This window comes from Calliphora vicina, chromosome 2 (assembly GCF_958450345.1).
Source record: "Calliphora vicina chromosome 2, idCalVici1.1, whole genome shotgun sequence".
NCBI lineage: Eukaryota > Metazoa > Arthropoda > Insecta > Diptera > Calliphoridae > Calliphora > Calliphora vicina.
In genome coordinates this window covers 110,665,833-110,810,011 of record NC_088781.1, presented here as the reverse complement: position 1 = coordinate 110,810,011, position 144,179 = coordinate 110,665,833, and the positions used below count along the sequence as shown (strand labels likewise).

The window sequence follows — 144,179 nt, the reverse complement described above, 5'->3', positions numbered from 1 at the left end:
TTATTAGAACTCCGGACTTTTCTCTCATTGCTGGTTGGTACCATGATCGGATAATTCTCATTAGCTGCATCTGATCTTATTGTGATTTGATCCATATAAATTCTAAGAAGTTTTTAACCTAACCTAACTCTAAGGATCAACCAGTACGGAAAACAATTCAGAGTCCAAAGCTTAATTTTGAAGGATCGTTGTCATATTAATCCATGAAACATTGATGCTTCTCCTAGAGAAGAAGAACCAGAAAAAAGGAAAAATTATCTTCTATGATCATTATCAAAAGTCAGCATCAATAACAAAAGTCAAGGATAAAAGGCATGAGATTTCTAGATTTAATTTAACATTCTCAGACATTATCAATCTACCACAAATGTGGAAAAAAATCAGAAGGACCATTATCAAACCAGGAAACATTGATGATCACAAAAATTATTATCAGATATTATCGGACTTTTCTCTCATTGCTGGTTGGTACCACGATCGCATAATTCTTATTAGCAATATTTGATCTTATTGTGATTTGATCCATACAAATTCTAAAAAGTTATTATCCTACTAAGGACAACTAGTATGGAAAACAATTCAGAGCCCAAGGCTTCATTTAGAATGATCGTTGTGATATTAATCAATGAATCATTGATGATTCTCCTAGAGAAGAAGAACCAGTAAAAAGGAAAAGTTCTCTTCTATGATCAGTAGTAACAGATCAGTATCAATAAGAAAACTCAAGGATGAAAGATCTGAGATTTCTAGATTTATTGTTAGTGGGACAAGCTGCCTAACATTTTGATATGAGAGTTCTTGGAAAAAAGAAGATGGGGCCCTCATTGTTTTCTGGTAACAAGACCGTATGATTTTCATTGGCAATACATGAACTAAATGAAGTTTGATCCATCTAATTCCATAGAAATTATCCACATATTTGGGATCCTTAAAAATAGCAACAAATTGTGATCTCAAGTGTTAGTTTAGAATGATCATTGTCATCCTGAATCAGGACAAATTTATGCTTATCTAAGAGAAAAGGAGAAAAAATCTTCTAGATAAGATCATATTGTACACAATAGTAACTAAGTTTGGACTGATATATTTCGGCATTCCAGTGACTATATGTCATGCGAATTGGTTTGGTCAAGAGACCTTTTTAAAGACTATTGGATTAATAAGAGAACGTCTTTAGAATTGTGAAGAGAACACCTTAAGATCAGCTAACATCACATATCAAGGCGTATCTAATAAGGTGACGTCGAAAAGCCAGCTGACTATTTTTTGCTCGATATGTTTTTATACCCTCCACCACCATAAGTGGTGAATGAGGGTATATATAAGTTTGTCATTCCGTGTGTAACATTGAGAAATATTCATCTGAGACCCAACAAAGTATATATATTATTGATCCTTATGAAATTCTAAGTCGATTGAGCCATGTCCGTCTGTCTGTCCGTCTGTCCGTCTGTCCGTCTGTCCGTCTGTGTAAAACACGCTCACGTCCAAAATACGCAAACAAACTTAGTAGAGTTGCAAGAAAAATGTTTATTATTGTCCTAAGCAGTTTGGTATTGAAAATCAGCGAAATCGGTACAGTGGAACCAAAGTTATGAATGAAAATGTGGGACAACCTCAAAAAAAAATTGATAATTTTCACATATTTTTGGACATTTTTTGTAAATATATTGCAGCTAATATCATAAAATTTTGCACTCGTTACTTTTATGATAAAAGGAGTAACTGTGGTGAAAATTATAAGAATCGGTCCATGATTTCTCCTATCCCCCATACAAATTTCTTCCCGAAATATGGTTCTATGGTCTATAAATGCCTACAGAATAGGAATATCCACATCAAATTCAGCAAAAATAAGTTTCGTGGCAAAAGCAATTATACTACAAAATTTTTCGTGGATCGGCCCATATTTGACTATAGCCCCCATATAAAGTACACTTCCGAAAATCTCTTAAATAAGCATAAATGTCTTATAAATATCGCTATCAAGTTGAAATTCGACATGAGTAATCCCCATATATACCAAAATCGCTGTACCTAATTCTATGAAGATCGGCCGATAATTGGTTATAGCTACCATATAAGGACCACTTCCGAAAAACACAATAACCTACATAAATATCTCAAAAATATAAATATCACAACAAAACTTCACACACATCCGTAGTTTATATTTGGAAATCATACTACTGGATGTTGTGAATATCGGTCCATATTTGACCATAGCTCCCATATAAGGTCCACTTCCAAAAATCAGTTAAGTACTCATAAAACTCTTATAAATACATTTATCATGCTAAAATTCGACAAAAATTATACTCATAGATATAGATATCACTGTACCAAATTTTATACAGATTGTCCTATAATTGGTCATAGCTCCCCTATAAGGCCTATTTCCGAAAAAAGATATTAGCCTTAAAAAGTATTAAAAACATATCGATATCAAAATGAAATTACGCACAGATCCAGTAATTTGAATCCAGTAATCATACTTCTGGATTTTGTGAATATCGGTCCATATTTAACCATAGCTCCCATATAAGGTCCACTCCCGAAAATCACTAATATCCTCATACATTTCTTACAAATATAGTTATCAGGTTGAAATTCAAAACAAATTTATTCAATATATACAAAAATCGATGTACCAAATTTTATGATGATAGGCCCATAATTGGTCATAACCTCCATATAAGAACTTCTTCAGGAAAACACATTACCCTGCACAAATATCCATAAAAATCTACACTACTACAAGATTTTTTAAATATTGGTGCATAATTCTGCATAGCTCCCACGTGAGGTCCACTCTTGTTAATAGCGTTGTTTATATGAAATTCTACAAAAATAAGCCTTAAATACTTAGGACCATAATAGGTCATAGCATCACCAAAATAGTACACAGATCAGTAATTTGTATTCAAAAATCATAATACTGAATTTTGTGAATATTGGTCCATAATTGGCCACAGCTCTCATATAAATACATAATAATCACGTAAAAATATTTTATGACAATCGAATCATAATAGGCCATACCTCCCGCATAAGTCCCACAACCAAATATTTTGAAATTTGACCACATATATTTGTATACCCTTTTTTATACTCTGTTTCTTCGCTTGTGGTTAAAAGGGAAAAATGTTGATCCAAACATATTAACTAATTATTAAGCATATAAATTGTTAAATTTCATTTCATGAGGTCCAGACTTAAACTCGACAACACTTTCCCTTTGCGCATGTGAAATTTCATTAAAATCGGACTAAGGGTTTAGAAGTTACAGATTTATTTCCCTCTTTTTTTTCTCATACCACTGTGCGCCACTTTGACACTCAGATATTGTAGATCATTTAACCCAGTTCCAACAAACTGTTTACGGTTACCTATGTAAGAAAATAATAATTTACACGAAGATTTAGAAAAATTAAATTGAGACGACAATTTCTCAATTAAAAGACAATAATTAACTGTGTCAAACGTTGTAATAGGAATTTCAGTTATAAATTGCTGAATTAGATACAATTTTTTGTACATTTGAAATAAAATATCTTCTGCGTAAACTAGTCTTTCTAACAATTGTTATATTATTTCAGCTTTTATACCATCATATTTAGGTGGAGGGTATTTAAGATTCGGCACGGCCGAATATAGTACTCTTACTTGTTTCACTTCTATCTGTCAAAGTTTGTTTACATTTCGTTATTAATTTAAATTTTTGATTTTTGTAGACTGCTGTTGTTTAGCTGTTTGACAGTTAGCAAATAATTTTACAAAAACAAATTACATGTTGTTTTTGGTAAAGTTGTATTAGTTAAAGAATTGGATATACCTGTAAGTAAATTTGCCTTGATCACATATCTCATCATCACCACAAAATAATTGATTTTTTAATTTATAAACATTAATTAGCTGAAACAGAAAAGGAACAAATAGAAAACTTCAACTCCAAGCATAGCTTCAAATAAACTAACTGAACACGTAGGGTACCCAAAAGAAATTCTCAAATTTTCTTAGTGGCATAAGTTTTTCTGGTTTTCCTTTTCACTTTTGTAGACCCATTTTCTTGATAATATTTTATGTCTTTAGTTTTTTGTGTTGTCGTCATTATATAGTAGCATGATGATGTTTTATTGTTGACAAAAGCATAAGGTTACAATATTTTTATTATAATAAAAAAATAGAAATAAAAAAGACCCAACAAATAGAAAACTAACAGGCAGCAGAGAAAAACTCTTTTTGAATAATTCAACATTTTCGTTTTTTACATTTTAATTTAAGTTTTATACTTGAGTGCACTTGTGCTCTCAAGGAAGAATAATTTTTGTCACCCTCCAACAGCACACATAAAGCAACAATAAAATGAAAAGATTGGTCGAGGAAAAAGTCATATTTTGTTACTTCTAAAGAATTTTTATGAATAGAAATGAAAATCGCCATAGCCATACAAATAACCAGCATCATTTCCTCCTCCCTTTTACATTTAGTTTGAATTTTATACATTTTATTTACCCTTTTTTGTGGGTTAGATTGTGGAGAGACATTGAAAATATGTTTTTTTCTTAGTTAAAATTATCATTTAATATTTGTTTATTTAACAACTAAATAAAAAAGAAAAATGGACTGAAAAAAAATCAAAAATCTTGAAAAGAACCCTAAATCAACATTTGCTAGATTTTTATCATTTGTGGTTTTGTAATAGATACCTTAACAATAGTTATTACTTTTATTTATTTTCTAAGACCCCATTTCTCTTGAACCTCTTCAAATTCGCATTGAAATTCAAAACAAACAACAGCAACTGTCAAGATAAGTTTAACTAAAATTTGTTCTCGTATCTTGCAAACACTTTTTATTTAACAAATTGTTTCATAATAAAAGATTTTCGTTTTTATAATTTTCAATTGTAACCAAATCAGTGCTTTTCGCTTGAAATGATTATTCATTCATTCATTTTTCATAGCACGTTGTCGGCTTCATTATAATAATTTTCCAAGGAAAGTGAAAAAGCATATTGTGTGTATAAATGGCAACACTTGCTGTAGATTTATTGATAACGTTGGAAAGTGTCGCAAGTAAATGCTCAAGGAAATGTAACTAAATAAGGAATGCAAGAAAGGGATGCTAATTTAAATGGTAATTTTTACACTTTATTATGACACAAAAACATATTTTGTTGATTGTAAATTTTAGATAAACACTTATTAAATCAGATAAAATATTTCAAGGAATATAAGTAAAAATGTATAATTATTATATTTAAAGTATTTTTTTATATTTTAGCTATAAATTTCAGATAGAAGTTATTGTGTAATATCAACGGGACAAAACTAGCAGGATATATTTGATAAATATATTATAATATACCCTACAGGATATTAGTGTCCATATTTTTCATAGTTCTTCTAAAGAATATTCTTCTCTTGTACATCTTTCAGCTAATTCAATTCCCTAATTGGCCACATATTAACCCGATAAGGTGGAAGCAAAACTGAGTTAGTACCATTGATTATTGCACTCCAAAAACTTTGTTCCAGAGAAGTTTTCTCTCCTAAATCATAGATGGTGTACTATTTGTGATTTAACATGGAGCCTCTGTATAGATGGCTCTAAGAGGGGAAAAATGTCGGCATTAGTGTCCTGAGAAATTTAAAAATCCTAGATCTTTCAAGCTTCCGAATGAATAAGGTTATTTTCATGTCGAATTTCCAGTTATTTGCCGCAACTTGATAAATTGGGATTGGAAAACATATGGTTCCAACACTGCACGTGCCACAACCGATATTCTGAAGGATGCATTTCCCGGGCGCCTAATCTCCCGATTTGGCGATTTGCACTGGCCAGCAAGATCGCCTGATTTGACCGCTCCAGGCTTCTTTTTGTGGGGCTTTTTGAAGTCGCGGGTTTATGTCAACAAGCCTCAGACTCTTGCAGCTCTTAAAGACAATATCCGTCAATAATGTGAGGACCTATCGCCGGAAGTTTTGGCCAAAGTGATGGAAAATGCCATAAAAAGGGTTCAAATGACAATCAACTGTGGCGGCGGCCATTTACATGACATCATATTCTCGACTTGATGTAAACAAAATTAAAAGACCAAATAAAAATAATCCACAAGAAGAATCAAAGTTTTTAATTTTTTTTTTTAATTACAGCCAAAACACATCGAAAGTTTACTTTTGCGTTGGGCCTCGCTATCTTCAGATCAGGATGTACTTTGCTACAATGGAATACTTTACTACAATCGGATACAATTCATAAACTTGTGACTGAGATAAACGGTCACAGGTTCATCAATAGATTCATTAATGAAACCTGATATTGCGTTATCCCCTAAGACAGAAGTTGTAAGGGGCCTCCTGCTCTATGAAGAATGATACCAAGACCAACACCGTTGTACTTTATTATACCTGAATCATTGAGTGTTAAGGTTAAGATATATGTCTGATGATTTGATAAAAGGGAGAGGACATGCTTGTATTATAGGCACCTTACATAGTGTGATCAAATAATATACTCCAAAAACCTCATTATATAGAAAATATTACTTCTCAATGTTGGGTGATACAGGATATGTGCAAGAATATCCACTTCACAACAGATTCGTAATAGCAACCGAATTTGTGGCCAATCGAATGATTCTATCTTTGTTACCGAATTTTATAGTTGTGACTACAATATTTTGTAAGGGGAAACTAAAGTTTGGTTGCCTCAACTGAAATTCTTCTTTATCAACTGACTTTCTGTTGTTAGAAATGAAAAATTCTATATATGCAACCGAATCATTCAATTGGCAACAAATTCGGTTGCTATCACGAATCTGTTTTCTCTGTGTATATAAATGAATGAATGTAAATAGTAAGCGTTGGTGTCCACATTAAAAAATTCAAGATCAGAATGCCTTTCAAGCTTCGAAATAAGTACTGTATTCTTAAAGCCGATTAGTGGGATATTTCCAGACTGAATACATTACACAAAGGTCCAGGAATCCAAAGGACATTGCATAGGTTGCCAAGGTGTGTAAACATAGGACGCTTATTGCCAATTGAATTTGAAATAATTTGGAAAAGAGTTATATTTTCCTCTGTCGCTGTTCTGCGCAGGTAAATATAAAGCTATACATTTTAAGGAAGACTATTTTAAGAAAGTTTATTCGAAATCGAAGTATTTGAACATTTTAAGTATCATTATTATAGGTGAATGACGGCATTATATACACACAGAAAACAAATTGGTTGGAAAACGGTTGCTAATACGAAAATTTTATAAAAGTAACCAAAATATTATTATCATTACTAAAAATTCATAAATTCAACCGATTTTCTTTATTTATAGCTGTAAAAACATAGCTATAACGGAATTGTGGTTACTACAATAGCAACATTAGTTATTGTAATCAATTTGTATTTGGTTAAAATAAATTCAACGAAGTCGGCAGATACAACCTAACTAAATTCAAATAAGTAGAACTTTAACTATATTTTCAGTTGTAGTAATTAATAAATTCAAGAATTCTATATTCCCAACCGACAAAAGAATACGTAAACCCAAAAATTTAAATTTTGTTTGACTTTTTTCAAAAATAAATAAATATTAATTAAAATAAAAGTTATTTAAATCGGAAATAGTTTACATAAAAAATTTAAATTAATCCAAAAATAAATTAATGTGAATTAACTCTAGAAAGCGGTAGGACTTCTTTGGAATTATCATAGGTAAGTGTTCGTATGTTCATTGTTTCATTATGTATTTCAAGAGTTATTTATCCTTTAAACAGAATGGAAAATGGTCAACAAATATACTGCTTATTCCAAGAAACTTGGGCCAGTCTTAATTTTTATTAAATACCTTCTTTAAATTCTTCACAACATCTTGCTTGCATTTCTGATATTATTCGGTGTATTAGTCGTTCTTGTCGTTGCAATGGAGTGGAAAGGTTACAGAATTATATGGTCGTGACAAACGATGATGGAAATCTTAATGAAGCAGTCAATGAAGTGACTTACTCCCTGATGCCGAATGTACGGAATAAAAGTAAATTGTAGGATATTCCTTGAAAATCATTGATTAAAATGTTTTATAAATTCTCCTCAGAAAATCTACAAAATTTGAACCACGTGAGAAACGTATAAGCAAACAAAGCTGCCTTCAGAAACATCGCGCTTCATTTTCATCTGTGTTATAAAAGGGTAACGGTTATATTGTTAAGAGAAATGAGCATTTATGTACTTATTGTATTTCGTTGTTTCATTTGCTTAGATCAAGAAACTACAGTCATTCTGTAATTCTAATACCTTCTTGAAATATAACCATAACCTTTTTTCTGTTGTTTTCCGAGACCTGTTGACGACATTGTAGAAGGTCGTTTTGCTGACTATCGATTCTGGAAAGCTGCAGTAAAATCCATGTTTGGCTGACAAATTTTTAAATTCTGCTAAAAGCGGCTTTTTTGATTATATAAATGATCTTTACGTGTTCCTATGTTTAGAAATGTAAATTTATTAACAATTGTTTCAGCTACTATACGTTAATAAAACATGCATAAATAAAAAAATTATATTTTTTTTACTTGGACTAGCCTAATAAATATATATTAAATTTGTATATATTCCAACCGAATTAGTTTTTTTTTTGCAGTTGTGACTATCAATATATTCAGCAACTACAACCGAACTATGCGATAGTACATGCAACCGACAGAATTCGATTGGCGACAAATTCGGTTGTGACAACGAATCTGTTTTCTCTGTGTAGTATTTATTTTCCTCTACATGACACATGTAATGACTCTAGTTCCTCTCGTTCCAACATCTCCCTAATCATTTATATTTCCCCCCTATACCTATGTATATATATATATTACTAAAGATTAGCTTGAAGAGTAGAATCATCGCAGCAGTAATTGCAAAAAGGATCTGTACCTATAGACAAATGCGTCGTATGTTAGAATAGGATTCATGACTGTTGTGTAGATGATATTAAGTTTCCACCAGATCCTAGAATAACATCACTTAACAGGGAATATTACAGATGGATGAAAAAAGGAAACCCCATAAAACGGAAAAGTTTTATTATAAAAAATTAAAAAGAAAAATGAGAAATACACAATTATAAAATTGGCTCTCTCCGACTAACAGATGCGCTAGTGTCAGGGCCTCCCTGTCGTCGGGATCGCTGTTGATGGCACAAATTGGGCTAGCAATGTCGCTAGTTCTTCGGCTGTCAAGAGTGGGCTGCCAACTATTTTCATCATCAGGTTCTTGGCTGACTTGACCGCTGCTTCCCACAGCCCTCCGAAATGAGGAGCCCTGGGAGGTATAAAGATGAACTCCATCCTTCTGTTGGCTGCGAACAATTCTGCCTGCTGCAGCATTTCTCCTCTGGCCTCTCGTAGCTCCTGGCTGGCTCCGATGAAGTTGGTTTCGTTGTCGCTGAAAAATTTCGGCCGGTATCCCTCTCCTGCCGATGAACCATTTGCGACATAAAATAAACGAATCGGAAGATATGTCACTAACTAGATCTAAATGAACTACCCTTGATTTTAAAAATATAAATACAGCGATATACATTTTTACGGGTGGACGGCCACGAATATTCAAATTCGAATGCATTTTCGAAATATAAGTGTCGCAAGTAAATCGATACAATTTTAGACATGAGTAAGGGAAATTTATCTACCCGCCTACCATTATAAGCGAACATTTTAGATTCCGTTCTTCAAATTCATGAATAAATGGATTTAATCTCTACAAGTTTGATTGCAGGACTTGTGGATTTTGGATATTTTTAATTTCATTAGAATACCTGTATTTCGGAATAATTTCAATTATTTTCAAAAATGAAAAATCCATTTCAATTGCTATTGGGTTATTATTTGCATATTTAATTTTCCATTCCGACAGGATTGGATAAATCGCATCACTCGAAAATACTCGAATCAATTTTAAAGAGAATGAACAAAAACTCTATTATAGAGTTGGTTACTATAATAGAGTTTTGTTTTTCAACAGCAAGATATATGTACACAGATAAAAAGAGTCGTATTAGCAACCGAATTTGTTGCCAATCGAATGATTCGGTTGCACACACAGAATTTTTCGGTTCTATCAACAGAAAGTCAGTTGGTAAAGCCTTTGTTAACACTTCCAAAATTTAGTGGCCACAACTGCAAAATTCGATCACTAGGGTAGAATCGTTCGATTGGCAACAAATTCGGATGCTACTACGATTCTGTTTTCTGTGTGTATAGTTTTCTTTTCTCTAATGACATTTGTCCACCATTCAACAAAAAACGTTGATTTTCTGTTCAATAGTTAACTTCATTAAGTAAAAGCGCCGGACCCTTGAACCAAATGGAGTCATTGAGATGGTCAACATTACAACTCCTAGAATCAATATCAGCAAGATTGTCTCGTGAAGGAACATGTCGTCATATAATTTGGTCTGATAATTCCTGAACCTCTGCAACACTATTCGATACGAAAGTTTCTAGGGTTGCTGGCTGTGTCATAATCCAATTAAGTGTTATTTTGGAATCTGTTCAGGACGTTGCAGTTTCAGTTCTACACGACATTATGATTTTTACTTTTGCCCATACTATGGCTAATTAATATGCTGCAAATAATTCAAGTCGTGGTGGCGACTAAGTTTTCATGGAATATTATCAGCCACTCTACTTCCAACGTAAATGCTCAGATGCTCTTGTTATCGCATCTGAAAATCCCTGAATTTCGCAATTAGAATACAAAGCAGTCAACACATAAAGGGGAACTTCAATAATATTAATTCTGAAATTATTTTATTTCCGAAAGTTTTCATCATAGTGCCCCGATAGACCAGTCGATAGTGTGCTGGACTATTAATCTGGGGGTTACTTGTTCGATACCCGTCAGAGACTCTGGGTGTATCTGCAGACAAGCAAACGCTTAGCAGTTTGTGTTTGTTTTTTTCTTTTTTTTTTAAAGATATGACCTGAAGATAGTATGCAGTTACAAATTAACTTGTCCGGCTCATAGCAAATCTGCAACGTATGTACCTACTTTTGAAACTAATTTCCATTCCACACTGTTGAATCTCTAAGTTACTTAAGACTCCGAGTATTGAAGACATATTCACATTGATAATTCACCCTGCATATTCAAAGAATACTAATATGGTTAATTTACGATTCACATGATTGTATCAACCATATATATGATTATAGTAAACAAGTATATGTTTGTGACAACCATATTTATGATGAATAATTTTATCATAATATGTTGTTCTCAGATTCTGATATCCATAAGCCGAGAGAAACATAATATGGAAAGTTCTTCATCATATGAATGGTTGTCACAAACATATACTTGTTTACTGTAACCATATATATGGTTGACTCAATCATGTGAATCATAAATTAACTATATTATGGGTACCACAATCATGTAAATAGATAATGTGAAAATAATATTGTTAAAAAACTTGTAACACTATTTAAATGGTTACAGTTACCATGCCCAACTATGTTTTTTCTCTGCGTGTAGTTTCCATGATTTTTGATTGGTTATTCCAACCTAAACATCCAGTGGAATGACCCGATTATTCTAGTTAGCTGAATGTGATTCCTTTCAAATGTTATATTCTAGCACGCGGAGATAATACTTCATTTTATGTTTACCTTTTAAAGGTTCTGTTGAGTTGAAGGCCAATGAATAAATTACTTCTTGAAAGTGTAGTAAATCTAATATATGAAATAAATAATTGTGAATCCTGAAATCTTAGCCACATACGTGTCTGAAAAAGTAAATTTATATCTATAAAAGTGAATGTGTGTTTACATGTATATTTGTGGGTTTGGCTGCTATAGACGACTAAACGGCTGACCCGAATTGCTTTAAATTTTTACAGTATATTTCTGTATGTCTGGAAGGAAAGCATTGTACCTTCCATACAAAGTTAATTTTAAATATTAAAGGCCTTATTCATAATGAATTTTTAAATTTATTACAGGCTTATAAATAAAATTTTGTATGAAAATTTTGTTTTATAAACCTTTTATAAAATTTAAAATTGATTATGAATAACGGGCAAATATTTAGGGAACAACTATAGCTATAGTCCTCAATGTTTGCATAGATAGAGTCCATCAATTTTGTACGGTTATTCTGCCATCAATATTAATATTTAGGACAAGAATGGGCGGACTATCATTAGTCAATCATTACGGTAATGATCGTTCGATTAATCGAATAATTTCTTACGAATAATTATTCGAACAATTTAAAAACGGCCATTTTCGAATAACGAATAAATCGAACAATTTTATGTAGAATAATCGAATAAAACGAATAAATGTTCGTATATATTTAAATTCATAAAATTGATTAAAATTTTTCATAATTCCAAATTTAACTAAGTAATAATGACTCACAAAACTTCTATTGTTTCTGAAAATCGACAAATAACTAAAGACAAAGGGACTTTCGATCACTGTAGATGAGTGTTCCGATAGCTCCTTCTATAAATATATAAATATTACTGCAAGAAGTTACAATTCTAAAAACAAATATTTAAAAATTTTTAACTTAACAATGATATCAAACTTTGGACAGATTCCCTTTATTGTGTAATTATTAAGCAAAGATTCGGCAACGTTGATAGAGCTTGATGTATAATACAATTTGTTATAAATAATTTAGAAATAGTGAATAATTAATTTACTAAAGAATTAGTTACTCAATTTAAAACCCGAATTAATGAACGACATAAAAAAGTTCTTAATACGTTTATATTGTATTTGAATTCAGTATCATGTCCAACTAGCTCAAATTTTTTAAAGCATAGCTACAAAACGGAAACTAAAATGTTTGCTAGTCAATTGTTTTCTAGATTTTTCGGGAGGGAATCTCATCAAAATATTTCTGATGAAAATTTAATAATGAACATTGTTTTTGAATGTTTTTTAGCATTATCAGTACTTGAATTTTTAACTTTAACGTTATGTTTTGTTTTGCTTTAACAATAAAATATTTAAAAACTTATATCAAAACTTCAGTCTTTACTTTTTTAAAAGAAAATTAAATTATTCGAATAATTCGATTAATTTTAAACGTGTGATCGAATTATTCGAACAAGTTAAAATCTCTTATTCGAATTATTCGTTTTATTCGAACAAGAGAAAAATCGAATAATTCGAATAACCTAGTAGCGAAGCACACCGGGTTTTAGCTAGTAGTTCATGAAAAGTGAACTTTCTCAGTGAAAGAAACTGAATTTGGATGGACTTAATTTAATTTATTGACTGAACAAAAGGTCAGCAATATACAAGTTAAAATTGGGAATTATATTGAAATTTTAAAAATTTAATAAATCACAGCAATACATAGAAAAAAGGATATTGACCTATACCAGCGAAATGCAAACTCACACCACTACAGTTTTTAGATCTTGTAGTTGTATGAGTTGAGAGTTATTCTCTGGCAAAAACAAAAACAAATAGCTGAAATAATGAAATAAACAAACATAAAAGCGTAACACAACCTGCTTCTATCAATGCTCATGCGAGACTGACTGTTTTTATATAATGTGTGTGCTTGCGTACATGTGAAAATAAAAACAAGAGAGCTCATTTGAGAGCTCACTGCAGCTCGCTGACCTATACTTAACATTAAATATTACGTATACGTATAGTTGCATATATTTTTCTCAAAAAATATATATTGGAAATATTGAGTATAGATGAAATTTGTTTTATAAATAATGCATACTCCTTACTCAATATCAAAAGTATTTTGCAACTAAACACATCTGACCTAAAATAATTCGTTTAACAAGTTTCCAACATAATATGCATATATGTCAGCTACTGTGACATTAACAAATTTGTTTATATATGCGAGTACATTATAGTTTATACTTTAATACTTTAACAAATTGGTTAAGTTTCATACTTATTAACAATTCCTAAGACGTTTATACACGATTTACTTATTTGTGAACTTTGAAATGAAAACGAAAACTTCTCCGTCAACTAAAGTAAAATTTAACTTGAATAAGATTATATCACTTACTAAGCAAATGCGTGACAAAAATACTTAAAGTTGGAAGCGCAAAAATGTAAGAAAAAAAAAAAATAAACTAAAAACAGCAAGAAAGAAATGAACTAAAAACACAATTTCCCTTAGAAATACGCACATATTTAAGATTTCTTATTCTAGTAAGTATAAAGGTGAAAAAGAAAAGCAAATGTACACACTCATACTTATTTATTTTTACCTAGTTGACTTTGAACAGGTGAAAAAGTAACTAATGTATTAGAAAAATATTAAACTAAAGTATAAATGCGTATAGTTGTCGTCGTATGTTGAAATACAACATTTTGTTACATGTACAATACATATCACAGTTTCCGTTTTTATACCGTTTTTGTGGTTCTTTTCAAAATCTCAAAGGATTTGTTCAGCTTCATTTTTTATTTTGTATGTCGTTATTGTGTGTTGTAGTTGTCGATGTCGTTGCCATTTGCCGTTGTTCTTGTATTTTTGCTCCTTGTTAAAATTTAACAAAAAAGAGCGCCATTAAACTGGATAAGCATAAGCAACAGCGATTTAAACCAGTAAGAGGAGAACATTTACTTAAGTGTGTGTTTTTGAAACTGGGTCAGACAACAGGAGTTGTTATTTAATGTCAATTCATTATAAAGTTAACGTTAATTATAAAGTCTTTATAACAAAACGATTTCATCAGGATATCATTTAACTCATTTTCTTTATTTAAACAAATTTGTCTATGAAAGAAGACTTGCATAAACATTATGTTGTTTTTAAAAAATTTCATTAAACTCTGGCCTCCCTCCCATAACTTTATTTTCCAGATCCAACACAATGCAATACGTGTGTGGGGCTTATACCTTGAGTGCTATCCAAGAATAAAATAAAAACATTTGTTGAAGCATAACAGATATGTCCTTGAAATGAATAGATATTTACCGGATATGAGTTATCGATAATAATTGTTGAGACATAAGTAGATTAGAGAAGTAGAATAGAAGTAGCGATAGGACATATCCATGAGGATCAGTTTGCAAAAGTTTACAGGAATTGAAGCCAATATCCTTAAGATTACTTCGACGTATCATACAATTTACGATCCCCTTCTCTGGTTTAATGTATTTTAGCGGACTACGGGAGACTGGATGCAAGTTGTTTTTGTAGTGGCATAAACAATACAACTTCTATTCTGAAGATGACCAAAGAAACATTAAATAAATGCTAGACACACGCTGGGGATTATGCTCTTGAATGAGTCTTGTTTACTGCGCAGAATCTTCTCGACATCAGCTGTATACGGTGAACATTAAAAACCGCCATGTTAGAACCGTGATCGAATGCTGTATGCTTTCCTTTCGTACTTATGTAAAATGTTATGATCAGTTATGATAGCAGAAAATATTGTATCAAAATGTGATTGTGTTTATTGACAGATAGAACCTTTGTTTCATATTGTAGATAATAACACTGTCTAACAGCATTTTTGGAACAGAATAGCTACCCTATAATTCCGAAAGGGCATGTTGAGTAGAGCATTTTTGTAGAATAAACTTATAGTCCAGCCCAGTGTAAAAAAATTTTTAAAAAATGTGAGACCCAAGGTGGTGTGCAATTTTTCTAATTATGCGTAAAGTGCTTTATCTACATCTTTGGTATCTTTGGTGACCCCCACTGAAATTTTCCGGCAAAAATTTTCGTCGAATATTTTAATCCTAAATGTCCCTTTTAAAAGGACTTTTTTTTAATTTTCTAGAAAAAAGGGTCAAATTGACCCCTAAGGAGAGGAACTAGAGGGTTAAGATCTTCCACAAAAATGATCCCCATAAAATTCCACAATATAACTCTGACAATAAGAATTCTCTTGGACATTAACTTACAACATTTTTTTCAGTTAGTATATTGATCCCTTCGATCAAAAAATGAAAACTTTGACCCCTAAGGAGAGGAGCTAGAGGGTTAAGATCTTCCACAAAAATGATCCCCATAAAATTCCACAATATAACTCTGACAATAAGAATTCTCTTGGACATTAACTTACAACATTTTTTTCAGTTAGTATATTGATCCCTTCGATCAAAAAATGAAAACTTTGACCCACTGTAAAAAAAAAATCCGACCAGGTGGACTATAAGTTTATTCTACAAAAATGATCTACTCAACATGCCCTATCAGAATTATAGGGTCGCTATTCTGTTCCAATCAAAAAGTCTCAATTTATTGGACAGTGCAATCGGAAGAGTTTGACAGAATTGAATATTTTTACACTAGGACACTTGCATTGTTTACAGTGGTATGATGTCGATATTTGAATGACTCTACCAATCATAGCTCAGAAAGAAATATTGTTTCCGAATGACGTTGTGTTTCAAGATCCTTTGGTTCCTATTTAAAATGGTGTATGTCATTTTGAAGGGTACATATCTCCCATTTATTCTCCCTTAATGAAAGAACATTATATTGGCATCAACAACGTTTTTTTTTTTTTGTTTCGAAAATATAGATTTTTGAGGCAACAATGCGTCATATGCGAGAAGTTTTGCTTTACATTTTTAATTTGAAACAAGTAAGAGTGCTATATTCGGCCGTGCCGAATCTTATATACCCTTCACCAAATTATACTTCAAAACAAAAATTTTAAATATTTTTAGGTAAACAAAATTTATTTTTCTTTTCAAAGTTGTTTTTCTCATTTTTTGGAAAAAAAAATTTCTAAATGTTATTTTAATTTTTTTTTTTTTAAATTTAAAATTTTTTTTTTTAAATTTTAAAATTTTTTTTTTAAATTTAAAATTTTTTTTTTAAATTTTAAACAGACAGACAGACGGGCGTACATGGCTTAATCGACTCCGCTATCTATAAGGATCCAGAATATATATACTTTATAGGGTAGGAAATGAAAAATATAGAAATTACAAACGGAATGACAAACTTATATATACCCTTCTCACGAAGGTGAAGGGTAATCATTAGCCGAAGAACCCTCAGAATATGCGGCCACACATAAAACCATCCAACCAATAAGAATTGCTAAACTGCCTGCTCTCCAAGTTATTTTAACACCAGCATGAACATTTTTTTGAGGCTCACGACCTTGAAATGTTTTAAGAAGTGATGTTCAGTGTAGTGTACACGAGACTGAAGAATTATATAGTATGCGAACAATACTATCTTTTGCCTTGTATCTCTCATATTTATTCCCAAACTGACAGCAGTCCTATTTACCCGCTTCTCGGGGTATAGATAGAGATCTAACTGTAGTCCACAAATTGGAAACTCTTTAACTTAATTTGCAGTTACATATGAGGAGCCGCAGAACAAAAGGTACTTTTTCGCACATTTAAAATTTTTGGGAAAATGAGTTTTATTTATTTCGCCCCCTTAAAAAATTGCATGAACCTGGAAATGGTAACAAGTTTCTTACTTATCAATACATACATCTAACTGCCATAAGTCACCACATTAAATGTTAAGGATGTTTGATATAAAACCATTTTAATATCGGAAAAAGAACCTTTTGTTAAAAAGTAAAGAAAAAAAAGTACGTTTTGTTAAAAACAAAATTAAAAAGTATGTTTTTTATGAGATTTTTTTAACGATAATATTTTAAATGAATGTTTTTAATCCTCATCTAATATATAAACAAATTACACGTTGAAATTAAATTATTTTTTTTTTCGTTTTATACTAGTGTTGTACGTTTTGTTAAGCATACATTTTTTTAGAATCCATTTACTTAGGAAAAAAATTTAAAAATTTTTTCTGACTTGATTGTTTCTAGAAGATTTTAACCCAAATATTATAAAAATACCACAAAACCAATTTTTGATAAGATGCGAAGAAGTACCTTTTATTCTGCGGCTCCTCATATTTAAGTTAAGTAGCAATTTCTATGATATTGATACTGAACCAGAACTGAAACTTTATGCAGTGAAAGTCTAAAGAAAGCCTTACTGCCTGTTCCACGATGTCGAAAGAAAAGTGATTCAAACCAATTTGTATGAAAACTATTCGAAAGAATTTTAAAAACTAAGTGTTTTTCATAAAATTTGTTCGACTTATTATTCATTCGACATCATAGAACAGGCATTTATTGTGATTGAGTGTTAGTTTAAACAGACTGTCTATTAGTTAGAGACATTTTTGCGTCCATCATATTCGATATCGTTGTGATAACAGGTATGAAATGGTTGAGGTTAGAAATACAAAGTCAGTACCCCCTTCAACCGTACGATGGAATTCATTCTTCTTATGTTCATCCCTGACAGTTTCGGCAGGCGAGATGCTCCTATGATGTTCGGTAGCAGTTACTACATATTGAGTCATCATGATGACTCATTCTTTAAAAGTCTTCTTAACGAGTAACAGTATAGAGTTATATCTTATCAATTATTCATGCTTCGCGTTTGCCTTGGATTTCATCAACGAAATTATCAGTTTCATTTTGGCTATTGGAATGCCGGGCATCAGCACTCAGTATACTAAGTCGGTGGAGTACGGACAGTGGACTGAGTGTAAACTCAGGCAAAACTGAACTTGTACTGTTCACAAGGAGATACAAGATTCCTCATTTCTCGCTTCCCCGATTAAATGGTGTTGAACTAACATTATCGGACAATGCAAAATACTTAGGAGTTATTCTGGATAGTAAACTATCCTGGAAACCCAATACCCTTTGAAGGACGTCAAAAGCCCTGACGGCTATGTATGTCTGTAAGAAGGCGATAGGTACGCAGTGGGGTATTAGACCCCAGTTCGTTAACTGGCTATGTGATACGGCCATTAAGCCGACAATATTTTATGGAGTTTCTGCCTGGTGGAAGGCATTAGACAGTAGCTCGACGTGTTTGCTATTCGAGAGAGTTTTAAGGAGAATGGCAATCCTGATAATAGGAGCTTTAAGAAAGACCGCAACAAAGTCGCTCTTTACTATATTGAACTGTATCCCTGTGGATCTAATGGCAAAAAAAATGGCATTTACTTCTGCCTTTAGGCTAAACGCGATTGGGGCGTGGAAACATAGTCCAGGAATGCCGGGCATCCGTAAACAGGATGGCGAGACATTCAACAGTCGTACTCAAGTGGGTACGGGGACACGGGGATTCTATGGGCAACTGTGTTGCAGATGATCTGGCGAAAAAAGGCGCCATGTTACCTGACGGAGACATAGATTTCCTATGTGGGATTACGTTATCCAAATGCAAGCTACAAATTAGTAACTTCTACTATGAGCACGCTCAGGCAAGATGGGAATGTGAACCCACATGCACTATAACCAGGACGATATGGCCCCGATTAAATCGGGGACGAACAGTACATCTTCTTGGCTTCACACGCTCACAATTGAGTGGTGTAGTGGCGGTCATAACTGGACACTGCACCTTTGGTAACCACGCTAGGAGACTTGGTTTGCCATACCACGACTTCTGCAGAAGTTGTCAAAACGAGGAGGAGGATGAAACTATTTTTCATCTTCTTTGTTATTGTCCGGCATTAGGAGATCAACGCCTAAGATTTCTGGAACATCGTTCCCTAAATAGTCTTTCTGAGCTCTCGAACATGAGGCTTGAGGGCATTAATGCCTTTATAGGCAGTAGCAATTGGTTAAATAGACCAGACACGGGGATCACTTTAGAGTGACCCAATAACCGCCAACTCATTGGCACGTAACTTTTCTTTTTTTTAGGATCTCCTCCCTCTCTCTTTCCTCAGACATCTCCTTCTTAACATCTTCAATCTTCCCCTTCTCTCTTTTTCACTTATATCTGTCCCACTTCTACTTTCAGGTAATACAAAGGGACCAATGCCTGGACCCATGTGAGCTGCTCTTCTTTCTTCTTCATTTCGTGGCTGCCTGGAAACCTAAACCTAATGCCGGGCATCTGTTAATGAGTTGGCGAGACAAGATACACATAGACTCTATGGGATACATGTGCATCAATGTGTACCAGATAATCTTATCCCGAATACTCTGGCATATAGTGGAACTTTATGATCCAAATGTACGATTCTAAATAGACTCTACGATAATGCACAGACAAGGTGGTCCGCAAGTATAGCCTGAATATATGCAGTTGTCGTCGATCGATTGTTATGACGAACATTTCGCGGGTTCAGCTGCGGAATCTAGTACCAGTTATCACTGGTCTCTTTTTGTTCGGATTGCATGCCATGATATTGAATCACCAATTTCACAACATTTGCAGAAATTGCCATAATGAGGAAGAGGAGGAGAGATTTAAGCATTTCACAACTTCTGCCGAAGTTGTCAAAACGAGGAATATGAGGAGACTGTTGAGAATATGCTCTGCCACTGTTACCAGGGATGGACATTAGAAGGATAAGTGCCTTCGTGTATGCGTCATAATTGTTTGGTTAAGGACTCAATACTGTTGAAGATGATACTGATCCTTTTCTTCCAGGTTTCATAATGGGATCGATCAAGTGTATTACTAGCTAAAGGACAATATGTTTTACATAACCATTGCGATCTTATTACATTCAAGTACACTTAGTTCAATCCAAATAACACTTTACAATGCTTTTCTCTACAGGATGAATATAAATATTATGTGTTTATGTACCCGCGTATGTGTATGTTTTGGTGCACACTTGTATGAGTAGATGTTAAGGAAATGTTTAAATGTAATGTTAGCATTGAACTCAATCAAGTGTAATGTTTCTGAATAACGTACACACATTCATATATATTCTTATGTAGTTGTAACACTCTATATGTGTGTATTAATATATGCGTATATGAATTTGAATATAGTTGTATGTGTATTTATATTAAGGAGTTATGTTTATACATGCATCTTCTAAAGTTTACAGTTTGAGTCCTTGGCTTGACTTAGCGCTTGTTGGCTGTGATAACATAAGCCATATAACCCCGGGAGGTATGTTAGTGTTAACGCTAACATTTATTCATACTCATACACAAGCACATGTATATTTAGTCATATTTGATTATGAACAAACATTATTCTAACACAAATTCATACGTATACACTTTGACATGCTTGTTTAAATTCGTTTAGGGAATTAATAACACATACATTTCTACATTGTACCTTTATGGGGAAATAAATATTATATTATAAAGATCTGTTTAAAAAACTAAATCAAAATAATAAAGAAAACAAAGAACAAACAAATTTGTATGCCAACTTAAGTTTTTTAAATCACATTTCTCTATTTAGGAGAAGTTCTAACACCAAATGACAAACTCTTAGCAAATATGCTCATCTCTATTTCCAGCGAATTAAACTACTTACTATTTATATTAAAATACGATTTAAATCGAAAAACTTTTTTACATGTTAACAAGCATTTCCAGGGACCGAAAATAATAATTATTCTTGAAATTTCTAAGGAAAAAAGCCATCACAGGATAATATCGGAGAGTCAAGTCAAGCATACCATTTTGATTGTTTTCAACTATAATTTCATAAAATAACATGCTTTTTAAATTCTTGATTTTTATTTTTTTTGTCAGAAATAATTGTTATTTTCTGATTTTTATTTTTTTTGTCAGAAATAATTGTTATTTTTGATTTTTATTTTTTTTTGTCAGGAATATTTGTCGGACTTTGAGTTTTATTTTTTTTGTCAGGAATATTTGTCAAACTTTGAGTTTTATTTTTTTTGTCAGGAATATTTGTCAGACTTTGATTTTTATTTTTTTTGTCAGAAATAATTTTTATTTTTTTATTTTTATTTTTTTTGTCAGATATATTTGTCAGACTTTGATTTTTATTTTTATACCCTTCACTGTGAGTGGCATGGGTATAAGTTTGTCATTCCGTTTGTAATTTCTACATTTTTCATTTGCGACCCCACAAAGTATATATATTCTGGATCGTTATAGATAGCGAAGTCGATATCGCCATATCCGTCTGTCCGTCTATTCGGCTGTATGTTGAAATCAACTTTCCGTAGCCCCCAAATAACTTACAAACATGATTGATACATCAATATATCGGGAATTCTTCCGGCTCGGTTGTCATTTAAAATCGGCCCACAAATGGCTGAGATAACGGGACAACCTCGATTTTTGGCCTATTTTTGATCTATATCTGGATAACTAAGTCATTAATATAGGCATTATGGATATCTAATGATAGATATTTCAAAGTCCATTGCAACGATGTATGTATATAAGGCTTTGACCTACAATGGGTCAAAATCGGGAAAAATATTTTTTAACCCGAATTTTTTTTTTAACAAAAAATTTTTTTGTTCATAAATTTTTTTTTTTACCAACAAATTTTTTTTTTTAACAAATTTTTTTTGTCATAAATTTTTTTTTACCAAAAAAATTTTTTTGTTTCCAAAAAAATTTTTTTGTCATAAATTTTTTTTACCAAAAAAATTTTTTGGTAAAAAAAAATGCCTATATTAATGACTTAGTTATCCAGATATAGATCAAAAATAGGCAAAAAATCGAGGTTGTCCCGTTATCTCAGCCATTTGTGGGCCGATTTTCTCGATTTTAAATGGCAACCGAGCCGGAAGAATTACCGATATATTGACGTATCAATCATGTTTGTAAGTTATTTGGGGGCTACGGAAAGTTGATTTCAACATACAGTTGATTTCAATAGACGGACATGGCGATATCGACTTCGCTATCTATAACGATCCAGAATATATATACTTTGTGGGGTCGCAAATGAAAAATGTAGAAATTATAAACGGAATGACAAACTTATATATACCCTTGCCACTCGTGGTGAAGGGTATAAAAATAAAAATCAAAGTCTGACAAATATATCTGACAAAAAAAATAAAAATCAAAAAATAACAATTATTTCTGACAAAAAAAATAAAAATCAAAGTCTGACAAATATTCCTGACAAAAAAAATAAAACTCAAAGTCTGACAAATATTCCTGACAAAAAAAAATAAAACTCAAAGTCTGACAAATATCCCTGACAAAAAAAAATAAAAATCAAAAATAACAATTATTTCTGACAAAAAAAATAAAAATCAGAAAATAACAATTATTTCTGACAAAAAAAATAAAATTCAGAAAATAACAATTATGTTGTGATTTTTATTATAAATGTCATAATTGTTACGGTCCCTGAGCATTTCGCCTACTCAACGACATTTAAAACGGGAAATTATTTAACAAGAATGTATACGATTTCTTCATTATCCCTTTTTAACTTTAATAATTTCTCAGAACTTATTCCACATTTTAATTGGATGTTAAGTAAAAATAAAATAAAAATTTGTTCGAAAATAGTTTAACAACTTCTTAATACATAAACTAAGTTCATATTCTCTGCTGTTTTCTCAATTTAAACCGTATAAATGAAAAAGTACATGAACTATAAACACAGTTTTACACACACAGATAGCATGTTTTTTCAGAAATTATATGAGAATTAAGACACTTTTCCTGTTTGCCTTTCAAATCGGAAACAATTCAAAAAACTTTGCAAATTATCTTGAAAATCTTAAATGTTTGAATAAACCCTTAAGACTTTTGTCTGCTATGAATGAACAATATGTAGACACTAATGCATACTCTTGAGTGCATATATGCATGAGATCACACACATGCCAAACAAATACATATGTAATTACACACACAAACACACACACATATGCACCACATAAGTGTGTTTAGCCTTGCTTTATGGTGTTTTAACAATCTTATTTACTCACTATCTCTCTCTTACATATGACACGGAAGTTATGTAAAAATTTGTAGAAAAAAAAACTTTTATTTATTTTGTTTGCTTTTACAGAAATGTTGTTGAGAAATTTTAAAAACTTCTTTAATATGCAGTTGAAAGTATGGAAATATACTTATGAAAATTTAAGCAGTATTTTTTAAACATGAATATATTTCAAGGTCATAATATTCCCCAAAAAATCTTTATATTCATAAGTGATTTTCGAAAAGGGCCTTATATGGGAGCTATGACCAATTATGCACCGATCACCATGAAATTAGGTCGTGTGATTTATGTCTATATGAAAGTTATTTATGTTGAATTTTATATATATTCCAAACTTTTTTAGAGATTTATACACGTGGGAGCTATGACTAATTATAGACCGATCACAATAAAATTTGATGACATGAACTCCGTATATATAAAACTTATTTGGAGCAACATTTGTGGAGATACATATATAAATTAAACATTTATGACCGATAAAGTCCAATTTTGGGAGGACATTTGTATAGGGCTAGGTGAAATAATGGATCGATTTCCGCCAGTTTCAATAGGCTCCGTCCGTGGGTCCAAAAACATATATGTACCAAATTTTATCGAAATATCTTCAAAATTGCGACCTGTACTCCTGTTTACATGGATAGCTAGCCTTCCGACCAGCCAGCCAGACTGAGGGACATCGTTTAATCGATTCAGAAAGTGATTATAAGTCGATCGGTATGCTTTAAGGTGGGTGCTAGACTAATATTTTTAAACGTTACAAACATCTGCACAAACGCATAATACCCTCCTCACTATGGTGGTGTAGGGTATAAAAAACTTGAAAAACAACATAGCGTGTGTTATAGGTCCTGCAATACATTATAAATTGTGTCAAAAAATTTCAGAAACACCCTCAAATTCAGAAAGTATTTAAAGAAAACCGTGATGTTTGTCAACTTATCGACGTGTAACTCAGTCAGTTTTTGTCCGACTTTTTAACGGGATTGGAAAGAAAACTGATTACGCTTTGAGGTGCATCTTTTGATACAGTTGTAAGTATTGCTTTTGTTAAGAATATCTTAAAAAAAAATTTACCAAGTTTTTTTAATTTTAGTTGCTATTCATTGCTTATCTTGATATGAAAGCTTATTGTTACCGTCAGCACTTTCCTTTAGGTTGAGGAGTTCCTTTTATCTGTCCACTGGTTCCTAGTTTGGCACAAAAGGTAAAAGAACCTATCTCTTCTGGCCGGTGTTGTACGCTGTCACACAGTTTTACTTGCCAATATATATAGGCACCAAAAAAACTTTATTTATTGTTTATGTTGATTTAAAAACCGTTTATTTTCTTTTATTTTACTTTTAATTTACAAATTCTTTATTTTTAACGTTTTAAATATTTTCCACCCTTATATTTGATCACTTGTGGCTCTTTTCACTATTTAAGCTCAATATCAATAAAATAAAAAAAACACAGTCGCTCTTTTATTGATGTATTAGCCGTTTTTACACCACATACAGAGTTACCGCATAGTACCATTATGTGTGGTGAAATTTATTTGCACAACGTCTACACATGACAAACTTTGTTCATGTTTAAAGCTAACATTACCGCCAGCCTTGCAATATTAGTGCAACATATAAAGAATGGAAAATATCGAATAAATTAAATTATATTTAAATTCACAGTAGTTTATCAAAAGAAATTTTATATATGATGTTAAAAAGAGTAACAAATAAATATCTTATCATTTTTATTCACAGCAATGACATAAAGGAAAAAAATAAAGTCTTATGATAATGGCAAAATAAATAAAGTGTAATTAAATTCATTCAATGATTAATTAAGAATTAATAAATATGAGATCAATTCATTTGATTAAAAAAAAAAGTTAAAAATTAAACATATTCAGATATAAATATTCATATAAAATAAATACAAGTATTTAAAAGGGCTACAAAAGTATAAAGATTATTAGGTGTTTTTACAAAGAAACAATATGTAAAAAAAAGGGCCACAAAAGAGTAATTCAAACCCGTTTAACTCCTTCCCCAAAATAAGCAAATCCGAATATTGTGTCCTGGACATAAATGTAACCAGGGCGCCCTTTTGCTGGGCCAATTAGTATGCGGCTTTGTGCATCTGATCCCAGGATAAGGTGATAGTTAAGACTTTTATTTCAATTTCTATTGGCATTAGCGTAGTCACAACAGTCTTCTGATTCTATCTCTGATGAAGGACTACGGCCATAACTTTTGTCCTCTACGACGCACTCAATTTTGATACGGCGTCTTTCATCACGGCTATGATAGATGGTAATATTTGTTCTGTTGCGTTTTATCACGCATCGTAGTTTTTCAGCTTCAGCTAATGTAATGGATGATCTAGCTGCTGTTGGGTCAATCAATGCTCTCGTAAACAGTGCTTCTCTACCAGCCCGAGTGATGACACGAACAACTGCGGTCATCTGCACCCACAGTCTGCCTGCAGGCATTGGATGTAGCCAGCTATTGTGATCTTGCATGCACCGCCGGCAACGGTCAATACTTTGGCAATCAGCTCTACTGTGCGACTGTGCCAAACAGTTGTAGCATAGCGATTTTTGGGCTACGACGCGGAGCTTCTGTTCGACATCCATTACAATAAACCGCGAACATTGACGGATGGCGTGAAGGCGATTGCATAGGGGGCAACCATAGTTGGTATTAAATAAACCGTCAGACATATTATACTGGAAGCGAGTAAATAGGGAAACATTAATATAAAATTTTAACATAAATAATTTAATTAGAGCAATTTGGAAGAATTACTAATTTTTGGATCGGTCGAGTAATTATACTATTTTGAGTTTTTATATCTGCAACACGAACTTTACCATCATTGCCAGTATAAACTTTTATTATGCGACCTAAGCGCCATTCAGTAGGACAAACAGGCTCATTTTTTAGAACAACAAGGTCATTTACTTTTAAATCTATCTGGGGAAATTTCCATTTGTTACGCTTGTGCAACTCCTTTAAGTATTCGTCTTTCCACCGTCGACAAATTTCTTGTTGTAGCGATTTTATTTTGCGCCACCGATTTACAATACTAAGAGGAGAAGAAAGTTCTTCTGGCTCTGCTGGAGAAAGCATAGTTGAACCGATTAGAAAATGCCCTGGAGTTAGAGCAGACAAATCATTCACTTCATCTGACATAGGGCCAAGAGGGCGCGAATTGAGACAAGCTTCTATTTTCGCCAAAAGTGTTGAAAACTCCTCAAACGTGTATTTTAGTTGTCCAGCTGTCTTTTTGAAATGCATTTTTAGACTTTTTACTCCTGGCTCCCATAATCCTCCCATGTGAGGGGCTGCAGCAGGAATAAAGTGCCAAACTAGATGTTGATGTCCATAATTTTCGACCGCAGTGTCACGTAGCTCTTTAACATGTTGTTCAAAATTTGCATCAATTTCTCTTGCAGCGCCAACAAAATTTCTTCCGTTATCCGAAAAAATAGAACTTGGGCATCCTCGACGGGCAATAAATCGGGCTAGGGCTGCTAAAAACGCTGGAGTAGACAAATCACTAACTGCCTCGAGGTGGATCGCTTTAGTAGAAAAACAAACAAAGAGACACACGTAGCCTTTTGTGATTCTACAGTATCTACCTGTAAAACTTTTGATTTCAAATGGGCCAGCAAAATCAAGTTCTTTCTTCGGGCAAAGCTGCCATTATTTGGGTTTGTAGTTTTTTGCGATATAAGACACAAACTTTACAATTATGAATAACGGTCTTAATCAAATGTTTAACCTTTATTATCCAACACTCTTGCCGAACGACGTTCAAGACTAGACGTGGACCACCATGATGAACCAATGTGTGAACAAACTCCACATAAAGACGAGCTACCATACGCAAGTATAATGGGATGTCGTTCATTGTGAGATAAACAGGTTGTAGAACCAAGACGACCATTAGCACGAATGATGTTATTCTTGTCTAAAATTCATTCAGTTAAATTCATTCGAAAATTGTTGTTGCTGTGATAAAAAAATAACCGAGTACGTACGAAAACCAATTCCTGTGCCGAAATTCTCAATGTTTCATACTTGAAGGTTTCAGAATTGCGCTTTCTTGTAAGATTAAAAAATCTGAATATATATGATATTACGTGATAAGCTCTGGGTAAATTTGAAAAACGATCAAGTATATCCTCCTTTTCAGACGATCTAGCAATATTAACTTGCACTTTCCTCGACTCTTCTGCGGTTTCAAATTCCGATGGAACTATGGGCCAAGAGGATTTTCCTAATTTGAGCCATTCAGGACCATGCCACCAAAGATTGTTTTCTTTTAACTCCGAAGGTGTCAACCCCTGGTTGCTAGATCTGCAGGGTTGTAACTGGAGGAGACATGAAACCAGTTTTTATTTCCGACTTTTTCGTAACCAAGCTAGGACTATCGTGGAATCGGACCACAAATATAAGGAATACGTTTTGAGTTTAAAGTTGGGAATTACATTACTAACTAATTTTGCCGCATAACTCTAAGCGCGGTAGAGAGGGTTTTCTCACTGGAGCAACTTTTGTTTTGCAAACCAGTAAGTTTGTCCAAATTTTATTACCAATTTCGATTCTTACGTATATTGTGGACGTATAAGCTAACTCCGACGAGTCACAAAAGCCATGAAATTCAATCTGACAGCCTGGAAAATATTGAATCCATCTAGGAAGCTTAATAGTGTCTATATCATTATATTTCAAAATAAAATCTTGCCACTTCTTCAGAGCCATTGGTTTAATAGCGTCATCCCACTCTATCTTATCTAACCACATTTGCTGCATTAATACCTTAGCAGTTATAACCACTGGAGCCAACAAACCAGCAGGGTCGAAGAGCCTCGCTATTATTGAAAGAACCTCTCTCTTTGTATAGGCTCGTTTCCACATTATTTTCTCTGTAGTAAAATAAAAGACATCATCTATCGCATTCCTATGGATTCCGAGTGTTTTTGTAGTACTTTTATCGTCGAGCGACAAAAATTCTGAATTTAGTAAATGTTCTTGGGGCAAATTTTTTAAAATTTGTTTAGAGTTTGAGGTCCACTTTCGTAATTCAAACCCAGCTGTCAATAAAATACCAATTAATTGGTCCCTTGCTGCCAAAGCATCAGAAATTGTATGGGTTCCAACAAGAGCATCATCAACGTACATAGAATCACTCAGTATTTGAGAACCAAGTGGAAAACTTTGCTTTTCATCATCAGCTAATTGAAGAATAGTTCTAAGGGCCAAATAAGGTGCACAATTTAAGCCAAAAGTAACCGTATTTAATTGAAAATCTTCAATCTGATTGTTCTCGGAACTACGAAAAACTATTTTTTGGAATGATCTATGTTCCGGTTTTAGTAAAATTTGGCGGTACATTTTTGAAATGTCCGCATTAAAGACATACTGAAAAAAACGCCATTTCAATATTAGGGTTACTAAATCAGTTTGTAATATTGGGCCAGTATACAATAAGTCGTTGAGACTTTTGCCATTTGATGACCTGCTCGAAGCATTAAAAACAACTCTTAATTTGGTAGTTGTGCTTTCTGGCTTGAATACTCCATGATGAGGTAAATAATAACTTGGACTGCTTTCTTGATTTTCAATTTTCTCCATATGTCCTAGAGCTAAATATTCTTTTAGGACCTCATCATATTGAGCCTTAAAATCTAAATTACGCATTAATGTTCTCTCATTTCTCAAATATTGACTAAGAGCAATATGTCTATTTGGACCAAGTGACTGAAAATTATTCTTAAAGGGCAGACAAACAACATATCTGCCTTCAGAATTTCTTATGGTAGTAGAACAGTATATTTCCTCACATTTTGCATCATCTTCTGATAAAATTTGTCCGCGAGAAACTTCTTCTAGCTCTCAGAACTTAGTCAATTGGTCATCGATCGAAACCTTTGTCATATGAGACATTCTTACTAATCGTGTGGACGTATTACTTGGTGTTGGCCCAGTTACAATCCAGCCAAAAATTGTCTCCTGAGCTACTAAGGATTCAAATATACCATGTTGGACTCCACCACGAAGAATGCGAGGATATAAATCACCTCCTAATAACAAATCTATTTCACCGCTTTCATAAAATTTTGGATCAGCATAATTAAGGTTTGGTAGTTCAACATTAGACGAGGGCCTAAAGGAGTATGTTGGGACATTGCGGGTAACACGGGAAACGACCAAAGCTTGAACATTAAGAGACACATTCTGATCGAAAAGTGATACAATAACAAATGTTGCCATCTTATAAGATCTACTTATAATATCTCCACCTAGACCCATAACTTCAGCTGATACTGGACTAGTGGGCAACTTCAATAATTTTTGTATTCTTTCAGATATAAAACTTTCATCAGAACATGGGTCTATTAGAGCTCGTACCTTATAGTAGGAACCAAAACTTAAAATATTGAGCCAAGCTGTTGCCAACATAATCATTTTTGATAATGAAGTGTGATGTGACTGAACAATTCCAGATGGTCCTGGAGTATTAGTGGACTGAACCATTCCAGATGGTCCAGGAGTATTAGCGAACTGTATTTGTTGAACAACACTAACTTGGTTTTCACTTTGCAAATTGCCATTTATCTGTCGTTGATTATTATTATTTCTTAAAAATTCCCTGTGCATTAACGTATGATGTTTCTTCTTGCACTTGGAGCAACCATTCGGACTATTACAATCTCCATACATGTGTCCAATACTAAGGCAATTAAAGCAAAATCGAAATTTTTTCAAAGTTGAGACACGATTTTTGTAGTCCATATTTAAAAATTTAGTACAAGAGCTAATTCTATGGTTTTCTTTACATAGCTTGCACTGTATTGAGTTAACTTTAGTGAGATGGGCCTTAAATTGCTTAACTTTAGTTGAAGTATGATTGCTGTTATTAGAAGCAGTTTGGGAACCACTGGCATACGCATTATTTGTAGCTATGATGTCAGAAACACTTTCTAGAGCATGAAACCTATCAGTTAGAAAATTGTTTAATTCCTCCCATTTGGGAACCTCTGTTTTGTTCTTGACTGACTGTTCCCATAGGTTCAATGAGCATTCTGAAAGTCGTGATGAACACTGGAACACAAAAATCGGGTCCCACGAATCAATGTCAACATTATATAATTTTAAAATTGCCATGCAATTATTAATCTCCCTTTGGAGCCTTTTTATTTCACTGGCAGATTCTTGTTGGCATGGAGCCAAATTGAAAAGGGACTTAAGCTGACTATTGATTAAGACTCTTTTATTTTCATATTGCGATTTTAAGTTGTTCCATGCAATTTCGAAATTTTCCCCAGTTAGTGCTACATTTCTATTTACATCACGAGCCTCACCATCTGTTTTCCTAAACAAATAAAATAGTCTCTCAACTGGGCTTAGTCTGGAATTGTTTATATATATTGCGGTAAACATGTCCCGAAATGTGGGCCATGATACATAATCCCCATGAAAAACACCAGTATCGCATGGAGGAATTGATATTGAACTACAAATGTTGGGAACCACTGTATCTACATTTCCCTGTTTATCTTCGTCCGAGTTCTGTCTGGCTTTCGCAAGAATATTTATGCACCTTACATATGTTTTACGCACTTGTGGGTGTTTGGTTTGAACTACTACTAGTTCCTTCTTTTTCTCTACAGTATCAACAGAACAGTCTTCATAAAGTTTCTTGTATTTTGCCCAAGCTTTGCCCAATTCATTCTGTTCAAATTCAAAAGCTTTATTCGTATATCCCGAAAAGTCCTCTTCAGTAAACATAGCCTCAAAGCTAATCAATTCTTCAGCAGCACGCATATACTTTTCAAAAACGGACATTTTGTTTAAACTATTCGAAAAGAAAAACTACCGAACGACAACAAATAAAAAGAGGCACTTTCCAATTATATATTACAACAAATCGCAAATTTAGACAACAGCGGGAAGTAAATTGAGAAAACAAAGTAGGCAACAATAAAACTATGTTTTCCAATATATAACAACAAACTTTATGTAAAAAAGATGGACGACAAATTTGCAGTATATAAAGATATATGTATATATAATAAAAAAAGGCAACAAATGTAAAAGTAACGGACTGTAGAAAACGGCACTTCAATATTATAAACCACACTTTGTATTTTTTTTTTTCCAAATAACGTAACCTCACTTTTCACCGAGCCACAAATTAACTTGAGATACACAGTTTAAAATGATTATATCAGTTTACGCACCTTTTGTCCACTGGTTCCTAGTTTGGCACAAAAGGTAAAAGAACCTATCTCTTCTGGCCGGTGTTGTACGCTGTCACACAGTTTTACTTGCCAATATATATAGGCACCAAAAAAACTTTATTTATTGTTTATGTTGATTTAAAACCCGTTTATTTTCTTTTATTTTACTTTTAATTTACAAATTCTTTATTTTTAACGTTTTAAATATTTTCCACCCTTATATTTGATCACTTGTGGCTCTTTTCACTATTTAAGCTCAATATCAATAAAATAAAAAAAACACAGTCGCTCTTTTATTGATGTATTAGCCGTTTTTACACCACATACAGAGTTACCGCATAGTACCATTATGTGTGGTGAAATTTATTTGCACAACGTCTACACATGACAAACTTTGTTCATGTTTAAAGCTAACACTTATAAAAATGTATATCAAGGTATAATGAAAATTTAGTTCTTGACAAAATAAGGTTTTAATTTTTTAAATCGGATGAAAATTTTAAAAGTTATTCAACTTTTCATTAAAAATTTGTTTAGTATTTTCTTTCTCAGCGCATATGCATAAAAAAATAAAAAAACTATACAAAAAAATACTTGTACAGCTTTTAATTTACAAGGTAAATTAATTCGAAGTCTTTCCGAAAAAGTGTAATAACTTTTGCAAATAAAAACTGTATTGTTTCGTTTTTTCCTATATAAAATTGTCTTTAAAACATTTTGAAAAATAGGCTTTCATAGAAAAAAATTAAAACGACTATTGTTGAATTTGAAAAATTATGAAAAAAATATGAAAATTTTTATAAAAACTTACGTATTTTCTTGGAATGTACATTTCATGCATACATTTTATGAAATATTAACTCTTTGGCTCTCCATAATTATATAAAATTTTGAAATAGGTCTAAAACTGTGTGAGTTAGTGGTACTAAAGTACAATGACTTACCCTAAAACAGTTTTTTTTTTCAAAAAAGCTCAAAATTTTGAGGTTGTTTTAAAACGTATGCCCACAACACCCATTAGGTGGATTTCAAGTTCAGCAAAAAGTGTTATCTTGTAGCAGACTGTAATTATATCCTCTACCTACAAAGAGTGAAAATTTAATTTAGCTACTAGTTCGCTATAGAAAAACAGCACATTAGTCGATGTTTCAAAATATTATATGAGCTAAATTTCCTGATCGTTATACTAAATTGAGTTTTTTACAAAGGCGGAATATAACAGAGTAGAAATTTGCACACCCAGTTCGAAAGTGACACAACTCAAAAATTTACGGATTTTTAAGAAGTTTTAGTTATTGAACTTAATAAACGTATACTTTTTTTTTGGCTCAGTCTTTATATTTATTATTGCAGGCAAAAATACTGCTATTAGTCTCCTGTAGATGAATATGAGCTGTAATGAAACCTCCGGTTACTTCGGGTTTAAAGGTGGAGTAGCGCTCAGTCTAGTTTAAGGTCCATTACATAAAATTTAAAACATCTTTATCTTTGTTCACTCATTACAAAATAATGTATGCAGTAACTAGTTGTCATTACCAAAATTCACAAATTTTGATTCGTATTTCATTAATATCTAACAAAACAATGAATTTAAAGTTACTTTCATACAATTTAAGTCACTTCCTTTTTATACTTAAACAATACTTTAAAAATTTAAAATGGTATGATCAAGGAGTAAGCAATATACTTATTATAATTTAAATTGATTTATGAAATTATTTAATTAACACACTTGTTTTCATAGAATAAATTTTTTTTATTGTTAAATTTCTTTCAAACAAATCATTTCATTATAATAAACTCTGTTGTGATAAATTTAAATTTTGAATGCATTCCTTATTCCTTTCCTTCCTTTAATGAAATGACTTGTTTATTTAAGTTTATTTACACATGTTTGAAATTTTCTTTATATAAATATTTATTGAAGTGTAATTACCACAAATGTTGAGAATTTCTAAAAATATGCTAAATGATGTAGTTTACTCTGCTGGTAGAAATACGATAGAAATGTACAGTGGAGCAAAATTTTGAACAACAACATGGAAGAATTTAAATCAGTTTCATATATTGTGAATACTAAAAAAAAGAGTTTAACATATATATTCTTTCCAACAATGAGCTATCTTGTAAGATTACGAACCAAGAATTGTTTATTATAAGTTACTTTAATTTAATCCCACAATTTACACTTCTACTATACAGTGTATTTAAAAGAAAAAAACTTTATATCTACCCAGCATGGTGTCATTTCCGGTAACAAAGTTTACTCTTTACACTTGTACAATTCTGACAGAAGTTTTCTTCTTAGTCCTTGTAGCTCATGTTATTTTTATTTGCCAAAGATATTGTTAAAATATGTTGCATTCTTTTTTTCAAACATAGCATTAGGAAATATATGTATCTATATAAAACTTTATTGGAAAATGTGTTTAAAATATAGATACTTTTATATATATATTTCTAATAAATATGTACGATGCATAAATGCATGCAAATATTTAGCAACCAACCACAGAAGACTGTATATATATCTAAAATATATTAATATTTCAAAAAAGTTGTTAGGAAAAAAATATGTTTTCTAAAAGACAGAAAGAAGATTTAGTTGCAATATTTTATTTGAAAAATAAAAAAAAACATTATAACTAAAACAAAATACTTATGTATAAATTCCTCAAATTGTTTACTGAAAACTTTTTAATAAACAAAATGTATATTTTTAATAAATTTTATTTGTTTTTATGTTTTAAACTATTTGTAATAAATATACAGAATGAATGCAAAACAATAGAAATTTATTACACAAAAGGACATGGAAAACCACTCAAATATATTGTATACTTTTAGGCTTGATTTTTTGTTTTTTTATTTATTTTTTGGTTCGCTTTTTTTTGTAATTGTTACTGTAGCGTTAGGAAATGTACCAGTGGACAATTTTAAGCTGATTTGAGACTTGGTACATTGTTTTATATATTTTAACTACATTTCACATATTTTATAGGAATGTAGTTATAATTAGTAAAGTGGGGCAGTTGCTCTACGTTGATACTACGTAATAGTTGATGAACATGTTAAGCTTGACCCCATCTGAGCTTCTTTCTGTTTTTTATCTTAAAAAATACACCTTAACTGAGTTGTTTATAGATCATTCCGAATACTCTCCTTTAACCATAACAATATTATTTATCAGTTTAATATGTACAATCGATCGAAATAAGTCTATAACTTCTAAACCCTTAGCGCAATTTTAATGATATTTGACATGTGACATTGCGATACATGGGGCGCGGCCAGGGGTCCCAAAGTTGGATACATGGGGTATGTTAAATTTTACAAACGATCCTATTTCCTCTTCTGTTATATATATACAATGTCCTCGTCAAGCACTACAAAAATCAATTATCTCTTATAACTTAGCATTTTAAAATTAAATTTTCAACATTTTTTTTTGATAACATCGTGTCCAAATATTTCCCAATTGTCTCCATTTTTTGACTAACAATAAATTAATATGTCAAACAGAAAAAGAATTGTTTAAAAATCGTGACTGATTCCAAAATTATATGCATTTTAATTTAAAAATTAAAAAAATGCAATTTTTCGCTAGTTTTTGCGAAAAAAGTTAATTTTCTTTTTTTTAAGATACCTAAAAAATGTATAAGAAGATGTATTAGCGCTTTATACTTTTTGAAAAGCTAACTTTACATTAAATATTTTAAATAAAAAAAAATGTAAAATTGTTGATACCGAGGGGCAAGGTCAATCCAAAAAAACGCCTAATTTTTATGTAAAATTCAAATTTAGGGCAATAATTCTCAAATCGCATATTCGATATGCAAATATAGTAATCCATTTTAGATGGCCAAATATGTTCCTAATTGTTTTGAAAGGGTTCCTATAACCCCTAACCTGGTATATCAAAAAACTAAGAAATACAATTTTTGGGATTTTTCAACACATTTCTGTTAATTGCTGAATTCCTGATCAAACATTTTTGTTTATATTTTGCCATTTTCAATAGAAAAATCTACATAACTGTAAAATTTCACTAAAAAATATTCCTAAATAAAAATTTAATTTCAATTTAAAAAGTGTGAATCTTTGCAAAATAAAGAGCATTTTTTGTCATATTTTTCTAAAAAGTATTCCACGAATTTTTAAGTGTCAAAAGTTATATATAGTTTTTAAAAGTAGACAAAATCCTCTATCCATTGGTATATAACATGTCTACCTTATGTTTTACGTGGTAAATTAATTGGGGAAAACTCGCAGAGAATTTACCTAACGTTGAAATTAATAAAAAAGTATGTTTGACAAAAACTCGCGTAAAAACCAAAAAAAAAAACTGTTTTTTCGAAAAAATGACATCGCCATCGTTCTAAGTGTATAATTTTAACTTGGATATGGTATATTTAAAAATTGTATATGGGCGAATTTGTTAACTGCCTACTAAAAAAACCTAAAAAAATTATTCGACAAAAACTTGACCAAAACCTCAAGAAAAACTGTTTTTTGGAAAAACTGCTATCGCCATCGTTTTTAGCGTACAATTTCACCTGGGAAAGGTGAATTTGAGCGCCTTTTTCCACATGCCAAAAGATAACAAATTGTTGTCCTTACAAATAGGCCCACTTTAATGTAGAATATATGAAATCAAATTAAGATACTCTTATTTCAATATTTTGATTCAATCAGCGGTTTCGAAAAAAAATACTCATCTTATAAATTTGTCTCATTTCTCCTATAAGTTTTATTGTGTATACTTTATATTTAATTTTTATAAGAAAATATATATTAATCATACGCTGAGTAATACATATTTGCTTCTTCTTAACTGTCATTATAAATCATACCAAATAAGTAATAGAACTGCATTAACATATTTCAAAAATATTGAAAATCAAGGAGTTTAGAGCGTTTTTTGTCTTTCCTGTAATATTTCTGAAAATTAACTAGTGCACAAACAAATTTTAAGAACAACACACACTAATGAATTCAAATTTATTGAAAGATGGTATGTACGTCAAATTCAATTTAATGTTTGGTAAAATCATAATTGAGTTTTTAATGAAGATTTAGCATAAATTTCTAGAATTAATATTTTCATTAAGTGTAACTGATTCTGAAAAAGTGTTTAACTCTTTCCGGTTTAGTGGTCACTTTACTAACCTCCTTTTCTAAAGTCTTTAAACAATTTTTAGTGGCATCTGTTGGCATTTTGCTAAACAATTAAATCGTTTAAGTATTTTTGCAAAACCTTGCCGTCAGGTTGCTCTGGTTAGATTAATATATTAATTTGAAAATATTGTAAACCGCAGTTTTTCCCGTATTCAATAAAAAAAGTTCAGAGTGTTTATTGTTCATCAAATTTAGGGTTACATTTTTATTTAGTTTTTGTTTTGTTGGCTTGTGCTAACAAAGTAATACTATTTGATAAATAACGTAAGTAATATAGTGGTTAGATTACTAAGCACTGCCACTTAAATAGGTTTTATATAATGTATTTATATACACTAGGACCGCCCGGTGGCCGAAATTCGACCACTTTTAAACGCTTTTTACCACTTTTATTGAAAGAATTTAAAAAAAATGATGTTCTGCAAATCTAGAGAAAATAACCTTTTAAAACATATATGTTTCATCAATATTGGAGGACAATAACATACTTAAAAGTGTACCACAAAAATACGTGTGGCCTATTTATATATAAGATAATAATAAAAAATCAAAATCGTGAACTAAAATATAGCAAAAATATTGAAAATTAATAAAGTAAAATATGTCTATTAACATAAAACCTAAAATATATTTTATTTTATTAAACATAAATAACTTTTAAATATAATTATTGACTTTTCCATTATAAATCACATACAATTTTCATATAATATAATCAGTTTAAGTCAATGTTGACGTCACTGAGCTTAAGAGAATTTTTTTAAGAGAACGAAGGCGCAATCTTGTTTATTTCATTCATGGCACAAACACGCATTGCTTTGTTTACTTTTTTGCTTAAGGTTCACATGTACACGTTTTTGCATATGTGATAGTAACATCTTTAATCGCTTATAACTCCTAAAAATCTGAACCGATTTCAATAAAATATATATTCTGCACTTCTGTGAATAAATCCCTTTAAAATTGTATATTTTTTGCCCAAATTGAAATCGACTTGCCTATTAATTTATATACATAATACTATGTCATTTTGTAAGGATGCCGCGTGTACTCAATAAACATTAATATTTTGTTCGAAGGTATAACTTCGAAAGGGAATATGTCTGCACTTGAATCCGAAGAATAACAGAATTATTAGGAACAAGTCGATCTGATGATAGAGTGTCAAGCCCGACCATATGATACCCTACACCAATCTAATTATGGACCAATCGCCATAAAATTAGGTGGTATGACTTTTGTATATACATATTTATACTAGCTGTCCCGGCAAACGTTGTTCTGCCATAGCTCACACAAAGTTTGAAGACTCCCGCTATAATAATACTCCAGATATGAAATAATAAATGTTTACTTTGTATGGGAGGTGCCTTGCCCATTGTACCTATATAGGTCAATTGTGAATCCAAACCATCCAGGGACCCACTCAAAAACACACAACAAATTTCATCGAAATCGGCCCAGCCGTTAAGGAGGAGTTTAGTTAATAACACACGTACAGAAGAATTATATATAAAAAGATAAATTATTTGTATTAAATTTAATTGGAATACCAACATTTTTAAGAGATTAATGGCAGCTATGACTAATTGTGAACCGATCATCACAAGATTTCGTGAGGAGGGTTTGTCTTATATAAAACTTATTATTTCTGAATTTGGCTTGGATATCTATATAAATAAGATATTTATGTGGGCTTAACTATTTTCATATAGGGCAATCATATGGGGGCTATGCAGTGACATTAAACAATTATTTAAGAAAAAAAAATGTTCTCTGGTACATTTATGAATAAATATTGAAAGAATTTTTGTGCAAAAACAGAGAAAAAAACATACACAAGCAAATATGATGTAAAATTTATAAAACTATTGATAAATATAAAAGAATATAAAATACTCCAACCGCAGTTATTTAATCTTTACAGAAAATATTTTCCAAAAAAAATTTTACAAATATATCAATATGAAATCGTTTTTGTGGTAGAAACCGAACAAATAAATAATATAGCTGCTACGAAAACAAGGAACTATTTTTATAAAAATAATTCAAACTGTGTTAATAAAAACTATGTAGAATATAAACATTTACAAGACTAAATGTTAAATACAGTTGTAGGCTAAATAACTTTAGGTTATTTTTAAGTATGAATATGTATGTTTCAAACGCCACTTCCCTCTTTGCTGGAAAAAATTATAGCTTTAATTCCTTGCTAAATCAGAAATCCCTTTTATGTTCTAGTAGAAAGAAGTGCTACTGGGAATTTGAAAATTAATTACTTTTGGCTCTTAATATTTAAATCTCATTTATTCACCATACAATATTTTACATTAAAAATTTTATAAATTACTTAACCATTAACTTTACGGTTTGCCTTTAAACGTTTTACACCATAATTTATTTACAATCATTTAACCTTTACCCAACCTGTCAATTGCTACATACTTGCTGCAATTTTATCTTGCCATAGAGAATTGCCTCGGTTTTTTTTTTGTTTTGTGTGAATTTTCATTTCTGTCTTGGTATTTACATGTGTAAAACTACTATTAAACAAGTGTAAATTGAAAAAATTAACTACGGTAATTACAATTTTCACACTCTCTACGAGAGATGATGAGTGTCTCTTGTAAATGTAATTCACTTAATTATGCTACTTAAATGTTTGGTTGAATGCATGTACTCGTATGTATAGTTGCTATTTATAACGTTTAACTGGTAATTAGGCTTTAATGGAAATAAAAGTATTTAATATTTACCATTAAAAGTGGCAAAGTAGGAAAGGAGCCTATAGATATTAATGCATAAGGTAAAAGCGTAAAAACATTGAAGATGGATTAACAATTTTAAATTTTTTAATTTCAATAAAAATATTAATTGATATGAACTTTATCACCCACATGTGAAAAAATCGATATTAAAATTATTAATAAATATGACATTTATAATAGGGTAGAAGGGGGGCACATCTGCCAACACCGAATAACTTAAAAACCGGGTAATCGATTTTGTTACATTATCAAGTTATGTATTTTTATCGATTATTTATCATCCCTGAAAGTTTAATTTTACATATGATGTGAGCCAGACGCGATTAATGGTTTTTTAACAAGCTGTGAATATATTTAATTTGAGAACGGCGTATGGTTCCCCTTCTACCTTATTTTTTTAAATTTACAACTGAAGTAAATTTTTCGAAAATTTGTGTTTTTTTCCAGTGACATTTCACAGATATTTTTGAACTGGAAATACCAGTTTCAAAGTGAAAGGACGTTAAAAATTTCAAAATATTTTATTCACTTTTGTTTATCATTAAACAAAATAAAAAATTTATTAAAACAAAAGCATATTTATTAACAATTTTGTAACAAAAATTAACAAAAACTATTAATTTTTTAAATATCATAAACATATTAAAGCAATATTTGTCGTTCACATATTTTAATGGGTGATATGCAGAGATTCCGTTGCAAATAAATAAAGTATTGTTTCTTATAGAACTTAGATCCAGTTAACAACATATTACAAAATAATATAAAGCGTATAACTTAAAAAATAACTTGCAGACCAAAATAAAATTTGTGGTTTTCCCACCTAATTTTTCACATTGCCAAGAGTTTGGCGACCTGTGCTCTAAGCAGTATGTTTTCTTGCATTTTGCATTCTTTTGTATCGAAAATGTATAAAAAATACCTTTATTGGTAAACTTCGCCCCACAGAGGATACAAGTATGCATATATCAGCAACATTTATTCTCATCTAGTTATCGAACCTTATAGTGTAAATAACAATGTTATTTTTTCTTCGAAAATGTCGAATTTTGTACCAACAAAGCGTTATATGCGGGAGTTTTGCTTTACTTCTTTAATTTGAAAAATAGTGCCGCTGAAGTACGACGATTGCTCACCAAAACTTATGGTGAATGTTTTCCATCGGTCAACATACTAGAGATAGTTTGTGCGGTTTAGAGATGCACAGTGGGGGAATTGAAAAAAAAGTGGAAATAAATCTGTAACTTCTAAACGAATAGCCCGATTTTAATAAAATTTCCCATGGCGATAAAGGCGGTGTTGTATGGAATCCACTTTAGCCATATTTTATCTCTTATAGTTTACGAGTTATTCGCATTTGAAAAGTAAAATTTTATTTTATTTACCTACCTTGGTCTGGTTTTTTGCTAATAACGGATCCAATTATTTTTCTTTTAAATGTAATTTTTTGAATTAACAAGACATGTAGTAATAATAGTGGGAAAGACTTGTTTAAAAATCTATACTGAGTCAAAAGTTATGTGCATTCAAACTTAAAAAAAATAAAAAAGTCGTTTTTTCGCCATTTTTTTTTTCAAAAAAAAGTACTTACATTAATTTTAAATTATACAGAAAATAAGAAAAATATAAATAGTATGTTTATATTTTTCTGAAAGACAACATTTCGGAAAATATTATAAGAGCAAAATAATATCAAAATTCGTATTATTGCGTTGTCCAGAGCCTTCCGAAGTAGACCTATTTTTTATATAAATTTCAACTTAAGACAACATTTTCTCAAAGCGCATAGCTGCTTTCAAAAAATTAAGACCTGTTTTGTGTGTCCCAATATGTTCTCCAATATTGTGCAAAGGAATTTCATAGCCCCGTGCTTGGTGCCTTCAATAAATCTAGAAAATCCCAATTTTAGGATTTTTGGAAAGTTTTTTGGGAATTGTGGGGTTGTCATTAACAATTCACAAATATCTTTTTCACTTTTGGATTTAGATCGAACGTTTCTATATAAGTGTAAAATTTCATTAAAAACGATTAATAAAAAAAAATTTTATTGCATTTTAAAATTTAAAATTTTCCTAAAAAATTTGCTATAATTTTTTTGACACGAAGACAAAACTCTTAGGCCAGCTAAAAAAGTTTGAAGACCAAGAACTGGAGGCATTATGTTTGTTGTAAAACTCAAGCAGCAATTTCAAAACGTTTGCATGTATTCATCCAAAAGCAGGGAAATTGGGTACCATACGAATTGATGCCGAGAGACCTTAAAAGACGATGTTACATGCCTGAAATGATGCTTGAAGGCTATAAAGGAAAATAATTTTTGCACCGAATCATTACTTGTGACGAAAAATGGATAACCCGAAGCGTTACGTAGTAGAATCCTGACCAACCAGCCGAATCAACAGCAAATCCAAATATCCATGGCACTAAGAATGAAGTGGTTGGGAAGTTTTGCTCACTCGCTTTATATTTCAGACATTGACCCGCCCGATTTATATTTGTTTCGATCAAGGCAGAACGCTCTCTCCGATATTAGATTGATTTGTTCTTGTCTTCTAAAGATGATCAGTTCATATGTTGCCAGAAAGATGGGAAAAGGTCCTAGCTAACAATGATCAATACTTTTAATAAATTTATATTGTACAAATATTGCAAAACAAAAGCTAAATTTTTTTAAAAAATTCCGAATTTTTAAGTCAATAAAAATCGACTTTAGGTATAAAATATGGGTAATGACTGATTGAGCTTATTTTCTCTTAAGTGTGAGTATTTACGGTGTTATTAAAGATTTAAGGTATTTGAACACAGATTGAGCTTATTTTCTGTAGAATCGCAGTATTTGCAAATTTATTAATTTCAAATATTTGAGTTTTTTATACTAAAAATAAATTTTTGTTACAAAATATGAGTGATTGCAGATTGAGTTATTTTCCCTAAAATTGTAGTATCTACAAAGTTATTAACACAGAGAAACATAGAGCGGAAACTGGAGAAAAACTCAAACAAAAAAATTGCTAAAATCGGTTCATTATTTCAACTAGCCCGCATACAAATGTCCTCCCGAAATTTGTGATAAATGTTTAATTCATATATGAATGTATCTACACAAATATGTTCTATATATACGGAAATCAAATTTTATGATGATCGGTCCATAACACCGTGATACAATTTTACATTTTTTTTGTTGGATTTGAACGACACTATACACATATGAAACCTGAGATCATATATAGTAGAACTGCGTTTTCAGTTTTTCATTTTGTGATCTTTTCTCCCTTTTAAAGGACTTCAAAGTTTTAAGGATATAGAAATTTCTTAAAATTTATTTAAATAGTTCTGCTCATTAGTTTTTCTCTATATGGATATCAAATGAAAGGGGACAATTTCTAGAAGTAGATAATTTTTTTTATTTTTACTTTTCAGGACGAAAAGTTGTAAAAAATGTCCTTTGAAAAATGTATCCTTTTATATCCTTTTCTAAAAAAAATATATGTTGAAACCATGCATATACTTTAACACATGCTTTAATTTCGTTCTTATAGCTTTATAAGTTAAGCCTAAACAGAAAAAAACATATTATTAAGTTCATTAAAATACTTTTATCGATACAGCAATTAAAATTACAAAAATATTAGATAGTACTTTTTGAACTTGAACAAGTCCACAACATATGAAACTGGAGATCGTATATAGTAAATCTGCGTTCTCAGTTTTTAATTTTCTGATCCTTTCTTCTTTTTAAACGACTTCAAAGTTTCAAGGATGCACAAATTTATAAAAAATTAAATAAATATTTTTATAAATGTTTGTCAATATGTGTATCAAATAAAAAAAAGACAATCATTGGAAATGAAACAAAAGAGTTACTTAAATTTTATTCTTTCATATTTTAGTATAATTCTAACAAATTCCCAATTAGTACCAGCAGGAACAATTATTATAAAAAAATTAAATTTATATAATAAAAATAATATTTAAGCTATACTAAATACTAAATAAAGATATAAAAGAAAGAAGAAATATAAAAATATATTATGGAGAAAAATGAATACGTTTACTCTGCCGCTTGTATAGAGTATGTGAATCTTGACATATCGACCAACAGTATTTAGCGAGCATGCGACAAGTGCTCTTTCCTCTAAAGCGATTTTCAATAATTGCTAGGTCCTGGTGGAATCGTTCCCCATGTTCATCACTAAAATGACCCAAATTATCGGGGAAAAAATCTAGGTGCCTATCTAAGAAGTGTATTTTCAGTGACATATTCACACCCATTTCACCGAAGTTGCGAACGAGATTGCGGACGATTTCTTCTTAGTTTTCAGATTTTCTATTACCTAAGAAATTTTCTATTATGGCATCTAAACTCCTCCAACTAATTTTCTCAATAGGTGATAGAAGGTTTGGAAATTCCTTGCAATTTAACAATTTTTTTAGTTAGGGTCCATTAAAAACACCTTAAAGTAGTAATTAGTAATAGCTCCCATATAAGGCCGGTTTCCGAAAATCACTTAAACGAGCAAAAATCTCTTAAAAATTTTGGTATACAATTCAACACGAATAACTTTTGTATAGTCACAGATAACATGACCTAATTTTATGATGATTGGTCCATAATTAGTCATAGCTCCCATATAATAAAGTCTTCCGAAAATCAGTCGCGAAATTAAATTATTGAAATTTTAAAAGAAAAATGATTTTGCTCATTTACTTAGTGTAAGGTATTATATATGTCGGGCTTGAACGACCATACTTTCTTGTTTGTTTTTGTTTTCAAATAGTTTTTTTCTACTAATACATTCACACCACTTAGGTTTCTGACAACTGAGTTAGGTCTTTGGCAGAAATGTTTCCGTTCTATGTCTATTCTCTATGGTTATTAATGCTTTATTGATTAAGCAGTATTTATTTCATTTTAAAATATGTGAAGATTTCATTAAGATGGTTTTAGACGTTCAGCTTATGATATTTGTTTGAATTTAGGGCAGTTCTAGGAAGGCAGTAAATAACACATCTTGTAAGGAATGGTTCTAAAATTATTTCATTCATTCAAAGAGCCCACAAAATTATTTTTGAAATTAATAACATTTCCAAGGACATTTCCACGATGTTGTATTATATACAAAATGACATCGATAGGCCTTTCAAAAGAATAAAAAATGTTGATGTTATCTCACGCAGACTTTGTTTCATTTAAACAAGATAGGAACTTGAAATACCCTTTAATTTTGTTGGTATAGTGTGGCGTTCTTTTAGAATTTGTCTGGAAATTGGGAGACAAATCCTGTAAGATTAGGTCTACAGGACTAAACCTGACGCTTCAATAATATCTTTTTGCTTTCATTTCAAGAAATCAGCTATATCATAGGTTGTTGTGCTGAAACATATTTATTTTATTTTTTTGTTTGCTAACCAAGAACTTTTTCACTAAAACTATTAAACACTTTCAAAATATGTATTTTATTTTAACAATTTGTTTCTAATTTATTACTAAATGTCCCCTGCGACTAAATTTATAGTGCGTGTTTGGCTCACATATTCGTAAGTACATTAAGCTGACGCCAGAAACTGTGAAGTCGATTTTCTCATCAAAAATTTAAGTTTATTTTATATTTAAGACGTAGCGTTGGTAATTGATAAGCAAAGTCTAACAACAAAAATGTAATACATATTTTAAGTTTTGAAAGACACCTCAATTGGCATAAAATATATTTCTTAGCAATTCTATGATTTTTCGACAATTCGTATAATTTTGAAATATTTTATGGATTCATTTAAAGTTGTTACATTAAATTTATAGAAAATTTGTTAACTGGAAGCAAATTCTTATGTACAGCTAACCAGAAAGAAATATTGGGAATTGGTATCCTTAAATAAATTTCAATATTATTTTTTATTTTCTACAAAAAACTGTGCAACCCTAACATGCATGTTTTTATTTTCTTTATGATATTTTAGTTGTTTCAAACAAATATTTTATTACTTTATATTTAATGTGTCTGACAAATTTATGCTCATTCTACCAAAAAAAAACAAATTTGTTTGTTCAATAATTCAAAATGTATACTAACGTATGTGTATTTTAAATACATGCGAGTATTTGTTCTGAATTAAATGTGTGTACAAATATCGGTAAATACTGTCATATCTATAGTAAATAAATAAAAAGAATGAATGTATGAAATTAGAATCCACATTGTAGCTACCTACAACATACATACTATGTATATATATGAAATTTAATGACAAATTTTTAATGTGCCACAAAAAGTTTTGTGTTTAGCACGACACAAACGGTTTTAGGATATTTTTAATAGTTTCGAAAAGGATTTAAATGTGAGAAAAGTTAGAAAGCTAAAATAATCAAAGGTATAAATAAATAATAATTGTCTATATATTCCAGCTTATTTATTATTTACTTAGGCTTATAAAAGTAATATTATGATTTATTTTTATTGAATTCTGCTTCATAAAAACATATTGTTCATTTAAGAACAATGACTTGAAATCTTTTTTGTAATTTTACCAAAAATTCTGTTTATTTTTGCAAATGCGAGTATTTGTTCTTGTTGAAATAGATAAGATTTTCTTTCGTAAACTTCAAAGTATTAAATTTTAAAATGTGTAGTAATTGATGATGAATCATCATTAAAACTGTACTTACTTTTATTTAGTAGAAGTACTTAGGATTATCTTAAATTTTCTTATAACTCTGGTGTGGTTTTTTCTACTATAACCTTAGCTTTCTTTTTATTCCATTATGTTTATATGAATAAATTTTATTTACATATTATGTTGTATATCTGGTTTTACACACACCACTTGTTCGTCTGTTTACACACAGCAAGTTTGTGTTCAATTTTGTATGTCAAAACCACTGAAAATGAGAAAACAAAAGAGACTTGCCAGTACAAGTAAACTTAGACTTGCGGCAAAAAAACTTGCCCTGTGTAAAAGCAAACTATCAGGTATTTGTCTAAACAGAATTTATGCTTGCGTGTTGATGATGTATTTTCTTTACTGTATGGAAAATTTATGAAAATTTTTGGAAAAATTTTAATTGATTTTTATTTTAATTTTGAAAACTTTTATGTACATTAGGCTGGGTCGATTCTTTTCACAAAAAAATCGTATAGGAGAAACGCATTCTACGGAAAATTCTAAGAAATTTTCCCCAAGAAACCATAGGTCTAAAATCGAAACCTATCTTGCGCATTTCGACTTTTATCCAATAAAAAAACTATTAAAAAAGATATATATACTGAAATATCATTGGATAAAAGTTGAAATGCGCAAGATAGGATTTCATTTTCACACCTATGGTTTCTTGAGGAAGCTTTCTTAGAATTTTCCGTAGATTGTGTTTCTCCTATACGATTTTTTTACTTTTTTATCGTCCATACAATTCGAACCGGCCTAATGTACATACAAAAGTATGTAGTTTTTGATTTATTTACATACAAAAAATGTTGCAATGTTCTGAGCACCACAGTATGATTACTGTCTCCGTCAACTGATCACATATTCATATATTGATTTTATTATTGGTGTAGTTGACATGAGTGATAATATCATTCAACAGGAGAAACCCAACTGAAAGTATGGACTATATTGAGGCAGCTGTTGACAGAAGCGTTTTAATCGGCTACTAGTAAGGCCTGTAAGCCGACCATCCGCAGAGGCAGGAATAAGCCTCCGGTGGAATCCTGAGATAGCACACACCAAAAGGACGTGTCGTAAACTGTTTAACGAAGCAAATATGCTGGGCAACAGGCCGGCATACAAATCCTCATTAAATCACTTTAAAGCTTGGAAGGACTTCTGTTGCGGCACGAAAGACTAACTGATTTCGTAAAACTCGATCCACATCTCCGGTTGTACCAAGTTATATTCAGAAACCCTGTGGTAGATGGACTCTGAATAGTAAAGAGACACTTGAGGTGCTACTTGACACTCATTTTCCAGGCTGCCTCCCTGTCGGCGATAAGACTGTGAATGGGGCTGTTGACTCTGTTGTTCCGTGTGTTAACTCAGTTCCGGTGAACAGTGAATGAATCCAGTGGACAATCAAAAGCTTCGACCCGTTTAAATCGCCTGGGCCGGATGGCATGGCGGGGTAGTAGTAGAGACGTCTTCTTTCCGAAAAGATGAAAGGCGACTCACACAAAACCAAAGGATTGTAGACCGATTAGTCATGCATCCTTTCTGCTGAAAACATTACAAAGGGTGATTGACGTACACTTGAGAAAGAGTATTCCAATGGATCTGTGGAAACTACATTCGCCAGTTAGCTCCTTTGAAGAGTCGCTATCACATAAGGAGTATTCAGTTGTTGCCTTCTTCAATACAGAATGCAAAGTACCTTTGCATTATTCTAGATAAAAGATTATCCTGGAATCTGAACATTCGGAACAGGATTAACAAGGCCGTCTACTGTTGCAAGATATAAATTTGTACTAACTGTCAATTGTTAAACCGATTTTATTTTATGGACCGCAAGGCAGTTTAAATAGTTCTAAAGCCTATTAAAATACTGATTGCAGCAGCTATCAAATATATTTCATGGTCTGTTAATGACCTTGAGAGCTTTAAGATATTGAATTATTACTATGGGCACATCTATAACAATTTCCACTACTGCATCGCAATACCATTTTTGACATGCTTTGGTTTTAGTTGAATATTAATATGTGGCATCAATTCTGTGGCGTCTTCTCAATTTTGAAAAAATCCGTACTTGTTTGACATATACCATGATAAGACTGTCTATTCCTGTCCAATAAGACAATTATGAACATTGAATACATTTTCTGAGAGAGGCCTTGTTTGGGAACTAGGAACAACTGTTGTCCGATTTTTGCCATAACTTAATAATCAACATATTTGCAATATGGCTACTAAAACAGTTTTTCGGGGGACATTTCAATACCAAACAAACCTAATCAACATAGTGTATTTGAGCAAAACTTCAGCTAGCTAGCTCCTTTCGTTTGCGCCCTATCGTGTTTTCAGCAGACAGACATACGGACGAACATATTTAGATCGTCTTAAAATTTCATAAAGACCCAGAATATATATATTTGTGAGACTGCGATGATTATTTCGATGTGTTGCAAACGGAATGACAAAATCAGTATACCCTCCACATCCAAACAAGTCAAAAATAGAGGTAGTGGTGGTTTTTTGTTTATATCTTAGCCATTTGTAAGTAGATTTTCCCTAATTTAAAAGTATATGGATGTATGAATCATGTATGTAAATTATTTGGAGGCTTCAGAAAGTTGACTCCAGCATACATACAGACGGGGTCTGAATGAAAAATGGTCGCTTCAAACGAATCAATTGTATTCGGTATAGGTTCCCTGTGATGGTCTGGATTTTATAACCTCATAATAGAAAGGACCCATTTGCTCGCACCAAATACAGAGCTTTACCGTAGTGCCTTAGATATTTGGGTTTTGTATCCATTTGGGTGGTTGGGCGGACTTCACGTACGATCTCTTTCGCATCCATTTTTCATCACATGTACTGATTTGAAGCAAAAATGATTCTCTTTTATAGAGTTCAAACATTATTTCCGACATGCAAAATCGTCTTTCAAGGTCTCTCGGCTTCAATTCGTATGGTACCAAATTTCCATGCTTTTGGATGAATCCTACTGCTCGCAAACGTTTTGAAATTGCTGCTCCTAATGATTTTTCAACCTTTTTTTGATCTGGCCTGGTCAATCTTTCTCTTCCATATCAAAATCACCATTTCTGAACCAAACCATCTCTCGCACATTGAAACCGATGGAACACGCTTTGGTGAGCAATTGGTTAGCTTCAGTGGTACTTTTTCTAATTAAAGTAGTAAAGCAAAATTTCTCGCTTTTCGAAGCAAAAAATCCCATTTGTTTACACTATACTGTTTAATAACTAAGTCAGAAGTCAAAGTTGTTATAAGGACTGATGGCTAAAAAAGGGGTAAGGTTCGGTGAAGGTTTCTTTATTGAGATTTATGGAACAAATTAAAATTAAAGTAGTAAAGAAAAATTTCCCGCTTTTCGAAGCAAAAAATCCTATTTGTTTACACTATACTATTTAAGTCAGAAAAAATTACAGATATGTTCCCTTCAAAATGACATATAAGTTATTAAAAACAAAAACCGCCTTCAAGTGATACGACATATGTATATGGTAAATCCCTCATTTTTAAGTCATACGCCCAATATATTTATACATATAAATCTGAAAACATAAATCCTGTTGCGTCACTAGCAACTGTCAGACACAGTCGTCTGAGCTATGAACCCAGACAGACTTACCTTTTTTCATAAAATACCTACATACATATATCAAATCAACACTCAGACACATAACTACACTTACTATTCAAAGTTAAAAGTAAGAGAAAAACTTTGAAATATCAAAAAGTGTAGATACACATGAAAAATTTTATTTATTTACTTGTCTATCATATCGAACGATGAAATATATGAATTTTAACCGTCAATGCTGTCAATGTGTCAAGTATTTTATCACTTATTATTCAAACACGCCACGACGAAAAGATACAGCAACAAAAAGATACATGATGATGACAGTAAAATCAATATTTAGATTGAGATTTGGATTTATTGAAAACTCATACATTGATACTGTCTCATAAACAAACACACACAGCGAAAATATTCGCACAGCTACACAGAGTGAGAGAAATGTATATATTTTTTGCAAATATTTGAAATTTGTGGTGACATAAAAATGACATCAGCCATAGGAAAAAATTCAAATATATATAAAATTTAAATTATCACTGATACCACTCACATTCGTACATACATTCGTACGTATGCATATATACTCGTACATATTTGTTTTTGCTACAAATAAATTAGTGTGGAAATAATATAGATTTATTGATTTCAATTTAGTTAGAGTGTGAGTTTGTTTTTTATTTCAAATCATGTTCAATAAAATTGGCTTTCATGTACAAGTTTTAAATGGGTTAAAACAAAGTAAATTTAAAAAAAATTATGGGACTCTATTGTGGAAAAAATTACTTTAATTTTCGTTTTAATTTATATTTTAAAATTCAAAATTGCCACCAAAAGTCTTAACTTCAAGAACTTTACATTATTACATATTAAATAGGGCAGATGTATTAACGATGTCCATCTGTCTGTTATGTCAAAGAATATCAAATTTTGAAGCCCAAACATAAACAGACTTGCATTAGGGGTGCAATTGACCCCTTTGTAATGCCACTCCCATATTAGTTTCGCCAGTTCTTACACAAGATATTTGGACGTTAAAGAACTGATCTTAGAATTGCGAAGTTGTATTAGGAATATCATTGTGTTTATGTAATTTAATTAATTTAATTTATCCTTAGTTCAATTAAAATTATTAATTTACATTTTTGATTTTTTTAATATTAAAATATCTTTACAATAGATTTTTAATACAAAAAACCCTACATCTGCTATTCATAAGATAATCAATTTTTTTTTAAAACAGTTTTTTAATTATTTTTACACAATACATTTGTTACATGTTATTTTTTTCATAAAATGTATATCTTTTTTGTGTTCACTAATTTAATTTATTTAAATTGTTTATTTAAATACATTTATATAAATAATAACCTTTAATAAATGATAAACAATTTCACGTTTTTTTTTTTTGTTATTTAATTTTAATCAATTTGTATGTTAAATAAGTTTTTTGTTAAATGAAAATTCGTAAAAAAAATTTAAATAAACTTTTACAATAAAATTTAATTTTAAAATGTAAAAATAAAAAGTGTCTACTTTTATTTAAATTACATTGAATTTTTATCAAAATTGTATTTGATTGCTTATTTTTATACAACCTATAATTATTTTTAAATATTTGTAATATTTATTAAAGTTTAATGTATTGATATTGGAATTTTACTTTTAAACTTTTGTATTAAATATGAGTTCATACAAGTCAATGAATAACCGTCAACTCTTTAAAAAGTTCTTGAATTAATATTTTCATGTGTGTATGACAGTCTTCCAAAAGGCCAGCCTTAAAAAGTTATGTGGCTTTAAACATTTTTTGTTAAGGCAAAATAATAAAAAAAAAATTCTAAACTTTTTTTAAGGGTTCAAAAAGCGTCCATTATTAATTTTTTGCTGCAGAATCACTGGTAAAATAAGATTTGCAAACTATTAAACAGTTTCTAACATACAGTAAACTGAGCTCAAAATCGGTGAAGTGAAAATTTTCCAAAAATTTTTTATTTACGAAAAAACCTTCACGATTTAAGGTTTAACGTTTTCCAATATTAGTAAAATTTTCCGAGTATATTTATAATTATCTGTACTATAACACCGTGATACAATTTTACATTTTTTTTGTTGGACTTGAACGACACTATACACATATGAAACCTGAGATCATATATAGTAGAACTGCGTTTTCAGTTTTTCATTTTGTGATCTTTTCTCCCTTTTAAAGGACTTCAAAGTTTTAAGGATTTACAAATTTCAAAAAAATTATTTAAATAGTTCTGCTCATTAGTTTCTTTTTACACACAACTTCTGGTACACAGAAAAAACTATTTCTTAAACCGTTTCAATTCAAATATTTGTCACATATTGAACTGGTTTCAATTATTTCATAATTAAATCAAGTATTTATTTGCTCAAAAACAAAATTTCTTGAAATTTTCTATTGAATTTTGAGTTTTAAATTTGATTATTTTGACAATTGAATATACAATTTTCGTTATTGGTTGAATTTCAAATATAAAAATTATTGAATAGATAATTTTCGAAATTGAAAACACATTTTTGTTATTTTTTGTGTTTCAATTACGAAAATTATCTATTCAATAATTTTATATTTGAAATTCAACCAATAACGAAAATTGTATATTCAATTGTCAAAATTATCAAATTCAAAATTCAATAGAAAATTTAGTTTTTGAGCACATGAATACTTGATTTAATTATGAAATAATTGAAACCAGTTCAATATGGGATAAATGTTTGAATTGAAATGTAATTTTTTCTGTGTATATACCGTGCCTTCGGGACCATGTTTATTAAAAAATATTGTTCATACTTATCCACAAAAGCCTGTGTTACATTTTTTCCTTTATTAAAAGGTACAAATAAACCACAAACAATACATAATTTGTTTTTATTAGGACATTCCATATTACTTTTTAAAAATGACCACTTATTAAAAATTATTTATAAGAATTTTGACGTGTCAATTCAAAACTACTAGATGCTTGATGTTACATAAGATATTTAACTTTTTATATACAATGTATCCTGATAAATAAACACGAATTAACATTTAATAGACTCAACTCTTTTTTAAAATTAGTAGGAAAATTATCTGGGACATGAAAGAAAAAATGTATAAAGGATTTTCCTTGAAATTTGTTGTCCTGAAAAATTAAAAAAATATTGTTTTCATTTCTGGTGACCGTCTTCTTTTATTTGACAAACATTTATAAAAATATTTATTTAATTTTTTATAAATTTGTACATCCTTGAAACTTTGAAGTCCTTTAAAAAGAAGAAAGGATCAGAAAATTAAAAAGTGAGAACGCAGATTTACTATATACGATCTCCTGTTTCATGTGTATGTGGACTTGTTCAAGTCCAAAAAGTACTATCTAATATTTTTGTAATCTTAATTGCTGTATCGATAAAAGTATTTTTTTTAATGAACTTAATAATATGTTTTTTTCTGTTTAGGCTTAACTTATAAAGCTATAAGAACGAAATTTAAGCATGTGTTAAAGTATATGCATGGTTTCAACATATATTTTTTTTAGAAAAATATATTGGAAATTCTCAAGGATATAAAAGGATACATTTTTCAAAGGACATTTTTTACAACTTTTCGTCCTGAAGAGTAAAAATAAAAAAAAAATATCTACTTCTAGAAATTGTCCCCTTTCATTTGATATCCATATAAAGAAAAACTAATGAGCAGAACTATTTAAATAAGTTTTAAGAGATTTCTATATCCTTAAAACTTTGAAGGTCTTTAAAAAGGAGAAAAGATCACAAAATGAAAATCTAAAAACGCAGTTCTACTATATATGACATAAGGTTTCATATGTATATGGTCCCGTTCAAGTCCAATAATTGCTGTCGCACGGTGTAATATTATGAATAGGTTTTTATTAACAGTTCATAACAGTAAAGAAATAGAGCTCATTCGCCACAAAATGGCGAAAATTTCAAATTTATTCCTTATTATATTATCAATAAATTTCAATGATATAATCAAAAAATTCTGAAATTTGTTTAACAAAATTTTTAAAAATTTGAAAATGGAGTTTTGAAATTGCCGTTAAAAAATTTTTATTTTTTTGGTCATACCTGCGAATATGTTAGCGGTATCCTACGAAGACAAAAACTTATATACAAGTAACTATGGATATATTTTAAGTAAAAATTAGCTTTTATTTCAATATTTATCAAAATATGTTAATTTTGTTCCTACATTTCTTGTTCTAGTTGCCTGAGACACGTTAATGGCCTGGCGAATTTTTAAAATTTTTTGACCAATTCTGATTTTATATGTCTCATTAAAACGACAATTACGTACACATTTCTAATCTTTTAAATTTAATTGCAAAATTAATTTTTTAATGACAACATTTTTACAAAAACTGAAAAAATGCATTTTTTCCCTATGTAAATGCATCTCAAAACTTCAAAGGGCTTAACCCCAACCGATTTTCATAACATTTTTTCAGGATGATTTTTTTACTAATGTTCCCCAAACTGGGGGGTGAGAATGGACAAAATCCAACTCTCGTTTATTAAGGGCCACCCTAATCTATATATCATAAAGCTATTACCATAGAGAAGCATAGAGGGGAAACTAGAAAAAAGCTCAAACAAAAAAATTACTCAAAATAATTACATATTCGAGTGTTGTTTTTGTTTTCACATAGTTTTTTCTACTAATACATTCTCACCACTTAGGTTTCTGACATCTGAGTTATGTCTTTGACAGGAGAGTTTCCGCTCAATGTCTATTCTCTATGGCTATTACAATTGGGATGATAAAAAGGGTCTTCCAATAGGGATTTCCGAACTTTGACACTTGATATTGTTAAAGCTATATCTATCGAATAGGCTGTTATTTATATTTATTTGCCAAATCAACATAGAGCAAATACAGGATAGAGCGTTAAAACTTACGTGCAAATGGTGAAATTGTTTGCTAAATAGGCCCTTTATCAGTTGGATGTGGTCTCAGTAGGACGGTGCTACGTGCCACAGAGCTCATTCCACTTTGGACATTCACTACCAAACACAAAATCTCAAGTGGAGCTGATGTGAACTGGTATCATGCGATCTGACCTATAGACTTTTTGGGGTTTTCGCATGGATAGGCCTACTAAACGTATAAAAAATGGAGAAGATATCTCACATAAGATGGAAAAATATTTATCATAGCCTCCTTCACATATCCTACATTAAATATAAACGTTAGACTTCTTTTGGATAGGCATAAAATATGGGATATCAGTGAAATCAGTCTCTTAGGTTTTATGAACCTTTTGTGGCCATTTATAATCTAATCCAATAAGCTGGTCTCATTTAAGTAAATGTATTTTCGGATACTACCTTTTGAAGACTCCATAAGGGGGGTAAATCAAAATTTCCCAACCTTACCTGCTTGGTTACAGATACAAGTTCCATGTCATAGCCTGGCCAGATTTCAGTAGCTCATAATAGATAGGACCCTTTTTCCTCCCACAGAATACAGAGCATTACCTTAGGGTATTCACTCGACTAATGATCGTTCGATTAATCGAATAATTTCTTACGAATAATTATTCGAACAATTTAAAAATGGACATTTTCGAATAACGAATAATTTTATGCAAAATAATCGAATAAAACGAATAAATGTTCATATATATTTAAATTTATTAAATTGCTTAAAATTTTTCATAATTCCAAATTTAAATAAGTAATAATAATTCACAAAAATTGTATTGTTTCTGAAATTCGACAAATAACTAAAGACAAAGGGACTTTCGATCACAGTAAATGAGTGTTACGATAGCTCCTTCTATAAATATATAGCAAATATTACTGCAAGAAGTTACAATTCTAAAAACAAATCTTTAAAAATTTTTAACTTAGTACTTGAACCAATGCAAATAAAAGGTACGGAATAAAATATTTGTTATTTAGCTGGCGAAATATTAGAAGAATCGCAATTAATAATCAAAATATTAACTTAGATTAATGTGGAGTTGAATGTGATGGAGAATGTGATTTTGAAACGGTCGTCGAAAGTGATATTGAGGATGACATTTATAATGATTTCATTGAAATAGATAAAGGCCATGATCTTAAAATATATGTATATAAGTGATGTTATTAACCGCGTACGTGTTGCAAAATATTTAATAAATCGAATGATAAACACAAATATTTCAAACTAACGTTGAACATCTTTGTCTAACATGGTAATAAACTTTTTGCGTATTGTAAATGCGTCAATCATGCACTGCCTGACTTCAAATAAGCCACGGTCGCTGACAATGATATCAAACTTTGGACAGATTCCCTTTATTGTGTAACTCCCCAAGCTACTTCATTAATCAAAGATTCGGCAACGTTTATAAAGCTTGATGTATAATACAATTTGTTTAGAAATAGTGAGTAATTAATTTACTAAAGAATTAGTTACTCAATTTAAAACCCGAATCAATGAACGACAGAAAAAAGTTCTTAATACGTTTATATTGTATCTGAATTCAGGATCATGTCCAACTAGCTCAAATTTTTTAAAGCATAGCTCCGAAACTAAAGGGTTTTCTAGTTAATTGTTCGAGAGTTAATCTGATCTGAATATTTTTGTGTTGAAAATTTTATGATGGACATTGTTTTCGAATATTTTTTAACATTTTTTAACACTTGAATTGTTAACTTTAACGTTATTTGTTGTTTTTCTTTAACAATAAAATATTAAAAATCCGACATCAAAACTTTATTCTTTACTTTTTTAAAAAAATTAAATTATTGGAATAATTCGATTAATTTTAAACGTATGATCGAATTATTCGAACAAGTTAAAATCTCTTATTCGAATTATTCGTTTTATTCGAACAAGAGAAAAATCGAATAATTCGAATACCCTAGTAGATACCAATGATTTTGCAACCCCTTTTCGATTTTGAAAATAATCTTCATGAAGTAATGCCTCTAATTCCTGGTATTCATCTTTGTCTTCTGTGTCAAAATCATCACTTCTGAACCGAACAAACCATCTCTGGCACATTGCAACCGATGGAACATATTCACCGTAAGCTTTACTGAGCAATCTGTATGCATGAGTGGCACTTTTTTTCAAATTAAAAATGTAAAGCAAAACTTCCCCCACAAAATATGACATTTTTGAAGCAAAAGCTTTGTTTTTTACACTATAATGATCAATAACTAAGTGAGAGTAAATGACAGATACGAAAATAAAAGATACGCCATCTATTGTAAATCGCGAATTTTCAAGTCATACAGGCTTACAGAAATTATAATTTTTATAAATAGTCAAATAGTTCTGTGAAATTCTAGTCAAGTAGATATAAGGATGAATAAAACTTTAAGGAATAAATTTGTAGGATTGCACTATAGGTTAAATGACTACTTTTTCTGTGCAAAATTAATAACTACTACAAAATCATGGTATTCAAACCAAACCCTTAAACAATTTCATAAGTAAGAATAATTCTATTAAAAAAATGGAATTTAACCCACTAACGACCAAAAATTAACCCTTTTGCAATCATTAATGCAAACTTAATACATTAATTTATTTTAATTATACTAAAACTTTTAGTAATTGCTTAAATCTAATTCATTTTGTAAATTTAAATCAAAAAGGTCCTCTTAACTTTCAGTAATTTCGTCGTCTTGGTGGGTATAGTGAATTACTTCAGGTGGAAGTGTGGAACTTTTCCGATTTTGAAAGCGCCTATATAAAAATGATGTGGAAATTAATGGATCTGAGGTACAGTTTAATATTAATATTAATTCGGAGCTTAAAAAATCTGTCTACTCCGCTTCCATTACAGCGTCTTTTTGCATCTCAAAAAATTTGTCAGCAATATGCAGTAAAATAGTTTGCAAAGAAACTTTGGTAAGAGTCTCATTTGCTTTTATAAGTTTTCTTTTAAAATTTCAATAATTTATATTCGTGAGTGATTTTCGGAAATGGGTTATATGGGAGTTATGACCAATTATGGGCCGTGTGATTAATTTCTTTATGAGAGTTGAATTTTATGAGTATAACAACAATTTTAAGTGATTTATGCACGTTCAAGTGAATTTCGGAAGCGGGAGCTATGATCATCATAAAATTAGGTGACCTGAATTCCGTATATATAAAACTTATTTGGAGCTAAATTTGTGTAGATATCTATATAAATTAAACATTTATGACCGATAAAGTCCAATTACGGGAGGAAATTTGTATGGGGGCTAGGTGAAATAATGGACCGATTTCAGCCAGTTTCAATAGGCTTCGTCCTTGGGCAGAAAAAATTATATGTACCATATTAAGGTGGGTCTTAGACTAATATTCTTGGACATTACAAACATCTGCACAAACTCATAATACCCTCCCCACTATGGTGGTGTAGGATATAAAAAATGCATTGTTTGGGTTATATGCTTCTCCACTTCATCTGAAAATATGTTAACTTCAATTTTGTCCACTACATGTTTGAAAACGACATAAAATTTTTCTTTTTTTGAATTTTCCTTAAGCCAAATTTCAAATAATAAGAATAATACTATTCGAAAACGGATAAAAATGGCTTTTGATCGTAAATGAAGATCGGTTTATAACACTTCAATGTATTCATTTCTGTTTGAATTTAATCTGCCGAACTTTGCCGAAATTTTAAAAGCTTCCACGAAGTTACATTTTGAGAACAGTCGCAGCACTTTTAAGGTTATGTTAAAAAAGTGGCTTTATTTCAAGCAAGCTAAACATATTTATCACATTTTTAACAAAAAACCTTACTTACTTACTTATATTATTGTTCCCCATTTTCACTTTCTTCTTTATAACTCGCGAAATTATTTAAACATGCAATTGAAACATTGAAAGCAATAGGCTTTTCAATAAAATTTATTAAGTGATTATAATGCAATGTCTTTGACTGCATGTTGTCAAACGGAATTTAATATTTACCAAAAACAAAAAGCTGACTTAGTTAATTTGGAGTATTGGTTACAAAATTGCATTAAAAAAAGTGCAATATTTGCATTTGAAAAATTGGACTTTAGCACAGTTTTGATAGCCGTTTAACCTATAGTGGATTGATGAGAAATTTACCACACTATATATCTAAATCGCAGAGATCGGATCTTGCAATTTAATGCTCCAATTTTTGCAACATCAAATATGAGAAACAACTACTCAAAAATAAAATTATATCCATTTGTAACATTGATCTTCTGATAAAAACACATGCTCTGTTGAATAAGGAAAGAGACGGTCTATGGTCAATAAGCAATTAAGCATTTATATGTAAAAATAAATTACAAAACGAAATTTCGTTTGGATTGGTTCATATTTGACCATAGTCTACATAAACATAATCTATATATATAAAAGTGAATGTGTGTCTGTATGTATGTATGTTTATTATTATTAGTTTGGGATCTATAGACGGCTAAACGGCTGAACCGATTTGCTTGAAATTTTTACAGTATATTTATGTATGTCTGGAAGGAGCTATAGGCAACTTTTTGTTTTGAAATTTTAAGTGGGCGTGGTACCTCCCATACAAAGTTAATTTTAAAAATCAAATATTTAGGAAACTATAATAGCTATAGTCCTCAAATTTTGCATGAGCAATTCCACTGTTTGTTTAAATATTTGCTGCAAAAATGGGAGTAGTAGCCACAGAGGCCGCGTCACCTCCCATATGATGATTATTTAAAAAATCTAATATATGGGATACAATAAGAGATAGAATCCATTTTGTACGGATATTCTACCATCAATTTTAATATTTAGGACAAGAATGGGCGGACTGAAATAGTGGGCGTGGCACTTCCCAAACAATCTAAATACTAAAATTCATATCTATCTGTATAATTGTAGTATGTAAAGCGTTCAAATTTTGTATGAACTACTTATTTAGGCCAAAAATGGGCAAAATAGCAATAGTGGGCGTGGCACCTCCCATAGATGTGATGACAAATTATATATAGGGACAGCTATAGCAGCTATCAATATTAATATTTAGTACAGAAATGCGCGGACTACCAAAAATATTAAGTAAATGTTAAAATTTGTATGTATACATTTGAAACCCTTATCTATCTATCTATCTATCTATCTATCTATCTATCTATCTATCTATCTATATATATAAAAGTGAATGTGTGTCTGTATGTATGTATGTTTATTATTTTTAGTTTGGGATCTATAGACGGCTAAACGGCTGAACCGATTTGCTTGAAATTTTTACAGTATATTTATGTATGTCTGGAAGGAGCTATAGGCTACTTTTTGTTTTGAAATTTTAAGTGGGCGTGGTACCTCCCATACAAAGTTAATTTTTAAAATCAAATATTTAGGAAACTATAATAGCTATAGTCCTCAAATTTTGCATGAGCAATTCCACTGTTTGTTTAAATATTTGCGGCAAAATGGAAGTAGTAGCCACAGAGGGCGTGGCACCTCCCATATGATGATTATTTAAAAAATCTTATATATGGGATACAATAAGAGATAGAATCCATACATTTTGTACGGATATTCTACCATCAATTTTAATATTTAGGACAAGAATGGGCGGACTGAAATAGTGGGCGTGGCACTTCCCAAACAATTTAAATACTAAAATTCATATCTATCTGTATAATTGTAGTATGTAAAGCGTTCAAATTTTGTATGAACTACTTATTTAGGCCAAAAATGGGCAAAATAGCATTAGTGGGCGTGGCACCTCCCATAGATGTGATGAAAAATTATATATAGGAACAGCTATAGCAGCTATCAATATTAATATTTAGTACAGAAATGCGCGCACTACCAAAAACATTAAGTAAATGTTAAAATTTGTATGTATACATTTGTAACCCTTATATATATATTAGGGTATTCGAATTATTCGATTTTTCTCTTGTTCGAATAAAACGAATAATTCGAATAAGAGATTTTAACTTGTTCGAATAATTCGATCATACGTTTAAAATTAATCGAATTATTCGAATAATTTAATTTTTTTAAAAAAAGTAAAGAATGAAGTTTTGATGTCGGATTTTTAATATTTGTTTGTTAAAGAAAACCAAAAAATAACGTTAAAGTTAACAATTCAAGTATTGATAATGTTAAAAAACATTCGAAAACAAAGTCCATCATTAAATTTTCAACAGAAATATTCTCATCAGATAAACTCCCGAACAATCTACATAACAATTGACTAGCAAACCCATTTTCCCTTTTTGGAGCTATGCTTTAAAAAATTTGAGCTAGTTGGACATAATCCTGAATTCAAATACAATATAAACGTTTCAAGAACTTTTTTAGGTCGTTCATTAATTCTGGTTTTAAATTGAGTAACTAATTCTTTAGTAAATTAATTATTCATTATTTTTAAATTATTTATAACAAATTGTATTATACATCATGCTCTATCAACGTTGCCGAATCATTACTTAAGTGGTCTTGGGGAATTACACAATAAAGGGAATCTGTCCAAAGTTTGATATCATTGTCAGTGAACGTGGCTAATTTGATGTCAGGCAGTGCATGATTGACGCATTTACAAATACGCAAAAAGTTTATTTCCATGTTAGACAAAGATATTCAAAATCATGTATAAGACTAACTCCATGCTTTTCATGCAACAAAACATTAGTTTGCAATATTTGTGTTTATCATTCGATTTATTAAAAATTTTGGAACACTTACTTACGCGGTTAATAACATCATTTATATACATATATTTTAAGATAATGGCCTTCTTCATCTATTTCAATGTAATCATTATAAATATCATCCTCAACATCACTTTCGACGACCGTTTCAAAATCACATTCTCCATCACATTCATCTCCACTTTAATCTAAGTTACAATTTTGATTATTAATAGCGATTATTCTAATATTTCGCCCGCGAAATAACAAATATTATATTCCGTATCTTTTATTTTCATTGGTTCAAATCCTAAGCTAAAAATTTTGAAAGATTTGTTTTTAGAATTGTAACTTCTTGCAGTAATATTTATATATTTATAGAAGGAGCTATCGGAACACTTTGTCTCTTTGTCTTTAGTTATTTGTCCAATTTCAGAAACAATACAATTTTTGTGAGTCATTATTACTTATTTAAATTTGAAAATATGAAAAATTTTAATTAATTTAATAAATTTAAATATATATGAACATTTATTCGTTTTATTCGATTATTCTACATAAAATTGCTCGAATTATTCGTTATTCGAAAATGGCCATTTTTAAATTGTTCGAATAATTATTCGTAAGAAATTATTCGATTAATCGAACGATCATTAGTCGAATGAATACCCTAATATATATATATAAAAGTCAATGTGTGTTTGTTTGTTTGTTTGTTTGTTTGTATGATTGTTTGCGTATTTGTAATGGCACTGTACTTACAGTAAGGCAATTAATTAACAATCTAATCGGAGCGACCTTTATAACTGGGAATTATAACTTCGGAAATGCCATTTGATTTTATTCGATTGCAGTTTCCTATTTGCTTAGTATTTGCAATGATACTTGATAAAGCTCAACGTCAGTCTTTGCAAGTTTGCGGACTAAATCTAGAAAATCCATGTTTTTCACATGAACAGAAACTAATTTTAGATAGACTAAATATATTGTAAATCTTTACGGTACGGGTAGCGAAGCACACCGGGTTTTAGCTAGTATATACAGTGGTGGCCAGGAATTTAAGACAAAAATTGTTTGCTAAATTCCATGTACTTGTCAATTATTTTTTCAAATATTTCCACAAATATGTATGCATGAGGACTGTTTTAACACACAAGTGTGTTTTATTCGACTGTGTCAATTCATACATATTCACCATGAACACATACAATTTTTCCACAACTCGATCAAAATTTTTTTTTTTTAAATAAACATATTTTCTCACATTTATATCATTATATTTTTATTATTATAAAATATTCGGACCAAATTTCGTATTTTTAGTTCCATTAGTTTCGCTCATATCATGTTATTAACAGCGGATGTTCGCTGAGGTGGGTCAACGTATTTCCACATATCTTTGTCCATATATGTTTTACCGATTTTTCCAAACATTTTTCAGAAACTAGAAACATTAATAATAAATTTCATACCCTTAGAGGTCCTTTTATTTTGGCTCTATCGCACTTAAAATTCAGTTGATGAAAAAAATTCAATTATTTGTCTTAAATTGGTGGCCACCACTGTATATAGAACTAAGATCTTTATTACCGTGGTCAAGAAATGACAAACTACTTGCTATTTTTCAAAAATAAGTGTTGTGAATTTAATAGCGAATTTTGATGAAATTTCAAAGTTTAAAAATTAAAAAGATCCCCTAATTTACTATGACAGCTAACTAATTTCTTACAATATTTTTGGTGTATATACTTAAAACACAAAATTTAAACTCAACACTTTAAACATTTGATTAACATTTTCTGTCTAATATTACTTTAAATAAAATGCTAGACTTCTAATTACCAGTCTTACTTCCCCTTATATTTGAAAGAAAATTATAAATTCTCTTGTCTTACCATTATACATTTTTTAACTTAATACTAGGACTAGCATTGCTTCCATTCCTACTGTTTTATTTTTGCATTGTTATTTAGGTATTTATCTTCATAAATCATTATTTAAAACATTTAAGTTTCCATGTTTTAGCAAACGTTGTCTATATTCATAGTAATATGTTACCTTAGGTCATTTAACTTGACTTGAAGAAAATTATGTCTAGTTAACAGTCTGTATTGTATGGAAGATTCATAAAATAAACTACTTGGCCAAAAAATAACTTCTACAACATGCCAAAGAAACAGAATAACTAAACACTGCTACTATTTAGTTACTGCATGGAAATCAGGTGTAGCTGTGTGCTTATTACAAGCATATTCATATTTTAGTTAGGTGGTAGGGCAGTGATGGTAGTAAAATAGCATAATACAGATAAAAAATAACTTAAACCAACAATTTTCAAGTCAAGAGCCTTTTAACAATTTCCCTCTAGACACTAAAGTTATGAATATTTAATGACCTTTACACACTATTGCAGAGACCTCAAACCAAATGTACTCACACTCTCGGACAAAGTATAGTAAAATGCTGCAGGGATGGAAACGTAAAGAGCATTTTTATATTCCGTTTAAATTTGGTTTTAATCTGAGATTGCTAATTTGTGTTCTTGTGTAAACCTAAAAGTTCTTTTGAAGGACATAACATTTAGATAACACTTTTATATGACTGATTATCAAAATCAAAAGAACAATATTTAAGATTTTCGACACATATGTGTCAATATTTGATAATCTCGGATGTATTTTTCATTTTAGAAATACTTTATTTTGGAAATAATTCGATAGAGAACGAATGAAGATAGTATCTTATTTATCACGGTTTGGACTATAAAGCGAGTGAGCAAAACTTCCAACTACTTCATTCTAAATAATTTTTAACAATGACGGAATATTACGGTTTCATGCCTGGCCGCATATTCTGGGCATTTTCAGCGAATCAATTGCGTTCGGTACCGGTGCCCCGTGATAGTCTGTTCAGATTTCAGCAGCACATACTAGATTGGATCCTTATTCTCCAACCAAATACAGATAATTAATTTAGCGCCATGGATATTTGGATTTGGTGCCAATTTGGCTGATTGGCTGGACTTCACATAAAATTACGCTTCGTCTTATTTGAATGGACACAGTTTTCATCGCAAGTAATAATTCGGTACAAAAAATATTTTCTTTTATAAAGTTCAAGCATCATTCATTCTGTTAGATGAATCCTGCTGCTCGCAAACATTTTTCAATTGCTGCCTGAGTAGCTCCCAATGATTTTGCAAGCTCTTATTGAGTTTCACAAAAACCTTCATGGAGTAGTGCCTCTAATTCTTGGTCTTTAAACTTTTTTGGTTGGCTTGGGTGAACTTTGTCTTATGTGTCAAAATCAACACTTCTGAACCGCAAAAACCATATATCGCATGTTGAAATCGATGGAACACATTCACCATAAACTTTGGAGAGCAATCTTTGTGTTTCAGCGCCATTTTCTTTTGTTAGTTCTATTGGATAGTAATTCAGACAAGATCGGTCAAAATTTGACATTTTAGCCAAACACGTGTTTTTTCTCAGCCATGTTACTTATTACCTATTGTTCTTAGCAAAATGTGTCACAAATAGTTTCCCAAATTAAAAATTTTGGAAATTCTTTTTCCAAAATCAAAAACTTTTTTGACTTTTTTTCAAAAAGAAAACTTGAAGACCTTTTTGGTTGCTTAGAGGGACGCGAGTGTTATATCTATCAAAATAAATATTTTGTAACTCAAGACATACAATTTTTGACTTTTGTGTAGAAAAACCTAATTTTTTTTCAAAATGGACCCATTTTATACGCTTCGCTTCTGTCATTCCGTTTGTACTTTCCACAATATAATTTTCCGACCCTATAAAGTATATATGTTCTGGATCCTTATAGATAGCGGAGTCGATTAAGCCATGTCCGTCTGTCTGTCTACTGAAATCAACTTTCCGAAGCCCCCAAATTCTTCCGGCACTGTTGCTATTTAAAATCGAGAAAATCGGTCCACAAATGGCTGAGATATAAGGAAAAACCCAAGACGACATTGATTTTTCTCCTATTTTTGACCTATTGCTAAGTCATTAATATAGAAAATATGGATATCTAATGATAGATATTTCAAATGTCTTTGCAACGACGTAAATAAGACGATAATAAGTTGGACCTACAATGGGTCATAATCGACAAAATATTTTTTAACCCGAATTTTTTTTCACCAAAATTTTATAATTTGGTGAAGGGTATCTTATATACCATTCCAGTATATAAGATACCAGTGGGATGCGAATGGAATTAAAAGTTATTTAAAAGGGTCAATTGAACCTTTGCTTAGGACCTTTGCACGTGTTGGAATAACTAGTCACGTAGCTAGGTATGTAACTAGATGTCACCCTAAATGATAAGTGAAATCACTAGTTCATGATAGTCTCCTAGAACTGCTGGGAATTGTCTGTCAGGAGCGGTAACTGTGTGTGTGAAGTTACAAAATCTTTCGATGACGGAATATGAATGTGTTCGATACATTTATGTGCCGTTTTTATAATACAAGCGAGTACTTGTGTGAAAATTTTACATATATTTTGTTTTTGTTAAACTTCCACTCAAAGTACTCGCTTGTATTATAAAAAGATACTTAAACAAATTTTTGATGCTTAAAAAACCTTTTTTTCCAGGCCACAGAAAAATTATATTCTTATCACAAACTTGGATAATATGCAAATGTCAAATTTTGACCCCCTCTAACTCAGAGAGTTCTTGTCGGATCTTGTTGAAAAATTGTGTCTGAATTACTATCCAATAGAATTAATGATCGGATGAAATCGATTTCAAAAGTTGATTCACTTGGCATGAAATTCCCCATATATATCGAGCCCTAACCGCAAAAATAAAGTAAGCGACATTTTTTTTCAAAATTTACTTTTTAATGGAAATCGATACCGAAATAATGAAAATTTAGTGTTTATATATACAGAGAATTCGCAATTTCAATTATATCGTAAGCGACACTCACCTTTTTGCTTTACCGCAAAAATAACGTAAGCGACATAAAAGCAACAAGTAAATGAAAGTAAGTAAGAGTAGCCGAAGAATTAGAGAGAAAATCAAAAGAAATTGTAATACAAAAATGTGATCAAGGAAAAAAATTTAAGTTTAAGAATTTTTTTGAAGGAACAAAAACAAAGGAGGGAAATGTTTTATGTATGTGTATACCAAAATTTTTAAGAGATGCACGTTAAAGTGATTTTTGGAACCGGGTGTTATATGGGAGCTATAACTAATTATGGGCCGATCACAATAACATTTGGTGACATGAATTCCGTATATATAAAACTTATTTGGAGCAAAATTTGTCCAATTTCGGTCGGAAATTTGTATGGAGGCTAGGTGAAATAATGAACCGATTTCAGCCAGTTTCAATAGGCTCCGTCCTTGGGCCGAAAAAATAATATGTTCAAAATTGCGACCTATACTCTGCGCACAAGCTTTACATGGACAGCCAGCCAGACGGACAGAAGGTGGATGATAGACTAATATTGTTGGGTGTTACAAACATCTGCACAAACGCATAATACCCTCCCCACTATGGTGGTGTAGGGTATAAATATTACACTGTTTAATTCAAGAAAATACTAGTATTACAATTTAAGTGTTTATGGATGTGTTTTCTATGGGGTGAAAAAGACGGCAAACGATGTTGTAATGAAATTTGAACTGCAATGTACAAATATCTCCTTATTTTAGATGAACGGAAAACTGTGAACGATTTAAGTTTGTATTGCGATAGCTGTGCCTGCAAAATCATAATAAAGCTTATTTCATTATATCATCCAAATTCATTAAATCTATTAAAATTACTTACTTACTACCAGGTCTTACCATGATGCCTGTTGATTCTATTCACAGCACAATAGAATCATTTACTCGAAACCGAACTGTATGGGCTCCTAGTGCGTGGCCTACAGTTATTCGAAGTGCAAGAACAAACCCTTACGGTTATGAGTGTATATCGTTAAAGCACTCTGATTTTCTAAACTGAAAAATGTTTTCTGATCTGCTTCTTCCAAGGAAAGTAAAATTAAGCCCGATGTCTTCTGCAATTTTTGATACAACCGTGATTACAATTAAATAAAGCTATTTAGACAATAGCGAGGAAAAGACTATTAACATTGAAATACTTCTGCGGTCCGTGGACCTCCTCCGCTATACAACACAGAATTAAAAATTTCGTCACATAAATTCAATGATATAAAAGATCTTTGCAATAAAAATATGTTTTTATATGTTTTTATAACGAATATATTGCGCTAAAACATTCCCAAAATATTAAAGACACCTTAAACGAAATATATGAAGAAGATGTGCCTTAATTTCCTAAGCACCTACTATATTATGTTAAATCTTTAATATGATTTATAACAAATGTTTAATTTACTGCATACTTTAAGAAAATATATTTTCGAAACTTAAGAAAACATGTTTTCTTTGTAAAGCATTTATCGTATGCGCCACAATTTAGTCTCAATAGAGACGGTAAAAATTACGTAAGCTCCAAAACAAATTTGTTGCTCACAAAATGAACTTAAAAATGCACTTATCGCATGTATGATACCATTAATAGACTACATTTTAATTTTCAAAGAAATCCTTCGCACAACTTAAAATAAAAACGAAAAAAACTCTCTCCTATAAAATTTGATTTTTGGCGCTTACGTTATTTTCGCGGTTAGGGCTCGATATGTTCCAAATTTGTTTATGATATATTTATCCATTTGTCTGATGCAGCGCTGGTTCCAATACCATTTGAAATTTTAACTTTTCCATTCCTGCGATATGCCGACATCAGCTCTCTTCATAGATATATATCTCCCACATTGGTGTGGGTTAATATTTGTGCGTGTCTATTTCACTACATGTATAGATCTGTGTAATATAGAGTGGCAGTGTGTGCGTTTAAGTATAAGTCAAAAATGATGAATCATTTGAAAATGCCTATGGGCAGTTATGTGTACAAGTATATTAGTTATAAAAACACTCAATATTCATGCACAAGTACACACACTCTCTGTTTTAAATACAGTATGTATTTGAAATACTGTCCTTTAGAACAACAATATAGCACAGTAAACAAACATGTTGGACTGAATGTTTGTATGTCCTGTTTGCTGTTGATTGCTGCTGTTGTTATTTTGTTTGATTGGTGTTTATGAAAAATAGTGTTTTTGTTTGACACCCATAAATGTTAATTGCATAGAATTTCAATATTATTGCTATGGGATGTCTCAGGTCAATTTGTGGCAATGTTTTTTTTGTTCAATATTTTGCTTACTTCATACATATGTATGTATATATTTTCTGTAAATGTAGGCTGCTACAAAATGTATGTCTGTATCTATGGTTATATTTTAATTTATATTTAGATTATACAGGTGTTGAATGCATATATAGATACATATGTACGCATTTATGTGTATAGACATTTGAAAATCATTAGCAATAAATATTATTTGTATATTAATGTGTCAATTTTAGTGTGTGTGTTTTTGTAAGTGCAACAATATCAAGATTAAAATATTATATCATCAGTTTATTATTGAATAGTTAGTTATGTAATTAATGTCCTATCAGTTAAACTCCCCCTTGAGTTGGCTTTTAAATTTGAGTTGAATATTGATTTAAATTTTTCTTTCTATTGACCTTCTGTGTTTAAAATGTTGTAAATTATGCACATGATAATTTAAATTATATTTAAAGCATTTTAGGTAAATCTAAAATGTCATAAATATAATTAATACCTAATTTAATTCTCGTTAGCAACTATAAACCATAAACCAAATATGAATTAGTTTAAATCGTAGACTACAGACTTTTCTTTTCTCAGTTATTCATTTATATTATTTGACGCCATTAGATTATTTTCTTTGGGGATATGTAAAGTTCAAGTTATAGCAGTTAAACCAGAAACGCCTTAGTTGCGAAAAAAACAGCCTGATTAACTTCCACCACATGCCCGAAATCACTGATTGTCACAAAAACCAAAAAATAATCTGGTTCGATATCGATAAGATTTTATATAGGATTATATTAATTTTTCTGCAGACCTTCTCATGTCCAATTTCAACTTGATAAATATTAACTTTTTTGAAGGTTGTTTGATATTTTGGTCCATAACTCTGGTTTTGCTTGATCGATATTTCCCATTTTCTATACCGAACATTCCAACAAAGAATGTTTGAGGAATATGTTATGTCCCTACGTTCTTCCCGCAAGGCTCTATCGTACCAACAGATGGACAGACCGACAGAAAAACTCAATTTACCGCCATATGGTTGCTTAACGTTGTAACCGCTGCATACCATACAATAAAAGCAGCATTTAAAATACCTGTTAAGTTAATCCAAAATGGGCATACAGGTACTTTTTAATAATAATTCGCTCGTCATTACCATTATATCTTACGGGTAATGCCGCCGGTTTTTGTTTTTCGGTTCTCCTGATTGATATAAATGTAAAAATTTAAAATTTTACAATTTACTAGCTTAAACCAATGCTGCTACCCCTATCGCATAGTGGTTTAGAAAAGTTTTTTTGGAAATAATTGGGTATATCGGGAACTATTGAAGATATTGAAATGAGGTTTTTTCAAGTTGACTTACGCTTGTTCAGCTTCCTATCGCTTATGGAGGCCAGTGCGTAGCTCCTCAAATTTGGTCACATCGGGTCTCAAATTTAAAAAAATCGCCAAAAATCCATTTATGATCCGAATGAGCAGAAATTTCAAATATAAATAGTCATTGATAAAAAAAACGCAATATATGTTTGTGGAACATCTGAGGAGTAACTAAAGGCTATATGGAGCTTTTTCGTGTATCGGTGCTTTGTTTTTTAGAATTTTTACTCAAACCGAAATTTTTTAAATTGGCCAAGTTTGTTTTGGTCTGGGGGGCTGACATAATAGCTCAAGTGAGCCATATTTTACTTTACACGGTTTTGAAATAAGTTATCTTTCAGGATCGTATAAAAATTGTATATAGTCCCGAAGAAAATTTTTGTCTACAAAAGAAAAAATATATGGGCTTTTTTGGGAAAAAATGTAAAAAATTTAACAATTTAACCATATCTAAAAAACCATAATAAGTTTGAGCAAAATTAAAAAAAAACAATTCAATTAAACCTGAATATCTCTTCAACTAATAGAGATAACCTACACATATAAGCATGTAGATCTTCTCAAGGACTATTTGAGAATAGTCCGATCATAAACGTATTTTTGGCGATTTTTTTAAAAAAATTTAGACCCGATGTGACCAAATTTGAGGGACTATGCACTGGCCCCCATTATCGCCAGGAAGCTGAAAAAATCAACTTCAAAACACCTCAGATCCAGCCATGTGAAATTTCGTAATAATATCTATAATAGTTCTCGAGATACCGAATTATTTTAAAAAAAAAATCGTTTCTAAACCTACAGTAGTAGAAAAATAATATCTTGAAAAATTTTAAGAATGTTCTACAGACATTCGATAATAAATATTCACTTTGTATGAGACGGCCACGTCCCTTCGATTCAGTTAATTTTTGGCATAGCAGAACACTGACTCTCACTATTACAGTTCACTTGATATTCGAACATAATTATACTTATATGTACTTGGTATGGGAGATACCACTCCACTGTTCTGATTCCACACATTTTTATATCTTTTATATATAATGGTTATACAATTACTGAGTTTTAGGTTTACTTAACTGTTATAATTCTCCAGATATTCAATTATAACTATTTTGTCTATATAGAAGGGGTCATTCCCGCCAAACATCGTAAAATATAAGAAAGTAATTCAGATAAAGACTCTCGAAATTAAAATTTTCTTTGTAATGGTGGTCCTACATCCACTGTTCCGATCTCGCCTATTTTTAGCAAAACTTCGTAAAGTGGTAAGGAATACATTCACTAAGCTTAAAGACTTTACCCAAAACATTCGAAAATAACTATATAGCCAACTATGTACAATTGTAACGAAATAAATCCTTCAAAGTTTTAATGCTTTCTCAAATAGAGTTCACCAGATATATGATAATATTCTTTTATTTGGTATGTTAGTTTCCATGTTCTCAATATATTTATAAATAACTATTTTCATTGTATGGTAGGCGACTGTCCCCCTTTTCATTTGTGGTTAAAATAAATTGATTTATAGAAAGACTTCCACCGTTCTAGTTCTCCAGATATTCGAAAATAAGTATTTATTTTGTATCCCCTGTTCCAATCCGTCCTATTTATACCCTACATCACCATAGTGGGCAGGGTATAATGCGTTTGTGCGGATATTTATAACGCCCAAAAATATTAGTCTAACGCCCACCTTAAAGTATACCGATCGACTTAGAATCACTTTCTGAGTCGATTTAACAATGTCCGTCAGTCCGTCTGGCTGGCTGGCTGTCCATGTAAACATTGTGTGCAGAGTACAGGTCGCAATTTTGAAGATATTTCGATCAAATTTGGTACATATTAGTTTTTCGGCCCAAGGACGAAGCCTATTGAAACTGTCTGAAATCGGTCCATTATTTCACCTAGCCCCCATACAAATGTCCTTCCGAAATTGGACTTTATCGGTCATAAATGTTTAATTTATATATGTATCTCCACAAATTCCGCTCAAAATAAGTTTTATATATACAAAATTCATGTCATCAAATTTTGTTACGATCGGTCCATAATTAGTCATAGATCCCATATAGACCCGCTTCCGAAAATCACTTTAACGTGCACAAATCGCTTAAAACTCTTGGTATATACACAAAATTCAACATAGTTAACTTTAATATAGACATAAATCACACGACCTAATTTCATTGTGATCGCTCCATAATTGGTCATAGCTCCCATATAAGGCCCACTTCCGAAAATCACTCAAAAATATATATTATTAAAATTTTACTTAGTGTAGGGTATTATATGGTCGGGCTTGACCGACTATACTTTCTTACTTGTTTTATTCAGACTTCATGCACTGATAATAAATTGATTCCTACACAGAGAAAACAGATTCGTGATAGCAATTGAATTTGTTGCCAACCTTAGTGACCGAATTTTACAGTTGTGGCTACAAAATTTTAGAAGGGGTAACAAAAGTTTGGTTTCTTTAACTGAAAATCTTCTTTATCAACTGACTTTCTGTTGATAGAACCGAAAAATTCTATGTGTGCAACCGAATCAATCGATTGGCAACAAATTCGGTTGCTGTTACCAATCTGTTCTCTCTATATACAAAGTTTGAAGACTTTCACATTTATAATTCTGCAGATATCCAAAAAAACTATTAGTCCAAGTCCGTCTGGACTTTTTCTGGTCATGGGTATAAATAGTGACATCGATGAACCTCCTTCAATTCTTTACTGAAATTACAGACATAAAGCATCGTTAATCGTCAATATATTTCAGCAAATTCTACTCGTAATACGTTTACTATGTCCGATAGCAGGAATATTTTGATGCAGAATCTACGTTTAAATGTCAAATTGAAATGTGGCAACAGACGTACAGTTATTTCCATTTAGAGGCAGAACCAGATTAACTCAATGTATTCCCTCAAAGCCAGCTAAATACGGAATTAAAATGTTTTGGTTGTGTAATACAGCCAAAAGCTATCCTTTTGCACAGGCAAGCCATCTGGTGGTTAGCGACAGATAAATGTAGGAGAAAACATCGTTCTAGAACTGATCGATTTCTACAAACAATCTAGAATACTGTAACAATAGACAATATTTTACCTCACCCCTTTGACCAATCGACTACAAGTTAGAGGAATAAGTCTCGTCGCTACCTTCGACAAAAAAAAAGATCCAACGTACGATATAGGTAAACCCTGATATGGCTTCAGCAAAAATGGAACCCTTGGCGGAGTGGATCTTATGGAACAGATGGTGTCTAAATATAAAACCAAATGCAAAACAAATTGAGGACAAAACAAATAAAGGAATTTAGAACTTTTGAGTTTTTATATTAAAAAATGATTTTTGTTCAGAAATATGAGTGATCACAGATCGAGCTCTTTTTCTCAACTAAACGCTTATTGGCCAAGTTATTAGCGAATATAGATACTTTGAGTTTTTATATAAAAAATCGATTTTTGTTCAGAAATGTGAGTGATCACAGATCGAGATCCTTTTCTTGATTAAACGCTTATTGGCCATGTTATTAGCGAGTTTAGATATTTTGAGTTTTTATATAACAAATCGATTTTTGTTGAGAAACATGAGCGATCACATATCGTGCACCTTTTCTTGATTAAACGCTTATTGGCCAATTATTAATGATTTAAGATATTTTGAGTTTTTATATAAGTAATCTAATTTTGGTCTGAAATATGAGTGATTACAGATTGATGTATTGACGTATTAGTGGACGTGGACAATTTTTATTTCTGTAAAAACTTTTTCGTACTATTACGAACATTAAAAAAAAATTTGCCAAATCGGTCCAAGCATCCTGAGATTTTGGATATATCGAAAAAAAATTGGGGTGGTAAATTTTTCTTTCAGCAAAAACTTAAATTGGATTATTATGAACATTGAAATAAAAAATTAGCCAAATCGGGGCAGCCGTTTTCCGGTTTTGCATAAATCATAAAAAGTGGGCGTGGTCATTTTTTCATTCCGTAAGAACCTAAGTTTGACTATGCCAACATTTTAAAAAAAAATTCTCTAACTCGGTCTGGCCGTTCTCAACTGATGCAATTACCAACGACGACATTTGATTTTTATTTATATAGATAATAGATAATTATTTACTTTGTATGAGGAGTGCCACAAAAAAAACAAATTAGCAAATAAATAAACTGACATACATTCATTTTATATATTGGGAATTTCACGTGAATTTCAAGTGAACCAACGTTTAAAATCGATGTCTTCCGATCGGGATCTAATTTGCACCAAGGTTTGACCTATTGGATAATAATTCAGGCACAATTTTTCAACAACATCGGTCAAGAACTATCGGAGGTAGAAGGGGTCAAAATTTGACATTTTGGCCAAACATGTGATTTTTCTCATCCATGTAACTTATTACCTATTGTTCTTAGCAAAGTGTGTCCCAAATAGTTTACATTAGGGTGGGTCAATTTTTTTGACTACTAAGCGTATAGCAAATTCCTAATCTACGGAAAATTCTAAGAACTTTTCCAGAAGAAACCATGGTTCTAAAATCAAAATCGAGCTTCCGGTTTTTTACGAGAAGATTTGGAGCTCAAGACCTCTTTTGCTAGGAGACCTCGGGTATGTTCAATTTTAAAAATAATAATATTTCTTTGTTTGTGTTCCGATTTCAAAAAATTACATATATATAGAATCTTCTCGTCGAGTACTACATATCTCTTATAGCGTAAGAGATATTGGCATTTGAATAATACATTTTTACCCACCCTACTCCAGTTTTATGATGACCGCGGTTTCAAATATTTTCCGATTTTCTCTATTTTTAATTTATAGGACTAACAAGAAATGTGTATATAACATAAAGAAAAAATTGAGTCCAAAGTTATGCTTAAATTTCAAAAAATTAAAAAAGGCGATTTTTCGTTATTTTTTTGGGAAAAAGGTGCTTTTATTCTTTTTAAGTTATCTAAAAAAAATTCTAAGAAGATGTATAAAGAATATATAGCTACGTGATGTTAAATGTAGTACTCGACGAGAAGATTCTATATATATGTAATTTTTTTGAAATCGGAACACAAACGAAGAAATATTATTATTTTTAAAATTGAACATACTCGAGGTCTCCTAGCAAAAGAGGTTCGAATTTGATTTTAGAACCATGGTTTCTTCTGAAAAAGTTCATAGAATTTTCCGTAGATTACGAATTTGCTATACGCTTTACCACGTTTTTTGGGCCCGAACAAATTGACCCACCCTAGTTTACATAGCTATTTCTTCAATCTTTCGAAAAAAAATATTTAAAAAAAAATAAAAAAATTTTAATATTTTTTTTTCCGAAATCAAAAACTTTTTTGATTTTTTTTTTTCAAAATGGGCCATTTTTTTTTCTTAAAATAAGGCTTAGATTTTTTCCTTGAGGACCTCTTTGGTCGCTTAGTGGGATGCGAGTTCGATATTTATCAAAAAAAAATGTTTTGTAACTCAAAATATGCAATTTTTTACATGTGAAAAATCACATGTTTGGCCAAAATGTTAAATTTAGACCCCCTCTAACTCCGAGACTTCTTGACCGATCTTGTTGAAAAATTGTGTCTGAATTACTATCCAATAGGTCAAACCTTGGTGCGTATTTCATTCCGATCGGAAGACATCGATTTTAAAAGTTGGTTCACTTGACGTGAAATCCCCCATATACATGCATAGATTAATCGAAAATTTATAAATAGCTCCGGATTGGTTTCTAAAGTTCAAAATGACAATTTTATATATTAAAAAATAGGGAGTTATGAGCAATTATGGGCCGATCTTCACAAAATGTATTAATAACTCCGGATTGGTTGCAAAAATACAAAGTGACAACTTTGTATATGAAGATATAGATCGACTCGGAGTCTCATTTAAACTAAAGTTGTGCACTGGAGGAGTATTATACAAAACTGATAAGTCGAATTTGTATATTTAAGAGTTCCAGCTTACTATATCGTCATATGGTCGGATTTTCTTGAACCAACGTGGGATTCCATCTCAGTTTTTCGCTTAGACATCAAATCCTATTAGGAACATCATCATAAAGTGGTGGCAAATATAGATTTGGGTAAAAAATCTGATACCTTTTTATAATATTAATTTTCCCTAAGAAAATTATCGTAGATTTGTACTGTTGTATTCAACACTTTATGAGGTATTATTTTGACTAAATGTTTATAAAGAGAAATACGTACTTAATTTTTTTAAAGATTTAGCTAAACAGTATGAAACATGACTTTCATTTAATTTAAATGGAAATTATTTACCACTTTAAATACAAATTTATACAAAACAAACCGCAGTACCCTAAAACTACACCCAACATTGAAAGCTAAACATTTCGACCGTTTCGTCTTACAATACAAATAATTCTGTTAAAACGTATAAGAGGAAGAAATTTAAAATTTTGTATTTATTTGCTTAAATACTATTTCCTACTTATATATTTTCAATACTATATTTACAAATGAACAAACAAACTCTTTTAATTTGCTCCAAATGGGTGGCCAGCCAGGTGGAATATATAAGAGTTAAAATTTATGTAAAAGCTAGCATACTTTTAGGGTGTTGTAGGCCTGTTTAGTAGACTTTGTAATACACTAAACAAATACTTCTTCTACATGTACAATACAAATACTTAATATTCATGTTTGTGCCCAGCAGTTAAGCAAGTAGTCAATGTATCCCTTATAGATAGTAATTGTCACTAATTTCTTCTCACTTGGCTGACTTCAATTTAAATATTTTATGTTATTTGACACTTGTGCACAGAGAAGTCAATTGGTTACTTTATACATCCCGGGTAACATAGCGTGAAGAAATTTTTACTAAAGTTTTATACAAATGGTGTTGATATAATTCTCATACTGTTTGTTTAATTTTTTTAGCGAACCAGAACTTTGAGTGGACATTTAACATGTGTTTTGTTATTGTAACCAAAAATAAATACACATAAAACGTCCACTCAAAGCACTCGTTCGCTATAGAAAAACAGCACATAAGTATATTGACATCCCATGTAATCTAGCGTGAAGTCAATTGTTACTATAGTGTCGCTTAGTCAACTAGAGGGTAGTTACGTCAAAAGTTTATTTTGTACTGCACTTTGGAAAATAGTTATTTTAACCACCAGAATTAATCTTTATTGTCTAGGAGATGTATTTTTAACTGCCTATTTGAAGTTAATTAGAACCCATACGTGTCAAAATAGCTAGTTATCTAGCTGATGAAGTAACCGGTTAGCTAGCTAGAAAGGTGACTGACTCGTTGTAATCAAAAACGAGCAGTTGACCGCCTGACTATGACATTCTCTTTTTAAAAAATAGTCAGATAACTACTTATGTAACTAGTTGTCATCATAAGTGTAACTAGTTGTCATCCTAAGTGTAACTAGTTGTCATCCTAAGTGATAAATTACTAGTTCGGGACATTCACCAAGAACTGATGGGTGGTTTGTGTATTTTGAGGATGTGGTGTGTTTTTATTTTTTTGTAAATGCCACACTTATTTCCTCAAAATGTTCTAGGATGTTGTACATGACGATATTTGGGATGGCGATGACGATTGTGCTGTTAATGTTGATGGTTTTGGTTACATTTTAATGGGTTTTCGCTAATTAGTCTAAAATGTTGTTAAATTTTTTTCTCATTTAATTTTAGGTGGTGGTTTATTTGAAATTCCTTATGTTTTCGAAATGTGTAACTTTGTTTGTATTTTCTTTTATTGTTGCCTTATTAAATTACGTTTGCTTAAAGTGGAGGAGGTATATTTAAAGGTGGGAGAGGATCTTTTAATGGCTTAATGTTAATTTTGTTAATTTAGTACCTTTACGTGACTGGGGTTTGTAAAATAATTAATCTTAAGTGGACAAATTGTTTAATGAGTTTTAACACTTTTTTGAATGTCGCATATTTATTTTGTCATTTGACCCTTTTTCTTTAGAAAGAAATTTGCAGGAGTATAATGTTTTAGCTGAGTTTTATTTTTTTTAATTTTAAACATTTACATTGCAATAGGATATTTAATGCTCTTGTTTAGGTTAGTCAATGTCAACCAAGAGTTTTTCTTAAGTAGTGACATTATTAAGCAATACGTGTACAGAAATTTGGGATTTTTATTGACACTTAAATTTAGTATTCATAATTCTGGAAATGTGCTTAGAAAGGTAAATAAAACACTCTTTTGAAGTCTTTGGACATCACATAAATTCACTTAAAAATTCTTAAATTTCTTCTAAGGTGAATTTTATATAAATTTATTAAGTAAATGTGTTACAAAAAACGATTTTATATACGTTTCTTGTTTATTATAAAATATTACAACATATATAATTCAAATTTTACGTTCTTTGGAATTAGCACTAGTATATCATTGAAGTTTATTCTAATGAACTAGAACTTGAGCTAGAACTGAACTAGAACTGAACTAGAACTGAACTAGAACTGAACTAGAACTGATCTAGAACTGAACTAAAACTGAACTAGAACTGAACTAGAACTGAACTAGAACTGAACAAGAACTGAACTAGAACTGAACTAGAACTGAACTAGAACTGAACTAGAACTGAACTAGAACTGAACTAGAACTGAACTAGAACTGAACTAGAACTGAACTAGAACTGAACTAGAACTGAACTAGAACTGAACTAGAACTGAACTAGAACTGAACTAGAACTGAACTAGAACTGAACTAGAACTAGAACTGAACTAGAACTGAACTAGAACTGAACTAGAACTGAACTAGAACTGAACTAGAACTGAACTAGAACTGAACTAGAACTGAACTAGAACTGAACTAGAACTGAACTAGAACTGAACTAGAACTGAACTAGAACTGAACTAGAACTGAACTAGAACTGAACTAGAACTGAACTAGAACTGAACTAGAACTGAACTAGAACTGAACTAGAACTGAACTAGAACTGAACTAGAACTGAACTAGAACTGAACTAGAACTGAACTAGAACTGAACTAGAACTGAACTAGAACTGAACTAGAACTGAACTAGAACTGAACTAGAACTGAACTAGAACTGAACTAGAACTGAACTAGAACTGAACTAGAACTGAACTAGAACTGAACTAGAACTGAACTAGAACTGAACTAGAACTGAACTAGAACTGAACTAGAACTGAACTAGAACTGAACTAGAACTGAACTAGAACTGAACTAGAACTGAACTAGAACTGAACTAGAACTGAACTAGAACTGAACTAGAACTGAACTAGAACTGAACTAGAACTGAACTAGAACTGAACTAGAACTGAACTAGAACTGAACTAGAACTGAACTAGAACTGAACTAGAACTGAACTAGAACTGAACTAGAACTGAACTAGAACTGAACTAGAACTGAACTAGAACTGAACTAGAACTGAACTAGAACTGAACTAGAACTGAACTAGAACTGAACTAGAACTGAACTAGAACTGAACTAGAACTGAACTAGAACTGAACTAGAACTGAACTAGAACTGAACTAGAACTGAACTAGAACTGAACTAGAACTGAACTAGAACTGAACTAGAACTGAACTAGAACTGAACTAGAACTGAACTAGAACTGAACTAGAACTGAACTAGAACTGAACTAGAACTGAACTAGAACTGAACTAGAACTGAACTAGAACTGAACTAGAACTGAACTAGAACTGAACTAGAACTGAACTAGAACTGAACTAGAACTGAACTAGAACTGAACTAGAACTGAACTAGAACTGAACTAGAACTGAACTAGAACTGAACTAGAACTGAACTAGAACTGAACTAGAACTGAACTAGAACTGAACTAGAACTGAACTAGAACTGAACTAGAACTGAACTAGAACTGAACTAGAACTGAACTAGAACTGAACTAGAACTGAACTAGAACTGAACTAGAACTGAACTAGAACTGAACTAGAACTGAACTAGAACTGAACTAGAACTGAACTAGAACTGAACTAGAACTGAACTAGAACTGAACTAGAACTGAACTAGAACTGAACTAGAACTGAACTAGAACTGAACTAGAACTGAACTAGAACTGAACTAGAACTGAACTAGAACTGAACTAGAACTGAACTAGAACTGAACTAGAACTGAACTAGAACTGAACTAGAACTGAACTAGAACTGAACTAGAACTGAACTAGAACTGAACTAGAACTGAACTAGAACTGAACTAGAACTGAACTAGAACTGAACTAGAACTGAACTAGAACTGAACTAGAACTGAACTAGAACTGAACTAGAACTGAACTAGAACTGAACTAGAACTGAACTAGAACTGAACTAGAACTGAACTAGAACTGAACTAGAACTGAACTAGAACTGAACTAGAACTGAACTAGAACTGAACTAGAACTGAACTAGAACTGAACTAGAACTGAACTAGAACTGAACTAGAACTGAACTAGAACTGAACTAGAACTGAACTAGAACTGAACTAGAACTGAACTAGAACTGAACTAGAACTGAACTAGAACTGAACTAGAACTGAACTAGAACTGAACTAGAACTGAACTAGAACTGAACTAGAACTGAACTAGAACTGAACTAGAACTGAACTAGAACTGAACTAGAACTGAACTAGAACTGAACTAGAACTGAACTAGAACTGAACTAGAACTGAACTAGAACTGAACTAGAACTGAACTAGAACTGAACTAGAACTGAACTAGAACTAGAACTGAACTAGAACTAGAACTGAACTAGAACTGAACTAGAACTGAACTAGAACTGAACTAGAACTGAACTAGAACTGAACTAGAACTGAACTAGAACTGAACTAGAACTGAACTAGAACTGAACTGAACTAGAACTGAACTAGAACTGAACTAGAACTGAACTAGAACTGAACTAGAACTGAACTAGAACTGAACTAGAACTGAACTAGAACTGAACTAGAACTGAACTAGAACTGAACTAGAACTGAACTAGAACTGAACTAGAACTGAACTAGAACTGAACTAGAACTGAACTAGAACTGAACTAGAACTGAACTAGAACTGAACTAGAACTGAACTAGAACTGAACTAGAACTGAACTAGAACTGAACTAGAACTGAACTAGAACTGAACTAGAACTGAACTAGAACTGAACTAGAACTGAACTAGAACTGAACTAGAACTGAACTAGAACTGAACTAGAACTGAACTAGAACTGAACTAGAACTGAACTAGAACTGAACTAGAACTGAACTAGAACTGAACTAGAACTGAACTAGAACTGAACTAGAACTGAACTAGAACTGAACTAGAACTGAACTAGAACTGAACTAGAACTGAACTAGAACTGAACTAGAACTGAACTAGAACTGAACTAGAACTGAACTAGAACTGAACTAGAACTGAACTAGAACTGAACTAGAACTGAACTAGAACTGAACTAGAACTGAACTAGAACTGAACTAGAACTGAACTAGAACTGAACTAGAACTGAACTAGAACTGAACTAGAACTGAACTAGAACTGAACTAGAACTGAACTAGAACTGAACTAGAACTGAACTAGAACTGAACTAGAACTGAACTAGAACTGAACTAGAACTGAACTAGAACTGAACTAGAACTGAACTAGAACTGAACTAGAACTGAACTAGAACTGAACTAGAACTGAACTAGAACTGAACTAGAACTGAACTAGAACTGAACTAGAACTGAACTAGAACTGAACTAGAACTGAACTAGAACTGAACTAGAACTGAACTAGAACTGAACTAGAACTGAACTAGAACTGAACTAGAACTGAACTAGAACTGAACTAGAACTGAACTAGAACTGAACTAGAACTGAACTAGAACTGAACTAGAACCTGAACTAGAACCTGAACTAGAACCTGAACTAGAACCTGAACTAGAACCTGAACTAGAACTGAACTAGAACTGAAATAGAATCTGAACTAGAACCTGAACTAGAACCTGAACTAGAACCTGAACTAGAGCCTGAACTAGAACCTGAACTAGAACCTGAACTAGAACCTGAACTAGAACCTGAACTAGAACATGAACTAGAACTGAACTAGAACTGAACTTTCATTAAATTCTAAATTTTGAAAATTATATTAGCATTGTATTAAAAATTTATCAAGAAATTTCATTTAAAATATGCTCTACATTCTTGTATAAAAATTTCTCTCTCCTTTGTACAAATTTCCTAATTTTCATTTGCAAATATTTACCAAATTTTGGTGGCCTACAATCAAACTTTGTGCTTAACTTTCTACCACCTTTAGTTGGTCGTATTTCAGCCACTAGAGGAAAGGTAGTATATTATACACATGTCTTAATTTGTAGCCACCAAAATTTTTAAGTTTTACTACTAATTCCTGTGGTTCATTCTATTCCAATATTGACATTGTTATACATTGTAGTTGTTGTTTGTGTTGGATTTTCTTGTCAAACTCTCTCAAACGCACACAATTATTGAGACATATGCGAGGGGCATTTGTAAAGTTATTTTAATTGCTAAAATGTAAATTAATTTTTAAAAACTGTTATAATAAAATTGTATTCGTTACAGCTAAATCACCATTACCAAAATACAGTTACTATTTCCTTTTTACCATTTCGAATTGGTAGCCATCCTGATGCTACTTATTTGAAACAAATAATGAAATCTTATTCTGTTATTTCATGAACTGAAATCTTGGAAAAACCAAGACTGAGAAATTTTTTAATAAATAAACCTAAATTGACTCAAAATAATGTGTCTTCATTACTTTTAAAATGACTTTTCATTCTGATTTCATGCACATAAGTTTTGTGGCGCTTATATTTCGGTTTGATTTTCCAATGCCTTTTGTATGCCACAAGCATACATAATTTGTCATGAACATGCTTGAATACACCAAAGTAGTAGATTTAACAATTGTTAAGTTTGATACGAAAACAAACAAAAACTTTCACAAGGATTTTTATTGGGTGGAGGGCGGTTTGATTTTATAGATATTGGTATGAGTTCTTGGGGTGCTTTTGATAGGTTTAGTTGACTTCTTTGGTATTTGTTGATATCGTATGGAGTTTATAAAATAAGAAAACTTTTCTTTGCATTTGGTGAAATACAAACATGTTCACATTTGTTTCTCTATCTTCTTGTAACAATGGTTTACCCAATTATCAATAGTGTCATTGTCATTGTCTTTGACATTTACATACTAGTATATTTGTTCTGTTGCGTTGAACACATGATTACATACAAAGGAATTGAACATGTTGCCACAAGTATGTGCTTCTCTGTGTGTGTCTGTCGTATTTTACTTAGCCTAAGTTAGAAAATATTTACATTAGCATTACATTGGCTAAAGTTACAAATTGACTTTGGTTTATAGTTGATATAAAGAAATTTGTTATAAAGTTTTCTCAAATTATTGATGTCAATAGTTGGTAGATTAACAAAGATGCTGCTAAAGAGTTAAGTTCAAGTAAATTACAATTGAGGGAATTTTAAAAGATTGTGTTGGTTTATATATATATATATATATATATATATATATATATATATATCTAAGCAGATTTATCATAGGTAGTGTCCTTTACACATCCATATTAGGCCAAAATTTTCTAGTCTTCTTACAAGTTGGCTGAGTTCGGTCCAAATGGACCTTGATTTATCACTAAAAGATTATTCCATATTTGGGGAGCAATCCAGATTTTTAGCATCACAGAACAACTGAAAGGTAGTGGTTTATTTATCATTAAAAAATTATTCCATATTTGGGGTGCAATCCAGATTTTTGGCATCACAGAACAACTGAAAGGTAGTGGTTAAGCTGCTTTTTATTTTGAAAAAAAATCTGTAGCTCATGAACCATTGGAGATATTTTAATGAAATTTTACAGAGTCAGTGCTGAGGTGCCTGTGAGTTGATTTGTGTTTAAATGGTTTTGTGGTTTGAATATATGCTAGTGGTAGGCCCCTCAATGCTGCTCAACTCAGGCCTACAATTGAGCAGATAAGCTCCTTGTCGAAACTGTAGGATCAAAGTGCATAGCAGGAGATATAGTTTCCAGCTTCCAAACTGATGGACCTCGATTATAGGGCCGTCTTGTGACTGTCCCATACTCTTCAAAATTGTGAACGAGCCTCATTATAGTCCATCTGCTCGGTGGAGTGCTACTAAGCGAGCATTGTACGGAAATTACGGACTCCAATGGTTGATAATGGCGCATAATCCAAGTCGATTCTGAGCAAATTGGTTTCGGCGATGTTGATCTTAAGACCGACCCACATGTTGAATGCCGTCCAATGTAGTTAGGTGACATAAGGCATATATCGTCTGCATAGTCAAGTTCATATGATCGTTGGTGCAGGTGCCATTGGATTCCATTTGGTGCCTCGATATTTGACTGACGGAGAACTGTATCCAGAACAAAGAGGAAAAGCATTGGTGACAGCGTACATCCTTGTCGCACATAGGTGTTCATACTAAAAGCCCTTGAAATGCACTTGTAGACCATACTGTTCATCCATTGATGATAACGAACGCTTTTTCGAAGTCCACAAATACTAAGAACAGCGGGGAGTTGTACTCTGCGAAGTTTATTGATTTTTTCTACACATTATCGATTCGGTCTAAATCCACACTGTTTATTACGAAGAGATTTTTCAATGGTTGGCAAAATTCTGTCTAAGATGATCATTGTGATAACCTTCTGGATGGCGTTCAACAGAGTTACGCCTACAATCGGTTTGGTCAACCTTTTTAGGTAGTGTTAATATTACGCCTTCTTTCCATTCGGTAGGGAATCTGCATGATATCCAAGCTTATTTTACCTGTGGCCTTATATATGTTATGAGGTCAGAGCATGTCTTCAAGAACTCTGGACCAGCAGCTTTATTGTTCTTGAGCTTACCAGCAGTTCTATTCACTTTTTCGATTACGGGTTGTAATATTTCTTCTTGGATTTCTTTTGATTTGTCGCTGAGAAGGTGGACTGTCTGTTGCCAGAGGTGTAGACTGGAAGAATTTTTTCTATCGTCGTATCTGATCTTCGTTGTTTGTGAGGATGTTGCCATCTCAGACTCTTATATTTGCTGCATTTGTGAGTTTGGATCCGCTTCACTATTTGATGGCTTTGTAGGTCCCTCGTGTATTGCCATAGGTAGCTTCATCGTAGCTTCGGTCGAGCTAGATATGTTTTTTCTGATAGATCCTGCGGTTAGCTCGAGTCACGTTCTTCACCTGTTTTACGAAGTTGTTGTAACTATGATTTATTTTATGGAAATTGATATTCTGTTCTGCTGTGAGTGGATCCATTTTAATGGCTTTACTTTCTTTGATTTTCTCCCATATTGACTCCCTGATATACGGTGAGGTGTGGTGGGTGCTTACGTCTAATGTGTCATTTGCAGTTTTAATGCAGTCATCGGTTATGTTTTTACAACTCGAATGTTTTTGATTTGTCTCCAACTCAGTACACAGATGGCATGTTTGAATTTCTTCCTGGCTGATGATTGGTCTTAGTCTTAATATACCGACATCTAGCTGGTGATCGCTGTATATGTCCGCTCCTCTTATTGCCTTTACGTCCATCAGGCAACCAAGAAACTTGTTGCTTATCATGAAATGGTCGATCTAATTACAGGTAATACCATCTGGAGATTGCCATGTGTATTTATGTATATCTAGGTGTGGAAATTTAGAACCACCAATGAATAATTGGTTGCCCATGCAGAAGTCTATGAGGCGACCGCCGTTGTTATTGCGATTACTGCGTAAATCTTCAGACCCCATAATTGTTTGCAGGTTTTAGTTATCGACGTCATCTTCGCGTTTATATTCATCATGAAAATTTTCATGTCGCTCCCTGGAGCAATGGTGATGGATCTGTTCAGTTTTTCATAGAAATACACTTTGGTATCGTTGTCAACTGCTTCTGTTGATGGGAAGTACGGTATCACTGTGATTGTAAGATATTTAGTGCGAATGCGAGCTTTAAGTATCCTTTCGGATATCGGGTTGAACTCCATTAAGGAGTTCGTACACAGAGAAAACAGATTCGTGATAGTAACCGAATTTGTTGCCAATCGAATGATTCTATCTTAGTGACCGGATTTTTTCAGTTGTGACTACAATATTTTGTAAGGGGTAACTAAAGCTTGGTTGCCTCAACTGAAATTCTTCTTTATCAACTGACTTTCTGTTGTTAGAACTGAAAAATTCTATGTGTGCAACCGAAACATTCGATTGGCAACAAATTCGGTTGCTATCACGAATCTGTTTTCTCTGTGTATATATGTGCGTGTGGATTACTGCTAAACCTAATTCCACTACTTAATTCCATCTAACTTCACATAATCCTTGGAAGTCAAACCAGTATCTAACCATTTCATTGTATACTTGATCCAAACGCGATGATTCTGATAGAGTCTTACATTCCATGATCCGAATTATCCAAACCATTACTTATTAATTATGTCGTTTCATTGATAACGTGTTTATTCTGCTTCGACTTATCTGGCATACAAGCTACCTCCGGTGATGCTGGATGAACACATGTATTTTACTCGGGATAGGGTTTGCCTCGTTGCCTGAAACCCTCCTCCTTTCTCCGGGCTTGGGACCGGCAGGCTAACGCCAGGCGGAGTTACTATGGATGTGTACGTTATTCCAAATAAACCAATTGATTACAGAGGGCGCTGTGGCTTAAGTAGTTAGCGCGTTTGATCATTAAGCATGATATGGTATTTGCGGCCTGGGTTCGATTCCCAGTCGCTTTTTTTTTAAAAAAGATAAAAGGTGTTTTTGGTAGCAGCATTCATTAGCCACCCTCTATTTACATTCATGCAAAATCGGGGAGGTAAATTAATTCTTTTTGTTGGTTTGTATAAAAAAATTATTGTGATCATACGAACATTTTATAATTCGTTATCTGTTCGATCATTTATTTAGTTGCCATTTTGATTTCTGTAATTGCTACACATCAGTAAGTATATCTGATTGTTAAAATCATCAGATTCAGCAGTTGAGACTATCAGGCTATTAAATAACGAAACGAAATCTTTTGAATATATATCATACTCCTAATATTATTTGATATTTTTGTGTTTTTATACGCTACACCACAATAGCCTAAAAATATTAGTCTAACACTAAGTATACCGCTCGACTTAGAATCACTTTCTGAGTCGATTAAACGATGTACGCCCGTCCGTCTAGCTGGCTGGCTGTCCATGTAAACCTTGTGAGCAGAGTACAGGTCGCAATTTTGAAGATATTTCGATCAAATTTGATACATATTATTTTTTCGGCCTATTGAAACTGGCTGAAATGGGTTTATTATTTCACCTACACAAATTCCGCTCCAAATAAGTCCTATATATACAAATCCATGTCACCAAATTTTGTTACGATCGGTCCATAATTAGTCATAGCTCCCATATAGACCCGCTTCCGAAAATCACTTTAACGTGCATAAATCGCTTAAAAATTTTGGTATACACACACAATTCAACATAGTTAACTTCAATATAGACATAAATCACACGACCTAATTTCATGGTGATCGGCACAAATTCCGCTCCATTGGTCATAGCTCCCATATAAGGCCCACTTCCGAAAATCACTCAAAAATATAAATTATTGAAATTTTAGTTAGTGTAGGGTATTATATGGTAGAACTGGACCGACAATACTTTCTTACTTGTTTCATTTTTTATTTGAGCGATCTTAACACAAAATATACCTTATCGAGCCATTGTAGTTATTGTACACAAAATATATGACCATGATGAACATGTTTTTATATTGTTCATGTACTTTAACTTTTATTTAAGAAGCTTTTCTTGCTACTGAATTTCATGGGTGCTCACAAGTTAGACAATATTTTTGATTGGTTAATTTTAAATGTGGTTGAAACTAAACAAAAAAAAATAAATATTGTCACAAAAAGTTTTCTATAGAATTTGCCATTATCACATAATAAGCTTATGTCTGTGTCTATTTGAGTAGATGATGTATGAGTACTTTTTTTTACATGAAATATAGAAGAACTTATCCTTGTTATATTTATATAGTCAATGAAAATCTTTTGTATTGTACGAAAGTTTTTTTGTTTTGTCTAAATGTTTCTGTTTTTTTTTTTTGTTCATATGCAAAATATTTTGCATGATGTTTTCTTTGTTTACTTATGCACAAAGTAAAATAAAATCTATTTACCATTGAGATGAAAATTATAGAAGAACATCATAAAAAATAAACTATAAAAGGAAAAATATTCCTAAATAAAATGTTTTATTTAGAAAAATTATATAGAAAAAATATCAAGAAACCACAAGAGTGCTACTAATTTAATCCATACTGTTTTTCATTCATATATTTAGTAGGTTCGATTCTCTATAAAGGTAGTTCTTATTTTATTATTATTTTTAGTTGCTTTTATTGTTACATTATAGTTCTTTCATTTCACAAAATGTTTTATGAACATAAAGACTACAATGGGAAATTAATATTTTATATCTGCATGTTTTATTTTCAGTTTTGTCGTTATATTTTTTCATCAAAGCATGTGTATATTTTTATCAGAAAAATTGCATATTTTGTTAAATATTCCTGTTTAAGGCCTTTAAACAATACTACACATTGTAAATGGCATTAAGTGAGTAAAGTTTTTTTCTTTGCAAATAAACATCAAATACAATAGATTTCAATAATGAAAGCAATATGTAAGAGCTTACAAAACATTTTAAATGATTTCATTGTTAAAATTTATTGAAATAATATTAAAAAGATATTTCTTTGGCAATGCAAATATGTATGGTGTCTCTGCGTATACTTGATTTCAGATTTAATACCATTAATTTATTGCGTATACGTATATGGTTACATACTACTACTCAGCAAAAAATAATATTTCAAAGATATAATTTGGGAAGCAGTTCAAGAGATGACGAAATGGTTCGATTTAAATGAAACATGCACAATTTTGCATTAGCTTGTCAATGGATACGATTTTTTATTTAAATGATTGCATAGAACCAATTAAAGTTTTATGGATTACCAGATCACTGGCTAAAGTCATTTATTGTTATATGCATTGTGGATAACAAAATTAAACAAAAGAACGATGACGGGTCAATATTTAAATCAATGACTGTTTGAATGAAACACAGGTGTTTTGAAAAAAAGTTTTATTTTTCAACTTAGTCTCTTTGAGCTCTATATTCTTTTCCCCAAGTCTCCAATTTTTATCCCATCCATAAAATATGTTTTGTCGAGGTCATCAAAATAAGTATTTTTTATGAGATGATTTCATCGTTGGAGTCAAATAAATTTACGATGAAATTAATTCTTTGAAACAGGAAATAGGCATTGGATCTAGCTCTGGAGAATAGGGCGGATGAGGAAGTTCTCCGTAGCCTAATTTATGGATTTTTGAAATGAAAACTGCACATGCGTACGCGTTTCATTATCCTGGTAAAAAGAGATTTCTTCTTAACGCATTAACCGCCAAAATAAATCCAGCAGCGATAATTAACAAAAAATTTAATTTTTTATTCATTGTATACATAATTAATATAAAAAGTATGAAAAAATTTAAAAAAATAAATGGGAAGGTGGGAAGGTTGGATGGGAGTACTCAACTGAGTACAGCTGCGGGATACAGGTGGAAAATTTCAAAATATTTTTGTTTAATGCATAATGTTTTTAAACGTTTCTTGCATTGCCAGCGAACTCTTTCATGACATAGAACACATCTTAATCCTTTGTCGACCGACGGTACTTACAAATACTATAGCAATACAAAATGAAAACAAAACATATTTTTACGAAATTGTACTTGAATTCAAATGTAACGATTTTAACGGTGATTTAAAAGTAGCAGAATACTTTCAAATAGCAGTGCTGTAATAGCAAACTGTAACATATCTGTGGGCATTATTAACATTGAATAAAAGCTTTCAGTTGACCATTGATCGTAAGTTGGCAACGCTGTTTGCTGCGACCGTATATTCGAATATTCAGTTAAAGAACATTGTAGAAAGTATACCACAGATGGCGTATGTATTAGAAAGCTCCAGACAGTTACAGAGCAATCTAGAATGCAGATGGCAGTGTTATAAGTAGTGGCAGAGGTTGCAGTCGTTAGTGAGTTTATCAGAGACGCTTTTCGAATAAACATCAACTGAGTGCTGTATTTTTTAAGTGAATTCTTGTACATTATAAAGTGTGTCTGTATTTCTGCGGATTTATAAACGTGTAAAAAAGAAACAACATTGAGTGACTATTTAATTCTGTTTGCACATTTTAAATAAATAAAGAGTTGTTACAATTTTCAAACTACTAAACGGCTTTTATTTGCAATCAAAAGTATCTGGTTTATTTAAAGGAAATAAACTAACGTTTTGAAAAGGTTAAAACGTAACAATATTTTGATCCTTTTAGCCCAAACTTTCTTTGAAGTACACCATCATCTTTGGAATAATACATTTTTTGTGTATATTGGTAAACTCGCTTAGCCTGGATAACAGTGAATTATTTCATGTTCTTATTATGGTGTTTATTTATGTTGTAATGACAAAAAATACTGTTTCGTAAAATAGATTTGTAATATAAAATATAAAAGTTACAAAACAACTCAATCTATATAAATAAAAATCAAATGTCGTTCGTTGGAATTTTTTCTATAGAAACTCAAAATATCAAAATTCGCTAATAACTTGGCCAATGAGCGTTTAATCAAGAAAAGGAGATCGTCTTTCATCACTCGTATTTATGACCAAAAATCGATTTTTTATATAAAAACTCCAATATCTAAATTCGCTAATAACTTGGCCAATAAGCGTTTAATCAAGAAAAGGAGCTCGATCTGTGATCACTCATATTTCTGACCAAAAATCGTTTTTTATATAAAAACTCGAAATATCTAAAATCGCTAGTAACTTGGCCAACAAGCGATTAATCAAGAAAAGGAGCTCGCTCTGTGATCACTCATATTTCTGAAAAAAAAATCGATTTTTTATATAAAAACTCACAACATCTAAAATCGCTAATAACTTGGCCAATAAGCGTTCAATCAAGAAAAGGATCTCGATCTGTGATCACTCATATTTCTGACAAAAAATCGATTTTTTTATATTTGCCGGCACTGTATAAAGTGCTGAAAGGGTTAGCTAATGGACGAGCTAGCATCGAAGAACACTGCTTCCAGACCAGGAGATTTATTTACTTTGAGATCAGATAAAACTTTTTTAATAGCACGAGCTTATAATAATAAGCTTGGCATACTCTTTCGAGTTCGTTCAATGGTTGATCACTTTCCGGCAAGTGAATAATACAGTTAAAAGGATCGTTGAATAACAATCGAGGGGTAAGCTCGTGAAAATTAGAGTCTCAGAGACATTTTTAAAGCTAGATACTTCAAAGCTGTATTAGTTCCAACCAAGAGTTGTCGCGCTTATTCGTAACTGATCTTAATCTTAAAGAGCTACTTCTTTCAAAACTGCTCATATAACTTGTAATGCTAATAATATTTAATATGACCAAATCAGTCATAATTCGACAGAAGCTTACGATGTTGCATGCAGAATTCTTTTTGGAATATGTACGTTGTTAAATGTTAAGCAATCATCGACTACAGATCAATTTTATCACTTGTGCTCTGGAAGGTATGAAGGTATTCAGCAGTAGGACTTGAACGCTTCTTTTTCTCACTTCATTACTGACTTAACAGCTTGGAAAGAAGGGCAAAAAAAAAATTAAAAATATCATCTCCTCTCAGCCTTTACTTTCTTTAAATTCATTTAAGCATTAAACTCATTTTAATTTTGTTTTACAATTTATCACCAACAGTATGTAATGTATCAGAAAGAACGACAAAATAACAAATCAAAAGCTTATTGTTCTGCATTGAATTACAATAATAAAATTATACTCTTAAATTGTTGCCAATAAAGTATTAAACCGAAAAATAAAAGAATTACGCTGCTAAAAAGAAGAACAAAACAATACAAATATACTAAAACGCAATGGAATTTTTTACAAGCAGATATTAAAGGAGGGAAAACATGGCAGTTGTGACATTAAAAAGATGGTATAAAGGTTCATTATATATAAGCTTAGTGTTGTCAGGGAGTCCGTCGCTCCGATATCGAAATTAAAAAATTTGTCCCCGTTAGTATTTTAAGTATGTATGACACAGTTCAACTTTTTTATGTCGTCAAAAGTTTTGAAGCGATAAATGTTGAGTGTAATTGAAAATAGTACCACCAATTACCATAATTTAAATTAAAATATCAATTACTCATTCACTTTCTGTTCAAAATCTAATAAATAAAATCACGATATAATCGGATATATGTAGCAATATTAAAACTCTTATACTTTCGATCAAATAACTAAGAAAGGCCGAAGTTGTTTCACAGGTTTTGTCTGATAGCAGTTAAAACATTGTAAGGGAGACTCTAGGACATTATTAGGAACTAATGTTTAAATGAATTCATTCCCTTACATCCCTTTTTACACAATATTACAATATAAAGTATTTTGTAACAACCCAAAAATCATGGAAACACAAAGATAAGACAGACATGCTGTCACATACAACCTGCGAGCAATTTGCAAAATAGCGATAAACACGAAACAATCCAAACACAAAAAAACCATCAGCAAAAATAAAATATTGTATCTTTGAACTGTTTTTTTGCCGCTACTGATTTTGTTGTAGTTGTTGTAACTTGTATTTATTTATTACTTTGACAGATGTTAAAGAAAGTGTGTAAAAAAATGGAGAATATGAAATGTCGGTTGGTTGGTTGGGTTGTATATGATTGGTTTGATTTGCTGTAACAATTTTGATAAGTATAAATAAACATTTGTCTTTTTTTTAAATTTGTTTGTATTCTTTCTTAGCAAATTGTTAAATGGTTTTTATTTTATGATTTATTTGAAATTTGATAAGAAAACAAAGAGCAATACAAATGATTTTCATGAGTTATTAAGGAGAATTGTTTAGGCACCCACCTATGTTTATAAAAAAAGGTAAAGAAGTAAGAGAGTAATAATCAGCTGTGCGCAATCTTGTATACCCACCATCAAAATAATGTGCCAACGTATTCTTGTATTAAGTTAAAAAAAATTATTCTCAAATTCAATAAACATTAAAATATTTGCATATTACTCGGTATTTATAAATTTATCCACATTTTCCGGAAATCTTCCCTTTAAAGATTTAAGAGGTGGTCCAGTTACGCTTAAAATTGGTCATGTGCCTATCCAGTGATCTTTAATTGTTTTTTTTACAAGAGCCCAATACCTTTCCATAAGTCGAGGTTCTGGACAGTTGGGTGGTTTTGCCTCCAGTTGTACAAAATTTAGATTATTGTTTGAATACCACTCAAGGGCATTTTTTCCATAGTGGCATGATGCCAAATCATGCCAGAAATAGAAAGGTGCTGTTTTATGATGACATTTTATATGAGGGCTAGGTAAAATTGTGGACTAATATTGCCCATTTTCAATACCAAAACAACCATATCCATAGATTTTATTAGTCAGCTAGCTCCTTTCGTTTGTGCCTTTTAACTGTTCCCTGAAGTTGGCAGTAGAATATTATTTCAAGGTTTGTAGCATATAACCTAAAGATTTGCAGTCTTTTAAAATATGTGTTGTTAAGTTCTCGCATGCTCTAGTTCTCCGGCTCGTCGGCAATCGGTATGGGTTCTTGAACTTAATATAAGATGTATAGAATAAACTACATAGCAATACATATTTTATGCATGCGAGTTAAAAAAAACAAACTAAACTTTAACTAATGGAGCAACGAAAAGCTAAAACATAAACAAACAAAAATTTAAAGTATACTTGAGATTCATTGCATCTACTGTCTGTTGCATTTAGATGGAAACTGCAACATTATGCCCATCCCTACCATGATCATCTACGAATATTTCCGAAAATTAATTTTCCGGATGATCCCTATCAAAAATGTTTCGCTACCTAGCTAGGTTTTGCTTTAGAATCAACAAATGAGAGAATTTAACAATTCATAGTATCTATTTTATTCACTGAATAGATCAAAACCATTTTATAAGAAAACATGCTAATTTTATAAATTCATTTAATATGAATAATATTGTTGAAATATTTTTCATTTAATATGTTTAAATAAATCATTAATTAGAAATTTTTCTTAAATATATAAAAAAAAATTGTAAAATTAAAATAAACTTTATAACAAAATTTATAAGAAGATATAAAACAAAAATAATAACAAAATTTTATAGCAAACTTTATAGAAAAATTTATAGAAAAATTTAATATAAAATGTATAACAAAATTCTTATATTTAGGCAAATTTTTAATAAAAAATGTATTTACAGAATCAAATTGAGCTTTACACCCTGTATTTAAATTGAGAATAGGAAGAAAACAGAATCGAAACTAGGTCAAGTTGAGGTAGGTTAGTTATTTATTTAGATTTATATAAAAAAATGGATGGACAGAAGCGTGAAAATAAAATTTAAAAGAGGGTCTGATTTAGATTAACAAAAGAAAATTGTATCAACTTACAGAATATTGCTAAATGCTGCTATTTTAAATATTTGTGAACAATATGTGAAACACTATTTTATTTTGAAAACTCACTTATCTAATATATTTTGTAGAATTTATAAATTTTAATTCTCTTGTTGCTTTTCTATATTTTTCTTCTTCTTGTTAACTATTTTCTTTTAACTTTTTTTTTATTTAATATTATCACACACAGCACAAATATATATTAGATCTCTTTATTTATAATGTAATATTTAATTAATTTAGATATTTTCACTATTTTTAGACACTATTTTTAATATTTTCATTATATAAATACATTTTAATTTATTTTAATTTAATTTAATTATTTTTGTTTTAATATAAAGCACTTGTTCTTGCATAGTGTAAGTAGTGAAAATAACTAAAGATAAAAAAAGATATGTAAATCAAATGACACTTACGGTTCTCGCATTTAATCCATCGATGAATGGCCATTCAGTAATTTCTGGATAGTATGTGGGAGAGAGACAAAATATAAATTTGATTGATGGTGTGATCGATTCCTAATTTTTGGAATTCCATCAAAAAAAATTAGCAACATGTTTCCAAACTTTTTAGCAACATTATGTAATGTTCCTAGTAGACAAATTTAGAACAGTTTCTACTAATGTTACTTAACCCGGTTTTTAATATACAAATCACTCAATTTGATGCTGTTAAATATTTAAATGATAATGAAGATAATGATGAACAAAATTGGTGTTAAATTTCAGTATAATTCGAGATTTTTCTTGACATTACAATAATTCTATTGCGATATCATGTTTGATTAATTGCTGGTTGCTAATGTGGTTATGTTAGGTGGTTTTTCCGTGGCAAATTTTGAAGACTATTGCAAGGTGTTGAAGAAATATTGGATTTGTTCAAATATCAGGATCCAAAACTCCTTATGCAACTGATTTTTAAAGAACTTGTATGGCGCAGAATATCATTTCTATACAAGTACCAAGTGTTTTAGAATTTAGGTGTTTGGAGTGTAGGCCAAATCTATAGAAATAATTGGTCTTTATTAGAAAAGAATATAAAATTTATAATAAAAATTTACCCATAGGTATGTGGCACACATGGATTAAGTATGCAAAATTAATTTTTATCCTTTAACTCAGGATTATATTCCACATTTGTTAGTTGTGGAAGTAAAAATTGTGGTTTTTTTCACAAAAGTTTTGAAATCTTAATTATGAATTTTGAAATTGAAGTACTAATTATAAAATTTTGTGTTTTATCACACTGTCTAGCAATTTAATAATTGTATGACTTTCTCACTCAAAATTTTATTGGTTATGAAACGTGTTTTAGCCCATAAGGGTTAAATGTGTTAGATTAATATCGGTATACAAGTTCATATATACTGTGATTTTCCAAAAAAGTGTTTTGTCCTTGATAAAGCTCTACAACTCAACGTTTGATAAGTCAATTATTTCAAAAAATAAACCCAGTATTATTACATTTTATGTCAACAAGGGAACCTTTGAAACTATTTTCAATGTGACTTGAAGCAAACATTAAATTTGAAAAATATCATGGGTCTTTCTTAACTTCAATATCCAGAAAACAACTGTTGCTCTTTCTAAACAATTTTTCGACAATCATGGTACTATCTAAATTTCAATTTCCACAACACACTCGTGGTTATTTATAAATAAAAGAGGCTCTTTTCGACTTCAAATTCCAACGCCTAGACTTCAATTTCCAACGCAATCGTATCTTTTTCTCGACATAAATTTTCATAGCAATCGTTATTTGTTCTCAACTTTAATTTCCACTATAATCATGGCTTTTTCTCGACCTTAGTTAGTAACACAATTGTGGTTCCTTTTATACCTAGATGTTCAACACAATCGAGGCGATTTATACACCTTAATTTTCAAGACAATCGAAGGTCCTTTCCATACCTCAATTTCTAACACAATTTTATGCCCAAATTTTCAACACAATCGTTGCTCTTTATTGAAATCGTGGCCCTTTATACCCCTAAATTTGCAAGACAATTGTGGCAATTTATATGCCTTAATTTGCAAAATAATCGGGTCCCTTTCCATACCTAAATTTCCATTTAATACATACATTAACACAATTCAAAATTCGTGTATTAAATTGAATTAAATATTCTTAAATTTCCAACACAATCTTGACACCTTATCAACTTCAATATCCAACACAATTGTAGCTCCTTCTAGACTTCAACTTGTCACACAATCGTAACCCTTGACTTCAATTTCCAACACATTTGTGTCTTACTCCAGACTTGAATTTGTAATACAAACGTGGCTCTTTATATATTTTTAATTTCAACACAATTGTGGCTTTTTCTTGTCTTTAATTTGTTAAACAATTTTTGTTCCTTCTCCACATCAAATTCAAACATAATCGAGGTTCTTTCTATAATTTAATTTCCAATACAATCGTGGGTCTTTCTATACTTCAATTTGCTACAAAATCATAGTTCCATCTCGACTTCAATTTCTAACACAATCGTGGTTTTATCTCGACTTTAATATCCAACACTATAGCGGTTTTATCTCGACTTTAATTTTTACACAATCGTGACTCCTTCTCTATCTAAATTTTAGGTGAAAATAGTAAATTTTTTAAGTAAAAAAAATAACAGCTGACCAATTTTATATTTTTTAATTTAATCGGTAGACTAAGTTGGAGGCGAAACCTAAGCACCCAATTACTAAGTTAAGGGTCGTTTATTAAGCTCTTCCTTTTTTATATTTAAATAAAACATAACAAATTTAAACAAAGGTCTAGTTGTCCAGTTATATCAGCTCCACGTGAGATGACCATGCCCTCAAATCGCTCATGCAGAATGTCCAATGTGGCAAGATCTGTGTGACATGTAGCGCCATCCGGTTGAAACCACATGTCGTTGGTGTCCATATCGTCCAATACAGGCCAACAGAATTTAGTAATCATCAAAATAAAGTGCTCGTCTCTGGTGGTGATGTTCTGGCGAATGTAGCTCTGAATAAAATGAGACGCCGACAGTCAAAAATCCACACCAAACTGTGTCTTTTTCGTAATGCATTTGGATCTCTATGGATTGGTATCGTTCCAAATTCGACAATTTGTTTTTGGTGACGTATCCATTAATCCTGAAAGGATTAGGAGGAACATGATTTTTTTTGAAAATTAGGGTCAGAACGGAACATTAATTTTAATAAAATATGTTTGTCATGTGCACGTGATGATAAACGCTATATCCGTCCATGGTGATTTTGAAAAACAGACTTAATAAATGACAGTCATTTCGACCGATATATCTACAACAGTATGGCCGCTATAAAATGTCACTGTTCGAAAGTTCCTATTGGAAGATCCGTTACAATCGCTGAGGGTAAATTAAGCTTTTTTAAACAGTTTTAGTATTAAGTTAAGGTCCAATTTGACTCTTTCACACAATATTAGTACACTAAAAAATGTAAAATTAATTAAATCAAATAAAGGAAAATAATATTCAAATTCATCTTCTTAATTACCAGCAATAACTTAAGCTAAACAGAAAACCATAAATACTACCAATAAGCAATTCTGTATTTCCAACAATTTATTTCTTTCATTTAAAAAACACTTTAACTTGTATTATTTTTTTTCACAAACCACATTATACATTGAATGTTTTTACTTTTTGTTGCCATACTTATAAATTTTCAAATACCTTCCTTCCATTTTTCTTTCATGTATTAATGCATTTATTGTAGATGTGGTTTTTATGCAGCACGTTTTACATACAAACACTTACACATGCTGCTTACTACAAGTAGTAGTGGTAAGCCAAGAAAATTTATTTTCGTATGCATTTGAAAATAATTCAAACGTTTACCTAAAGACTTTTGGTTTGTTTTGTTCTTTGCTATTGTCGTTGTTTTTTGCAGTTTTTTAGCTGCCACTATTTGGTACTAAATATAAAAAAATCTTTTGATTTTTTGTGGAAAAAGGGAGTGGGAATTGAAGGAAACTTTAGTGTTTAGTATGTCTAATTCATGGATTTTATGGTGCGTATGATTAATAATTATTTCGTACAATTAATTAAATATTACGTATAGGCTTGTGTCAGCTAAAATAATTTAAAAGCTACCATTTTCATATAACGAATAATTAGAACAATTTTATGCAGAATAATCGAATGTTTAAACATATAATAATGACTTACAAAAATTGTATTGTTTCTGAAATTCCACAAATAACTAATGATAATAGGAGTCTTTCGATCACTGTAAGTGAGTGGTTCGATAAGTCCTTCTATAAATATTACAGCAAGAAGTTGCATTTATAAAACCAAGTCTTTCAAAATGTTTAATTTAGGACTTGAACCAATGAAAATAAAAGGAACGGAGTAACATATTTGTTATTTAGTACAAAGATACTGAATGAAAATTTATTGTCTAAACATGCCGAAATATTAGCATAATCGCAATTAATAATCAAAACTTTAACTTAGATTAAAGTGGTGTTGAAATTGATGGCGAATGTGATTTTTAAGCGGTCGTCGAAAGTGATATTGAGGATGACATTTATAATGTTTACGTACACGCAGAGAAAAAATATAGGTGCGCATGGTTTCTGTAACCATTTCAATATTGTTACAAGTTTTTTAACTATATTATGGTCACAGTATCCATTTACATGATTGTGATAACCAATATGGTTAATTTATGATTCACATGATTGTATCAACCATATATATGGTTACAGTAAACAAGTATATGTTTGTGACACCCATTCATATGATGAATGACATCATATTATGTTGCTCTCGGCTTAAGGCTTATCATAACCTGAAAACAACATATTATGATAAAATTATTCATCATAAATATGGTTGCCACAAACATATGTTTGTTTACTGAAACCATATATACGGTTGATACAATCATGTGAATCATAAATTAACCATATTATGGTTATCACAATCATGTAAATGGTTACTGTGACTATAATATTGTTAAAAATCTTGTAACACTATTTAAATGGTTACAGTAACCATGCCCAATAATATTTTTTCTCTGCGTGTAGAAATAGACGAAATCAAAAACTTTTTTGACTTTTTTTTCAAAATGGGCCCATTTTTCTCAAGAGAAAGCTTAGATATTTTCCTTGAAGACCTACTTGGTCGCTTTGTGGTATGCGAGTTGATTGTCTATCAAAATAAATGTTTTGTAATTTAAAACATAAAAGTTTTGTCAAAAAGTTTACGGGAATACAAAATTAATTTTTTTGTTAAGAATTAGTGTGCTGAATTCCCAATAATTGATAAATTCACTGAAATTTATAGTTGGGGGATAAGCTAGTTCGTATGCGAATTTCATTGGTTGCTTAGGCCAGATCATCAGGAAACCTGTTCCCAGAAGGCTTTAGAAAAACTAAAGATATTATACAAATAAAACTAAAGAGTGTTTGAGAATTACAGACACTCAAGCTTTATTTTTAAAAACATCAAAGCTTAAACAAAACACCAACAATAAACTGTGGCCAGTTTAGTCTTAATGTACAAGCAACTGAAAATTTATCGTTAAAAGGTTATTCGGGAATACAAAATTAGTATTTTAGTAAAATAATTTTATGCTAAGTTCCCAATTTTTAATTTGATAAATTCACTGAAATTTAATTTTGGGGGATAAGCTAGTTCCTATGCGCTTTTCACTGGTTGCTTAGGCCAGATCATAACACAGTACAACACATGATTTTGGGACTCAATTCTGACAATTGCACGTGAAAGTAGCCCCAAAAATAAGAACTTCTGCATCATTAGTTTTGTCTAGTTGGCTGCCGTAAAAATGTAATTTCCATACGAATTTTTTTTCCTCAAGGAGGATTTTTATCACTTTTTCTATATTTTAGCACGGTTATATCTCGTATACCGTACGGAATATCTCTTTTGTGGCTGAAGGAAAGTTGTAGATATTGAATAGTAGAAAAAAAGTACGGAACATACCTACCCGAAAAAGGTGCATCCAGTGCCTTAAAAATCGCAAAAATGCCCATTTTTTAATTTTTTTTTACCAATTTTTCACCTTTTTTGCTCAATAACTGGATTACAAATCCAATTATGGACCGATCACCATGAAATTAGGTCGTGTGATTTGTTTCTATATGAAAGTTATTTATCATGAATTTTGTATGTATACCATAATTTTTAACAGATTTATGCACTTTAAAGTGATTTTCGGAAGCGTGTCTTATATGGGAGCAATGACTAATTATGGACCGATCATAAAAAAATATGGTACATATAATTTGTTCGGCCCAAAGAAGAAGCCTGTTGAAATTGGCTGAAATCGGTTCATTATTTCACCTAGCCTCCATACAAATGTCCTCCCGAAATTGGACTTTATCGGTCATAAATGTTTAATTTATATATGTATCTACACAAATTTCGTTCCAAATAAGTTTTGTATATACAAAATTCATGTCAAAAATTTTTATTATGATCGGTCCATAATTATTCATAGCTTCCATATAAGACCCGCTTCCGGAAATCACTTTAAAGTGCATAAATCTGTTAAAAATGATGGTATACATACAAAATTCATGACAAATAACTTCCATATAGACACAAATCACGCGACCTAATTTCATGGTGATCGGTCCATAATTGGACTTGTAATCCGGTTATTGAGCAAAAAAGGTGAAAAATTGGTATTTTTTTTTAAAAAATGGGTATTTTTGCGATTTTAAGGCACTGGATGCATCTTTTTCGGGTAGGTGTGTTCCGTACTTTTTTTCTACTATTCAATATCTACAACTTTCCTTCAGCCACAAAAGAGATAGTCCGTACGGTATACGAGATATAACCGTGCTAAAATATAGAAAAAGTGATAAAAATCCACCTTGAGGAATAAAAATTCGTATGGTCATTAAATTATTACGGCAGCCAACTTGACAAAACTAGTGATGCAGAAGTTCTTATTTTAGGGTCTACTTTCACGTGCAATTGTCAGAATTGAGTCCCAAAGCAATGAACTGAAAAATGTTGTACTGTGTAAGGAAACCTTTTCCCAAAAGGCTTTAGAAAAACTAGAGATATTATACAAATAAAACTATAGAGTGTTTGAGAATTACAGACACTCAAGCTTTATTTTTAAAAATATCAAAGCTTTAACAAAACACCAACAATAAACAGTGAGTTTATCTTTTCTTGCATTCCCTACTATTTCAAAATCAAACTTTTTTCAAAATCAAAAAATTTTATTTGCAAAAAGCAGAAAAAAAAACAGTCAAGAGTTACAAAATATTTATATTGATAAATATCCCACTAAGCAACCAAAAACCTCTTAAAGGAATGGACATAAGATTTCTTTTGAGCAAAAAATTTTGAAAAAAGTTACATTTTGCAAAAAAAAAGTCAAAAATTTGATATCTTTAGTTACAAAATATTTATTTTTATAGATATCCCACTCGCATCTCACTAAGCTACCAAATGGGTATTCAAGGAAAATATCTAAGCTTTCTTTTGAGAGAAAAAAAGGCAAACAATTTTTTGATTTCGGAAAAAAAATATCAAACATTTTTTATTTTTAATTTTTTTTTCGAAAGATTGAAGAAATAGCTATCTAAAATATTTGGACACATTTTGATAAGAACAATAGGTTTTTGTTTTAAAAAAATCATGAAAAATCGAAAACGGCAGAAATTGTTCAGATTTATTGCTTTACTGCAAAGCCACATGTAATAGAAACAAAATGAGATATCTATCGACCATAAATATCAATGCATTATTTTCGTTTTTATTCACAATTAACTCTTTCGCTTCATATTTTTTTGGGAGTATTTTAAAAATATATTTTTTATAATATAGTTCACCATTGGGTTTAAGTCCGGACTACAAGCCGGCCAGTGCAACAGAGGAAGGCTATGTTCATTAAACCAAGATTTCGATTGCTTAGAAACATGGATTGCAGCATTATCTTGTTGGAATATGCAATCTTCATCCATTTTTTCATCCATAATTGAGAAAAGAGCATCTTCCAACAGTTAGCTATAAATCGCACTATTCATTTCTGTCGGAACAAAACATATTTTCGACTTGCCAACTGCAGAAAACGCTGACCAAACTATAACACTGCCACCACCTAAATTACGTTTTGACATCCCAACATCGTATGATCTCAAATCGTGCCAATATCATGAGTATGAGTCAGGACCGTCTAAATTTAATTTTTTTTCGTCAGAGAAAATTACTTTTGGCACTCATCTCTCCATTTCATATATTTTCTTGCGAATTTTAGACGGTTTTCTTTATGGTGCTTTTTTAGCATTGGTTTACATTTCGGCTTGTTTGTAACGTGTTTGGAAGTCACTGGAAGATTCAATTTATTCTTTATTTGTGTGGAATTCAATTTGTTGCGGCTTGCTTTTTGTTTTATTAGATTAAGTTGTCTTCTTGTTAGTTTTGTATTTTCCTTTGTAGGTTTGCAAACTCCATAATTTTGACCTTTCTTCAAGAAATTACGCACCACACTTTCCGAACGATCGATTTTACGTCCAATTTCTCTATTGGAACATCCTTGGTAGTGAAAAAATTTAATTTGAATCTCTTCTTGATCGGACGAAAAAGTTCCCTTGGGCATCTTTAAAAGTGATGAAATTGAGATATTACTATTAGAAACGTAACTTCGGTTGAAAAAAACCTAAAATTGATAATATTTTAGTTTTGGTAACTTTTTTAAAAACAAATTTCACGTCTGCGTTTATACGAATCTTCCACTTAAAATAGCACCATGAACATTTGATCGCATAATTAAGGCAAACAACAAGAATAAGCAAAAAAACTTAATTAATTTCAAAAAGTATCGTTAAGTTGTCTCTCATTAAAAAAGTTAAATTTTGCATTTGGATGAGAACAACAAAGATATATCAAAAATACAGAAACACATTAAGTGCGTTTATAAGAATATGCACCAGTGTATATAGTGGTTAGTGAAGCCTTTTTTGATGCTGACCTGTGTTATCAATACTTAAATTGTTAACTTTAATGTTATTTTTTGTTTTTCTTTAACAATAAAATATTAAAATACACAGAAAAAACTATTTCTTTAACCGATTCAATTCAAATATTTGTCACATATTGAACTGGTTTCAATTATTTCATAATTGAATCAAGTATTCATGTGCTCAAAAACAAAATTTTCTGATATTTTCTATTGAATTTTGAGTTTTGAATTTGATAATTTTGACAATTGAATATACAATTTTCGTTACTGGTTGAACTTTAAATACAAAAATTATTGAATAGATAATTTTCGTAATTGAAAACGCAAAAAATAACAAAAATGTGTTTTCAATTACGAAAATTATCTATTCAATAATTTTTGTATTTAAAGTTCAACCAGTAACGAAAATTGTATATTCAATTGTCAAAATTATCAAATTCAAAACTCAAAATTCAATAGAAAATATCAGAAAATTTTGTTTTTGAGCACATGCATACTTGATTGAATTATGAAATAATTGAAACCAGTTCAATATGTGATAAATGTTTGAATTGAAATATAGTTTTTTCTGTGTACATCAAAAATTTAAATTATTCTAATAATTCAATTAATTTTAAACGTGTTATCGAATTATTCGAACAAGTTAAAATCTCTTATTCGAATTATTCGTTTTATTCGAACTAGTATATAGTATATTGGATAAATGTTTAAAGAGTTATATACAATTGAAATTGAGTGATTTTACATGATTATTGTTAAAAACTTGAACTAAGATTTTTGATCAACCTCAGAGAGATCATAAAGAACCTGTGTACCAAATTTTAACAAATTTGGAACGGGTAAGGCTGTAAATTTTTTTCCTTCCAGTATTAAAATTTATTGATTTTATTGATCAACTGTTTCCCAGTTTTCCCATTTAGCTTTAAAGTACTTAAGATGTTACGATTTTTTTCTCGTTTATTTTTCTGAATTTTCTACAATTTCCTTTATGTCATATAGAATGTATACTTTTTATTTTTTGCTGTTCTATTTAGTTTTTCGTATTTCAAGGAATTCTTGGCAAAAGACACTTACTATTTAGATAGCAACTTTATGCACATGCTAAGTAAAATATACAAACACAATCATGTGTATGGGTTTGTTGGTGTGCACACAGATACACACATATATATACATTAAATACACAGGCACACGCACTCATACACACATGTGTTCAACTAACAAAATCTATTATGTAGTTTAGCATATGTTAGTGTTTTACAAATACAAATGTTATTGGTTTATAAAAAGTCTGCTTGTTTTCGAAAATTGTTGAGGAATAAGTAAAAAAAAATTTAGGAAAAAATTCAAATACACAATTTCCTATTGAAATCATAAACTAAAATTTGCCAATTATATTAAAGATTTTTCCAGTGACCACAAAAAACACTTTGTGACAACTCCTGACTTATTCAAAACACAGGATTGTTAAAAATAAATAAAACTAACTTATGGTGCTAACAAATAATTGTTTAACTGGAAACTGTGTTGTGAAGAAACCAAAAGCAAAAAAGGAACTCAACATGTTTTACTCTTAAATAAATTCCTTTTATTGTCTATTCTTATGTTTGGTTTGCTGCACATACTTACCCATACTACATACAACACAATTCTATACACAATTCTGTAAGTAAGTAAATGTTCGAGTGCATACATATGTATCTATATCTTTGTAGATTTCATATGTTAAAGTATTTTACATGGTTTATTTTGTAAAATTGATTTTATCTTTAGTTTTTTTATATATTTGCTTAAAAACCGAATGCATTTTTCTATTTTCTTTTAACTTTTCTCTTCCTGCTTTAAAGCTTTATTTCGTCTTTGAACAATATTTCCTAATCGATGATATGCAAATGATGCCTTAAATAGATGTTATGTTTTTTTTTCTTTCCAAAATTTCTATATTTATTTTCTTTTTACTATTGTATTAAAGAAAAGGAAACTATTTTGTTTCTTCCTTTATTCCATACACAATTTTGTAAACGTTTTTTTTTTGTGATTTTTTTAGATAATACAAAAGGTTAAGAGATTTGGTTGATTATGATGATTTTTTATGTGAAATTCTTCGAAATGAAAAAACATTTTTGTAGATTTTTTTTGTGGTATGTTTATTTTCTTGTATTACAGTTGCATTATTATTTTTATGTCTTTTTTAAGGACCTTGAAAAATGTAATAATAAGTGTTTAAGGAAATAGTCATTGTTTAGCTTAAAGTTTGTATATAAAAATATCTTCTTTAAAGGAACCAAATTTAAGGATATCTAGTAACATCATTATTATGTGTATGACTTAAAAATGGAAGATATTTTAAAATGTTTAGTTTTTATTTTGAAACATTTGTAGAATATAGATTTATTTAAAGTATTCGCCATTGCTATGACTTTTTTTCCCATCTTTCTGGCAATATATGGATTCCGAGCCAAAAGAACTGCTTATCTTTTGAGGCCAAGAATGAATCAAGCCAATTCAGTTACTCTGGTTCAAAGTGAAGCGATTCCAAGAGGAAGCGTTTTGCGTCGACCGAAACAAATAGTAGTCGGACAGAGCAAGGTGTGGACTATAAAGCAGATTAGGCAAAACTTCCAAACCACTTAATTTTAAATACTTTTTACTTAACAGGTATTTTAAGATGTGGCCAAGGAATATTACGGTTTTATGTCAGGCCGCATTTGCTTTCGTTCGTTTAATGTTTGCTTTGGTACAGGTTCCTGTAATGATTTGGCCAGATTTCAGCAGCTCATAATATATAGGACCCTTTTGCTGCCACCTACTGCAGAGAATAATCATAGCGCCATGGATATTTGGTTTTGGTGTCGATTCGTTTGGTTGCTGGGCCTCATATAAGGACTGAAACATATCTTAACATACATATCTGTGGACATTTGACAAAACGACTTCTCTCGAGATAAGACAATTTTACAAGATTTTTGTAGTAAATATAAAATTCGAATGCGCTTCTTTTGGTCTTGTCGCCGTATTTCTATGACTTTTAGAACATATGATACGCAATCGAAAAAACTACCTATTTCAGGTTTTTCCCCAATTTCAATTTGACAAAACAACTTCTCTCATAGAATTCAAAACATTTAAAAAAAACTAGTAACTGCCTTTTGACAAAACAGCCTATCTCTATTTAGTTATAGCACATTTTTAACAATTATTTTTTGATAAAACAGCTTCTTTCGAAAGAAGTCGTTTTGTCGAAAGCAATGATTGAAAAACCTACCACTTGTCTGAGACAAGTAGATTTTTAAATCAGTTGATCGCGAGTTATCGTTTTGACAAAATGTCTAGTATCGAAAGAGGTTCTTTTACAAAAACGAAAATTTAAAAAAGTTAAGTCTTGTCTTAACATAAGTGCTTTTAAAAATGGAAAAAAAGAAGAAATGAAGCTGTTTTGCTACTTAATACTAGAATAAATAAAAATAAATAAAAATTCGTGTAAATGAATGAAGTAAAAAATTTAAGGCTATGACCAATAAAGTGAAAAAGAACACGTAAATATGTCTTTGTTTTCGAACAAAGACCATAAAATAGTAAAATCTTTGGCTAAAATAATGGTTCAAGTGATGGAAATACTTTGATTACCAAAAATTTCGATCATGTGAATGGATTGACCATACATATCTAGTTGTGGGTCATACGCATCTTGAGTTTGACAAAGTGCATGACCAAATTGAAAAAAAATTAAGAACAATTCATTCTTTTCGATATACCATACACGCGACTGGGTAAATTTAATAACGGCTACAAATCGTTCACGAATTAAAGCAAAACTATTTTTTAGATTTTATTGGTCTGATGGAAATTTATCTTTCACATGGAGGAAATGCAACATTTTAGGTATTTATAAAGATAATTTTATTTATAGGCTACATTATATATTAATTTGTTACTACTTACATACATATATATTTTCAGGTGAAAAATTTGAGTGAAAATAGGTTCGATGGATGCGGTACGAGTAAAGTAAACCTGGAGTTTTGCAGTACAAATCATCACTAGACCCAGGATTGGCTTTTAAGCTGCTAGACATCAACCCTCGTCGTCTAGAGATGCCGATTCCACAATTGGTCGAAGTTACATGTCTCCATTAGTCGTATCACATAGCAAAAAATGCGATTTGATGGATATGCTGCCACTGATAAATACCCACCTACACATTTTTTAAAGCATAAAGATGATTTAAAATCTATCTGGACATTGATGAAGAAGTTTCACAAAGTAAATCGCAAAGTATAATTTTTTACTGTTTTCTTCATATAATAATATAATAGTATTATTTTATTTAAAAGTTAATTTTTATATTAAAATTCAACCTAATCAAATATTTACTGTTTTTAAAGAAACATTTTTATATTTGATTTATTATTTGGCTATTGTACCGAAAAAGTTGAATAATTTTTTTTAATAATACCGAAATATGTTTTGTCAAATCAACTTCGTTCGACTTTTTTTATATTTCAATTTCAAAAAACAACTTGTTTTTACGCAAGCCGACTCTAATTTAATTAAAACAATTTTAACAAAACGACTTATATGATACAAGGTAATTTGTTTACTAAAAATACATTTGACAAAAAAGCTTAAAATTTGTTGTTTTAAAGAAAACTATTGCTCTTTCAATGTTGTCTATAATGTTTATATATAACATTTCTTTAATTTTCTATACAAAAACTTTTGTTCGTAGTTTTTACAGTTTTTTCGCTCTCCTGAAAAGTTGACGTTTTAGAAAGAAGCCGTTTTGTCAAATGTCCACAGATATGTATCTATATATATAAAAGAGTAACGTTACTGACTGACTGACTGACTGATTCATCATCGCACAGCCCAAACGGCTGAAGCTAGAATCACGAAATTTTAACTGTGGGTTCCTCCCTCCCCAAAACGATCCGATAAGAAGGGATTTTTGGAAATTCAAACGTTTGGGGGGTAAAAAAGGGTAAAAAACGGGTAAATTCGGTAACCTTATATCTTCAAAACTAATAAAGATACAAAAAAACTTAAAATAGCATGTTACTCCATTTAAAAAATAAGCTGACAGGTGTTTCGTACTTTTTGGAAATTCGAAACTTTTAGGGGAGAAAACGGGTAAAAACTGTATTTTGGTGCTTTTTTGCACCCTATGTATCTTTTAAACCAATAAACATAGAAACCAATTTTAAATCGTATTCTTTAATTAACAAAAAATAAAAAATATAAGTTTGGTACTTTTTGGAAATTCGAACCTTTAAGGGATAAAAATTGTGTTAATTTTTGGTACTTTTTCATAAAATATGTTTTTCTATAATTTGACATAGACATACGAATATTTTATTATGAGCTCCCACCACGTTACAGAAATTTATTCGAATGAAATTGTACCACCTCAATGGGGATAAAAAAGGTACCAAAAAAGGGATAAAATCGGGAAAATACATTATATTTGAAATTATTAAGCCAATTTTGATAATTTTTTTTAACGTTGGTTCCTGGATTCATACAAAAATTAACTAACAGGGTGTTATTTGGAACTCGAGTACCAAGGTGTATATTGGGCCAAATCCGGGTAAACAGTTTGGTACTTTTTTTAAAACATATTTATTCTTGGGCACATTAACACAGATTTTAATATTTTGATACATGCCTGTAGCATAAACAATTTTGGCAAAATGGTATATTTTTAAATTTCAAACTTGAGGGGTGTTCAAGTAAGAAAAGGGAAATTAATACTTTCTCCTAATGGTACTTTTTTAAAATTTAAATTATTTCAGTTATCGACATTAAAGTTAGCTGATATGTATTTGAGTGAAGTTAGTGTTAGGAATAGGGGATCATATTTAGGTACCAAAATGTGTGAACTGTACTATAGGTACTTTTTTGTTCATCTAATGGTACTTTTTTGAAATTTCTATAATAATGGACTTAGAAACATGAAATTAAACATATATGGTCCTAAGTGAGTGAGAATTCTAGGGGGAGACTTTTTGGTACTTTTTCTTTATTGGAATGGTACTTTTTGTAATTTCTTCACCAATGAACCTAGAAACATGAAATAAAGCTTATATATAAACCGAGTGAGTGGGAAACCACAAGTGTGGGTTTTTTGGTACTTTTTATATATTCTAATGGTACTTTTTTGAATTTCCTATAATAATGGACCTAGAGTTTCAAAAAAATCGAAGAATTTCAAAACCGCGGTTTCGGTTTTAAAAAATTAAAAACCGATCGGTTTCCGTTTTGTGATAATTTATTAAATCTTAAGTATTATAGAAACAAAATTAGTTGATAATATAGGAAATGATATACAAATCTAAAATTCAAACTTGACGGGTTATGGTTTAGTGAATGCGAATTTAAAAGTGATAATCAATGGTACTATTTCCTTATTGCAATGGTACTTTTTGAATATTTTATAATAATAAACCTAAAAATTTAAAATTAGGAACACATTTTGCATTTTCTATAATAATGGACCCAAAAATATGAAATCAGACATTTACAATTAGATTCACAAAGTGAGACTTGATAGTACTATTTCTTTCTTCTAATTGGGGTGGCGAAGCGCACCGGGTCAGCTAGTATGTTAATAAAAATGGAACCAAAGCTTTGCTTTTTTGTTTGATTAAAATTATTATTACAATTTACAAAAAATAAGACTTTTAGGGCCATTATTATAACTTGTCGTTATAGTTAAAGGTAACTTTAAGCAATAGAAAAAAGTACCCTTAAAGGTAACTTTAAGCAATAGAAAAAGGTACCCTTAAAGGTAACTTTAACTATAACGGCAAGTTGTAATAATGGCCCTTATAGGGCTTTCTGTTACTTTGTTCGAAAAGGTAGTTCATCTCCGTTTAAAATCTACCACACTTTTGGACACATTTTTTGTGCTCTTCAATTATATTTTAACAAATGCCCAATATCTCTCCACTGGCCACATTATTGTTCTTATACCAATCAAGACCTTATCTTCCATAGTGACAGGATGCCAAATCAGGCCAACAATAATAATTAAGAAGACTTATGATTGGAAGCATAATTTTTTGTAAACATTCCTTGATGTAAATTTCGGTATTTGCAGAGCCCTTTTTAAAAAATGTTTGCCTTCTTTTGCCGCATACCAAAAACTTTTGGGGAAACTTTTCTGCAATTGGGTCTTAACATTCCCTCGAGCATCAGCAACATAGAAATATTGACCCAGATGCTGCGAAAAAATTTCCAGAACATAAGTTTAGTCATCCATTATGCAGCACGTATATTTTTTTACAAAATTTGACTTCAATTTCTGTCTTTGGCCTCTAAATTTTTGGCAGAATTCCTGCAAGGAACTTTTTGAGAATTGTACGTTTTAAATCTGTATTGGGTTTAACTTTTTGTACCAAATAGTTCCAGTACTGAGCGGACTGTTTCCCTACCGGATGTGTTGGGAGCTCTATTAAAAATGCTTTCTATTTATTTCATGTTTACAATTATTTCTACCTGAACCAGGTTTTCTATCATCAGACAAGTTCTCCCGATACTGTTTAATAACATTGGAATCAGTTTGCCAACTTTTTGTTGGACCATGTTGGGTTTTGTTGAAAATATTTAACAATTTTAGTGCGCACTTTTTTCGTCACTCATTTTCATCAGATTAACAACAAATTGACATAATTAACATTACACATAATAACTGACATACTTTTCAAAGGTAACTTGATCAAACAAAAAATCAAATAATACTTGGGTTAAACGTTTTAATGAAAAACGTGTGTTGAGGTTTTTCTGATCTCACTCCTTATAAACTTTTATGGAGGTTGTGTTAAATGCTGGTCCATAACTCTTTATGTATTTGACCGATCTTACCCATTTTCGATACCAAACATATCTGATCAACAATATATTCATCGTAGCACTATTGTGCCAACAACTGATGGACGGACATAGCTAAGACCTAAAATATATATACTATATAATATATATGCTAAAAGCGAAATAACAGACTCAATATACCCGTCATCTTTTTGGTATAAAAAGTAATTAAAATAACTTAGTTTACCACTAAGTTTAGAAACTATTCCACGTTATAGTGAGAATATTAGACAAAGTATTGTAAGAAGATTACCAATAATATGCATCTTTGGCTCAGAAAAATGTAATAGGTTTTTTCTTAACTTTACAGAAAGTATAATTAAAAAGTTTAGAATATGTACATTAATTACACTGTCCAACAAATTGAGACTTTTTGATTGGAACAGAATGCTCTGAAAGAGCATGTTGAGTAGATCATTTTTGTAGAATAAACTTATAGTCCAGCTGGTCTGAATTTTTTTTTACAATGGGTCAAAGTTTTAATTTTTTGATCGAAGGGAGCATTCTACTAACTGAAAAAAATGTTGTAAATTATTATCTGAGAGAATTCTAATGGTCAGAGTTATATTATGGAATTTTTTGGGGAACATTTTTTGTGGAAGATCTTCACCCTCTAGCTCCTCTCTTTAAGGGTCAATTTGAGAAAATCAAAAAAAGTCCTATCAAAAAGGACATTTAAAGATTCAAATATTCTACGAAAATATTTGCCGGAAAATTTCAGTGGGTGTCACCAAAGATACCAAAGTTGTAAATAAAGCACTTTACGCTTAATTAGCAAAATTACACGCCACTTTGGGTTTCACATTATTTAAAAAAATCACAAAATATCTATTTATAATCCGAATGAGCTGATATTTAAAATGTAAATAGTCCTAGAGAAGATCTACAAAAAATATATGTAAACTACCACTTTTAGGTCAATAGTTATTTAGGTTTATTTATTTATTTTTTTTAATTTTATTCGATCTTTTTATAGTTTTTCATATAACTATGTAGGGCCTACTGTGGTTCGAAATTGTTTTTATAAAATATCACCTATATTTGCGATAAAATTTCGAATACTATAAAAACAACTTACTATAAGAAGTTATACGCATCCAAAGTTGGTACATGTAAAAATGGACGTATTTTTTACGTTTTTTCCCAAAAAAGACCCTGTATATGTATTTTCTTTTGTAGTAAAAAATTTTCTTCGGGACTATATAAAATTTGTATATGATCCAAAAAGAGAACCTAATGTAAAAGCGTGGAAAGTAAAACCTGGCTCACTTAAGTGGACCAACTCGCCAACAGATCTATCCAAAACTTTGCCAAACTTTGCCAATTTAAAAAAAAAAATTTATTTGAGCAAAAAATTCTAAAAAGGCAAAGCACCGATTTTCCAAAAGGCTCCATGTATGTATAGCCCTATATCTTATTTAAACACGTACAAATTTATTTTACTATCACGCAGTAAATAACGTCGCAGTAGAGTGTTTTCTAAAAAACTCAGTTCTTGGAACACATTTTCCCCGTATTAGGACTTTTGGTATTTAAAAATAACAAGAGTTAAAAATTATAATTCCATTGCTTTAAGGACATTTGGGTCTATACCACTTCCGAATTTTGTTGTAATATCTTTAACCGTTAAAATTTTACATTAATTAAAATTTTATATTTTTGTTCATGGAAAATCCCAATATTAAAATTTTTTAGTTTCTAAGGTAAATGAAGTCCGAAAAATTCATAAAATTATTTCATTTCACTAAACTGTTAATCTTCAAGTCCTAAGGTTTTCACCAATACCAACTACTTATACAAAAAGCTTATATTAATTCGTCAGGAGCTCCACAAACCTTGCTCCCTTTTGAAAAATGTTAACGTTTTTTTATATATTCCATGCAAAAGTTGTGTTGAAAAACCTAAAAAATACGGCAATTTTTACATGTTCCAACATTGGATGCGTGGAACTTTTTACAGGGACGACATAATTGTAAGCAAGTTATTTTTATAGTATTCGAAATTTTGTCGCAAACATTGGTGATATTTTAAAAAACAATTTCGAGCCACCGTAGGCCCGACATATCTAAAAAACTAAAAAAAGATCGAACAAATTTAAAAATAAAATATTCCTCACATCAGCGCTATCTCTGCTCAAGTATAGTTTATAAGCAGCTGCAACTTATTCATCAATTTCAGAACTTTGCATTTGATTTGTTGATTCTATTTCAGCAATTTCTACTCCATCCAAACAAGATCAGCTTGTATCTAGGCTATTATTGTTGAATGATGCAGCTTTAATAATAATTTTGTAATAAAATCTATAACGAAATTACCTTAAGTTCATTCTCAGTGGGAAAAACTTCGCAAATATCGGCCAAGTATGAAAGTGTATCCTATCTTCCGGCGTTCTGCTCAGATGATATTGTCCATCAGCCAGCGTCAAGAAATCTTCACTCACAGATATACTTATAAGAACTAGTTCGTCTGAGTTCTGATTTTCTATTATTAATTAAATATTTTGTTCACTTTTTTTAAACACGTCAACTTCGATCAGCGTTTGGCAAATTATTACACAACAAGCTTTCATTATTGTCAAATTTCTAAAAAATCAAGAATTCAATCTAAACTTTGAGAATATGTTCTTAAATTCAAAAATACAATCTTAAAATTAAGATTACGTTCTTGATTTTTAGAATGCGTTCTACAAATCAAAAAATTATTCTTAAATTTGAGAACGTAAATCTTACTGGCCATAATTTAAGATTAAAACTTGAAAATTTTTGCAATCTACATTCAAGAATTTTTTTCTTAAATTTAGATCGTCATATTTCTCTTAGTGCAGTGTTATTTATATTTTTTTAGTTTAAAAATTTTCTAGTTAAAAAAAAATTATTCTACGATTCTATCGTTATTTAATTTTCTATATAAATGATACTGAAATTGTTTTTATTATAAATCCGACACCTTGATTGTGAAGTATATACTAAATTCCCTCGATAATAAGCTTAATAATATACATATGAAAATAAACTTTATAATAATCGTATGAACAGCAATAATATTGTTATAAATTAAATTTTTTATTTAATATACATATATGTATGTATGTGTATTATGATTTTTTTTATTACATACTCAGTTTTTTGTCTTTTTCGAAATGTTTTCATTTTTGTCATTGTCAACTTATTTTAATATTTATTAAAATGATGACACTGTGTTGTTCCAACATACATACATTGTTTTTAAATTGATGATTGTATAAGTGTATGTTTACAAATACATATATAAGTATATGAAAGTGTATATATATAGGTTGTTATTGTAGTATATATGTGTTAAATTATGCACAAAATTAAAAATGATATCTACAGATGAACACTCATACATGTTGATTTATACACACAAACTTATGTACATATGTATACGCATATATATAGGTGTACATATGTATGTGTGTTTCCGTTTCCATTTACATAAGTATGTTAGTGTATTGTTACATGCATATACATATATATGTATGTAAACATATGCATGAATTTGAATTTGGGTTTGAGTATGATTATTATTTTATATATTTTATTTCTGTCGCATACAGACAGACCTTGAAATGTCTTCATATGAATATTAAAGTAGAGAAGTTTAACTCATAAATAAAGGGATTAAATTTTTAGTGATTTTTATTATTTTTAGGTGAAGGTTCACATGTACGAATTCTTACACAAATGACTAAATCAATACGATAAATTATGAAACATTTAATAATGTAATTGGGCCAAGGTAGAATACATTAAATATTTACAAATTTCAAAATTGAGGTGATAAGCCATTAAAACAAGGACTTATCAATATTAAAATACATGTGGTAGTTTCTTATAATTAAATTGTATAAACCTTAGGACTTATTCATAATAAATTTTTAATTTGATAAAATTTTGTGTGGAAATTTGTTTACTTAATTAACTTCATGACTTTAAAAATTGATTATTATTATTATTAGGCTAATATTTTAATCGATGATTGCACAGACGGAAGTACTGGGGTTATTTAGTTACTTCTCTTTACCTTTTGTAGATTGAAAAGTTTTTTTCCATTTTTCATAAAAACATTTTGGCAACTTTTCGATACAAAATATTTGCACTTTACATCGTGGAAATTGCACAAGTGTATTCCCTAATAATTGTCATATTCCTCAAAATGACACAGTCAAGTATTTAGGACTGCACGTTGATCGTAGACTAGAAATTTAAATTTAAAAATTAAGCGCCTATTTTGGTTACCGGTACCAATATCGGGCAATTCCATATCATAGTACGTGACATTTGTACGCATATAGAGTGGAATAGATTTTGCAAAAATAAGACTATCTGGAAAATAATTTGGTGTTTATGTTCCATTCAGAGAGTACTATATTTGAAAATAATAAAAAGTTCTTTCGAAACGTTGTTGTCCTAAATATCGAGCGAAATAAGGGTATATCGTACGTGACATAAAACGGATGTAACTTTGAGGTACATGTAGAAATATTTTAATTTACAATCCGTCATATTTAAATAAAAAAATCTTTGGATGATTTTATAATAAATAAAATTTAATATCGTACATGACAGATTTTTCTCTTATAATAAAACAATATATATTCTGTAAATATATCGAGCCCTTAGCGCCAAATTATCGTAAGCGACAAAACACAAATTTTACAGGAGAAGATTTTTTTGATTATTTTGAAATTTATACATAGAATTAAAAATGTTATGATGCGATATAATATAATTTCGTTCAAGCTATTGGCTTATTTTTCAAAAATATTTATAACTTTTGACAATTAAAAATTCATGGAATACATTATTGAAAAATATGACAAAAAATGTTTTTTATTTCGTGTGGCTATAATATCCATACCAGGGTCGGGATAATCGGAAGCATTTACAAAATAATTAGAAACATATTAGGCCACCTAAAACTGGTTACTATATTTTTATATCGAATATGCGATTTTAGAATTTTTGCCCTAAAATTTAATTTTACATAAACAATAACATTTTTTTAATTTTTTTTTCATTTGAAATATTTCATGAAAACTTAGCTTTCAGAAATTATATATTCCTTATACATCCTCTTAGAAATTTCTTGTGATAACTTAAAAAGGAAAAAGTATTTTTTTCCAAGAAAATTAGCGAAAAATCGACTATTTAAAATTCTTAAATTCGAATGCTTATAACTTTGGACTTAATCATTATTTTTAAACAATTCTTTTTCTATTTGACACATAAATGTGTTTTTACTGCAACAAAAGTAAACTCAAGAAAATCAGAAAATATTTGGACGAGCTGTTATCAAAAAACTGGAGTGTGGTGGTTAAAAATTTTGAAAATTTAATTTTCATATGCAAATATCTCCTAAGCTATAAGAAGTATTTGACAGCTAGGACAAGGTTTTTTATAGTGCTCGATGAGAAGATTATATGTGTGTAATTTTGAAATCGGAACACAAACTAATAAATTAGATCGTTTTAAAAATATAACATGCCCGAAGTGTCCTACTTTGAGGAACCTTGGTCGCGCCTCCTGTTGGATATGAGGTCAAGGTTCAAAACTTAAACTCAACAACACTTTTTCTTTGCGCATGTGAAATTTCATTAAAACCAATCTAATCATTTAGAAGTTACAGATTTATTTCCCTCTTTTTTTCGATACCACTGTGTGTCGCTTACGATAAAATTCGTTTTCTGTAAAATATAAACATTGACTTACGATAAAATCTTACCCACTATCATTTTTAAGTTATTAACAATTTTGATATTCTGAGAACGCTAATAAGCTCTAAATACTTACACATAGTAATATTTTAGTGTTTTCTCCTATTCAAATAACCTTGAAAAAAAGTTTCAAGGGTTTTTGGGTTTTCGGTCGTGGTAATCATTCTCGTGGAATTGCCCATATGTTATTAACTGAGAACTAATTTGATTTGCAAATAAAATATCGAAATTTGTTCCGAGTTTTACCCAGAATTTTTGAATATTTTTATCTTTACAAACCATCTCCTGAAAATTTCGAATCGAATAAAGAAAAAATCTGCCAAATCGCTCCAGCCGTTCTCACGTGATGCCATTACATACATGGACCATTTCATTTATATATATATAGAAGATTTTATCAAATTTACTTAATATCTTTGGATCTTAATAAAAAAATATTTGCTATAGATTATCTTTTAAAAATGCCTTTTCCACACAAAACTCTATTTTGATTGGTTATCTAATTTTCGTCGATCACTTTTCAATATAAAACTTTTTCCCACATTTCTGGCACCATATGTATTCCGAGCCAAAAGATTTGAGGCCAAGAACGAATCAAGCCCAGAGGGAGCGATCTGCATTGATCGAAAAAAAGAGTAGTCGGACGAAGCACGCTCTGGACTATAAAGCGAGTGAGGTAAAACCTATCAACCATTTCATTCTAAATACTACACCATTTTTCATTGAAATTGAGAAAATTCCAAATGAAATTGAGAATTTCAAATTGAAATTGAGAAAATTCCAAATGAAATTGAGAATTTCCATTTTAAATTTAGAAAATTCCAAAAGAAATTGAGAATTTCCATTTTAAATTGAGAAAATTCCAAATTAAATTGAGAATTTCCATTTGAAAAAATCCCAAATGAAATTGAGAAATTCAATTTTAAATTGAGAAAATTCCAAATAAAATTGATAAATTCTAATTGAAATTGAGAAAATTCCAAATGAAATTGGGAAAATTTTAAATTAAATTGAGAAACATTATATAAATTATTTTAAACTAAAAATAACAAAATTAACGATTATATCAGATGTGGAAAGATGTGGTGGTCTGGATAGAGAGACCAATTTCAATTTATTTTGTCGTAAAAAACATGGTTGGTCTTGTGTTGGATCCCGAACAGTTCTTTTGATACATACTTCCCATGGCCCCGACATCCACCAGATAGGTGTAATTGAAGAATGCCCCTTGCCACAGTCGTTTATGTGAAATTTTCGACAACTCTCCAGCAACACTTTTACCATTGAGTCCCTATACACCAATACTTAACCCTATTGAAATAATTTGGTCCAAAATCAAAAGTATTGTGAAGTCAAGGATGAATATACCAACCGTAAATCCTCCTAATGTAGGAGAGCAGAGGATTTTATATCTTCAAGAATTCCAAGTCCTGTATAGCTACTGGAAATTGCAGTAGAGTTATACAACATACAACATCATTCCACCAAAGCGCTTTGGAATTGCAAGATATGCTTGTTGGTCAATAAGACTGTGTACATATGTTTTTTATTTAATGTATATTATAATATTTATTTATGTAGAGTAAAATAAAATTTTCTCAATTTCATTTGGAATTTTCTTAATTTCAGTTAAAATTTTCCCAATTTCATTTGGAATTTTCTCAACTTCAAATGGAAATTCTCAATTTCATTTGAAATTTTCTCAATCTGAAATGGAATTTCTCAATTTCATTTGGAATTTTCTCAATTTCATATTGAAATTCTCAATTTCATTTGGAATTTTCTCAATTTGAAATGGAATTTCTCAATTTCATTTGGAATTTTCTCAATTTAAAATGGAAATTCTAAATTTCATTTATAATTTTCTCAATATCATGTATAATGTTCTCAATTTCAATGAAAAATGGTGTAGCTAATATAATAAAATTTTTAATTTTATCAAATTTTTTATGGCAATTTTGCGTAACTAAATTTTGTGGCCTAGCGATGTCATGATGGAATATAACGGTTTCATGTTTATCCACATATTCAGGCAGTTTTTCGGACAATGCTTGCTTCAAACGAATCAGTTGCGTTCGGTACAGTTTCCCTATGATGGTCTGGGCAGATTTCAGCAGCTTATAATAAATACGACCATATAGGGTCTCACCAAATACAGAGCATTCCATTAGTGCCAAGGATATTTGGCTTTTGTATCGATTCGGCTGGTTGGCTGCTTTTCATATACGATTTCTTACGCTTCCAGTTACCATTTTCCATCGCAAGTAATGATTCTGTGCAAAACTTCATACATACGAAATCGTCTTTCAAGATCTCTCAACTTCAATTCATATGGTACCCAATTTCCCTGATTTTGGATGAATACTGTTACTTGCAAATGTATTGAAATTGCTGCTTGAGTAGCTCCTAATGACTTTGCAAGCTCTTGTTGAATGTGACAACAATCTTCATGGAGTGAGACTCCAATTCTTGGTCTTCAAACTTTTTTGGCTGACCTGGGTGATCTTTGCACAAACTATTTCTCGTATGTTGAAACTTATGGAACACATTCACTATAATCTATCGAAATCTTTTTATCGATCGGTTTTCTTAGAAAACGTTTAATCGATCGGTTTTCTATAGAAAACTTTTTATCCATCGTTTGTATATAGAAAACATTTCGTCGATCGATTTCCTTTAGAAAACTTTTCTTAGATCAGTTTTCTATAGAAAAATTTCCACCGAACTGGTTTCTTTAGAAAACTTTTCATCGATCAGTTTTCAATATAAAATTTATCGATCAGTTTTCTATAGAAAAGATTTCATAGATCTCTTTTTACACTTAATTGATAAGTTTTCTATAAACAATTTTCATCGATCGATGAAAAGTTTTCTATAGAAAAATTTTCATCGATCAGTTTTCTGAAGAAAACTTTTTATCGGTCATTTTTCTATAGAAAACTTTTGATCGATCAGTTTTATATAGAAAACTTTTGATCGATATGTTTTCTTCATAAAACTTTTTATCGATCATTTTTGATAGGAAACATTTCATCTATCACTTTTCTATAAAAAACCTTTTTATCGATCAGTTTTCTATAGAAAATTTTTCATAGTTCGGTTTTCTATAGTTAACTTTTGATTGATCAGTTTTTTACAGAAAACTTTTCATCGATCAGTTTTCTATAGAAAACTTTTCATCGATCAGATTTCTATAGAAAACTTTTCAACGATTAAGAAAATTTTGTTTATAGTTTTGTAAAAAAAAATGTAACTATTAGATTTCTAAAGGACTATTTCCTTTAAAAAGGACTTTGAAAAGTTTTTTAGAAACTTTGTATCGATCAGTTTTCTATTGAAATTTTTTTCTATATTTTACGCATAGAGAATACACATAGAGCGGAAACTCTCTTGTCAAGGACCTAACTCAGTTGTCAGAAACCTAAGTGGTGAGAATGTGTTAGTGGAATAAACTATGTGAAAACAAAAACAACACTCGTATGTGTAATTATTTTCAGTAATTTTTTTGTTAGAGTTTTTTTCTAGTTTCCGCTCTATGTTTCTCTATGATTTTACGCATAGTTTTTTAAAGAAAATTTTACGATTAGTTTTCTAATGAAAATAATTCTAAAAGTTTTTTAGACTTTTCATCAGACAGTTTTTAAACGAAAATGTTTTTTCATCGATCAGTTTTCTATGAAAATTTAAAACAATTCACTAATTAATATAATGTTGCTAATTCTTAATTCTCTCAAAATTAAACTTTTCAATTTATTTGCTATTCCTCCATTAAATTTCAATAACATCATCCATAATTTAACAAGATAAAACTAAATTAATTTGATACTATTAATATAAATCGTATAATCACTTTATCAAAGCCTCCTTTATGGACAAAAGCCTATTAATAAATAAAATATGAATTGTCTTGTACAACGAACGGTGTGTGCCATGATGTTTACTTATGAAATGTTTAAATAACAATACAAAATCATAATTTCAGCATTTATACACAGACACACATACACAATGTTCAAAACAAATACTAAAACATTTAGACACAAATTCATGCATAAATACTTATACATATAAATTAAACCACCTACACACAGTTGTACAAATGTTATGAACACAATAATTTACCATAATTTAGTCATCATTTATGGTAAGACTCAGTCCGTCCGTCTGCTGTCTATTTGTGTGTTTGTCTGTCTCTTTATTGGCCCCATTTCAACACAACCATTTCGCCCACCAAAAGTATGAAGTAGAGCGTAAAAAAAAACAAAAAAGACAATCAACACTAGTTGTCAGCAAAGGTGCTGAAGCACAAAGATTGATGAGATGATAACTTTTGGTACAATGTGCACATCATAATGTTGTCATTATTTTTGGCTCAGTGGACATTTAATATCCTGCTGAGGAGCTCTGGGGGTATGTTGAAAGTGACATATTTAAGAAAATATTAAGGTAACCAAAGATGCCTTATGTTTTCTACATTCCTTTTTTTTTTTTTGCTATTTTCTTTTTCAACACTTATAAAAATGACCCCAAAAAGAAGAAGAAATATATACAAAAGACCACCCATGATTTTTCAAAGAACGAAAAGTTGATGATGTTGTAGCAGTATTCAACATAGTTGTGTGTTAAGATAATGTGACCAATATTGAGGTGTTTAAAATTGGATAAAATTTCATTCCTGCAAAATATAATGTGACGAAATTCACAAAGTTTTACTATGATTTAGCATCCAGGTCATGACATATCATTTAAATCATAGAAAAATTTTTCCATTCGTCAAAAAAAAAAGATTACGACAACGTAATTTTTGGCCAAAAGATTTATTCGTCTTTTTAGTTCTGGGCTTAGAACTTCAGTGCTTGATGCACCACATGTGTGTTATTAAAAACTATTGTTCAATATTTCATTGTTAACTGATAATGTAATAAGTGTAAACTTTGTTTCAAATATTTTTGAAAAAAAAATCAAAATTCCATAAATCAAAAAGTCTTTTTATCCATGGGTAGATAACTTTTATTTTATTATACCCTTCAAACTCGTGAGAAGGGTATATATATTTAAGTATGTCATTCCGTTTGTAATTTCTATATTTTTCATTTCAGACCCTATAAAGTATATATAATCTGGATCCTTCTAAATAGCGGAGTCGATTAAGCCATGTCCGTCTGTCTGTTGAAATTAGTCTTCTGAAGAGCCCAGATATCTTCGGGATCCAAATCTTCAACAATGCTGTCAGACATGCTTCCGAGAAGTTTGCTATTTAAAATCAGCAAAATGGCTGAGATATGAGGAAAAAAACAGTACAACCTCGATTTTTGACCTATATCTGGATTACTAATTCATGAATATAGACAATATGGATATCTAATAATAGATATTTCAAAGACCTTTGTAGGTCCATAGTAATTTGGACCTACAATGGGTCAAAATCGGAAAAATATTTTTAAACCCGATTTTTTTTCACAAAAAGTTTTTTTTTAGCTGAATATTAAAAAAAAAATAAGAAACAAAAAAGAACATTAAAATTTAAAAAAAAAAATTTTCCAAAAAATTAAAAAACTGCGAAAAAAAATTTTGTTTACCTAAATATATTTAATACTTTAATTTTGAAGTATAAGTTCGTGAAGGGTTTATAATATTCGGCACAGCCGAATATAGCTCGCTTACCTGTTTTTTAATACATTACAGTGAAAGTTGATGATGGATGCAATTGTATTTTTTGACGAAAGAGTAGAAAAAATGATGTAAGATTTTTACAGTGGGTAGATGTGACCACTGTACGTGGTAACTGTGCACATTGGTGTACATCTCAAAGTATGTACATCAATCTTCTCAGGATCACTTTCTGAGAATTATGCGATGTCCGTCAGTCTGTCAGACGCACAGTGGGGGAAATGAAAAAAAAATGGAAATAAATCTGTAACTTCTAAACCAATAGTCTGATGTTAATAAACTAACCCACGACTATGTAGGAGGTGTAGCTGAGTTCAGGCTTTGAATTTGGACTTTAAAAACAATGAGGGTTGGGTTTACAAGACCACAAGTTGTATCTGAAGTATATGAAAGATTAGATTGGTCCCCACAATCGCCGGATTTAAATGCGATCGAAAATTTGTGGAATATTTTGAAAAAAAAAAATTATTATGAGAAATCCAGTGCCACAAAATCTTGAACAGCTATGGGCGGCGGTTAATGAGGAATGGAGCAAAATAGAATCATCTATTTTAACAAATTTAAATAATAGTATGCCAAAAAGGATGCTGCTTGTCATAAAAGCCAAAGGTGGCCATATTAAATATTAAAATGTCCTTTAAAATATACATTTATGTTTAAGGTACAAAAGTTAATATATGTTATATGTTTCTTACTACACTTTGAAGCAAATGTTGTTTACTTCAATTTTTTATTATTTATTTTATTATTTAAGATGTAATAATTGTAAAACACAATGAATAAAATTTTTAAGTTCCTACAAATATTTATAATTCAAAAAACAGAATAATTTTGTATTTTTATGAACTGTATGTGTACAATCTACAAGAAGAGATCTACAAACAACATTGCTTCAATCATATTTCATCTCTTATAGTTAACGAGATACTCACATCTTAAAATTAAAGTTTTTTACCTACCATAGTCTGGATTTTTACTAATAACGGATCCATATCTATCCCGATTTTTTTCAACTATATATTTTAAATTACACACAAATCTTTTAGTATTAGCAAAAAAATATTCCAAAATCGATACTAAGTCAAAAGTTATGTGCATTTAAATTAAAAATAATTTAAAAAGTAGAAAATTTAAATTCTTTTATTTTGTTTATGAATCGTTTTTGATGAAATTTTAAACATAGAAATCTCAAAATGTTTAGTTATTTTGAAAAAACTGTTTTAAAATAATTTGTGAGTTAGAGTACTTTAGTAACTCTAACTCACAAATTTTTTGACCGATTTCAAAATTTTAAACAATCATGGGGCAAAAAATTAAGATTTCATAAAATGTATGCATAAAGTGTATATTCCAAGAAATAAGTTTAGTTTTTATAAAAAGTTTCGCATTATTTTTTTTATCGAAATTTTTCGAATTCAACAATACAGGCAAATCCCGGTATAACGAATCTCACTTTAACGAAAATCCGATTTAACGCACGGTCAAATTCTTTACATTGACTACCTTATATAACGAACGTTTCAAAAATTGTACGCTCAATATAACGAACAGAAAGTATAAAAAACAAAAGTAGTAAATAATGTAAAAATAAGAAAATAAGTCGTTATAGTACCGCTTTCAATGGTTAATAATAGGTGCTGTCATTTCTTCTATAATGGTTTTAATTGCTTGTTTCATAATATCGAATGAAAGATTTCGTTCGCATTCGAAGCGAAAGAAAACTGATTCGATCACGTAAACATGTAGTTAAGGAATCCAAAATCAACTTAGAATGCGAACGAAATCTTTCATTCGATTTTGTGAAGCAGGCTATAATTGTACACGTGTTCACGTGAATTAAATATGGAACACCGTTGTAGAATTTCGTTGAAAGAAAAGTTTTTTAAGTAGAAATTTATAACCGATTATGGCCAATAGGCTAGGTTGTTGAAAATAAATAATAATAAAAAAAAAAAAAAAGTAAAACATTTAGATGAATGAATGAAATATGGAATAACAAAATTCTCAACATGTATTTTGAAGAAAATAAAAACAAACATTTTATTTATTTGACTAAGTGTTTCCTGTAAATTATCTTCACACAAATTAAGTGGAATCTGGAATCTTCAAAATCAGTTTTTTTTTTAAATGTTTGTCCCTGAGTTTAATTTTCTACTTTGAATTAATTTTCTAGGTTGAATCATTTTCAGAATCGAAATCCCTTACAATGAAGGCTTTATTAGTCGTGGATAATGAAACAAGCCACCTTCCAGAAGAACAATTAGTAATAACTACTAAAGATATACAAATTTGGACGATATTCATGCCTCCTAATGTCACACTGCTCATCCAACCTAGGGATTAGTTAAATTCCAATATAGAAAAAGTAGTCCAAAATTAAAAAAAAAACATCTCGATATAACGAATTTTTCAATTTTACGAATGGGCCTGATTTGCCTGTAGTTATTTTAATTTTTTTTTTCTATGAAAACCTATTTTTTTTTTGCAAAGTTTAAAAATCGGCTTATATTTGCAAAAGTTATTAAACTTTTTCGAAAAAAATATAGGATCATTCGTCATAGGGGCACATCTGGCAACACCGAATAAGTTAAAAACCGAGTAATTGATTTTATTACATTATCAAGTAATATTTTCGTTTATCGATTATTTATCATCCCCGAAAGTTGGAAAGTTTAATTTTACATATGATGTGAGGCACACGCTATTAATGGTTTTTCAACAAGCTTTGAAAATATTTTAGCGTGTCAATTTTTTGTGCTACCTTCTTTAGTTTTTGTGATGCAGAAAAGATATTGGCTGGTGATAGAATGTCAATAGTAGTGAACAATAAGAGACAATAGTTTTTTCGACCATGTAATTTAAAGTACGAAAATAATTTATATTAAACCTCATAATTCCCTCTGGGACACATTCGCCAGATACAAGGAATCCCTTTGATGTAGAGCAAAATGTTGATAAAATATAGAAAAATTCAGTCACAATTTGTTAAATTTTTTTTTTTGTTAAGTTGTGTGAAATAAACAATAAATATATTGCACTTGATCAACAAGAGGGTATTATCTCAAAATTTTTAAAATTTCACTTTTTTCAAGAAATCAACTAACAACATCAATATCTATCTACAGTAAAAATTTCAACGTATTCCGATTACTCGTTCATCTCGAAAACAACATTTGAGACCATTTTCGTGATAATATAATGACTACTTTTATACAACAAAAAGGTATTATTTTGAGTTAATACAAAAGTTGAAATAGAAATGCATCGTATATTTTCATCAATAAGGTATTATTTTGAGTTGAGCCTTTATTCCAGTTAAAAATAATCAAATTATTTTATTTATATTTGGTTGTATTTTGAGATGATATTGTTTTGTTGATAAAATTTGTTTTACTTTATGATTTTAATTCGAAATGTGACTCTTTTTATAATAAAATTGTTCACATTTTTTCAGAAAAATGGTATTAACTCAAAAAACAGATTTTTTTTTGCAATAATTGGAAAAATTTAAAAGAAAAACAATGTAATTATATTTTTAAATGGAATTTACATACTATGATGTATTCAGATTTTCAAATTCTCTTAAAATGTAACCACAAACAGTATTTATCCTCTACTGAAAATTTTAAAATTTTGAGTTAATACCCTCTTGTTGATCAAGTGCGATATATTTTATTATACTTTGATTTGTGAATTAAGGTATAAAACAGTAAAATACATTTATATTTTTTGATTTTTTTGTTTTATTTTACAAATGACAAATCTGCCCCACCCCTTTGGCGTATTTACCCCATGGGTGGGGTGGTTTCGCCATTTTTGGTCAGTCTAGAAATGTTAAAAAAAAATATGTATATTAAGATGAGATAGGCAAGATTGAAATGACAAAAACTAAAGCCAACTTATATAAGTATCCGAAACAAGAATAAAATTAAGAATATGTATTGTGGTTTTAATTTGAGATCGCCTCAAAAAATTAAAAAATAAAGTGATATCAAAAATCTTTTTTTATATTGTTATTTTGTGACTTTAAAAATTAAAATCCATCTAAAACAGTTATTATTTAACGTTAAAATAAAAGCTCGCATGAAACTCTTAAAAAAAGAGTTTTAAATAGCCGTTATAAAAAAACCCATTTGAGGAGTTTTATTTTTCCCGTCAGAAAATAAAACTCATTTGAGGAATTCTATTTTTCCCGTCAGAAAATAAAACTAATTTTATGTAAATTGACACCGAAAGCCTGCAGCTGGTCAAATCATTACAATTTGTGAAGCACCTTGCATTGCAATTGAATAAATTGTCATTAAAATAAAAAAAAAAAAACAAAATTCCACTTTAATTTGTTTCGTTTAATTTCTATTATTAAATTGTTGATGTTTTTTTTTGTCTTAAACAAATAAATTACTACACACATTATATCAGATAGACTCAAGAAAGAAAGACACTGAAAAAAAGTAGAAAATAAACGAAAAGAGTTTTATTTTCTGACGGGAAAAATAATACTCCTCAAATTCAAAAATAAAACTACGCACATATTTATTTCCAAACCCTTTAAACACTTTAAAGTCGGATAAAAATTGACTGAGTTACTGGACTATAGATTGACGAACATCACTGAAAACGGTTATTTTAGAATAACTTTTTGAAATTTTTGACACAATTTTTAATGTACTCAGCAAGACCTATAATCCACGCATGTTTTCACTGTAGCACCATGTAAATTGAATTTGTTTGTTCATAAGCATACATTTTAAATATCCTATTAAAAATACGTTGTTATCTCTCCTCAATTTCTCTGCAAATATCTAAAATAGATTAAATATTCGAACATATTTTAGGTTTCTTTAAACTCTCGATTTAGAGTTCATATTACCTTCATGTTCATACAAAATCATTTTCATATAGTTATATTAAGTCAGTTCCATTTAGTGCTTATAAACCGGATAACCGGTTAATTGAAAACCAGTTTTTTCTTCAAAATGTTGGATTTTTCCGAACCGGTTAATTTAAAATGTTGATTTTTGGTTAACCGGTTTATCCGTTTACTTAAAAATTTTTTCAGAATACATTACACATAATGAAACTGTTAAACATTAAAATTAAATTCCGCATAATACTAGAACTTAAGCTAAAATGATTCATTACAAATGATTCATTATAAACTTAAGGATTATTTTACCAAACGTTAAACTGAATTTGATATACATACCTTCTTTCAATAAATTTGACTTCATTAGTGTGTTTTGTTCTTAACATTTTATTTTATTAATCATTTCGTTAGCTTAGTGTACAAAGTTCCTTTTCAGAAATAAACGGTCTAATAAAATCCATGATTTGAAATATTTTTGGAATGTGAATAGATTAGCTATCTATATATGTATGTTGGTATGTAGGTATTAGCTTTGGCAGGGTAGGGGAAGAAGTATTTTGTGGGGAACCTTTATAAAATAATTAGTAAAGAAGATACTAACAACAATGAACTTGTATGATTGTTGTTGTTAGATTTTCTTTTATATTTTATAATTTCTCATGTAACGAGATTTATAAGTTTGGGAAATAAAAGAAAATATGGAATTATAATAAATTCAAATGAGATGTTTATTTAAGCAAGAGATGCTCACCTTTTGGTAGTTTTAATGTAAGTAATTTTCTTAAAAACTAACACATTATCGTTAAGGTTCGGTTTTAACAAAAAATGTAAAAGTTTACATGATATAACGACTTTTATAAATGACAAATGACAATGTTATTTTATATGGTTAACTAACAGTATGAAAAGTTTGTAATTCAGTGGTTTCTAAACTGTAAATTAACCGACATTCTTTAATATTTAAAATATAAATTTAATAATATGAGAAATGCATTATGCTAAATTAAACATGCCGCCACTCCTTGCAGCGTTGCAATTAGGTTGTTTTGGTAGTAGCACACAAGACCGCAGCTAGAGAACGAATTGCTTCCGACAATATTTTTTGATTAGGCTGATTTCTATCTGTGGGCTCTTGTAGTGGCTTAGGTTTGCTTGCACCCGTTTGTGTCCTTTTGTTTGGCCTCTTTGATACACCATTTCGTTGACCAACACGTTGATGCACCGATCGTCTTGGCGGTTGATCTCGCTGATGATGGTTAGGATGGAGTAATGTATGATGCGGTAACGCACATTTTAAGCAAGTATCAGGGCTACTACAATTTTGGGCCAGATGTGTACGTGCCAAGCAATTATGGCAATATTTGTTTCGCCGAACAACTTGGTTACGTTTAGTAACATCCATTGCTAAAAATTTTCGGCAGAATCTAAGTGAGTGGTACCGAAAGCACACTTGGCACTGGTGAATAGCAGAATCCCTTGGAGTTTGGTGACGTGAACTAAAAGGAGATTAACAATAATTAGTAAAATGAAGAGTTATGCAAAGGGAAGGAAAATGATGAATGTAATGATTGTGTTAGATTGTATAGAGAATAATTAGTTTGTGAGATTAGGATCATTATCATATGGCAAATAACATAGTTTAGTGATTGGACGTGTTAAAGTTCCTGTTGCAGTACGCACGTCGACTACTCGAACTTGTTGATCAGTTCCCTGATGAACCTTTTCTATTTTGCCTAATCGCCATTCATTTGGTGGTAGAATGTCGTCAATAATGATTACTAAATCAGTTCGAAGGACCATGAATAGATTAGCTATCTATATATGTATGTTGGTATGTAGGTATTAGCTTTGGCAGGGTAGGGGCAGAAGTATTTTGTGGGGAACCTTTATAAAATAATTAGTAAAGAAGATACTAACAACAATGAACTTGTATGTTTGTTGTTGTTAGATTTTCTTTTATATTTTATAATTTCTCATGTAACGAGATTTATAAGTTTGGGAAATAAAAGAAAATATGGAATTATAATAAATTCAAATGAGATGTTTATTTAAGCAAGAGATGCTCACCTTTTGGTAGTTTTAATGTAAGTAATTTTCTTAAAAACTAACACATTATCGTTAAGGTTCGGTTTTAACAAAAAATGTAAAAGTTTACATGATATAACGACTTTTATAAATGACAAATGACAATGTTATTTTATATGGTTAACTAACAGTATGAAAAGTTTGTAATTCAGTGGTTTCTAAACTGTAAATTAACCGACATTCTTTAATATTTAAAATATAAATTTAATAATATGAGAAATGCATTATGCTAAATTAAACAGAATGTAATAATGGAATTTCATATCAGAAAGTCGAGGTGATATATTTTTTTAAAATTATTAAATACATATGTATTTAATTAAAAAAATTGTGGTTTACATATTTTGGTTGAAATTTAATGAATAAAGCAATAGTGTAGGGTATTATATGGTCGGGCTTGACATTCTATACTTTTTTACTTGTTTTTAGTTCATTTATGTTTAAAGTTATTGTTTGTTAGCTGGTCACATTGTGTCATTAAAAAAGGATATTTTTATTTTTTTAAATGACAAAACTGTATTTTCCTTATGAAATACGGGTTCATATTTTGTTTTATTTCCACAATTATTATTATTCTTATTATTTTCTCTTCTATATAGTTTTTTTCGTTCTCCCCAGAAAAGCTTATTTTCAACTTTATTTTCTTGTCATTATGTCATTGTAACAATTTCATTTAGTTTTACGTAGTGTGTCATTATTATTAGTGTTTTCAAATGTTGCTGAACGAGAATGTACGAGTTCAAGAAGGAAGGTGTGAGATTTAGTACGAGGCTGATATAAAAAACAGTTTAGGAAAGTATTTTAGTTAAACTCAATAGAGTTTTATGTTTATAAATAGAGGAATCGGAATAGGGAAATGTATATTGAGGAATAAGTACTTTTTTGTATTTATTTATTCAGATATTTATTTTCATACTCAATTTTGAATTACAAAATGGTTCTAAAAATTATAGAATTCTCTTTTAGAAAAACGTACTTATATAAAACCATCTGACATAAGCAAATTATCAGATTACCCTCGTTCATAAGTGTATTAGTTGTATTTATTTGTAAAAATGTTTTGACAGTTACAAAAATTGTTATTATTATCATTTCCGTTATTATCTCCATTTTACTCTTCCCATGTAAGCTATTATTGCTACTGTTGCTGTTTATGACTTGTCACACATTTACTGCTATAGTATCCCAGCAGTTCTAGGATACAGTACCGAACTGGTGATTTTATCCATTATTTAGGACTGGAAGTAGCTACTTCAATATCTACGTGACTAGCTATTTTAACAAGTCCATGTTCCATTTTGATTACAATGAGACTGTCCGATAGCTAATCCAAATTAGTCAATGCATTGGATTCATATACTGGCTACTAGTTTTTTTTTCATTTTCATTTATTTATTTTCTTCATTATTTAATGAACTAACAATAAGTGGTTCAAATCTTATATCTAATGTTATTATTTAATTAGTCCAGCCAGTGCCGGACGAAAAAATTTTGTGTTCATGGTTGTTTTGGTTATATTGGCATTCTTCCTTCTAGATTAGGTCTGCTGTGTCCATCTTTCTTAATCGAGTGTGGCCATGGTTATCCAATATGTTGCGGGCCAGCGGGTTTGGGTGAACTTCAAGTGTTTTTAAATATTTTTCGAGATTTTAATTTTTACAATGGGCACGTTTAGATCTTGAATATTCGCGTTTTTGATATACCTGGGTGATCATTCTTAGAAACTTGTTTTGGCGTCTTTGGATCATTTCTACATTTGACGCTGAGGCCGTGCACCATAGCTGAATGCCATAACACCATATCGGTTTAATGATCATGTTCTAAAGTAGTAGTTTCTGCCAATAAGCCAATTAATTTGATTTTGTAAGTAACGAGACGCTTCTTGAAGGTTTTCATGAATGCTTAGAATAGCAGTATCATCAGCAAATGTTGATGTATGAGTGCGATTGTTAGTTGACATCAAATCGAATATATCAAATATTAAGAGGGTCCCAGGCTACTGCCTTGGGGGACTCCAGCTTCAATGGGTTGTGCAGTACTTAAAAAGTTTCCCTCTTTAAACTTTAATGTTCGGGTAAATTTTGACTCAATTTATATATTAATCCATACCTTATCAAATGCCAAATTGGTGATTCGGAATACAATTGTTTTCAGTTAACATCGGGTACAACTTGTTCATAAGTAACTTCTCAAATAGCTTTGATATATTAGACAATAGGCTGATGGGTCTGTATGATTCTACTTTTGTGAGATCTTTTCCCGGCTTAGGTATCATGGTAACCAGTGAAACCTTCCATTCTGGAGGAAAATATTCAAGTCGTAATATAGCATTAAAAATAATTATTGCTATTCGTTTGATGTGTTCTGTGTAAATAATAATTAAACCACTTGAATTTCGCAAGGGAGCTTACATATGACAGGTCTTTTAAGACTTTTTGTTGCTCGCCATAATGAGTAATCCCATTGTGGCGTTAAGCTTCGATTTGAGTTGGGGAATCTGTGCAATTGACCACATGTACTAATTGACCACAAATAGTCCTCTAAAAAACATAACACAGATAGTCCAATAAACGATTGCTTGTAAACAAATCTTCCTCCGACAACCCTTCAATAGATTTCTTCTGTTCGCTAAAATAACTACTTTCTAAAGTGCAGTACAAAATAAACGCGAGTGACTTCACAATTAGTGTCTTCACTCTATGTAACATGGGATATTAAGCAAAAATAAAAACAAGTAGGGTCTTGACCGACCCTACACTATGTAAATGAGCAAAAACAGTTTAAAATTTCAATAATTTATGTTCGTGGCTGATTTTCGGAAGTGGGCCTCATATGGAAGCTATGACTAATTATGGACCGATCACCATGAAATTAGGTCGTGTGATTTATGTGTATATGAAAGGTTTTTATGTTGAATTTTATTTGTATACCAACATTTTTAGGAGATTTTTGCACGTAAAAGTGATATTCTGAAGTGAGTTTATATGGGAGCTATGACTAATTATGGACCGATCATAATAAAATTTGGTGACATGAATTTCGTATATACATATAAAACTTATTTGGAGCAAAACTTATGTAGATACCTATATTATTTAAACATATATGACCGTTAAAGTCCAATTTTGGGAGGACATTTGTATGGGGCTAGGTGATGTAATGGACCGATTTCTGCCAGTTTCAGTAGGCTTGGTCCTTGGGTCACAGAAATTATAAATATCAAATTTTATCGGCATATCTTCAAAATTCAAAAGACCTGTTTACATGGCCAGCCAGCCAGACAGACAGACGGACATCATTTAATCGACCCAGAAAGTGATTCTGAGTCGATGCGTATACTTTAAGGTGGGTGATAGACTATTATTGTTGGACGTTACAAACATCTGCACAAACGCATTATACCCTGTTGGTATATGGTATAATAAACTGTATGAGAATTATATCAACACAATTTTGTATAAAACCAGTTTGTACGAATTACTCACAAAACGTTTAAAGTGACTATACTCTAGATTACTTAGGGACACTTAAGTGGTAATTGTCTTCACGCTTGATTACCTGTGATGTATAAGGTAGCGAATTGTCTTCTCTCTGCATTACAAAGAGCACATACGTGTTTAATGACCCAAAATATATATTCGAGTCAGCCAAGTGACAATTACTGTCTTTAAGGGATACATTGACTGCTTGCTTAACTGTTGGAATGTAACTAATTGTTGTTATAGTATTTATTTAGTATCGTAATATTGAGTAGTCACAGTTGTGGTTGTGGCAGTAGGCTTCTTAATAACAATGTACTTTTTGTTCTTCCGGCTTTCTTACAACATCTTTCTCATCACAAAACTTTTGCCATCGATTAAAGTTGGGTGTTGCTATTGTTTTTAGGTAGAGTCTTATTATCGAAATTGTGTGAAATATGAAATGCTCAAATAATTATCTTTATCATGACATAAATCGACATTTAATTAGCTTAGAGATTTTGATTGTCACATTCATTCATTCACTTGCTTGCTCATGCTGTTGACTTTTCCTGCTTGCCCTCTCCCTATTTCTCTCTCTCTCTGTATTGTGTGGCCCTGGTAATCATGTTATTGTATTTTGTTATCTATAGATTATTGTTGACAATGTCCTTGTGTTTGCCATTTAAGTTGTTTTTTTTTCTCTCTTTTATTTCCTTTCTGTTGTTATTGGTCATTATTGTTATTTTGTTGCTGTTTTCGATATGTATACTTTTTTGCTTGTTAATATTGTTATCATTATTATTTTTATAATGTTGTTTTGGTGTCATTATTCTATTGAGTATTTACTCTATTGTTATTTTTTATAATTCTTTGATATTGGATTGTTGTATTTTTTTGATTTCTGAACCTCTGTGTATTGTGATTTAATTGTGTGTGTTCTAAAGTGATTTATGCTGGATAATAAGATGAACAAAATAAATAACAAGTCATTAGGAAAGAGTTGAAGGAATTCAATTAAATGGCATGCCATTAAGTAATGGATGTTAAACGGTTAATCTATTTGTAGATAAAGAAGATTTATTAGAATATAAAAAGAAAACAGAAATTATGCATTTAAGTGGAAGTTTGTGATGTTGGAGAGTAGTGGGCGCACGCCCACGGACAATTTTTATATGTCTATGTGAAACTGATTATAAACAGTCCATTTCATCTATTAAATGTTCTTCCACAACTGGAGTTTAGTGTTCATAAATATATCATTATTCAAAATACATTATTATAAATACCTAGTAATAGGTATTTATCAATTTATCCAATTTTTTGTGAAATCCTCCCATTAAAGAATTTGTAGTTTCTTTCGTAACCTTTCGTAACTCGTCCGATGATACAAAACCTGCTGCAGGTAGAAGGAATGGTCCACATCATGTTTCTAAAGCCAATAATTATGAAGCATTCTCAAAAGAGTTCCGATATTAAAGCAGCTTGGTTAGCTCAATACTCGGATAATTTCGTACGAAAAGTTAAAGCCAATGCAGATTAAAAAACATACAAGGTTCAAAAAGTTCCTGACTCTTCTAAAAATTTAGAGGCCAAAGACAGAGCACGGAAATTGAAGTTAAATTTTATAAAAAATATACCTTCTGCATAATGGATGACGAAACATATGTTCTTGAAACATTTTCGCAGCTTCTGGTTCAATATGTTGCTGATGCACGAGGGAATGTTGTAAAAAAGTTTAGGATCCAAAGCAGAAAATTTTCCTAAAATGGTTTTGGTATGGCAAACAATATGCAGTTACGGCAAAAGAAGCCAAACATTTGTTAAAAAGAGCTCTAATTATATCAACGAATATTTACAAAAGACTCCTTAATGTGTCCATTTATTTTTGGCCAGATTTGGCATCCTGTCACTATGGTATGCAAGATCTTGAGTGGTTCAAGAACAATAATGTGGTATTTTTACCCAGAGAGCAACTCCTTCAAACTGCCTGGAGCTAAGGTCAGTGGAGAGATTTTGGGCTCTTGTTAAAAGTGAATTGAAGAGCACAAAAAATGTGTCCAAAAGTGTTGTAGATTTCAAAAGGAGATGGTTGGTTAGGAGATGGTTTCCGGAAGAAAATTATTATTAAAATTTACAAAAAGCTATTATATTTATAGTTCTATTAAATAGAGATGAATTTATGAACCCAGAATACTACTTCTGCAGTCATTAATAAACATTTGTCTCTAGTCCCCATACAAGGTCTTCAAAAGAAAATTACTTGAACATACATAATTGTCTTATAATAATTAAAATAGTTATGAAATTGAACATAATCTTTCTACCATCTGTTGTCAGGATCTCTCCATAATTCAGCTTAATTTATCGTAAAACAAGTAAGAAAGTATGGTCGGTCAAGCCCGACCATATAATACCCTACACCAAGTAAATGAGTAAAAATATTTTTCTTTTAAAATATCAATAATTTATATTTTTCAGTGAATTTGGGAAGTGGGCCTTATATGGGTGCTATGACCAATTATGGACCGATCACCATAAAATTAGGTCGTGTGATTTATGTCTATATTAAAGTTAACTATGTTGAATTTTGTGTGTATACCAAAATTTTTAAGCGATTTATGCACGTTAAAGTGATTTTCGGAAGCGGGTCTATATGGGAGCTATGACTAATTATGGACCGATCGCAACAAAATTTGGAGACATGAATTTTGTATATATAAAACTTATTTGGAGCGAAATTTGTGTAGATACATAGATAAATTAAACATTTATGACCGATAAAGTCCAATTTCGAGGGGACATTTGTATGGGGGCTAGGTGATATAATGGACCGATTTCAGCCAGTTTCAATAGGCTTGGTCCTTGGGCCGAAAAAGTAATATGTACCAAATTTGATCGAAATATCTTCAAAATTGCGACCTGTACTCTGCGCACAAGGTTTACATGGACAGCCAGCCAGCCAACCAACCAGACGGACGGACGGACATCGTTTAATCGACTCAGAAAGTGATTCTAAGTCGATCGGTATACTTTAAGGTGGGTGTTAGACTAATATTTTTGGGCGTTACAAACATCTGCACAAACGCATAATACCCTCCCCACTATGGTGGTGTAGGGTATAATGAATAAATTGCACAATTAATACTAAATTGAGTAAAATTCGAAATGCAACCCTTGTCGGAAGTATGTTTACTGAGAAGTATGTTCAGTGAGAAGAAAACATTCTGTACAATGAAAGGCCGGCAAAGCGGTTGGTTAGTTTTTTTTAAATTTTTAAACAAATTTAATAATTAATAAACCACATATTCATAAAAACATTTTAAATTTGAACAATATTTTAAAGCAAAATTTCATAAAAAAATTTTCTGTGAAACAGAATTTTGGCTTATGAAAAGGAAGGGAGTTTTTCCTTATGATTATTTAAGTTCATTTGAAAAACGAAATTGTAATTAGCTTCCATCTAGAGATGATTTTTTCAGTAAACTGAACAATAAGGAATGTTTCATTTAGGAATATTCACATCTAAAGGAAGTATGGGATACTTTTAACTGTAAAACGTTAAAAGACTATATGGAACTATATTTAAAACAGATGTACTCTTGCTAACTGATGTATTTGAGAATTTTAGGAAAGTTTGTAAGAGTATATACATATGTACAACTTAGATCCATGTCAGTATTATACTGCACCTAGCCTTTCCTGGGATGCTATGCTGAAGTATACAAATATAGAGTTGGAGTTACTAACTGATATAGATAAGTACAATTTCTTTAAAAAAAGGTATACATGGAGGGCTTGTCCAATGTGTGAAGAGATATTGAAAAGCTAACAATAAATATTTAGATGATTATGATGAAAGTAAACCTTCTGAATTTCTTATTTATTTGGATGCTAATAATCTTTACGGATAGGCCATGTCTGAGTATCTTCCATATTAAAAAACTAAGAATTTTACATTTTTTCAGTTTTTTTTTGTTAGATTTTTTCAATTTGTGTCCAGCGGAACAGAGGAATTTTAGATATTGAAGTTTCAAACTAGAACGAGTAATTTTAGCATAAAAGCCATTTGAAATATAAAGTTGTGATTTTTCCATTTTCACATAATTCTTTCAGCAATTTTTTTTTCAGTGTACTGAAAAGTTTTTTATCTTAAACGAAAGATTTTTGTATTATAGTTTTTTTAATATTAAAAAAAAAACAACCGCGTCTATTTCGAATTCAGTTGAAAAATCAATTCTCAAATATCATTCTATATTTCACACAACCGGTAAATGAGAGCGGCCCTAATATACGTTTGAGGTAGCCGAATGTATCCCCCAATGAATAGAAGTAATTTGGTATAAATATCTTTAAGTTGAAAATATATATTTTTTGGTACATTTCAGTACAGCTGAACTCATTTTTATTATTTTATTTAGTTTTAATGAAAATTAAATTTGTTAGTATATTTGGGGAATTAAAACGGTCTTCTATTAAGTCATATCGTCATAATGTCCTAATATATTATGATAGTTAAAACAAATTTTTGTTGTCTTTCAAACAAAAAAGTTCTAAACTAATAACACTTTTTGAATTATATTTATTGTTTTGTCATAAATTAACACTTTTTTTGATTGAAGTACAACACCAATTTGTTTAATTTCGCGGTTAAAATTTGGCGTACCGCACGTGAGAACAAAATTGGGGTAAAAAATTCCCACTACGAGACCAAAAAGCCCTTAAGGGAATAGATCTAAGCTTTCTTTTGAGCAAAAAAAAATTTAAAAAAATTGCACCTTTTGAAAAAAAGTTCGATTTTGCCAAAAAAAAAAAATTATATCTTGAGTTACAAAACATTTATTTTGCTATATATCCCACTCGCATCCCACTAAGCGACCAAATAGATCTTAAAGGACTAGAAGCAAACTTTCTTTTGAGCAAAAAAAAAAATTTAAAAAAAAGAGCCCATTTTGGAAAAAAACTGGTTCGAATAACCGGTTTTTAGCCTTTTTTGTCAATTGGCTTGTAATTTCTACATTTTTCATTTGCGACCCCACAAGTATATGGGGGATTTCATGTCAAGTGAACCAACTTTTGAAATCGATGTCTTCCGATCGGGATGAAATTTGCACCAAGGTTAGCTCTATTGGATAGTAACTCAGACACAATTTTTCAACAACATCGGTCGAGAACTCTCTGAGTTATAGGGGGTAAAATTTTGACAATTTGGTCAAACAGGGGTTTTTTCTTATCCATGTAACTTATTACCTATTGTTCTTAGCAAAATGTGTCCCAAATAGTATAGATAGCTATTTCTTCGATCTTTCGAAAAAAAATATTTAAAAAAAAAAATAAAAAAATTTTAATATTTTTTTTCCGAAATCAAAAACTTTTTTGACTTTTTTTTAAAATACGCCTTTTTTTTTTTTTTTTTTTTTTTTTTTTCTTAAAATAAAGTTTAGATATTTTCCTTGAACACCTACTTGGTCGCTTAGTGGGATGCGAGTGGGATATCTATCAAAATAAATATTTTGTAACTCAAAACATAAAATTTTTGACTTTTTTTGTAAAATCAAAAACTTTGTTGACTTTTTTTTTCAAAATGGACCCTTTTTTAATTTTTTTTTTAGGTCAAACAAAAGCTTAGATATTATCCTTGAAGACCCTTTTGGTCGCTTAGTGGGATGCGAGTGGGATATCTATCAAAATAAATATTTTTTAACTCAAGACTTACAATTTTTGACTTTTTTTTTTGCAAATACGATTTTTTTTCCAAATGGGCGCTTTTTTTAAAAATTTTTTTTTGCTCAAAAGAAAGCTTAGGTCTTTTCCTTTAAGACCTATTTTGTCACTTGGGAAGATGTGAGTAGGATATCTATTAAAATAAAAATGTTGTAACTCAAGACATTCAATTATTGACTTTTTTTTTGCAAATTCGAATTTTTTTTCAAAATGGGCCCTTTTTTAAAAATTTTTTTTTAGTCAAAAGAAAGCTTAGGTCCATTCCTTTAAGATATTTTAGGTCCCTTAGTGGGATACGAGTGGGATATCTATCAAAATAAATATTTTGTAACTCAAGATATACAATTTTTGATTTTTTGGCAAAATCAAAAACTTTTTTGACTTTTTTTTAAAATGGCCCCTTTTTGTAATTTTTTTTTGCTATAAAGAAAGCTTAGGCCTATTCCTTTAAGATGGTTTTGATTATCTTTTTTAAAATTTTTTTTGTAGTCAAAAGAAAGCTTAGGTCCATTCCTTTAAGATATTTTTAGTCCCTTAGTGGGATGCGAGTAGGATATCTATCAAAATAAATGTTTTAACACAAAAATTGTATGTCTTGAGTTACAAAACATTTATTTTGATATATATCCCACTCGCATCACACTAAGGGACTAAAAATATCTTAAAGGAATGGACCTAGGCTTTCTTTTGAGCAAAAAAAAAAATTAAAAAAGGGCTCATATTGGAAAAAAATTTTGATTTTGTAAAAAAAAATTAAAAAATTGTATGTCTTGCGTTACAAAATATTTATTTTGATAGATATCCTACTCGCATCCCACTAAGGGACTAAAAATATCTTAAAGGAATGGACCTAAGCTTTCTTTTGACTACAAAAAAAATTTTAAAAAAAGGGCCCATTTGGAAAAAAAATCGTATTTGCAAAAAAAAAGTCAAAAATTGTAAGTCTTGAGTTAAAAAATATTTATTTTGATAGATATCCCACTCGCATCCCACTAAGCGACCAAAAGGGTCTTCAAGGATAATATCTAAGCTTTTGTTTGACCTAAAAAAAAAGATTAAAAAAGGGTCCATTTTGAAAAAAAAAAGTCAACAAAGTTTTTGATTTTGCAAAAAAAGTCAAAAATTTTATGTTTTGAGTTACAAAATATTTATTTTGATAGATATCCCACTCGCATCCCACTAAGCGACCAAGTAGGTGTTCAAGGAAAATATCTAAACTTTATTTTAAGAAAAAAAAAAAAAAAAAAGGGCGTATTTTAAAAAAAAGTCAAAAAAGTTTTTGATTTCGGAAAAAAAATATTAAAAAATTTTTATTTTTTTTTTTAAATATTTTTTTTCGAAAGATCGAAGAAATAGCTATCTATACTATTTGGGACACATTTTGCTAAGAACAATAGGTAATAAGTTACATGGATAAGAACAAACCCCTGTTTGACCAAATTGTCAAAATTTTACCCCCTATAACTCAGAGAGTTCTCGACCGATGTTGTTGAAAAATTGTGTCTGAGTTACTATCCAATAGAGCTAACCTTGGTGCAAATTTCATCCCGATCGGAAGACATCGATTTCAAAAGTTGGTTCACTTGACATGAAATCCCCCATATATATTCTGGATCGTTATAGATAGCGAAGTCGATATTGCCATGTCCGTCTGTCCGCCACTATGTTGAAATCAACTTTAAGTGGCCCCCAAATAACTTACATATGTGATTCATACACTAATATACCGGGAATTCTTTCGGCTCGATTGCTATTTAAAATCGAGAAAATCGGTCCACAAATGGCAGACATATAAGGAAAAAACCAGGGCAACCTCGATTTTGACCCATATCTGGATTACTAAATCATTAATATAGACAATAGATATCTAATGATAGATATTTCAAAGACCTGTGCAACGACATATACAAAAGTTGGACCCTACAAGGGGTCAAAATCGGACAAATATTTTTTTGAATTTTTTTGTCCGAAATTATTTTTCCCCAAAAAAGATTTTTTAAAAATAAAAAATTAAAAAAAATGGAAAAAACTTTTTTAAAAAAAAAAAATAAAAAACTATTTTTAAGTATAATTTGGTGAAGGGTAAATTTTAAAAAATGTTCGATTTTTCGAATAATTCGAGACAAAAAAACCGGTTTGTCGAATAACTCGAAAACCGTCCTTTTGTAAAAACCGGTTTAAAAAAACCGGAAAATTGGAAAAAACCCGGTATTTCGAATAATTCGAAAACCGGTTTGACAACTCTACATCCCACTAAGCGACCAAATAGGTCTTCAAGGAAAATATCTAAGCTTTATGTTAAGAAAAAAAGGGCCCATTTTGAAAAAAATTTAAAAAAGTTTTTGATTTCGGAAAAAAAATATTTAAAATTTTTTATTTTTTTTTTAAATATTTTTTTCGAAAGATTAAAGAAATAGCTATCTAAACTATTTGGAACACCTTTTGCTAAGGACAATAGGTAATAAGTTACATGGATGAGAAAAATCACATGTTTGGTCAAAATGTCAAATTTTGACCCCCTATAACTCAGAGAGTTCTGGACCGATCTTGTTGACAAATTTTGTCTGAATTACTATTAACTAGGTCTAACCTTGGTGTAATTAAAAGTTTGTTCACTTGTCGTGAAATAATTTTGCGCATTAATTGAGAAAACAAATTTCAAGTATCGTGAAAGTACCTGGTTAAAGAGCACAAAATTCTGCATCAGCCGGCAAGAAATTAATGTGAAATATGAAACGGTGTTTTTATAGTCATGTGTTGAATGTGATAAAAAAAATAAAAAAATTGTAAAATTAAATACTATTTGTAATAAGTAATTTCAAAAAATTAATAAATTTAATTATGCAGGTATTTATTGATATGATTTGGTTAAATTTAAATTTGAATTATTTGTGGAAGTGGCTTTGTTATTAGTTTTTATATTGGAACAAAAAATTAGTTCAAATGGACATAAAGTTATTAGCTGTGCTCAGCTGGGCAGATAATTTAATATGATTTAAAAGCCTGGACAGTTAAGCGCTGTTTCAGAAAATATTACGTAGAGCCATATTTTGCCGAATGACCTCAATTTTCTATAGCGAAAAATTATATATTTTTGTGCCGATTTTAATGAATGTTGCGAAAAATATACCTTAAGCTCTTAAATTTACAATAACAGTGCAAAAATTAAAATTAACCCTAGGGGTCAAAATGACCCTCATTTTTACTGTGTTTTCCTACACTTTAAAAACTCATGGAAGTCGATATCATTAAAAACAAATTACTAGTAATTATGAAGTAATGTTACAAATAATAAATAAGTCGCATTTCTCCTACCTCTTAGTAGTGTAGACGTATATAGTAGTCATAGTTAATCAGTAATTCAAGTAAATACCAAGTATTGGCATCGATATACCAAAATAATCGTGCTTTCCAATTCGTAACTGTTAATGTCAAAAGCCTTAACAAACTTTGTTACAAATACAGCTTGGGTTATCCCTATTAGCATTTGTCATATATAAATGCTAGTAGTTAAAAGATACATAGTTATTGCGATAACTATCTATCTCTTTCCTTTTTTCGCCTAAAATAAAACGTCAAACTGTTCCAAATGTCCAAGCAGCTGTTTATCTTTTGAAGCAACCTTATTTTATCAGCAACCAAATGAAAAGGTAATCCTTATTCCCATCAAGAAATAAAAAATTATTTTTCGAATTAAATCCTAATACCTTGTTTTTTCAATTATTATTTTATACATGTCCGATTGGGGTTTAATTGATTTGTTCTGAGAATCAAATTATTTTGTTTACTGGCTTAGACAACTACATTGGTTTCCCAAATTCCTCTCCAGCTTTCCAGCCCTCTAAACAGTTGAGATAGACATTTGGTTGTGATTTAGTAGTTATTAGAAACGAGCAACTGTTAACGATTTCTAGGAAATTAGGTGGAGTCATTAAAACTTATCAGTGAAGTAATAGTATGCGTCGCGGATATAAGTATTGTAAACGGTATTAAATAGCGAACAATCACTAAACTTTTGCTAACCTTCATTGTTTCCTAGTATCATGGTATCTTTAACTAATTTCATTGAGGACGCTTTGCTTAAGGATTATGAGGAAGCAGTGGAGTTAGGCTAACCTTCATTGTTTCCTAGTTTCATGGTATCTTTAACTAATTTCTTTGAGGACGCTTTGCTTAAGGATTTTGTGGAAGCCTTGAAATCTGAGCTCAGAAGGATCTGAACCCACAGCTTCAATTGGGTTTAATACTTCGACTAACAATACACAGCTGGTCGTCGTAAATTGCAAAATTTTTTAAGACTGTAACAATAATGGTTCTTCTTCACAATTATTGTTCGCGGTGTCTTTCGGCAGACCATATTTCTGGCGACTGAAAGAGCTCGGGTTGATGCAAAACGTACAAAGACTCCATGTATCTAATCATGCCTCAAATAAAAACGTTACGAAAATTGAAAATCGTCATCCCTCCGTAACTAGCAATACCTCCACATAGTTGGCAATACGTCATGTTGTATCATTTTCTATGGGTATAAATACGCCCATAGAATCGGTTTCGGATATGGTGAACGGACATTTTGAGGGTATGCAATTGGCAGATCCTAATTTTAACGTATCGGGAAAGGTCGCGCTAGTAATAGGTCCCGAAGTACCTCATCATGTCATGATAGGCAAGATATATTCCAATTAATCTCCTTTTTAAGGGGAACGATTAAAAATATATCCACCTTGGGTGCAGTATGTAGTCTGCGTAAAACTATAATCATAGATCTCAAACGCCAATGAACAAATAAAATCAACTAGATTTTATTTGTTCATTGGAGAATGATAAATTATTGCTCTAGGCATATGTACATTGGGTTCAGAAGAATGAATTATTTAAGTTTCATTTGGAAGATAATGTTAAAGATTCA

At 30.6% G+C, this 144,179-nt stretch overlaps 1 protein-coding gene across 1 annotated transcript; it reads right to left on the bottom strand.

Annotated features, from left to right (window-relative positions):
• Nucleotides 1-128,707: 128,707 nt before the first annotated feature.
• LOC135950787 (uncharacterized) lies at nt 128,708-129,405 on the bottom strand. Its single transcript, XM_065500314.1, has one exon. It carries the CDS (start codon nt 129,403-129,405, stop codon nt 129,040-129,042), a length of 366 nt encoding a protein of 121 aa, XP_065356386.1. The 3' UTR covers nt 128,708-129,039.
• Nucleotides 129,406-144,179: the final 14,774 nt, after the last annotated feature.

Excerpts from the sequence above, each read along its gene's own strand:
- LOC135950787 (XM_065500314.1), bottom strand. The coding sequence starts at position 129,405 with ATGGATGTTACTAAACGTAACCAAGTTGTTCGGCGAAACAAATATTGC.